The sequence below is a fragment of the Melitaea cinxia genome, chromosome Z (assembly GCF_905220565.1).
Source record: "Melitaea cinxia chromosome Z, ilMelCinx1.1, whole genome shotgun sequence".
Lineage (NCBI taxonomy): Eukaryota > Metazoa > Arthropoda > Insecta > Lepidoptera > Nymphalidae > Melitaea > Melitaea cinxia.
In genome coordinates this window covers 1,515,340-1,659,518 of record NC_059424.1, presented here as the reverse complement: position 1 = coordinate 1,659,518, position 144,179 = coordinate 1,515,340, and the positions used below count along the sequence as shown (strand labels likewise).

Here is a 144,179-nt window from a genome sequence, read left to right as displayed (position 1 = left end):
TTCAAAATAATACTATGTTAAATTGATAAGCGTAGGTTTGGAGTGGCAACCCTAGAGTCCAGCCACTGCCTTTTTTTCTATGATAAACAGGCTCAATCTATTTGAGTAAGTTCGGTACAATGAGATACCTAAGTTTTTGTTCTGCTAAAAGTCTTGATGGGGATAGCTCTTGTATACGTAGGTATAAATGTCGAATCGGAGGAGTATCAAAACCAAAAAAGACCCAACCGAGAAATATTTTACACTTACAATTTGACTGAGGTAGGGCAGCAGAAAATTGCCTGCTAAAAATATGGAGCAGCCCGGCTGGGGTAGAACCTCAACCTTACAGAAGATCACAGCTAAATAATACTGTTTTTGAGCAGTGGTGTGTTCCTCTTGGCGAGTAAGGTGACCAGGAGCTCCTGGGGAATTTGGGGATAAGGTCAGCAACACGCTTGCGATGCTTCTAGTGTTGCAGACGTCTATAATTTACGGTAATTGCTTACCATCAGGTGAGCGGTACACTTTTTACCGCCCTAGTAATATATATATATATATATATTAAAAAAATATTTTAGTTACCTGTGGAATGATTAGCTTAAGAACGTCGGTATTTCTCTGCACTAGGTCTAGTCTCGACTCTCCTTCACGCTGCCGGACGCCTGCCGTCACCACACATATCTTTGATCCAGCTGAAACAGCGTAATCTGGGGAACAGAAATTTATAATGAAGATAAGGTTATTAGTCACAATGATATTTTTAATTAATTAATTGTTACTTACCAGTGCTCGCTTGGATTCTCGCGTTCTTCATGAAGGCAGACCCGTGCTGGAGGTCCATCATCTCACCCTTTAGTTTATCTTCCATGACATCTACCATTGCGATGTTAGTCGTAACGCCCTGTGGATAACATATAGTTATATACAACAAATAATCACTATATATAGCCACGCTTTTGTATGCAGTCAATTTGACTGCAATTCAAAATATTTTCATATGTGTCATTATGTGGTGATTATATAAGCTACGGTTCAACTACTGACACATTAAGGGCCCACTTCATCGATTCTGGATTGAGTTTATCCGGCCCATAAAATAGACTTTCTTTGGAGGTAGAATAGGCTGATAGGATCTGTTTTGCATTAATTAATACTAAAATTTTTAGATTCACAATTGGCAAAAGAATAATATATCGTACACCATTATCCGTTGGATACCGTTATCTGCCAAATAGCTTTCCCTGCTGAAAATTCGAAACAAAAAACGAGATAAAAGGATATACAGAGAAAGATTGATCTATCTGGAATCCAGATAGCTCAGATAAAAACATATAAAAATTGTATGAAAATTGTGTAAAAATTTTGGAATCCCTGTTTCAAACAGAATTGTTTCCTAATATAAGTTCCCATACAAATCATCGTTTTTATTTGGAATTTTCAGCAGGGTTAACGAAAATCGACAAATCAGGTAGGTACTAAATATGTTAAAATAGGATGCATTTATTTTGTAGTAACCAACAGCAAATGACTAGCCGATTACTTCTAAAGGAGAATACTTCTTTGGAAGTTTGGAAGGAAAATGATAAACCTGTATAGAATAAAGATGGACGATACAGGAAATTAAATGTGGCGAAAGCGGTGTGAAATGTCAAGATTTTCATGTCAACGTAATATCGGTATTTTTAAATGAAATTAATATCATTCTTATATGCGGTACAGAGTGTGTACGGTGTCCATATTTTAATATGTGAAGCAAAATCTTTGTACCCCTTTTTACGAAAATAACGCGGACGGAGGAGTGTGAAATTTCGTACACTTATAGTTTATATAGAGAAGGAGTGCAGAATGCTGTTTTTTTTTAAATGCATGCATGAAAATATATTAAATAAATAAATAAAAAACATTACACACACTAACCTACTACTAACTACCGTGTATTTGACACACACACTTACGCATATTATAGACTCTGTTGATTGTCAAAGTCTGTAGTCAAATTGAATTTTTTTTAAAAGGGTTCTTTATTTTCATAATTTTTTGGTCCTCTTTAATTTAAATTTTTAATTCTTATGGTCGAAATTCGACCTCTGGGCCACCACTAGTTTTATTTAATCTTCTATCTACCGGTTCTATAGATAAATATTTTTATATGATACACTTATGTATAACGATATATGTGACTTTATTTTATTTCCGAAAAAAAAAAATAACATGAAAAGAAAGAAATAACCAAGACTTCAAAGTAAACAAATAAAGTCCAATATATTATGGCGTTTGATGCCATCTGAATGTTTGCAATTGTTTATTTTCGTACAGCGTTCATCGACTCTTGAGACGGGAATAATTTTCAATTGCCCATTCCGTTTTAGCGCGTTTCAATATAGAGTTAGGTAACTGAAGCTCGCGGACTCGTCTGCGAGATTACATTTTTAATTCACTTTTTTATAATAAACGCCTAATACACGACGGCGCCCGCCAGGATTTACTCCTGTGATGACGATCTGGAAACACACACAATATACAAGCACAAACGCCCATACCACGGCAAACATCCACATGGCCGACACGTATATTCGCTATGAGCGGGGATCGAATACGCGCCCGCCCGCGTAAAGGCAGCATTCGGATCTGGGCAGCCGCGACCCGGCAGTGGCGACCAGCTGCCGCGACCCATTGTCGCTGCTGTGCAGCGCTGCTAGAGGCTTACGGATAGCAGCGTCCGTGACCCGGGCAGCGACTGCCGCGTGCATTAGTCAAACAGCACTCAGTGTGAACGCTTGTGCATTCCAGTCGTGTATAAAATATTCACTATGTCTGACTATTTAAATATACGAAAGCGAGAACTCGTGAAGAGACTGATAGAAGACGAAGAAGAGGATGATGAAATTATGTTGATCTTGCTATCATCAAAGAGGAATAACATCGATTCATTATATACGTCTAGAATTGATGAAGGCACCTATCAAATCCTGATAAAACGGCACTTAAATGTAAAGGAAAAGAAGCGCAGCAGAAGGGCAGCGCGACCCAACTGCCACCGGAGCGGCTCGGCGGCGCTGCCAAGGCCGCGCGTAGGCCATGCCCCCCGGCCGCGCTGCTCGGTCGCTTGCGTTGGTTACTATCGCATACAATTCCCTACGAAGCGGTGGGTCGCGACCGCGGTCGCGGCTGCAGGGCCGCGGCTGCCGGGTCGCGACTGCCCAGATCCGAATCATACCTTAACAGCCAATGCAGCGACCGCTTCGCGAAAGCGTCGTCAAAGTATGTTGTTTATTTTTTTTTTTTATAAGATACACAAACAGTTTGTGATATGTAAAAATAAAATACATATCCAAAGATATATTAATATAGACCTAAGTCCTAAACCCGAATATACACAGGTAATTTCAAATCAAATTATTGTGTTTGCTCGCAAACGAAAAAGACCGGCTTCAATTACATAGACAAGCAATACAACGTAAGTAGACGAAAAAATAGTCAAGTAAATACGCGCTATCATACTCAAAAAGTAGTCATGAGATCTCGAACAAATTTAAATGGCGCTACAAGACCAGCGTCTGCTTTCGATTAAAACAAGAATCATCAAAAACGGTATACCCAGTCAAAAGTTATTAGATATAGCGCGTAACGTTTGTTCGTTTGTTTGTTGTGGGCTCGGTTTTCCGCATTTAGACTCAAAGGTGGTCCGTTATGCGTGAAAAGAGGGCTGACTAGTTTAGCCAGCCGAGCTCCTTCCAGAAGCTCAGAAGCCTCCTGGGGCGTTCACAGGCTTCTCGGAGTGTCCTTATTTCGCCAAGGATGGTTGCCCGGTGTGTGGCCACTCCCTCGCATTCCAGGATCACGTGGGCGGCTGTTTCTTACTAAAAGTACTTGTTTGATCTCAATTAAATTTAAACGGTACCACGTGACACGCGCCACCAAAAAGGTGTTATATCTATGTTAAATTTCATTCTGCTTGTTTCTGGGGAGATGGAAAAACGAATATTCAGTCAAACATTCGCGTTTTGCAGTAGCAAGACACTTGTAGTGACGCTACAGCGCCAGTAGATTAGAAAAACTTTTGATTTGGTAAAGTAATTTTTAACCGGCTCAAAAAGGAGGAGGTTCTCAATTCGATTGTATTATTTTTTTTTAATCTATTTTCCCTCAGATCTTTTTACTGGGTGTACCGATTTTGATGATTCTTTTTTTTAATCGAAAACTAGTACTTGTCACATAGTCACATTTAAGATCTGATAAGAATTTTTTGAGTTATCTAATAATGTGAGTTTTCTTGACTATTTTTTCGTGTAACTACTTTGTATTACAGGTCGATGTAATTGAAGTCGATTTTTTTTTCGTTTGCGAGTAAAAACGATTATTACCGGTTTTATTTGTTTTTGAAAAATAGTTCTTTTTAGACTAAATCCAGTATTACTTAATTTTAGTAAGATGCTGATATTATATCTATGTTAGCAAATAAAAAACCTTTTGCACTGGACAAGAACTTATTTTAAGCTTTTCTTTTTAATATTTTATAAATTAACTAGCAGGCCTGGCAGACATTGACCTACCCGGAAAACAGCTACCAAATTTGATTGCTTACATATCGATAGCAGCGCCACCTACCGGGTCCAATCGAGATAAAAAATTGCCCTATCTCCCAAGTTGGACCAAATTACAGACGCTTACAGAATTTGATAAAAATTGGTTTAGTAGTTTCGGAGTTTATCATCGTGACACGAAATTTTTATATAATTATGTAAGATTATTTAATTCGAACTCAATATTACATCATTTCATAACTCAATTACAAGTAGGTGGATTCCCAAGTTCAAATGAAGGTCATTGTCATACTTTTTCCTTGTACTTGTGTGCCGCGTGGACTTACACGCATAAATTGAAATTGAGCATTTTCGGTATGCACCTTCAGCTTTAATACCTAGTTCAAACAAATAATACAAAGAAGAATATGTAATGTATCCACGATTTTTCAATTCCTGGCAGTTCGATTTACTTTTTATGTTATAATAAATTACTCTGTGACAAGAACGAGTTTCAAAGAACTAATCGAAAGCAAACAGCACTTCTCGTAACGGCCTCCTCGTGTAACATCTATTTCTTTAGGTAGTTAACCGAATTCCGAAAAGAAGGATTTTTTTAGTAAAATTGTCTTATGCACGCTTGACTGGGGGGGTAAGCTGGTGAATGCGTGACGAGGGTGTTATGCATGTGTCATATACAAGTTTGTAATTGTACAATGTTGGAATGTATTGCGTGTGACGCGTCACGTACAGCATGACGTTTTCATACGATCTATGATGAAATTTAGTCAAGGATGAGCGCTAGATATGTACATGTTATGTATACATATACAAACTAAAACATATATATCTAAATAAATAATCTCCAGAAAAATATGCTTCAAATAAATATTAGCAATGTACAGGTAACCCTGCCCCTAACAGGCCCTTGAGACTCAGTGATAATAATTATACTAGTATAATTATAGTTTAATTTTTAAATTAGAATAACCAATAAAAAATTTATATAAAAAATAAATATCAAATCACGTTTAATGTCTTTCCTTAGTATAATAAGGCGAAAACAGCTAAATATAAAATACGATTTCGATTACAATAAAAAAAGGATATTAATTAATTAGGATTTAAATAAAAAGTGATATAACAAATGTACCAAAAATCTAGTTCCTTTCGTAGGTGCTACCTGCGTGCAAGCACGCACGTGCACCCAGGCGTGGCGAATCGCGTCATAGTCGCTTAGCGTGTAATCTCCTTTATAATGGTGTAACAAATGTGCATACGTGAGTCATGCTTAGTACCTATATCATATCCTGTACTATTCTAATTTTTTATTAATAACATTATTAAATCTATATAATATTTATATATATATAAGCGAAATACTATATACTATAACAAAAATAGTGATACCAGAGGAAGGTTAAATGTATAACACATGCATTATATAATAAAGGAACACTAATGGTTTTTGCAACCATGCGAAGCCGGGGCGGGTCGCTAGTATTAAATAAAAGATAAGTACCTCTTTCCTAACTCAAACTGTGGCAGTTTTATAAGTGACTTTTAAGAGGGATATTTAGGACTAGGCATTCGAAAAGTTTAAGGGAAGATGTAAAATATATGTTCCTCCTCATCCAACCAATTTAAAAATGTAATTTAATCAAACTAAAAGTAATCGTAAGTAACCATCTCATTTAATATCGCTAGCGGAATCTTGATGCACTCCAAAATTGGTTAATAAATTGGGTACATCGTCACATAAGAGCCCTTTTGAGAGCAGATCAGCAAAGCCCTCAAGTTGAATAATTGTTAGAGTCGAAATAGTCTAGGCGTATAGTCGAATCGATTCAAATAGTATCTACTAGACACTAATAACATAACAATTTGTAAATCAATTTAAAACATTTGTTTATGATATTAAGCTTATCTATACATTAATACATAAAGCAAAACCTTTGTACCTCTTTTTACGAAAATTCGCACACTTATAGTTTATACAGAGAAGTGATGGAGACTGCTAATATATATATTTTTAATTTTGAATAAAAATACATCATCATCATCATTCCAGCCTATTGCAGTCCACTGCTGGACATAGGCCTCCACAAGTTCGCGCCAAAAATGCGTGAACTCATGTGTGTTGCCCATAGTCACCACGCTGGGCAGGCGGGTTGGTGACCGCGGGGCTGGCTTTGTCGCACCGAAGACGCTGCTGCCCGTCTTCGGCTTGTGTGTTTCAAAGCCAGCGGTTAGATGGTTATCCCGCCATCGATCGGCTTCTTAAGTTTCAAGGTGGTAGTGGAACCTTTTTATCCCTTAGTCGCCTCTTACGACACCCACGGGAAGAGAGGGGGTGGATATATTCTTTGGCGCCGTAGCCACACAGCACAAAAATACATTAAACCAATAAAAAACATTACACACACTGTCATGTATTCGCATATATACCCTTTTGTTTATTATTATGAAATATATTTCTTTGACAACAGAACCTTAATAATGTTTAAACTTATAATTTAAATTAATTATGCTCGAATTCCGACCGCTGGGCGACCACTACTCCTAATAAAATTATCCAATTACCTGTGTGAGCATTGAGAATACAGCAGCCATCCCGACTTGTCCGGTGCCGACTACGGTGACCTTGTTGTAGGTGTCCTCGCTCCTCGGCTGAACAGGTTGGAACAACTGCTCGAGGGTCGCCATTCTGCCTGTTAAAATAAAAATTAGATACATTCAGCTGCCACTATTTTGTTTTCAAAATTAAAATTATATCACATTCAGCTGCCAATGATAGATTGGTATATCTTTTTTTTTTTCAGAATTTAAGAATTTTTTTAATAACATATCCACTTATCAATAAGAACGGGCTAGTGATTACGTAATCGGTAATCTTAATTTATATTTATTAATTAATACATTTTTATTTAAATTAAGGTTCCTGTTTTATTTACTATACCTACTCATTTACCAATCTATACTTCCGCTGCGTGCGCTGTGAAAACAGTTAAAGTTTCGCAAAAAACATGTATGACAGAATTGATCCTCTTTAAAAGTTCTAAAAAAAAGTCCGAGGCAACATATATCTATCTTTTAAGGTTGGCTCACTGTAACCTTTTTTATGCGAACCAAGTTTGTTCTAAAATAATGCATTATTTGCGAAGATGTTTTTATAAGCATGATATTAATCCTTATCTAAATAAATTCACGTTATTCATCACAAGTATTTAATTTAAAACATAATAGCCTTTTACATAATTCGATTTCAAAGAGTATCTCAGGAGATATCGCAGTTTTAAAATAACATTGCAGCAAAATAATGATCAAGTATTGCGCGCGCCTATGTCCCACGCGGACGAAGACGCGCGCAGAAGCTATACCTAATAAAAAAAATTAGACACAGGTGTTTGGAATTACTTAAAGAGTACAGGCTTTTACTAGCTCCAGTATACGAACAAAATTCTTTGGGCACTCGTGGTGCCTGTATTTCCCGGTCATAAGAGGGTAAATTCAAATTTGACGTACTAGCTTTACATAAAAAATTGTGTGCACCATCAAACCCTTTGATTTGACAAGCCGCAGAGCCACGATATTATCTATTTCCAAATGTTGAGCTGTATTTAGGACCAAATCCTATTTATTGCACATGTCTTGAAATGCACGTTTTGCATGCCACACTGCGACACATTCTCTGACGATCCGTTCTTTTCATTTTCGGAGTTACTATTAGTATAATAATCATCATTTCACGTACCGTACCGTAATCTCTAATTTTTGTCTGTCTGTCTGTCTTTCTGTTGGCTTATCTTCGGAGCGGCTGAAGCGATTTTTATGGGATAGTCAGTAGAAGACAAAAAAGGTAGGGGGGCAAAACATAGGCTCCTTTTTATCCCGAAATTTCCGCTAAATCGGGGTTTTACGCGGGAAAAACCATGTTTACCGTGTCCGAGTACCTAACGCCTAGATAGATATGAAATACCCAAACATTTTTTATTAAATACGACAATTTTTTGCGATCAAATTCTTTTTGTTTAGATAATTGTGTCGATTTTTTATGGGACAATCATTAGAAGATATAGAGATATAGTGATGAAGGTTATAGGCAACTACTTTCCTCAAATTAACGCGGGTGAAACCGCGGTGCACAGCTAGTGATATAATATGTTTAAAAGTATGTTTATAGAATTAGGTTATATTTACATTACGACATTTGTCAAAAATAATTGATACGCGAAATTGGGAAGTATATCTAGTTCAATACATCATAATCATCATCATTTCAGCCTATTGCAGTCCACTGCTGGACATAGGTCTCCACAAGTTCGCGCCAAAAATGGTGCGAACTCATGTGTGTTGCCCATAGTCACCACGCTGGGTAGGCGGCTTGGTGACCGCAGGGCTGGCTTTGTCACACCGAAGACACTGCTGTCCATCTTCGTGTATTTCAAAGCCAGGAGTGTGATGGTTATCCCGCCATCAGTCGGCTTTTTAAGTTCCGAGGTGGTAGTGGAAATGTGTTATTCCTCAGTCGCCTCTTACGACACCCAAGTTTGCAAGCAAGAGAGTTCAATTAACAAAGTCTAAATTAAATATGACTTTTATACCTTTTCATTATGTCTATAACGGAATAACGGTATAATGGAAGTAACGGTCAAAAATATCAAATAACGTGACTAGTATCAAAAATGGACGCAAGTAAAAACACCTTTGTAGTTATTAATCCCCTTTCTAATTATTCTGGTTTCAACCAGTTATAAACACACTGTTATTAGCTCACTATGTATTTTATAATAATACAAACGAATGTAAATGTTTGTATGTGTGTATGTACAGAAATTTATGAAGAGACATTTTTACGAAATATATATTTATAGTTTGCTTGTATTATATAGAATTATTCTTGATTTTTTGTTAGTTTGTAATAAACATAACTAAAAACTATTAGAGCGAGTTTGTAAATTCGTATATCAGGAGAAACCTACGTTATCACTGAGTGCCACAGTATATATTTTAACGAGAGAATAATGAAGAGCCATATTGTGTTTGCTCGCAAACGAAAAAAAAAAACCGACTTCAATTACATCGACAAGTAATACAACGTAAATCGACAAAAAAATAGTCAAGCAACTACGCGTTATCAAAGACTACTCAAAAAGTAGTCATCAGATCTTGATAAAATTTATATGTGACCACATCATAAACACCAGCTTTCGATTAAATTAAAAATTATTAAAATCGGTACACCCAGTAAAAAGTTATTGCGGATTTTCGAGAGTTTCCCTTGATTTCTCTGAATTCCCATCATAAGAGCCTGGTTTTCTTATCATGGTACCAAACTAGGGATATCCCCTTTCCAACAAAAAAAGAATTATTAAAATCGGTACATCCAGTAAAAAGTTATGCGGTATAATACAACATAAGTCGACGAAAAAAGCGTCAAGTAAAAACGTAAAAACGCATTATTAGATATAACTCGAAAAGTAGTTGTTAGATCTAAAATAAATTTAAATGGAACCAATTAACACACACCACCTTTCGATTAAAACAAAATTTGTCGAAATCGGTCTACCCGGTCAAAAGTTCTGATGTAACATACATAAAAAAAAATACAGTCGAATTGAGAACCTCCTCCTTTTTGGAAGTCGGTTAAAAATCGTGTAGCCCATGAAGCCAAGGACGGAAACCTAGTAAGTACTTTTTTTTTCTTATGTCAGTAAGATATATCTTATTTGACGTTATGGGTAGACATAGCCTCAGGCTTATATAATAAAGATAATACAGCATAGCTTGCACTCACAATATTATTGTTTTCAGTCATAGGTCACAGAGTCACCTTAGCAAATCGTAACAAGTTTTTTTTGATGCTGTGCTTTTTAATCTAAAAGTGATTATTTTTATCTTTTTATGTAATTACATATATATCGAAAATAATGCGGAGTTTGTCGCAATTTAACTTTGACCAGGGTTATCAGTCGGTTGACACCGGAATTAATTGGTCCTTGTCAGTTTTGTCTGGATTTTGTTACGTCTAAAATTTGACAAGTTAAGTAACTGTTACCGTTTTACACATATTAAAACACTTCCGGGACAAATATATTTACAAATATTCAGAGTTCCACGGCAATTGACTGAAGATGAATGCCTGACTGATTGGTTTCTTTTCGAATTGAATTTCTAGCAAAGTATTTAAAAAAAAACTTAATTTTTAGGTAATCTGTGTCCGACCGCATATACTATTTTTTTGAGATCTGTCAATCTTTGTTATGTTAATTTGGAAGACATAGCCGCTTAGCGAAAAAAAGGAAGAGGTTCTCTATTCTACTATATTTTTTTTTTGTTTTTTTTTTTAATGACATGTATGTTACTTTTGAGCTTTTGACTTGGTGGACCGATTTATTTTAATCGAAAGGTCGTTTCTTTTATATACAACTAGGTCGGCAAACAAGCGTATGGCACACCTGATGGTAAGTGATTACCGTAGCTTATAAACGTCTACAATACCAGAAGCATCGCGAGCGCATTGCCGACCCTATCGCCAATTCCCCCCAGGAGCTCTGGTCACCTTACTCACCAAAAGGAACACAACAATGCTTAAAAACAGTATTATTTAGCTGTGATCTTCTATAAGATCGAGGTACTACCCCAGTCGGGATGCTCCATATTTTAAGCAGGATATTTTCTGCTGCTGTTTTAAGGTGCTGCTTGTCACATGGTCCCATTGAAATTTGATCAAGACCTGGCTCTCTCCCTCTGGCTAGAGCTGTTTGAGTTGTCCCTGATTATGACCTGACTATTTTATGCCCTACCTACGTTGTATTACTTGTCGATATAATAGTTGGTCGTTTTTTTTTTTTTTTTGGTTTGCGAGCAAACACCATATTTATTAGGAAAGTTATGGGAAGGGATTTTAAATTTGGAATAATAGCTTATGGATTCTTCTCAATTGGAATCGGTGGTAACTTAACATTATTTGTAAATAATTATTCGAAAATGAGTTTTTTTTTCTTTTATATAAAGCGTCAATTGATTCTTGGAGCGAAAGAATTTTGGAGCCCTACTTAAACAAAGCGACTTTTATTTTAATTTTAACAAGATTCGTGATTTCAGGGATTAAGTTTTTTTTTTAATTATCTACAATAATATTATAGAGTTAATGAGTTTGTTTATTCTTTTTTTTTGTGAATGAATTAATTTGCTAATTTTTCCTCAAATGAACGCCGGTGAAACCTCGGGGCAGGGCTACTACGTAATTTTTTCTCATCGCAACTCGTATCACTGTTACAAGTCATTACACATTAAACAGACAAAAACATTTAAAGCCGCAAATTGTCACATATATATAGTCTATTTTTTTCGATGTAGTGCGAATCTATGAAAATAAAAATTAATCGGTAATCGTGTCGCTAAGCCCAAAACTCGAAAACGTTTCGGCTAAATTTTGACTACTGACTACTTATCCTTGATAAAAGATTAGTAAGAAATAAAAAATTGAGAAAATTGCGTAGAAAATTTGTATATTTTAGTATATGTTACGATTATTTAAGCCGCATTGTCTTTGACAGTTCAAAAGACAGGATGACACTTTTAATACTAGCGGACTCGTCAGATGTCCTTCCCGGAAAACAGCTACCAAATTTGATTGCTTACATACCGATAGCAGCGCCACCTGCCGGGTCAAGTTGAGATAAAAACTACTCTATCTCCTAAGTTGGACCAAATTACAGATCCTTACAAAATTTGATAAAAAATGGTTCAGTAGTTTCGGAGTTTATCGCCCACATACCTACATCGTGACACGAAATTTTTATTGTATATATAGAATATAGATATAAATATAATTGTTCTAAAGATCTTTGATTAAAATTTTAATTCTCAATAAAATATACAATTATTACGTATATTACAAATTGTTACGTATTTTTTTAGAACTAAACAGTTACTTATAATTAATTGACAACCTATTCCAAAATATAAATGTAATAAATGCTAACAGGACCTCATTATGAAATAATTTGTCACTAAGATCAATTCTGCATCAAAGTATTTTCCGAACTAACTCTATAGATTACAGTATAGGGAAGTTTTAATAAAAAAAAATTTATCAATGGTGATTTCTAAAATAGGCGTTAATTTTTTAAATACTTCGATTAATTTAAGTTATACTTTGCATTAAGTAATTCCACACTTGCAGTACCTTAAAAATAAAATATAATAAAATTGATAAATTTAATGGAATTTAAATTATAACAATAACATTTATACAAAATTTATTTAAATCATTTTAAATTGTATTTTATCTCTTATTTATTTTCTAACAAAAAAATAAATACTGGCGAACGTAATTATAATATCGAGCAAGTAGGACAATGTTTATTTTTGTGGCGATTATATAATTAAATTATAAAAATATGATTTTACAAATTTATTAAAAAGCGCAAAGCTCATATTTTCTGTATTCAGATATTCGCAACACTTATGATAAAAAGTTGTAGTTCAAATAATATTACAACGAATAAGACCCTACGTTTATATACATTGACATTATATACTATTTCTGGACCTCCTGCTAATAGTGTGTCAGTTTGCAAGCTATCTGCATAGTAAATTTAATCAGCATACATGCAAAAAGAACCCCGGTTTTTATTATAATAAACATATAAAAAAATATATATATAAATTATTTAACAAATAAATACGTATATTTTCATATGTATATATGTATAAATATGGTTAACGTTCGTATTTTTTATATAATTAAGGTTAACTAACTTTCCTTGTAAATGTTTCACAAATGATTCTTCATTTAATCATTAAAATTAATTTGATTTAAGAAATATACACACTATTCATTATTTACAGAATTTTAAAATAGAATTAAAAATTAACTTCAGTTATAAAAATTATTCCTGCAGTTATTAATGAATTACTATAATTTAATAACTTACTAAATAATAAAATATTTATTAGAAATAAGAACATTAAAAATAGTATAATTAAGATTATTTCTATTAAAATCTGAAATAATATATTATAACAATTCCTTATTTAAATAATTTTAATGAAAATTCGCATGCGGCCGGCATTTCTATATAAATTAAAAAAGCGAAGAGAAGTATGTGCACGCATAACTTTCGAACGACTGCACAATAATAAAAAATAAAAAAACTATTCCATTTTTTGTATTCATTATCATCAGGACAATATTTGTACAAAAGAAAAAAAATTGGAGGAGTATGTTCATCAGAACAGCTATTTTAAAATATAACTTACGTGGAGTTCCATTAAACCCGTTGATGTTGTTCGCTGGCATTGTTGTAGGTATGTCAACAATATAACAGATATACAATATATTTATAATACAATACGTTGTCGTCACGACAAAGTCAAGCAACTGACTGGTTCACAACAATATAACTAAGGACCGAAGAGTTACGCGCGCGAAAATATAGGGTAAGGTAAGACTTGAGAGCGAATGATATGGTGGGGATGGATTCTGAGTTCCAAATTGAAAACTTGAACGGATGAATGAACATGTTGTAGTGCACGTAGCACGTACCTACGTCTTAAAATACGAATGCAACGAGTTCTTGTTTTCATGTAACGTTTAATTCGTAAATCAAATGTATTCGATATTCAAAATATTATAATAAAATTTATTGCAGTGAACGTTCTTTTGAATCGAATGGTGATGATGAATGTTGTGATTTAAAAATAAGTGAAAAGAAAATGAATCACGATAAAGAAACAAGCACATGTATGTATAGGAGAGAATGTGATGGAATACATTATTGCACAATTAAGCGATGCATGGCGCTTACGATCTTTTTCACGAGATCGTGGTCATCTTAACCCCTTTGTAACCCCTTGTAACATTTCTGTAACAAACTAAAAAAGGTCCTACAAAACCCATTCGGCCGCTATTTATCTAATCTAATCTAACATAGTCTCTATCTGACCCTTTATATGCTTAGATCTTTAAAACTACGCAATTGATTTTGATACGATACATTTTAATAGATAGAGTGATTCAAGAGGAAGGTTTATATTATGTACAATACATGCATAATACAGTAGAGAAACACTGATAATTTCAGAGGTTTCTAATGTGATGTCGTAAATAAACACATTTTTTTTGCCCTTACATTACAAACGCTGGCTGAACCCTACGAGATAGATCAAAATACTACAGTATTGTACACCTTAAATAGGGCTAAAAATAAGTCCACGATGGCATATGTTTATCTCTCAGGAATAACCCACAATAACCATTTATTTACCTTTACTTTTTACGAGAAATAATGGCTTATTAACGAAGCGATTTTAAGCAATACAGCATTAATCCTTATCCAATTAAGTACCTTTAATATATTGCGCTTTTAATATAGATCAATATGACCCTTTACAGTATGTAATTTAAATGAATATTTTTGGAGATATTACAGATTTAAAATGTAGGGACACAGCGGTTGCGGCAGTACCGGCCAAAGGCCGGCGGCGTGTGCCTATAAATAACATAGAATAATTAAATTCAGAGTAAAAAGCGTGGGGTGCTTGATGTATTAAATGTAACAATTATTCTACTTGCAACTATCTATGTGCGGAGGGTTATAAAAACATAATAAAAAGTTATGAAAATATAGTAAAATCCACCCCACATTTTTTTCTCTGAATTAAATTATTCTCTTATTAACTTAAGTTTTAATATAATTTTATTTTGAAGTAATTAACAATGATTGATTGATTTTAGATCTTCTACTACTGTAATGTAAACTCTGTGAAATTAAAAATTATTTTCTACTTCTTAGTTCGAGTAGCTATAAAAACAGGGTTTTTTAGTTTTTTTAAACTATAATTTATTTACTTACTGTTTTTTAAAATCCTTACAAAACGTACAAAGAGTAATTGATCGCCAACAAGTACGTTCCAATATTGTTTAACTCCTTTCACCCCTTTTTCTCACCTTTATATACAACTTTTCCAAACCACAAGTTATACCCAAAAAATGCTGTACAAAGTCACTATTCCACGCGGACTTAGTCGGCGGTCACAGCTAGTATACAATAAAATATAATTACAGAATGCTTTTATACAATGTGGCTGTAATTGAAATTCTTCGTGATAATAACTGTAAAATATTTCTATTTATATATTAATGTTATATAAACGTATATTGTTATCAATGTCATAAAACTAATGCATTTTATATCTATTTCATTTTACAGCCTTTTCGTTTTTACCGCATTAAAATATTATTTATTTTTATAACTTGTATAGACGTCATTCATCAAAATAAAAAAAAGATTATCGTTATCGTAATTTTATAAAATGGATGTGTCATATATGGAAACAGGGTTGGAGATTAATACATCACGCTGCGCTACAGTGACATGACGTATAAATTCCCTAGGGCGAGTAGCGATCGCTACTACCAGACCACCTCAAACTCCAATTTCTTTAGTTCCGAAATAAAAAAAAAAAAAATTAAGGGAAAACTATATTAAAAAAAAAAAAACGAGTGTGCTTTAGACCACACGACTGAAGTAAAAAATTTTTAGTTACTCTTACAGTTATATACGAAACGTAACTCTGTTTCTCTTTCTCTCTTCACTAACTTATATCCCTCTCAACTCCCGTTCGCCATATCTCACACTTTTCGTAACGCTCTCGTCATATTCACCAGCTTACTTCCCAAGCCAAGCGTGCGTAAACAAGTACTACTTAAAAAAACAAGGTAATTAATAATAAAAAAAGTATTAATAAATGATGAAAAAAGAGTCAATTACGTGTCATTCGTTCATCAAGAGTGCGTAGTAATGTGAAGCATACATAAAAAATAGGGACTTCGATAGAGTTGAAGTTTGAAGCTGCTAAGGTACAAAGATTTTTCCTACATTGTGAAATAGGCCTATGCCCAGCATACCCTGGGACATTAATGACTGCATCAATCTAAGAATCAAAATTTTTTTAAATTTTCACCTCGTTGATTTAAGTAGGAGTTTACTTTAATTATATATATGTATATAAAATTTTCGTGTCCGCGGTGTTTGTAGTTAAACTTCTCCGAAACTTCTTCTTCTATTTTTCATACCCCCTAAGTTATAAGGGGGTAAGGGGGTTAAGAGGGTTAATAAAATATTATGAAATTTTGTGTGCATATCGGGTGGGTCTGAAAATCGGCCAACATCTATTTTTCATTCCCCTAAATTATATGGGAGGGGTGGGGGGGGGGATTGAGAAGGTTTATAAAATATATGGCAAATAAACGTTTTCGGGGTCAGCTATTATATATATTTACATACTTTTTATTTTTAATAAATAATGGCAAAATATTTTTGTATAACATACATATACAATTGAAGTAGCCTTGTATCACGTTATCGTAATGGCTATCAACCATAATAAACACATATTACGTTTGTATTATTACATTTTATATTTATAATCTTTTATTATCCACTGTAACGAAATTAAAAATGTGAAATGTATTACATATAATTTTACAACAACATATTAATAGGTATATATATATATCCGCCAAGCCGCAGTAGAGCAGTTCCGATCCTTCCGAAAGGTTGCCTGGAAGAAATCGCTGCTTTAGCGATAAGGCCGCCTGTTGCAACTAATGCAAATTTATTATTTATTTTTTTACCTAATTAAACTTATTTTACTTTTGTGTTGGTGTGCTAAAGTGTATATAAATAAAAATAAATAGATCCTTCTCCTATAATCATGGAGAGAGCCCTGTGCCCAGCAGTTTGGTGTTACAGGCTGAATCGTATTTTAATTTTACATTATTAAAATAAAAAACTGCTATAAATATATTTTACTAATTAAGAAGCACTATTCATCACATGATTTTTTTTTTTTTTTTTAATAATATTTATTTATTTAATATTTTATTGCATATTTAAAATTGCATTAGAGAAAGTTACGATAACGAAACATAACTAAGAATGTTTTATTATTAATAGTGAAATAATCTAGCTACACAAATAAATGGAAAGCCGGTTTTTTTGTTCGGTTAAACTGCGAAAACTTGGAAATTCAGTGAAGTTTAAAATTATGAGGAACATCAGCTAAGTATCGAAAAATACGAAGAGACAATATAATTTTCTACTACAAAATGTTGCTGGCTGTGAATCGTTTTTTGACCTCTTTTGTCAAAAACTATTGTCACTTTTATAGGTGCGTTCAGAAAGTCTTTTCTCAATATTTGTCACAAATGTTGGAGATAATATCATTATATTTGTAAGAAATTATAATAAAAAACAACAACAAAGAACATACATCTCTTCAAAGAATAGCTCTGTAAAATAAGAAAAGAGGTTTTACTTTTAATATACAATTGTAAAAGTACGTAAGTCTTTGCAATAAATGTCTATTTCATTATCAAATTTGCAACGCAACACACGCACCTGTTAGACATAAACAATTCGAAACACGTAAATATTTCTTACATTCAACGATCCGATAAAATAAATGAGATTAAAAATGCATGCCATTAGTGTCACAGAGGTCACTGACAAGGTCATGCAAATATTATAGGTAGTTTTGTTCAACAAAAAAGTGGGTGTGTACTTATGTACGCACGTAAGAAATTATACTTCATAGGCTATTTAACTTCACGTTGTTAACTTCTTCTCCGTTGACTAGCTAACTTGTGGGTGTCGGTTTTTTTGTGACGGTGAGCGCAAAAATCAAAAAAAATAATCTCATCTCTTTTCCCTAATACGCCAAAATAAGTAAAACTTCAAAAACAATGAAATTTACAATGACAAATTATATTAAGCACAAGCTATTGAATTTAAAAAAAAACCAAGACTGCTGTAGACCACACGACTGAAGTAACACTTCTTTAGCTCCATCTATATGTATGTATATATTAATAAATCAAATTATAAGAAAGAGAGAAAGAAAATGTGTACTCGCACCTTTTTCTCTTACCCCTACAGTCTCTCTCTTTCTATCTTCACTAACTTATCTCTCTCTCAACTTCCGTTCGCCTCACCCGATCACACTTTTCGTAACGCTCTCGTCACGCATTCACCAGCTTACTTCCCAAGTCAAGAGTGCGTAGAGAAGTTTTACTTCAAAACGGAATCATCAAAATCGGTTCACCAAGTAAATAGTTGAGGTAACACAGATAATTGAGAACCTTATCATTTTTAGAAGACGGTTAAGGAAAAAACGGAAAAATGAAAAAGTCTCGTCTATGAATATGATTCTTCAATGATATTTTTTGCCAAACAATGTCACTCCGTGAAAACGTAACATTATTCAGGTAAAAGAATTTTTAAAATCGATTCCGTAGTTTTTGTTTGATTCAGCCCGTTACATCCCACTGCTGGGCATATACCTCTTTCACCATGTAGGAAAAGGATTAGAGCCTAGTTCTATTTATATGCAATTATACGGATGATATTAGTGCTTAAGTTTTTTTTTTTTTGTAGTGTTTACCTTTGGTGTACACTAAAGAGTTTTTATTATCTAAGTACATTTTTATACACAGATAAAAATAGTTTCTGAATTTAATTCATACTGCATTTTTACAGACTACAAATAATCAATTTTTTATTATTATATAGATGAAGTTTTGTCAGTGGCTTGATATTGGTTGTAACTTTAATTAAATAGAAAAATTATAACCATCTTCATATCATAATAGTACCTGGAGTTAAAATATTAAATAATGCAACAATATAATTATATTTAAATATTATCTTGAAATTTCGTTCAACTTAGGTATGGCTAGCATATTTAATAAAATAGAAAGTACCTAAATATAATGAATATTTTAAAAGTGACGCTTGTCCTTTACAAGGACACCTTACGACAAAGAATAATTAATATAAAATCCCGCAACATCAACTTTTCAGGAGTCGAAAACTAAATAAAACAGCATTTCTGTTTTTTCTATTTTGCAACAGCAAATCAAAAATAAATTAAATAAACTACTTCGCAAACTTTTGAAAAAAAGTTTCACTTCAGACACAATTCGCAATTTTGGCACGTTAGAAAACAAACAAAAAAAAAACTAATAAACTTTTTAAAATTAGAATTAATTATGTATTAATTATTACGTGTGTACTCACAGGTTTGATCCTGTCGTGGTATAGGTCACGTAGAGACGACCAACGATGGTTGTATGGTGAGTAAGACGTTCATTTGAGGTGACCTTGTACGATTCGTTTGAAAAGCCACGCCATCGCGCATGCCCGAAACGATTCACACCAAAATAAATCCAATTACACAGTAATAAAAATTATTTCAGCATACACGAACGTTTAGCTAAGGGACAACGATATGAAAACGTTGCGTTTATTTTAATAAGCCATCATTAAATACCGAAATTTTTCGAAAGTCCAAAGTGCAGTTAGTTCAATAGAATCACATAGTCGTATTGAATCAGAAGCTGAACGCTATTTGTAAGGATTTGATAAGATACGATTATATTGTGAAAAAAAAATAGCCGTTATAGTTCTTCGAGCTCTAGTAATAAAGGTCTCAGTACTTGGTACTGATAATGTAACTCATGGACAGGACAAATTATAAATACTTCAACAGTGCTGTTAACCTTAAACGATGTTTTATTTGAGTGAATGAATGATTGATGTAAATCTGTAATATAAAGAAATAAAGTTTGTTTTTTTTTATTCTACTGGACAGATCTGAAAATCAGTAGGTAGGTAATTTAATATTAATTTCCCATTTTCATATCAGAAACTACGTATGGTGGTTTTAATTCTTAATTGTGTCAGAAATCTTATTTGTCAATGTATAGTATAGGCTATAATAGATCACGCTGCCACTTATATTGAAGCAGTTTTCAAAATAAACGCCGCTAAAATTGGTCGGATTATTTAGTGTTAAGTATACTTGGATTTATATTTGGAATTAAATCGTTTTTTTAAAACAAAGTAACAATAATATTAATAGTGATGGAAAGGAAATTTATTAAAGGTAATTCGTTAAAGATATCTAGAGAACGAGCATAAGGCCTCATGAGTTTCTGTAGTGGACTTTGGAAGACACTACTACTTCTTAAAATTTTGTATACACCGTGGCATTAAACGTCTTATGAAAAACAAACCAATAACAATAACGATTAATGAGAATTTCACCTTTCTCCTAGATGTTAGAGATAAACTCAGGTTTTTCTTTGCACATAAAACAAAAATCACATGTAAACTATTTTTTTTGTCTATTGTTATTGAAATCAGGTGTTTGTAATAACAGCCTGTAGGTACTTGAGTTGAAGTGATATCTAAGGTATGGTAGAGACTCAAAAATACATAACACGTGAAGTTTACACTGCTGCACTCTAATTGAAAGCAAGAAGAAGAAAGAAAGAGAAAAAAGAAGAAACATTTGAAAGCCCGTATGAAATTCAATTGTCAAATGTATTAATAAGAATAAATATACATATACAATAATTATAATAATTTTAATAATCACCACAATGTCCTCTGATAACTGGACATGGCACGTGTCACATGAAATACTGTAAGCCACTTTCATTGCAAAACAAATCACGTAGTTAGTTAATTTGTTTGGTATCGGCTCAAAATTCCTTATACTTTAACACCTCGAAGATTATAGAAAATAATTTTATAAAAAAATAGTTTATTTCATTTTTTGTTAATAGTTTTAAATAATTGTGTTTGCAGGCAAACGAAAAAAAAAAACCGACTTCAACTATATCGACAAGTAATACAATGTCGGTAGACGAAAAATAGTCCAGTAAATACGCATTATCAAAGACTACTTCAAAAGTTGTAATCAGATCTCGATAAAATTTAAATGTGACTACATGATAAAAATCGGCTTTCGATTAAATTGAAAATCATCAAAATCGGTACACGTGCGGATTTTTAAAAGTTTCCCCTCGATTTCTCTGGGATCCCATCATCAGATCCTGGTTTCCTTATCATGGTACTACATCAAGGATATCTCCTTTCCAACAAAAAAAAAGAATTATCAAAATCGGTTCATAAAAGACGAAGTTATCCCCGAACATACATAAAAAAATATATGGTCGAATTGAATAACCTCCTTTTTTGAAGTTGGTTAAAAACAGACTTCAATCACATCGAAAATAATACAACGTAGATATACGAAAAAATAGTGAAGTAAATACGCTTTATCAAAGATTACTCAAAAAGTATTGATCAGATCTAATGGGACAAGACGAGTATCAGCGTGTGGCTAAAAACGTCACGTATTCAGCCTGTAACAACCCACTGCCGGGCATAGGCCTCTTTCTCTATCTAGGAGAAGGATTGGAGCTTAATCCACCATGCTGCTCCACTGCGGGTTGGCGGATATGTTCGCTACTATGAGTAACGATCGCTATCGGGTATTTATGATAACAACCAGGATCGACGGCTTAACGTGTTCTCCGAGGCACGACGGGGAGACTCACAATGACAGACATCAAAGCTGGAAACAAATATTTGTAAATATACAAATATCTATCCCGAGCGGGATCGAACCCGCAAACTGTCGTTGTTCCTAGGCGACTACTCGCCCCGCTACACCAGTGCGGTTGCAAAATTGTTATATCCAGCGAAAAGTAATGCGGTATAATACAACGTATGTCGATGAAAAAATAGTCGAGTAAATACGCATTATTAGATTTAACTTGAAAAGTAAGTACTTCTGAGATCTCATTTAAATTTAAATGGGACCACATGACATGCACCACATTTCGATTAAAAAAGATTCATCGAAAACGGTCCACCTAGTCAAGGCTTTGAAGTAACATTCATATCATAAATAAAATTACTGTTGAATAGAGAACCTCTTCCTTTTTTGGAAGTCGGTAAAGATAGCCTGATTGGTCAAGGTTTTGTCAAGCGATATGCATATCAACTTATGTATTGTACGCAATAATTATGTAATCTTCAAATTATCAATTTACGCTTTTTTTGCGATAAATTCATTTTGCATATTTAACTGAGTTTGTATGTATATAAATATAAATGAGTGTTTGTCTGTGTGTCCTTTATAGAATTGTAAACTATGCACTTGATCATGTCATGATCTTCAGCAAAGTATTGTTCATAAGCCCACAAAGGTTTCTGAGTTGGTACGATCGAAAAAGAAAGCGTAGCAAAGCGCGTAGGGTATAACTAGTTTATAATATAAGTATCATCATCATCATATCAGCCTATGACAGTCCATTGCTGGACATAGGGCTCCAAAAGTTCACGCCATAAATAGCGTGAATTCATGTGTTTTGCCCATACTCACCACGCTGGGCAGGCGGGTTGGTGACCGCAGGGCTAGCTTTGTCGCACCGAAGACGCCTTTGGCCTCTGTATTTTAAAGCTAGCAGTTGGATGGTTATCCCACCAACCGTCGGCTTTTTAAGTTCCAAGGTGGTAATGGAATTGTGTTATCCCTTAGTTTCCTCTTACGATTTACTTATAATATATGTAACGTAGTTGTAACTGTGTCTTAAATAAATGTTTTTAATCAATAACACAAATATGTCTTTGTGTAACACGTGTATGATTTTTCAAATTATATAAATAAAAATGAATCCAAAATGATTATACACACAAACTTATGGTCTAGGAGCCAGGTACATATTCGGTAACGTATTTCGTCTCGATTGAAACTTCGTAAAATGCATTAGAGATTTATATTATGAATTTTTGTGACCGTCAGCTGCGACGCCGTGTGTGGGGCGGGCAGTAGCAGCCTCCCACGCATAGAGAAATAAAAGTTTTTTTAGTCTTTTCCTCCCACTTTAAAGCTTGTCGGATTATAGTTTACCTAATATCTTAAAGGAAAAATAAAACTGACATGGTGGATTATACGTCGGCTGGCTGCTTGAACATGAAAAAAAATGTTTTCAATGATTTCTTCTCAACTAAAAATTTACCTGGTGATAGTTTAAATGATACATTGAATGAATCTTTCAAGATGATGGATGATCTTGTTACATCTTTCACTGCTGCCACAGCCCGCCCTACTTACGGAGTCGCAACTGACGGTCGCGAATATTCATACGTATCTATCTAATATATATCTTTACGAATTTTCGATTGGGAGGGGCTTGGTCATGAAAATATATCTCTGGCTCCCGGACCCTTCCGAGCAATAGTTCGGCATCTAATAAAATGATTTTTTTTTCTAGTGTTCGATATTGTCAGGACAAAGCTTAAAGTATAAAATTATGTTAAAAACATCGACATGATTACGAAAAAAATTAAACCAGTACAAAGTTCGCTAGTCAGTTAGTTAAAATTATAAAAACTATTTTGTCCCAGTTTAAAAGAATAAATAACAATTTTTACGGCGCCATGTCAACAACAATAGAAAACTTCATTTGTCAATTGATTTTAAATTGCAATTTAAAAGATTACGCATTAATCTACAAATGTCAGTTAATTGAAACGGAAAGTTAAACAACAAATAGAAGTGATTTAAATCAGATCAGCCGGATAAATATTTTACGAATTTCAGTTGAAAATCAGAGTTTAACTAAACTGGTAATAATAATTATGAGTACTTGGAGAATGGCGGGATTGAAGTAAGATAACTTCCTGACTCAATACTCGTATAAGGAATTATAATAACCTACTTTGTTATTAATAAATCTTTACGTTGGAAAACGAGAAAATAATATTTTTAGAGCCCGTTTCACCCATTGTGGATAACGCTATTTGACGGATGACAGTATCCGACAGTAGAAAGTTTTTATTCATTTTTTTGGCTATTATGTACAATGTAGGTAGATTTTTTTATCGGAGGTTAAATTTTTGTTATTTCTGACTCAACCTTAATTCCGGTGCTGCGGTAAGTGTACTCATGCTCCGTACTGCGACTATCACGCGTTATTTTCGAACAAATTTACGTAAAAACGATCTTTACTGCAAGATCAAAATACGATATGAACTGACCTTTAACGACTAACAGATAGACACTTTTGAACAAAATAACACGTCAGACATTATATTCTAATAAAATTAGTAACATTGCGTGCTAGAATATAGGTATAGGAATTCGAAAAATACCCGAAACCGAATCGGAGCACCCCACTGTCCACGTGGTCTTGGTCTGCCCTACCCCTAGAGTGTTTTTTTTAAGCCGGAGGCGCGGAGGGATGGCAGCCCTCGCCCACACTCCCTCCCACCCAGCACCCCCCCTTTCCCCCCAACCCCATAAATTTCTCGCCGGGATTGTACATACCCATTAATTGAGAAGAAGTAGGTCCTACTAGCCTATTCTGCCTCCCGCTGTCAAATTCTGTTTGTGCCACTTGGGTTGTATCATCATCCGTCAAATAGCGTTATCCAGAACTGGTGAAACAGGCCCTAAAGCAATATAAAATGCATAGATTTAAACACCTTTTTGATTATCTTAAATAATGAAACTTAATTGTACTAAGAAATAAAGTCCTTCTCATTAAATATTTAAAATAGAAGTATTTTTTAGTTACGTCAACTATTCAAATATCGCAGCAAAGACGCTCAGAATGTCGCTCAAGTCGCATTTGAAAGAAGAAGCGGCCAAGCGTGATCAGTCGTTTATTAAATACTTTTATTGGATGAATGGAAACCAACTTGGTATTAACAATAATAATATATTTAAATACAGTTTAACGTTACATACATTTCATCATTACTTCTTGAATTTTAGTTTATTAAACTTGAAGGTAGGTTGCCTTAATCCTATCTATCCATAGCGTAGCTTTTCTAATATTTTCTATAAATAGGTTAAAATTACGCTATTTAGATTTTTTTCCTAAACTAAGACTAAACAGGGCTTAAGTACTACAGCGTTTTGTAACAGCACTGATTTTTTTTTTCGTGTTTTAAAATAGAATTTATTTTGTATAAAAATTATATTCATAGCAATTTATTTAGTAGTGCACATACATACATATATAACTCACTCTTTTTTTCTGTTACAGCTGAGGGAGAGAAACTTAAGTCATCTGATAAGGCGAAATCTTGATACGGTCTCGATTTTAATACTAATGGTTTTCTAGAAATAAATCGTAGCGAAAATTGTTTTTTATTTTCCAAAATATTTTATACTGTTACAAAGTTTCATCATTATCAGCCTATTACACTGCTGGATATAGGCCTCCCCAACTATTATTAACCTCCCCAAGTAAGCATCAAAAATGGCGAGAGCTCATGTATTTTGCCCATAGTCACCACGCTGGGCAGGCGGGTTGGTGACCGCAGGGCTTTGTCGCACCGAAGACCGTCTTCAGCATGTGTATTTGATAGCCAGCACTTGGATGGTTATCCCACCATCGGTCGGCTTTTTAAGTTCCAAGGTGGTAGTGAAACTGTCTTATCCCTTAGTCGCTTCTTACGACACCCACGGGAAGAGAGGGGGTGGCTATATTCTTTACTGCCGTAACCACACAACACAACAGTAACAATGTTTATTAAAAACAATTTTAAAATAATGATTTTGTTTCAAAATAATTTAGCATTTTTGTTCGCTTTGATAATTATAAACTACAAAAATAATACACCTTATTGTAATTATAATTAATTTATTCATAATATTTTGTTTCATACATTTAAAAATATCGACGTAAAAACTAAATCATGTCGAAATTCATTTTTATCACAATATTGTATCTACTGAGCACATCATAATTATTTGACATAAGAATATAAAGTTAGTTAAATAATAAATTTATATTTTACCTTTCTTTAAAATAAGTTTTTTGACACTTAATAATCAGGAACAATCAGAAAAGGCTTTCGCTCTGCTCTGAAAATAACATTTGGAAAAAAAAAGTAAGGCACAACATTACAAATGTCGTAAGTGGAATTATATAAAACTGGAGTTAATTGATTTTAAAAATTACCTTTTTATTAAGCGTCACGTCTACCATCTCCATTTTTTTTGGACAATCTATGTTTTATTTGTTCAATTTTATTTATAATTAGTTACAAAAGAAATAATGTTATTGTTGTTCTTATATAGAGGCCTGTCTGTATAACATTCTAATTCTTATTAAAATCTATAATAGATTTAAGGCACCATTTATGAATATGTATATGGAAAACTTGTAAGTAAATTTAAATACATATCATTTTTTTCTAATCATATTTCATTAAAAAAATAAGTAAAATTAATTATAAACTTAGTTCAAGAAATGATTTAAAAAATATAAACGATATATCATTCTATTTTAGTTAAATTTTCTTTCATACTTTATATGGATCAGTATTGTTGTATAAGAGCAGTTACAAAAGACGCTGAAAAAATATGTAATTGTTTAGCTTTTGGTGGTCTCATGAAACTCTTTATATTAATTTTACTGGTTGTTTATACTCGTTAGTTTACATTAAAATATAGTAAATATGTATATATTGATATAAGCAAAATTTCAGTCATCAATTAACCAAAATTAAATACATATAATGTAAGTGGTATTAAATATAAAATAGAATAATAAATAAACCTTTAATCTCATATTCTTTATTTCACTTTATTACATAAAATATATATTTATATATATTAATTGATATTTGTTAAGCAATAATTAAAACTTTAATTTGTAAGATGGACAATTCGAAAGTGCTTTAGAAGCCTATTTGAAAAATATTTTGATTTTGTTAAAAACAATTTTGGGAATCTAAAAGATTTAAACTAAATTTTCTGGGTAATTCTCTAGATTAACGGCCGTCGAATGATCTAAGCTCAAAATTTGACTATTTATCGACATAATTTCGTTACAAAAAAAAAATAATAATAATAATTTTAACCTATCTAACTTCAAAATGACGGCTCTTGATTTAAAGACTAGCCATTTTCTGTTAGTGAAACGGCATTGCATTGCAGCACTAATACATTTTACTAGCTAATCCTTCATATCGCCATGTGTTTTGGGAATAAATAACCTTAAGGTATACGGTTTCTGGTATAAAAATATATATATGGGAGAGTGAAATCGTAAGCACTAATCTGCCCAGTGCGAGAGGTTTTACACCGCAACGTCTCTTGTGAAAAAGGAATAGACAATTTTCTTTTTTATGTAACACGTTATCGTTCTTAATGAGTACATCAGTCGCGTGTTCGGAGCTGACAGTTGACAGTATTTTCGCAAATCCATAGACTTTTTTTTATTTTCTTATTTTTAAAGTCCGTCGCTTTATATCGAATTGCTCCACATCGTGTCGATAACTTAAAAGTGAGTTTCAGTCTTAATAAAATTTATTGCTCCTAATTAAAATTCAAATAACAATATATTAAATATTACGTGGAGATTTTTCTATGGTGCCATTTATTATTGGGTATCATCATAGCATCAGAGCTATCATGTTGTCGTACAAAAAAAAAATTAGGGTTTTCATAAAACAATATTCACTAATAAATATTAATATGCCAATAAATATTTTTGTCAAATTTATTGATTCTATTACAAAATTATTTTAAAGGATTAAAAGTAACAATCATAACTTTTGTAATTCGATCTTACGAGTACATATCTTATTAAATTACAATTTATACTTAAAACTATACAATATAGTGTATTAAAAATTTAATTTATTAATTATTTAATTATAAAACCAGTACGTAAAACAAGAAAACGAAGTTATTTAGCACTCTGATTTCTGTACCTATATTTTATATACCAAAATGTCCCCCCCCCCGTCTATATATACCCCTCCTTATGATATAAATATCACTAAAATCGTCAATAATAACCATATGCAGTTTAGATATTACAAAGACTGCTGAATCGAACTTATGTCTTCTTAATATTTGTATGTATTATACTATATGATGTGTCAATTTAAATCTTGATATAAATCTTGACACACTGTGACACACTTAAGGTTACACAGTTTGAACATTTTTATCATCATGTTGTGTTTTTACATTTGTCCTTATAACGAGCGTTTTAGTATGTAGGCAGTCAGAATATTATATAATTTACATATCTGATGCCGTGCTTAGCTAAAAGTCAGTAACAGATTTGTATTGTTTTTGTAAAAATTTGACGCTATTACATTTTCTTTTCGATTACACTTGTGTAATATATATATATATATATATATATAAATTTATTAAACCTCTATTAATATTAATAACATCATATAGAGTTCGAACTAATCCAACACTTTTAAGTCAATTTTCTTAGATACTCATTATATTGTTTGTCATTATTATGCGAATACCAAACTGGTAAACTGGTAAATATATATTTTATAGTATATCAAAACTGTATGTCTTCCAAATATAATACATTAATAAATATTTATAATTTTCAGCCTTTTCCCTAAGCACGGCAATACACCCAATATTATATACCTACGCCTCTTCAAGTCTATCGGCTTCTGAATCAACGACTTGGTCTTGATCTTCGGTTTCAACACGTCTCTGCCAACATCTTGGCAATATACCGTTATATTCACACATGCCAAGAATAAGTGCAGCGAAGCCGATCAAGTGTTGCCAGTGGAATACTTGCCAGCTAACTGCCAGTGACACCATCCAGATTACGAATGTTCTGGAACAAGAAAATATGGGAAAACTGAAAACCCAAATGTGTCAGTTTTTCTTATACCACTATGATGGAAAACAATCGTGCAACCCGCTTGATGGCAAGCGGTCACCGTAGCTTATAGACACTTGCAACACCAGAGAGTCTGTTCAGGAGCTATGGTCACCTTACTCACCACTGGAACACAACACTACCTCAAAGTATTGTAATATTGAACTGTGATCCTCTGTAAGGTTGAGGTACTTCCTCAGAAATACTGCTCCAGATTTAAGCAGGATCTATCCTGCTGTGCTCTACCAGAAGCTTTGACTTCTTTACTCATCACAGGAATATTACTTGAAAGTAATATTATTGTGCTGTGATCTTTTGTAAGATTATGGTAAATCCTCAGTCGGGCTGTTCTTATTTTTCAAAAAGATATTTCCTGCTCGTCTTTACCTCAACAATATTTTATGAAACACTTGCTACAAGCATAAACATCGAAATCAGGACAAATATCTGTATGATCTATAAATACAGGCAAAGCTTGTAAATACTTTACCTGACCGAGTCCAAGACCATTCTGGTTGTGGCCGACATTTCCTTAGTGACGCTGATACCAGCGAAATTGAAAAACGCTATCGACACAATTGTGCCCAGTATCGCGACCAATAGTAGAGGATTGTTGCCTGAAATCAATAAGTTATAGTCAATGTTGGTGTTTCCCAGACATTGGAAGCTAACAGGGATATACATTTTAATGCGATTGGAACATACTCGAAGGTTTAACAGAAAATACAGGCAGTATGGTTGTTTGAGAAAACAAATAGCAAAAAAAAAAAAAAAATATTACAGGGGACCTTCCTCCAGTTAAGAAGAGATTGGATGGCCAATAGTAAAGGATAGATGAAAAAAAAAAACTACATTCAGTAGAAATCAAGATTAAGAATAATAATAATGACTTAATAGTTTTTTTTACACTCTTCATTTGCTGTTCTTATAATAATTATATCATACAACATTCAGAATTTCTTTATAAATACAGAAAATTTTCTATCAGACTACATAGCAAAGTAAAAAAAAATATATCTTTAATTAATTAATTAAAACAAAAATAATCCTAATTAACTCATTAACATCTACATCTTCTATTTACTGATTTTTTTCCAATAAGTTAACATATATTAGTTATTAAGTCAAACTCACCAATTTGCACTAGACCATCGACCACATCTTCGACAGTTCTTCTAGCGTTGTGGTCAAAATGTGGCGGAGCTGGTATCCAGTAGAATATAAACAGCAGTACCGACAGCACCGAGAACCCGAACACCCCCTCCCAACCCACAGCTTGGAGGGGAGGAATGTTTAGACCTGTGGATTTAATAATTACTATAGTTGATACGTGACTTATTTTGTGATTTTTAAATTATATTTCATAGTTTTGAGTGAATTTAGTTGACGTTGAATTATGTAACACCGGTCTCAGAATCTGGATTTTATACTGGATGCATCTTACATGTTCAACTGGATTTTAACCGACTTCAAAAAGGAGGATGTTCTCAATTGGGCTGTATGTTTGTTATTGATTTATTGACTTGCTCTCTGTCACTTTATAAATTTTTACCGAGTGTGCCGATCTTAAGGATTTTCCATACCACAAGTTGGTGCTCGTGGTGTTGTTCTATTTAAATTTGATCGAGAAAACGAATAAAAGCACTGTCTAAGTTGTGCCTAATAATGCATATTTAATTGACAATATTTCCAACTACCTACGTTCTATTACTTTTTGATGGAAATTGATGTCCGTCTTTTTTTGATTATGAACAAACAATTATACATATATACTAACTAAATTAACTCATTATATTTATAAATAATAATAGTAAGCATTTTGAATAAATTTTCCCTATTCACCCTAGCGTTCCTACTCATCCCATTTGACCTATAACTCACCTGACACATATTTCTCTTCGTACACCATTTGACATGCAGATATGACCTGCGCTACTATAATTAGGAGGTCGCCGGTAATCAAGCTATTTCTTCCCTTCGATTCGCTCGAAGACTGGTATATGGCGTCTGTTGCTCCAACTATCACTAATCCTAGGATCACGGTTGCTGTAAAAAAGAATTATAAATTTAATTTATGGTTGATTGAATTGAAAAAATGTCTCGTAAAAGTCGTGCTCGTCTTGGTAAAGAGCGCAAAGTGGGCTTTCATGTTTCTTGAACACGGATCGTGACTGTAATGGTGAGACGATACCAATTTTGAAAAAAAAAAAAAAATCTAATTCATGTGTAAATTTGATTTTTTTACAGAGTAATTTTTCACTCAATAAAATTCTAGTGTTTTGTCTATTGTATAGAAATAATCTTTAATAGTTTCAGGAACATCGAAATAGTTCATTAACCTATTTAAAAAAATCTGCGGCTGAATCCTTTTATAATAATAATAATATTATTTTTTTGCCAGAATATGGTATACAGATTGTCAAATTTAAAAGTTAAGCCAACATATTCTACATCGGTGTTGCAAATATTAGTTTAATTTAACACAAATAATTCATTTTCAATTTCAATTCATGTCAATAAGAAAAAAAAAATATGAATATGAATTAATTAAGAACAAAATCCATGTCAAATATTGTCATATAAGTATTGAATAAATACTTGATCACAAAAATGTGCGATATCGAGATCATGCAAATATTGATACTCGATGAATCAGTTTGGTCCAATTAATTGCTATTGTGAAATGAATTCCGCTTTAGCGACATATTTTCGAACAATGACTATGATTTTATTAATAACTGTCTCTTTCTTGCAACTAAAAATTGTACAGTGAACCCTTGGTTAGCTATCGGTTTATTATAAACTAGCTGTGCCCGCGACTTCGTTCGCGTGGAATTTAACGAAATGGTTTTTGTTCAATTCGCGGTTATAAAAAAAAAGTAGCCTAAATTACTCCTTATTACCTCAGCTATCTGCCTGTAAAAGTCCCGTCAAAATCATATACACACTTAAGCATTTAGTAAAAAGCGGTTATTTTAATATTAACAACAGACATTCTAAGTTTATTTATTTGTATAGATACTTAACGCTAGAATTTTATATAAGTATAATATTAGATGTTTTATAGACCTTTGAGGAATGCAAAAAAAACCCCTTCCTAGAACTATATTTAAGAAAAAAAATAGGACGTAATAAATAAATAATATTAACAAACTTAATTATATTATCTGTATGTACCAATAATAAACTTATATATATTTTATTACAATCAACATTTGATCTTACACGCACGCAGTCACAATGCAAGGAGTGTAATTCAAATCAATTTATTATTTCTCCGGTACAAAGTCCCACAACACGCTTAGGTACTATTATAAAATAATATGAATGTCAACTTAAATACAGATGCAAATTGTGTCATCTTTTTTTTTTTTAGCAAGTACAAAATAGGTTTTATGTATGTAGGTACGTGTATTTTTTTTCTATGGGATGTTTGTTAAATATGAATTGATTTTGAAATAAATAAATGATTGTCTAATGGCTTCAGAGAGCCTTATGATGAGACACTTTATGTAAATCGGGTGAATTTTGAAAAAATAATACCGATATCTGTACACGAGAAATGATTAGGAAAATGAGTCTATGGGTCTTTATAAAGACTAGGAGTCAGCCTATCTAGCTGTCTCTTTGTTTGCTCTACTAAAATTTGATGTGGTCATTGATACGCCGTCTAACAATGGGGTTATTACTCTATAAATTATTGAAATCAAATCATAATGAAGTCGTTTTGAATATATTATGTACATGTGCACAAGAAGCAATATGGACAAAGTCGCAGATCTGAGTTTGTATTAAATAATGTATCGCGATGCGAAACTTTTCATCTAACAAATATATATAGTATCTTATATATAAAATTCTCGTGTCACAATATTAGGTACAATACTGCTCTGAAACGGCTGGACCTCTAAGTTATAGGGGGGGAGGAGGGGGTTAAGGGGTTTAATAAGATATATGGCAAAACAACGTTTGCGGGTCTAGTGTCATTATAAAAACTTGTTACTAGTAAACAAATCATTTATCTTTTAACATCAAAAGATTAACCCACCTAAGAACTTACTAGGCAGTCAGAGGACTATCGATCTATAGTTTTAGTAATAAATCGCCAGTGGGATAACCATAATGCACGATGTTTAAGAAAAGGCATGGGCATTTTAGAGCCCGTGGATGTTAATTAAAAAAATACTATTTAATAACATCTAGAACCAAACACATAATGGACCAGTTTCACCGTTTGCCTATAACGCTATTTGATGGATAACGGTATACAGAAAAGTAAGTTTTTGTTATATTTTTAACCGACTTCAAAAAAGGAGGAGGTTACTCAATTCGACCGTATATTATATATATATACTGTATGTTCGGGGATAACTTTGTCGTTTAGGAACCGATTTTGATCATTCTTTTTTTGTGGGAAAGGATATATCCCAAGTGTGGTACCATGATAAGGAAACCAGGATCTGATAATGGAATCCCAGAGAAATCGAGGGAAATTTCGAAAATCGTAATGACGACATGCGTTTGTTAATTTTTTTCGTCTACTTACGTTGTTATTACTTACCGATGTAATTGAGGTCGGTTTTTTTTAGTTAGCGAGCAAATTCAATATTTTTTTGTATTTTAAGGATACATATCGATCGTATAGTTATTATTAAAACATTGTTATGTTCATGTTTGTGTGACATCCGAGTGTTATCATAACAGCGTGCGTCACACGTGTTTTGATTAATCGTTTTAGGGAAGTGAAGGTATAAACATCCACTGTGCTATCTCAAAATATAGGTACGTAGAGATTTGTTTTTCATTCTTCATTTTGTTGAAGTAAAACTAACGCTTGACTTGGGGAGTGCGTTACGAAAAGTCTGATCGGGCGATGCGAACGGAAGTGGAGAGAGATACAAGTTAGAGATGATAGAAAGGGTTTGCAATGTATAGTTACATTTCGTATATTACTGGAGCTAAAGAAATGTTACTTCAGTCGTGTGGTCTAAAGCACATTCGTTTTTTTTTTTTAATTTGATTTCTTTTCTTTTTCAATAACGGTAATAAAAACATTACCAAAGACAAAGTAGCATAAAAAATAATAATAACTGATTATAATTATAAAATATGTATGGTCAATACAATGTTTTTCATGTGCGGGGATCGAATCCGCAACCGCCACCGCAATACGCACAATCCATGGCTGTGACCGTTGCGCCAACGCGACGTCAAAATAAATTTGGATACTATAAAAATTATCATCCCTTATTTGCTCCTCATATATAGATATACTTTCTTAAATATTATATTATACTTTCTCTATTACTTTAATTGGTAGGAAACGGAGACTTTACCTTCCGGAACAGCCATTTTATATCGGTTTTATATACTTCCAAAAAAAGAAAACCTTAATTGAACCGACCGTACTTATTTCAATTTGAAGTAAATTGTTCTTTAGCAATACTTTTTTTTAAACTACTCGATACTATAGGCCTCAAAAAAATTATTTCGCAGCCTGTAATATCCCACTGCTGGGTATAGGCCTCTTTCCCCGTGTAAGATAAGGATGAGCTTAATCCACCACGCTGCTCCAATGCGGGTTAATTGGCGGATATATTCCCTACTATGAGTAACGATCGCTATCAGGTGTACATGATAACAACCGGGACCGACGGCTTAACGTGGTCTTTGAGGCACGGTGGGGAGACCCACAAGGACTGCACGAACACCCAGACCACGGCAAACACCTCTATGGCCAATACAAATGTTTGTCATGTGCGGGGATCTAACCCGCAACCGCCATTGCAACAGCCAGAAACCAGCGCTGTGACCGTTGCACCAGTGTCGCCCAAAAAATTATTTACCTAAATATTAAAAAAAAAAAAAATGTTCTCACCAATCCCAATCCATTCCCTCTTCACAATGATCCTATCCAAGAATGTTGTCGATAAAATCGCTACAAATATAATTATCGAACCTCTGAACATTTGGAAGCTACTCGCGTAGGTGAGAGTCAAACCTATGTACATTATTGATGTGCCAATCTGAAAACAGATATACTTATATACATTTTTATGCTGTAAGTGGCAAGCGATTACCATTACCGTAGCTTATAGAGCCTGCGACACTAGAGGCATCGCAAGGGCGTTGACCGGCCCTACCCCCCCAATTCCTCCCAGGAGCTTTGCTCACCTTACTCACCACAGGAACACAACACTGCATGAGTGTAGTATCATTCAGCTGTGGTCTTCTATCGTAAGGGTCAGGTGCTTCCCTGCCGAGCTACTTCAAATTTTATGCAAGATATTTCCTGCTGTGTTACCTCAATTAAAATATGAAATATATATTACCTATAAAAAGGTAAGGTTTGTATAAATAACCAGTTGACCCGGCAAACCTTGTCTGACAACAACAAACAAGAAATCGCTCTTAGCGACAAGACTGTACATCTTTCTTTACATGCATCAAAAGGTGTACAATAAAGAGTATTTATATGTGACTAGCTGACTCGACAAACGTCTTGCCGCTAAACGCTATTTAAAAATACGGGTTGGTGGTAGAAGGGTGAAAATTTAGAGTTGTATGTATTTTTCAACGCCAAATCATAATAAAATAAAAAATAAATAATTTATCTTCAAAAAAAAAAAAAAATTTTGGGTTGGACTACCCTTAACATTTAGGGGTATGAAAAATAGATGTTGTCCGATTCTCAGACCTACCCAATATGCACACAAAATTTCATGAGAATCGGTCAAGCCGTTTCGGAGGAGTTTAACTACAAACACCGCGACAAGAGAATTTTATATATTGGATTTATTATTATAAAAAAGAAAACAAATTTTTTGCTGTCGTTCGAAAATCATGTACACACATTTCAAAGATTAATTTTTATTTATGTAGAAGATTTAACTGCTTTATAGCTAGTATTTTATTCGTTCAATCATTATGTTTCTAACAATCTCAAGATTTCACTACATTTAAGTGTGTTATAATAATTTATGTAAGAATAATTATGTAAAATTATCTTAATTTATAATTATTTACTTTCTATTTGAAATTAAAACATATACCTATCATTTGCTATTCTTTTATATATGATTTTTTTTTACATTCTAATAATTAACTTTATAATGCTGAAACAATGTTCAGTAAAATACTTCGTTCTACAGAAGAATTGGAACTTATACTATCCTACTAAATATTGTATCTGTTAAACATTAGTATTGTCAATCTTTAATTTTCTAAATTTAAATTTCATTTAGACGCCGCGTTGGCGCAACGGTTACAGCCATGGATTGTACCTGTTGTACCCACACATGACAAACATTTGTATTGGCCATACAGCTGTTTGCCGTGGTCTGGGTGTTGTGCAGTCCTTGTGGGTCTCCCCACCGTGCCTCGGAGAGCACGTTAAGCCTCGGTCCCGGTTGTTATCATTTACAGCTGATAGCGATCGTTACTCATAGTAGGGAATATATCCGCCAACCCGCATTGGAGCAGCGTGGTGGAATTAAGTTCTGATCCGCATATTACAGGCTGAAGTGTAAATTTAATTTGAAAGAAATAAAATCTATAGAATAAAAAAAAGTTTATTATAATATTTTCTTTCATTTTCACTAGGAATTTTTAAAATAAAATTAATTAAAAATGAACGAAAAATAAATTAGATATTTGGTTCTATATGACATTGTTATTATACAAATATTATAAAACCGAGTTTGTTTGTGTAAACGCGCTCCTCAAAAGCGCTCGTTCCATTTGAAAAACTATTTTTGTGTTGGGTAAATACATGGTCCATTTACTTAGGAATATAGCCTATAGCCTATAGCCTTCCTAAATAGCTAGCCTTCCATAAATTACACAAACACAAAGCGACGAACATTTTGACTTGTTTAAAAAAAAATTCTTGTTCTAAAACAAAAGGTATAATAGTACATACCAAATCAAACATGGCCGCTGGCATTAGTATAAATGGATTGAAGTTCTGATTTCCTTGTATGAGTTGATTCTCACCACCATTTCTGTTCCTCCAGTAAATAAACTTAAACGTTAACAAACATAAAATCTCTCCTAGGAACATTGCCGCTGCCTAAAAATATTATACATATTAGAATTCTAGATATTATTATAGGTAATATGCAAGATGCAACTTATAAATAGTTGATTTATATTCATAACAGAAAACGATTCATTAAACACTCATTATGTATTAACAAGCATATAAATTAAAAATACATAATGCACAGCTATATTATAAAGTGTAGAATTGAAAATATAGCTATACAGCTATATTTTCAATTCTACACTTTTATTTACTTATTTGATTTATACAAACTTAAGGATATTAAAAATTACTAAAAATGTTTAAATGTATTTAATTGTCCGTTTCTTAGATTTCTGCATTAATAAAAACCTATATATACAAAACAATTACCTGTAAAAATGGATGCTCAAACTTCCTCACAGTACCATCTGATCCTTTAGAGTCCATCTGATCTGCCCACTTTGTGCTCAAAGTGTTTATTGAGCCCGTCACGACCATCATGACACCAAGAAATCTTTGATACTTTGTCCACGCCATTGTTTACTGCTATAACTTTTTAAAATACCTATATATAAAGAAACAAATATTTTTTTTTACTCCCTTAGAATACTTTATAAACAGGAACAATTAAAAAAATAAAATGTATTTAATACCTAATACAGTAAACAAGCAAAAAAAAACCATATAATTGAACCACATATGGTACATACCATTCCTAAACTATCTAAAGAAAGTCACACACACAGTTTACACAACTGCTTCTAATGGACTCATTTTAAGTATATTATTATAGCACAGAAATGAATATATGTAGTAAATGGGAATTAATACCTCTCGCTTGTATTCGCAATGTCTAATAAAAATATAATTGTGTAAAATTGTCTGTAGCGAAAAATAAAATTAGTTTAGAAGATTAGAACTAGGGAACAGCAGGTTACATTCTGCGCACATGTAAATCTGAAGCAGTCCAACTGGGGAAGTGTCTAGACCTACGAGTAAATCCTAGCTAAATAATCTTTTATGGGACTGGAGGATAAATAATCATTGAACTGGGAGTAGGGACTGCAACACGTCATCGAGTAGGGTGGAGAGCTTCTGGGGAGGGTCGAGGGTAGGGTCAACAACGTGCTTGCAATGGTTCTGGTGTTGCAGACGTCTATAAGCTACGATAATCGCTTACCATCTGGTGAGCCAAACGCTTGTTTGTCGGACCTAGTTGTATGAAAAAATAAAATTAAAAAAGTATGTTAATGATGAATTAGTGTAGTCATCACAGTAACTGGACATCACTGGAACTACTATTAAGCTTTAGTAGGGCGGGGGTTCAATAGTTCATGATAAATGTTGATATAAATTGTATAATATGTTGATGTTTTTGTTCTACATAATCCAGAAACATACCTATAGATACCTAAACATACATATAGGAGTCTTGAGTGTGGATAATTTATTATTCGCTAATTTCATTTGGAAACTAAAATGTGTAATTATAAACCATGTAATCAAATATGAATATAACTGTAAATATTTAGAGTTTGTCCTATAAAAAGGTCATAAATATATGTGTTACCACACAGTGAGTCAGTGTAAGAGAATTGAGTCATAACTTCTCAAATTATAATAATTATTTATTATGTTGTGTATTTCAATTTAAGAATTACTCTCATTAGTATATTATTTTAAATGCAACTTATCTAAGTTTGTAGCCAATTTACCTTATAAGAAATTATTAAAGATTGTCTTTTATGTATGACCTGACTCAATAGACATTGTCCTGTCTTGTACAGTCAAGCGTAAAATTTACAGAGCAAAAATTCTGGATTTCTGGATAAGAACACCCTAATCATATAGTGTCAACTGACATAGGTATTAAACTATTACTCATAAGAATAGTTCTTCAACCTACCAAATATTATTTATAAAAATAATATAGTCTATTTAAGTGTATGTATAGTTACATGTTTACATATCGACTGTCCCTACGTACAGTATCGAAACTGAAAATTTTCCATTTTTTTATTCCATGAAAAAACTACTTTTTATGTATATTTTCAAAGAAAAAAGAGAACAAAATGCTACAAAATACACATAAAATCACATTTTTCATGAGCTTATACTCAATATCGATACTTAACAAATCATTCAGCGTAAAAAATGTAAAGTGCCTTTTTTCAATTTCGATATTATATGTAGGGACAGTCGATATAATTATTTTAAGGTACAACTCTATGCGACTTTATTCTTATTCATGTCCTTTTTCTAAATCTTGTCTGGCAGAGATGGCTCTTTAGCAATAAGATCTCCTTTTGTACATATTTCCTTTTTTTGTTTTTTTTTTTTCTTGCATATTTTATGTTACATGTATTGTTTCTGGTTGTACAATAAAGTATATTTGTATTGTATATTACAAAAAAATTATAATAATCTGTTTAGCCCTTGAAACAAGGTTTTAATATGTTAGATAATACGATAACTTTTAATTACTACTAAAATGCATATTAGTATTACTAATAAGTTTTCATGGCATGTAGTTAACAAAGAAATTTTACAAAGTTGAACACACAAATGTGTGTGATAAGATGGATATCTTATCACACACATTTGTATCGGTGATACAAATATTAGTACTAGTCTCGTCGTTTGCGCTTTTTCGTCTTTCCTAGACATGTACACATATACTACTGTGACTATGTAAGAGGACTGCCTCTTAGTTACTGAACTATTTTCATTGCTTTTGTAGTTTTGACTCCCATAACATTGATGAAAATGATATATAATTTATGTGGAGTAAAGAATTAGAAGCATGAAAAATAAACGTTGGCCGAATCTCAGATCTACCCGATATGCACACAAAATTTCATAAAAATCAGTCTAGTCTTTTCGGGGGAGTATTTTAACTAACATTGTGACACAAGAATTTTATATATAAGATTACATGCTTTACCGGCATCCACAAAGAAGATTATTATATATTTTTTGTTGGTTATTATTTAATTATTAAAAATTATATATATGATGGCTTTAATTTTGAAACAATGTCAATGTGATTGACGGTCAGTAAAATTTTTGTTTAATTTCAAATCAACTCACGTGTATAGGTACTATTTAAGGTGATAATTATTATATTTATTTAATGCAAATTATAGGCACGGATATAGCTAGTATGTATATAATGCCATAGGTTTAACAAGATTAAATGAAATCTATTAAAACTTAACTGATTGGACAATAAAGAGATAAAAACAGTACAACCGATTTTAAAGCATCTTTTTGGCTTCAAATTAACTGAAGCATGCATATAGGCTGTATGGTCTTAGATCTTTGCCTGTCCCAAGAGGGGACCAAATGAAAAACAACAACATGAATCATGCATAATACCAATTATGTAAATATAATCTCTGCATGGTCTTTCTATATTACTATGAACTATTTTTTCTAATTATTCGTCATAATAGGGATAGAATTATTGTAAAACGTACATATACGGTACGAGTTATGTACAAAAGCTAAATAAAAATAAATTTGAAACGTCATCAAAATAATGATAATAAATAATTTTCCCGTTTTTAAAAACAAATATTTATCATACAGGAATAAGATAAGCATAATTATATTTAGAGATAATTTAAAATGAAAAAATAAATTCGTAATTGTAATTACTAAAAAAATAATCGTTTTGATAAATTTGTTAAAAAAGAAACCTAAGAAAACCTTTTGTCATTGTCTGTCCGTTTTTATTGTAAACATCGACAAATCGAATTGATTTTTGACAATAGTTGGTCAACGAACTTAACAAAAAGTTTGTAATCATTGTTTTCATATTTATTTCCAAAATACATCAAACTAAGAATACGCAAAAAATAAATCAATTCAGGAGAAAAAAAATTGTACTTACGGAGCGTATATGTTTCTGACTGTTACTTAGAATAACAATATTTATAAATGTTGGAACTTTGGAGGGCAATGAAAAGTTAAAACATTTTCTGTCTTTGATATTATACCCATCTATGCTCCATGATTATACCTTTCTTTAAGTATTAATATACTCTGTGATTATACCTATCGCAATATTCGCACAGATTACTAATTCAATTCGTTAGGTTGGGTCATCATCTATGCTCCATGGTATACTTAGTGGGCCTAGTGGGCATAGCAGTACCGATCCCATTTTGGGTGCGTTCCACCTACGGCCTACAACGCCCTTGATCACGACCACTTGCCGACTGCCGTTCCACTGACATAAAATCGATGTGGGCGTGTGCGCTATAAGTGGAACGCATATTTGGGCGCTGTTAGGTGTCAGCAATAGAGCAGCATGGTGAAAATATGCAGCTATGAGGGTTGTGAGTGAATATATCGCATGGAGTGGAGTAAAAATTAAGTCAACATGGATTTCTAAAAAATGTTCATTGCGTTTTTTCAGAATCGAACGAGAGATAACATTTAAAATTTGACACTGACAGTTCTTTTTTAAAATTCCCGCCACGTTTTGATGAAAGCCAACCCCGACCCACTTATAGTTTTTGGGCGAAGTGGGCTCGATTTGGTCGCATCGCGTGGGTGTAGTGACGTCATTTATAACGTCGAGCGATCGCTCGCGACGACCACGGGCCACCGATAGAATGGGCGTTACAGGCGTTACGGTCACTCAGTGGAACGGAGCCTTTGTGTCTACGAATCTATAGCTACGAATATTTGAATACAGACCAAATATTCTATTTTAATAATAATAGATAAAAAAAAATACAAATTTAATTTTTATATAACTTATGTTTTCGTAACAAACGAACAAATATAATTTTTGTATTATTTATAGTAAATAATGTTTAAGTAAATATATATAAAGTGGTATACTATGGCTGCGTTCCACTAAGCGTCCGCAACGCTCGCAACACCCATTCTATCATTCCAAGGCTCGTGGTCGTCGTGAGCGTTCGCTCGATGTCACGGAGGTTGTTATTGTTCACGACCATATCGCGCCCACTTCACCCACAAAATATAGGTAGGTCAGATGGCTTTCATGAAAACGTTGCGGGAAATTAAAAAAAAAACAACGTTGACGTTGTGGGCCTTAGGTGGAAAGCGCCATATGCGTATTGATCGTTCGATTATAACGCCATCTATTTTTTATACTAAAAACTACGTGTACACCATCGTAAGGAGCACCTACCCCACCCCAGCCTGCAAAATAATGATATTTGTAATAAAAAAAAAATACTAATTGATAGATTTTCAATTGCTCAATTCAACTACGTTGTCCTTTTAAATTGCTCACCTCAAATTATATAATTAAAAATCAAAATTTAAAAAAAAAATCAAATATTTTCAAACTCTATCTTATCTTTCGATGTATACAATATTTTAAATTGCTCAAAGTGTTAAAAAACTGCTCAAGTTGCATTTATAATTGCTCAAGTATAGTTTGGAACAGACCCACTTCCCTTAATTTTTAAATAAATATAAATAGTTTGGACAAATAAAATAATGATATTTGTAAAAAAAAAAATACTAATCGATACATTTTCAATAGCTCAATTCGACTACGTTGTCCTTTTAAATTGCTCACCTCAAATTATTTAATTACAAATCAAAAAAGTCGTTGAAAAATATTCTTTTATCAATATTTTCAAACTCCTGTATCTTTTGATGTATACAATATTTTAAATTGCTCAACGTGTTAAAGAATTGCTCAAGTTGCATTTATAATTGCTCAAGTACAGTTTTGAACAGCTCCACTTCCCTTAATTTTTAAATAAATATAAATAGTTTGAACAAATAAAATAATGATATTTGTAAAAAAAAAATGCAACTTGATATAAATGCAACTTGAGCAGGGTTTTAACACGTTGAGCAATTTAAAATATTGTATACATCAAAAGATATAGAAGTTTGAAAATATTGATAAAAGAATATTTTTCAACGACTTTTTTGATTTGTAATTAAATAATTTGAGGTGAGCAATTTAAAAGGACAACGTAGTTGAATTGAGCTATTGAAAATCTATCGATTAGTATCTTTTTTATTACGAATATCCGCAGTTTTTTGGCTTCGCATCATTGTTTATGCGCACGCGCAGCGTACACCTGTCTCAGTGGCGTAGCGTGGTTGTCGGCCGCCCGGGGCGGAAGAAAATTTTGCCGCCCCCTTATTTAGGTATTTCAATTTAAAGTATACTAAAACTTACTTAGCTGAGTGGCTACGACATATAGAATTTAGCCACCCCCTTTCATCCCGTGGGTGTCGTAAGAGGTGACTAAGGGATAGAAAAGTTCCAATAATAATAATAATAATGATAAAGCTTTATTTAATTCCATGCAAAATTCATCAATCTCAATTTGCCCAAATCAAAATTTCAATCAATTAAATAACAATACAAAATAATTAATAGTACTTATTAGATTTTATTAGATTAGTGATCATTATTAAGACATACTATTTCATGTAAAATAAATTAATCTAATATATAAAATTCTCGTGTCGGTGTTTGTAGTTAAACTCCTCCGAAAGACTAGACCGATTTTCATGAAGTTTTGTGTGCATATTGGGTAGGTCTGAGAATCGAACAACATCTATTTTTCATCCCCCTAAATGTTAACTGTAGTCCAACCCCTAATTTGTTTATTTTATTTTTTATTTTTAGATGAATTATTTATATTTTTATTTTTTTATGATACATCATAAAAAAATACATACAACCCTAAATTTTCAACCTTCTACGATCAACCCCTATATTTTATTTGTTACTTAAAACTTAGGTTACTTAAACTTATTCTACTTTACTTTAAACTTTATTTTTTTGGCAGGATTTTTATATTTATTTTGTCATGACTTAGATTAAAAAAAATTATATTACTCTTAATTTTCAACCTTTCTACGATCAAGCCCTATTTTTCCATCGCAATTTTTATTTTTTATTATTTTTAATAATTTCCTTTAATTGTGATTTTTTTCTCAATTCAATTTGATCTCCTGCCTTCGCCGGTCGATAACTATCAATCGATCAGTTATCCCCGCTAGAGGTCTACATTACGTTGTCACCTCTCATCCAGCAAACATCACGGGGATGACAATAAAGCCGGTCTCCTGTCTTACTCACTATACTGTTTTCGGCCATTGTTTTTTTTGGTTTTATTTGTGTACCGATCGTAGTAGTGACTGTTATGTATACGTATTATTTTAATTTTTCTGTGCACTAAATAAAGCATACTTTCATTGTCCACAACGCTTTCGTTTATAAGTAAATCCCCGCACACTTATATTATAGTAGATAGTTTATTGGCAAAACAACGTTTGCCGGGTCAGCTAGTTAATAATATGAAATAGCAAAGTTCCAATACCACTGTGGAACTAGTGAAGCCGACCGATGGCGGTATAGCCTTCCTACAGCTAGCTTTTTAAATACACAACCGAAGACGAGCAGCAGCGTCTTCGGTGCGACAAAGCTAGCCCTGCGGTCACTAACCCGCCTGCCCAGCGTAGTGACTATGGGCAAAAACCCTCATGAGTTCGCGGTAGAATTTTAGGCCCTCAGTTCTCGGTAGCCCCACTATTCCCGGCTACAGCAGCGGCCGCGGTAACGGTGGGGCGGAGGGTGCTGAGGATCACCGGGATACGGGAGGCTGCCACTCAAAACTACAGGTACTACGTACCGGTTACGTATAATGGAGGCATGTTACGGCTGGACCACAACCTTACCGAACTTGAAGTAAAACTGAGTCACATTAAGTGGAGCACACTAGGGTTGTCTGAAGTTTGAAGAGAGGGTGAGGACACGATGATCTTGGACTTCGGGCACTTGTTCTACTTCCGTGAAGGTGATGGGCTTTCCCAAGGTGGCGTCGATTTTCTGGTCCGCAAGACTCTCACTAACAACGTTGTGGAAGTCAGCAATGTGTCGAACCGGGTAGCGTACCTTGTACTTAAACTCACTGACAGGTACTCCCTAGAAGTTATACAGCTCTATGCGCCGACCTCAGCACAATCTGACAATGAAGTCGAAGCCTTGTATGACGATATTACTAGGGCCATGCATGGGACTACTTCGGCCTTCTACAACGTTGTTATGGGAGACTTCAACGCTAAAGTGGGAATACAAGACCGCGACGAATCGAGGATCGGACCACACGGGTAGGGGCACAGGAATCGCAGGAGGCAGATGCTCGTCAACTACTACGAATCAGAGGGGCTCTTCTTGATGAATTCAATTTTTTGAGAAGAAGCCCCAAAGGCGGTGTACCTACATGGCAAAGCCCCAACACTATGATGAGGAACGAGATAGATTCATCATAGCGGATAAAAGGCATATATTCAGAGATGTCTCCTTGGTTAATTGGTTTAACACTGGCAGTAACCACCGGCTATTGCGGAGCACTTTAAATATATACCTCCGAAAAGAGCGGGCCCGCTTAGTGAAATCTACTCTCCGACGTACGCTGCCCCAATTACTATGTGGCTCCGAGCAGTTTCAATGGGAACTTCAAAACCGATTCGATTCGCTGGAAACTACTGGCAACGTGGAAGACATGACCCACAACGTGGTGAAGACGGTGTGTACACTAGGTCGTAGGCACTTTCCGCCGACGAAGTCAACAAAGCAGTCCAACTCTCTTCCGAAGCCTTGGATCTAATGTGGCGGAGGCGCGAGTTGCTCACTGCTCAAGCAGCTTCGCCAGAACAGAGGGCTCTTTCCAAGAAGATACGAAAACTTGTACGCCAAGACCTCCACTGCTCAAATACGAGAGAGATTGCTACTCTGATTGAGCAGAATAGGGATGACGTAGTTACGACTGAGCTACTTAAAGCCACAGGGCGACCTGCCCTAAAAGTCTTGGCGAGACTCTTTCACGCCGTCACCCACCGAGATACCACGCCAGAGGTGTGGTCCAGTAGTGTGTTTGGTGCTGTTCTTTAAGAGAGGCGACAAGTCTCTGTCAAAGAATTACACATCGATCTCACTTCTGAGCCATATCTATAAGCTGTTTTCGAGTGTTGTTACGAATCGTCTCGCCAGAAGACTCGACGAATTCCAACTACCGGAGCAGCGGGGTTTCGAAATGACTACAGCACTGTAGACCACATCCATACTGTTCGGTAGATTATACAAAAGACAGAAGAATATAATCAGCCGCTGTGTATGGCAATTGTGGACTACGAAAAGTCTTCAACTATTGCTTCTCAAAATGGAAAAACAAAAAATACTGTTTATCCAAATGTTTTGGATTAAGTTTTAAAATAGCCTAGCAATTAATATTTTTTTTTTTTGTATTAATAAGTGAATTTGATGTAATTTTTTTTTTATTATTTCACTTTATACGTAGCGAAGCACGTACCGGGACGCTAGTATTTACTAATTGTTTTTATTATTTAAGTGTTGTTCAATTTTGCCGCCCCCTAAAAAGTGCCGCCCGGGGCGGGCCGCCCCTCCCGCCCCCACTACGCTACGCCACTGACCTGTCTTATGATATAAACGATAAATTTGTTCAAACTATTTATATTTATTTAAAAATTAAGGAAAGCGGAGCTGTTTAAAACTGTACTTGAGCAATTATAAATGCAACTTCAGCAGGGTTTTAACACGTTGAGCAATTTAAAATATTGTATACATCAAAAGATACATGTGTTTGAAAATATTGATAAAAGAATATTTTTCAACGACTTTTTTGATGTGTAATTAAATAATTTGAGGTGAGCAATTTAAAAGGACAACGTAGTCGAATTGAGCTATTGAAAATGTATCGATTAGTATTTTTTTTTTACAAATATCAATATTTTATTTGCGCAAACTATTTATATTTATTTAAAAATTAAGGAAAGCGGAGCTGTTCAAATCTGTACTTGAGCAATTATAAATGCAACTTCAGCAGGGTTTTAACACGTTGAGCAATTTAAAATATTGTATACATCAAAAGATACAGGAGTTTGAAAATATTGATAAAAGAATATTTTTCAACGACTTTTTTGATTTGTAATTAAATAATTTGAGGTGAGCAATTTAAAAGGACAACGTAGTCGAATTGAGCTATTGAAAATGTATCGATTAGTATTTTTTTTTTTACAAATATCAATATTTTATTTGTTCAAACTATTTATATTTATTTAAAAATTAAGGGAAGTGGATCTGTTCCAAACTATACTTGAGCAATTATAAATGCAACTTGAGCAGTTTTTTAACACTTTGAGCAATTTAAAATATTGTATACATCGAAAGATAAGATAGAGTTTGAAAATATTTGATTTTTTTTTAAATTTTGATTTTTAATTATATAATTTGAGGTGAGCAATTTAAAAGGACAACGTAGTTGAATTGAGCAATTCAAAATCTATCAATTAGTATTTTTTTTATTACAAATATCATTATTTTGCAGGCTGGGGTGGGGTAGGTGTAAGGAGCGTCAATTATTTACGTGAGCTATTTTTCAATCTGTTAAGATCCCTCATCCACCCCCTTACGTGAGATTGACGTTAAAAATATTTAACTAAATTTATTTTTATTATTCGGGATGATAATAAAACATAGTTAATTTATTAAAATTAAATATTTTATTTACAAACAGATAAAAACGGCACTTTTTTTAATTTTTACTCAATCCATAGATACTTGTGTTCTTTTTCGATTGAAATAATTGGACACAGGTCATTTGGGATTTCTGGTAGTGCTGGAAGCCAGTCACGGGAAACGTTTACGTTTTCCTCGTCTTTCCACTCCAAACTTTTTTTTTATATCCATAGGTCGGCAAACAAGCGTACGGCTCACCTGATGGTAAGAGATTACCGTAGCTTGTAGACGCCTACAATACCAGAAGCATCGAAAGCGCGTTGCCGACCCAATCCACAATCCCCCGCAGGAGCTCTGGTCACCTTACTCACCAACAGGAACACAATACTGCTTGAAAACAGTATTATTTAGCTGTGGTCTTCTGTAAGGTCGAAGTACTACCCCAGTAGGGCTGCTCCATATTTTGAGCAGGAAATTCCTGCTGTGCCCTACCTCAGTAAAATTTATATTTTTTGAAGTTGAGGAGAGGTTTCCGATTATTCCACCCCTCGGTTTGAATGAGATTTGGTGAGATTTCATTGCCCCCCTCCATTTTGAGTTCACGTAATTAATGGATGTCTCCTAAGCATTGAATGTTGATATCACCACTTTTAAAAATTTGGTCAACAATGTTTAGTTATCCAACTCTTAGAGAGAAAGAGGTGTGTTGTATTATGTAGTTTATATCGACTTTAATGATACGATATACTTAATATGGTTAAGTGTTAACTGTATTTTCTCACCAAGTATTTAATCTACAATAGGTTAGTGTAAAAGAGAACAGGGTATTATTACAATTCAAATAAAAATTGTGTTATATAAGAATTTATTTCAAATAAAAAATATAATACGAAGACAAAACAATGATAGAGGAACACATTTACAGCACTTATAATATTTAGAACTGTATGTAATAATGTATGTTTGTTTAATACTACAAGTAACTACGTAGACTAAAAGTAAAACAACGTTTTACTAAATTATTATTAATGAAATAATAACTGTTTATATAACAATGCATTCGTGTGGAAAGATCATCCCGGGTTCAGCAATTGTTGGACAAGCTGGAACATAAATAAAAATAGAATTAAAGTTAATAGTACAACATTACAAAGTCAATTAAACCTACATTTTTATGTATATATCACAAAATATATATTTGAAATGTAAGCACTTCTTTTCTACCTTTATTCCTCCTGGAAACTTCTGAAAACTTTTATCATAATTATGTACAATTTGTGAATAAACATGATCTAGCAGGTACCTAAAGGTGCTTTAGGCATGCTCTGGGCGAAGAAGCTGAGAAGAACTTGGGTACTATCTTTGGAGACCTACTTACTAGATGACCAAAGCCCCGTTCCTATACCTATTCAAAAACGCTTACTTTTGTGTACTAGCAGAGTAATTTAGAATATCTCCGGTACATTACGAAAGGCTCTAGGTACATTACGAGAATTTTATTAATAAGAATATTTGTGTGATTTTTGTTGATAAATAAATTAATCTGTGTAGTGGTTTAAAAGTTTAATTTAATACTAACGATCTTGGGGTCGAGTTCTTCTCTAAGCAGATAGGTAGACTTAGTAATATGTTTGTCTCTAAGGGATCTGCCATCAGTGCCAATTGTTATATTAATGACCATTAATCATTGTTTTGTTTCACTCGAATAGCTCTAAAATTATATTGATTTTACACTATTTTTAACGATTTTTTTTTACCTCTCTCACAACGCTGCCCGTAGAATCCTGTACCCTCACATTTGCAAGCAAACCCTGGATCTTGTACAGTTTGAGTGCATATTCCTCGCATGCATGGGGTCCTCGTACAGGCATTGGAACTCCTTTCTGTTAAAGAAAAAAAATCATAAATTTAAGTAGGATTAATTTTCTAAAGTAATCAAGACTTTAATTGGATTTTGTTTACATTTATTTCTTAATGAATGTTATTCGTTCTATAGCACAGGTGCGGATCTAGGACGGAGCAAACCAGGGCCACACGGGGCCATAGTTTTAGGGGCGCGGGCGTAAAAAACGATCGTGTGTTTGAAAAAAAAACCTTTTTTAATGCCTAGCGTCCAGTGCAAGTTGATAATTTAAATATTCATTTGGGTTTAAAAAACCTCGTTAGTTTTTGACACAAAAATTCGACCACTTCATACATTTTTTTTTGTACCACAAGGTTTAAAATTAAACAGTATATCACAATCAAGTTTCGACTAAGTTCAAAAACTGTAGATCCGGGAATTGTAAAATATCAACATTGCATTTTTATTATTAAATAAGTTTACAGTCTAGGTAATTATAGTGAATACTAAAGTCCTGCAGATTTATTTCCAGAAGTCGTTACATTAATTCGAGATCGTACTAAATTTTCGGTTAGCCGTATCATATAATATGATAGGATCTATCTATCGAATAGTTTTCACCACAGGTAGGCCTAATTAAGATCTCTATTAATTATATAAATATTTTAATAATCATTCTTTCCGCTTTGTCGTCCCCACATCCTTTGTCTAAAGGAGGTTTTAAAGAGATTCCTCTTTTTAAACGGCTTCAAAAAAAAGAAGAGGTACTAAATTCGACTATATTTTTTATCGGTCGATGCAATTCAAGCCGGTCTTTTTCTTTAAAACAAATATCATAACGATAAAACCGCCCATTTTGTTTGTTTTACTGTGTAACAAATTATATTTGTATTTGATTTTACTATGGTCGCGGAATAAATGTATGTGCCTACTACCCACCAGTGGGACATCAAATGTGACCTTGACCATGGCGCATGAAACAGTACTGGAATATCAAACTAGTTGCCTGTTTCACTCGTTGTGGATAACGCTATTTGACGGATGACGTTATCCCACAGATAAGAGGTTATGATATATATATTTAAATTTTTCTCTTCACATCTAAAAGTTGTAATTAATTTATAGAGGGATAGCAGTTCCAATGCCATATCTACCTCCTGATATTAAAGTCTATTCGTAACTTATTCGTAGGATAAACTTTGTCCACAACTAGTGACACCGGCCTTCGGAATGTTTAGCAACAGTTATGGGAAATAGTCGTCCATTAATCACGTGATGTTTTTAGCAACTTTTTATTTTCTACCCCTCTTTGCGAGGTTATAGGCTAACCCCATAAACCCAAAAACTCATGAATATTTTTCTACCAAAATAAATTGTAATTCTAAGGCATCAAGGTTTCACTTGATATCTCAAAATAGCCCTCTGTGATAATTCGTAATGTTTTTCCGAACCCGAACCTTTAGAGTCTCACGTAGTTAGTGGGCGACCCCTATCCAATGATAATTAGTTCGGGAAAATTGTTCGATTCAAATTTCTCAATTTATTTGTAATTGGAAACTTAAATAGATATTATATTGACTTAGTAATTGACAGTTGATAATGAACTACGTCACAATTTTAAATCGGAGATAGATTCTGACAATTATTAAAGCTTAGTAATATATTATTTTTAACACTTTCATTGCCAATCACGAGACGTCGTCGCTCGAAGTGTCTAAAGACATTTGTATGACGATTTTAACGCGGGTCATGGCGTTATTGTGGCTTATGGGCCTCTAGAGCAAATATTGAACTATTTTAACATTTTCACAAACAATATTTGATTTACGTAGGAGGAAATTATTGAAAAAAAGAGAGTATGGGCCGGGCCACCCGGCGATGAACGTGTATATTATATATAGGTAGATTATTTCGTTTTGTGTCACTAACAAGATTGTCATTGTTAACTGTACGTTAGTTTCGCTGAAACTACCGTGAAATATTTATAACTAGTGACTCGCCCCGACTTCGCACGGTTGCAAAAACTATCATAAGTGTTTCTCTACTAAATTATGCATGTATTGTTCATATAAATCCTTCTCTGGAATCACTCTATTTACTTGAGAAAATCGTATCAAAATCCGATGCGTAGTTTTAAAGATCTAAGCATACAGACAGCGGGAAGCGACTTTGTTTTATAATATGTAATGATTAGGTTCGTGTAAAAGCGAAAAGTAGTTACATTAAATAGTCAAATTAGTTGAGCCCTTTCTGTAGATATTAACTGTCGATCTTTTATGTCAGTTAGCATTTGAATTTTAGAATTAATGCTCGCAAACGAAAATAAAAGATCGTGTAATACTCGTATAACGTAGTTAGTCAGGAAAATAATTAATTTAATAAAAAATATTTTAGGGAGATCTCAAAAATTACAGTCAGATCAAGATAAAAAAAAGAATCATCAAAATCGAAACACTTAGTATGAAGTTAGGAAATAACACATAAAAAATACCTATAGACCCGTTGAACGAATCGATGTTAATTTTCAATACTTTTTAATCGACTTCCAAAAAAGGGGGAGGTTCTCGGTTCGATTGTATTTTTTTTTTCTTTTTTTTTATGTATTATAATTTTATATTAGTGATTTTGATAATTTTTATTTTAATCGAAAGGTAGTACGGGCTTGTGGTCCAATTTAAAATTAGTTGAGATCTAACAAGTACTTTTTGAGTTTTATCTAATAATAGGTATTTACTTGACTATTTTTTCATCGACCTACGTTGTGTTATACCGCATAATTTTTTACTGTATATACCGATTTTGATGATTGTTATTTTCATCAAAAGCTGATGCTTGTCTTGTCCCATTAAAATTTGATTGAGATAAGATTACAAAAACTTTTTGAGTAATCTTTGATAACGCGCATTTATTTGACTATCTTTTCGTCTACTCACTTTATATTACTTGTCAATGTAATTGAAGTCGTTTTTTTTTTCGTTTGCGAGCAAAGACAGTTATTTATTATTCCTCAAGAAATAGCTTCAATATTAAAGTTACTTTGAAACATGAATATTGTAAGACGACAGGCTAGCTCTGCTTCATTATTTCTGAACTCAAAGAAACGTAATACGAGCGACACTATAGAGAATATTGCGAAATGTCTATTGAGTATCAAAAGTCTTTGAAATTAAAGGTAATAGAAGTAGCGTCGAATGACCTGTGACTAACAATGCTTTATTACTTATGAAAAACGTACAGCGTTTTGAGACGTTTATGTAAGATATTTGTATATTGGTATATCACCATTTACTGTGTCGATACGAATAGCGTTCGTCAAGGTTTTGGTCTAAGATCCGACATAGTGATATAGCCGCATGTGTTTAAGGAAAATTATCAAGTACATATGCAAGATAATACATATATCGACGTATATATAATAGGTTGTCTCGTTAAATCGTGTCCAGACAACTTTAATTAATAAATAAAATATGGAGGTAAGTTAATTATATACATACAGATGTGGTGTGGGTATTCGTGCAGTCTTTGTGGGACTTCCCACCGTGCCTCGGAGAGCACGTTAAACCGTCGGTTTCGGTTGTTGTCATGTACACCTGACAGCGATCGTTAGGTACTCGTATTAGAGAATTTATTCGCCAACCTGCATTGGAGCAGCGTGGTGGATTAAGCTCTGATCCTTCTCCTACACGGGGAAAGAGGCCTATGCCCAGCAGTGGGATATTACAGGCTGAAGTAAATTAGTAAATGAAGCTTGAGCTGGATTTCAATAAGCATCGTGTCAAATATATGTTTGTCGTTTTCTTTAAACACGTAAGGCTATATATTCTTTGTAAAGTATCTCGTACTTATTGGTTTTGATTTAAAACTTTGTTATTTTATTGGATTAAAATTTGATCAATGCAGTAGAATATTTTAATTTTTAAATCTCACGGTAAGCGTTTTTAAAAGGCAAACTCCAGTCGCATGTCAGCGCTGACATACACACATTTTTTTATACATTTATACAAATAAATAAAACGGGAGTGTCTGTTTGTAATATTAAAATAAAAGCTTTTTACTAAATGCATATGGATGTACATATACCTAAACGTGTATATAGCAAAATAACATTTTTTTTACAATTTTTGTCTGTCTGTCTATCTGTCTTTCTGTCTGTTTATTCCGGCTAATCTATGAAACAGCTGAACACATTTTGACGGGACTTTTACTAGCTGATGATAGCTGAGATAGCTTGATGTAATGATCAGTAACATAGGCTACTTTTAATTACGAAATTTATTTATTTTGTAACTCTGCGAACTATACATTTTTTTTAAAATTGCACGCGGTAGAAGTCGCGGACACAGCTAGTATAAGATAATATAAGATAAAGTAATAAATTTAATAGTAGCACTATGATGGCAATATTATTCGTCATATAATTAATAAAATGATATAATAATGGATTATGACAGTGATTGGTTACTGGTTAACATTGCAGAAACTTACTATACCTAATAGAAGTGTAAAAACGTGCGTCTAAACTCATAAAGATATTAAGTTTTTAAAATAAAGCCAAGAAACATTTCAGGTCCAAGTGTGCATTTAAAATGATTGAAAGTATTTTTTTATCTATGTATATTAAAAAAAAAAAAAAAAAAAACTTTTTTAATGTGCATCAAAGAAGAGATTATTAAAGTTATCACAGAAAGATATGAAAAAACAAGTCAACTGAAATATTGATGTTACAAGAATTATATAAGTGTATGTATGATTTACAAACGAACCTGCCTGTCGGGCTCGTGGACACCGAAGTGAAGTGGGGCGGGACGTACAGATCTTAAATAATACTTTTATTTGAGTCATATGATGTTTTCAATTATTTAATAAACAATAAACAACAAACAGTAAAGTCTAATTTATCTTTTGCACAAATGTTTTATTTAATGTAATTATAATTGTATAATATAGTAAAAATATTAATTTAATAATAATTAAAATAATAAAAATATTAATTTAAATAGTGACTTAAAAATTATCGTGTCACAGCTAAGAGTTCTTCAAAATATTATTGACTAGACCAATTTTAAAAATATCATATAAAATATTTCAATAAAATGTTTATACAACCCCGCGTTAACTGTAGAGGGCGCCAACGTCTAGTTGTTCTGGAGCTGCCGAAACCCCTCGCTCCTAAAACGCGTGATAAAACAACTTAGCCTTAAAGGGCTATTTTTATCTAAATATTAAATCGCTCTGAAGAAAAATTTAACAAATAAAAAAAGTATTTAAGGAATGAAATACAGATTTTAAGAAACAATTTATAAAATTCCTATCAAAGCCGATTACTCTCAAGTGTTTTATATAGTCATAATTTATTTTATTTTCTCTATTACTAATCATAGTCTACAAAAAACATAGTCGAAGAGGTGAAATGAAAACACTGACACAATCTCATTATTATATTTTTCTTAGTGTAGTTAAATTTTAAAGAGGTCGTATACTTAATTTATATGAAGTTGATACAGGTTCTCAATTAGTAATTTAGTATTTAACTTATCGATAATCGTGCATTCTGCTGATAAAAGTAGCTATCTGTGTTACTATAGACTACCTGTTCCAATGTTCAAGATCTGTTGAAGGATGACTACACATGATTGAGTTAAGAACGTCCATAAGCCCATAAAACTTTTCGCATTAAGAATGTTTCTATTATTGTATTGTGATAAGTGATGCAGTAGTCAGATGAATGAATAAGACGTTAGCATAGATTTAATTTTAAAAAAATGGTGTTGAAATTAGTTAATACAATGATGACGACTTTCATATCCTAGAGTACAATTGCACCATCAGCAAAATAAAACTTTAAGCTCGTTATTCGTAGACTTCTCCTAAATGAGTATTACAAAACATACAGTTACTGATTTTTATATTACGAGTATGTATGTATATATATACGTTTATATATATCTTTATATGCATACTTGTATGATTATATTCATGTGTGCAGTTATTACTTCTCTAAAACCAAAGCCTATAACATGAATTTGTAAATTAAATGTTATGTTTAGGAGGGTGAAGCTATATATCATAACAATGACGCTAGTACACTATGTTAGGTTTCCTAGGGTGTAGTAGCCGTCATAAAGGAAGAAATGTGAACGTTAAATAAAATAAAAGATTTTAATAGTTTGATTTCACATAGAAACATTAACATTTTACCATTTAATTTACTCAAGATTACAAAAACTCTCGAAAATAACGAAAGCACCCAGTAGGTGTATCAAGTTCATGTGTATCGCTATTTCTTAAATGTTTCAATTAATCGATGTCCCTAAATATGAATTATGCTTACTAGAGAAACAATTTTGATATAAACATTATAGGAATAACTATCTGACTTGGCGAACGTCGTACCGCAATATTTTATTAATTGTACAATAAGAATATCGCAGTCATTAATCGAAATCGAATTTTATGTTGGACAAAGTTACATATCGAAGCAAAATTTCATTAAAATCGCTCAAGTAGTTTCCGTTATGGATTACGATACAATTGTTATGGATGACGATACAAATAGACTTTGACAGCGAGAGGTAGAATAGGTCAGTAGGACCTGTTTCTCCTCAATTGATAAACTGCAAGTTTGATATTAATATATGCGAATAGAAATGTCTAATGAATATAGTAGAACACGATGGTAAAAAAGAATAATGAATCAAAAACTTTTTACTGTCGAATACGTAATCGAATCGTAATAATCGAATACGTAATCTGTCAAATAACGTTATCCACAACTAATGAAACAGGTCCTTAAACCATCTAGGAATAGCGGTAATGTTAATTAAATTACACGTACGTCTCTGTTAGTAGACATCACTATTTGGTGTGACGTTCCGAGTTTGAGAAGCGGAAATAAACTAACTTGCTTTATGTCAAATAATTTAATATGTCGGTTGATTCTGTTCTCTTTGTGTCAATTCCTGTTACAAATTATAATAAAATATTAGTAAATTATTTCTACATTATTATTTACATACTAGATACATAACAAATTGGCGACGAGGATAACAGATTGACGACGAAGATTAATAATTACAAAAAAAAAAAAAAAAAAAGTGAATATAAGTAACCTCGCGAGCAGCGGATATTACCACGTGCTCCTATACACCCATTTTCCTTGTTCCAAGGGTTCCAAATCCTGTGATGATAACCCGCTTCACACATTCCTTTTCCTCTTACATACGTACGTACATAATACGCCGCAATGGAACAACAACTAGGGCAAGTTTTGTCCCAAATGATGGAAACGATGCGAGGAATGCAATTACAGCAAGTACAATTACAACAAGCCTTACAAACCAGTGATAAAACGGTTAGTGGTATCACATTACAACCTTATGATGAAAACAATGAATCATTTTCGACTTATTTACAAAGACTTCAAAATTATATTTCCTTGAAAGGTGTCACAAGTGCTACAATTAAAGTGCAAATTTTTCTCAATTGTATTGGCCCTAAATACTACCAAGTACTGAAAAACATCACAGCGCCTGAGTGTCTAGAATCAAAAAGCTATGATGACCTTGTAGAACTACTAAGGAATCATATTGCCCCAGAACCTGGTGAAGTTGCTCAACAACACAAATTCTGTCTACGGCAACAGCATGAGTGTGAAAGCATTGCTAACTACGTAGCTGGATTAAAAGAAATAGGCGGAAAATGTAACTTTATATGTAATAATTGTAAAAATAGTACTTTTGAAACTCATCTGCGAGTACAGTTCATACGAGGGCTGCGTAACTCTGAAATTAAAGAAAGATTATTACAAGAATCTTCTTCTACAAAATTTGATGATTTAATTAGGATTGCAATGGCGATTGAGACTTCCAAAGTAGAAACAAAAGAAATGTGTACGGATATTCAACCAAATATAAACAAAATATCAAAGAAAACTAAGAATTTCAATACATCCAAACAAAATACAAATACATATAAAAGTCATACATACAATACAAATATTAAAAAAGGAAAGAAAATAAAGTGTTATCGTTGTGGAAAAGAAAACCATTCAGCGACTCAGTGTAGATTAAAAGATAAATTATTTTGTAAGAAATGCAAAACAAAAGGACACATACAATCAGTTTGCTTAAGGGAACAAAAACAACTAGAGCTAGTAAATGAACAGTACATAGAAGATACTAATGAAATTTATGAAATACATAAAATATTTTACAAAAATAACATACAAAATGATAAATTTAATATTACATTACAACTGAACGGGAAATTACATACACTAGAACTAGATACAGGTGCAGCAGTCACTACATGCTCTGTACAATATTATAAAGAAAATTTCAGTAATCTTAAATTAGAAACTACACCAATTAAATTAAAAACTTACACAGGAGAAATACTTTACCCACGGGGAACCTGTAATGTAAACATCAAATATAAAAATACAGAAGTCATAGGAAGAATCTTTGTTATTGATAGAAAAGTTGATCCTGTATTGGGAAGAGAATGGATTAGGAAATTAAACTTACAATTTGACATAAATTCACTACAAAAAGAAGAAAATGATATTACAGAAAAAGAGTTTACTGAGAAATTGAAAAAAATTATACAAGAATACAAAGAACTATTTTCTGAAGAAATAGGAGAAATTAAAGATTATCAAGCAGTATTTAAATTGAAAGAAGGTGCAGTTCCAGTCTTTTTAAAACCACGTCCAGTACCATTCGCTTTGAAGGATCAGGTGGAAGCAGAAATAGACAGATTAGAAAAGGAAGGAATATTAGAAAAAGTCACATACTCACAGTGGGGAACACCAATTGTTCCTGTCTTGAAGCAAAATGGAAAAATGCGCTTATGTGCTGACTATCGCGCTACATTAAACAAAAATTTGGAAAATGACAACTACCCTATACCTCGTGTTGAAGAAATATTTTCAAAGTTAAGTGGAGGAAAATATTTTTGCACACTGGATATTAATCAAGCTTATTTGCATATGAAGACTAATGAAGATACAGCAGAAATGCAAGCTATTAGTACATGCAAGGGTACATACAAGGTGAAAAGACTAATGTTCGGAGTGAAAATTGCACCAAATGTTTGGCAGAGATACATGGATCAAACACTTCAAGGAATGGAAGGTACAGTTTGTTTTTTTGACGACATTGCTTTACAAGGACGTACATTTATACAATTACTACAAAGAATTAGGAAGGTATTTGACAAATTAAATGAATGTGGACTACACTTAAACAGAGAGAAATGTCAGTTTTTTCAGAAATCAGTTACTTACCTAGGACATACAATAAATGAAAAAGGTCTACACCCTACAGAAGATAAAGTAAATGATATAAAGAATAGTTCACGTCCAACAGATGTTTCTTCACTACGCACATTTTTGGGAATGATAAATTACTACCAACAATTTATACCTAACTTAGCATCAAAACTAAATCCTTTATACAAATTATTACAAAAAGATACAAAATTTACTTGGTCAACATCATGTGAACAAGCATTTCAAGAACTGAAAAAAGAAATCTGCGGAGAAAAAGTACTTATACCATTTCATGAAAACTTACCTGTCACATTAGCCACTGATGCATCACCAACTGGATACGGAGCTGTGTTGTCACATATTATGCCGGATAAATCAGAACGTCCAATAGCTTTCGCGTCAAGATCTCTTACAAAGGCAGAGAAAGGTTACAGCCAGTTAGATAAAGAAGCCGCAGCATTAGTTTGGGGACTGAAGAAATTCTTTCAGTATTGTTACGGTAGAAAAATAATTCTCATAGTAGACAACCAACCATTAGCTAGAATTTTACACCCAGAGAAGGCTACACCTGCTACAACAGCCATACGACTTGTACATTATGCTAACTTTTTAGCTGGATTTGATTACCAGATAAAACTAAGGAAGACTGCAGAACATGCTAATGCCGACTATTTTTCAAGACTACAACATACAAATAAAAATGAAAAGAATGATACACTTACAGATGACGAAGCTTTCTACTTAAATCAGATTTCAGAAATACCAGTTTCATTACAAGAGATAAGGGTAGCTACAGCTACTGACCCGGAACTACAGAAGTTATATATTGATATACAATCAGGACGAGAAGATAAAACTAGACTACATGAATTTTCATTGCAGAATAATTGTATATTTTATGGCATACGAATCGTCATACCTAAGAAACTACAACCTAAAATATTAGAAGAATTACATACAGCGCACATGGGTATAGTTAAGATGAAGGCTTTAGCAAGAAGCTATGTGTGGTGGAAGAACATTGACATAGATATTGAAAATATGGTGAAACAATGCAAGAGATGCTGTTTGATGCGTAAAAACCCGACTAAGGTACCTGTACACAGCTGGGAATACCCTAAGGAACCGTGGAGTCGTATTCATATTGATTATGCCGGACCATTCATGAACCAATATTTTCTTATGGTGGTAGATGCCTATACTAAATGGTTAGAAGTTATACCTACTAATTCTATGTCAGCTGCAACAACTATAAATATTCTAAAGAAGTTATACACTACATTTGGTTTACCAATAACGCAAGTCTCGGATAATGGAAGACAATTTAGATCAGAAGAAATGCAAAAATTCTTAAAAGAAAATGGAATTCAAGCTAAATTTACAGCACCATTTCATCCTTCTACCAATGGTCAAGTAGAAAGATATGTTCAAACTGTTAAAAATAAACTTAAAGCAATGATTAGTGAAGAGGGATCTATACAAGATAAATTACAAAGATTTTTAATGATGTATAGAAAAACACCTAACAGTACTACAGGATTAAGCCCAGGTGAAATGATGTTTAAAAGAATATACAGAACAAGAATTGACTTAGTAAAAAGACCACAGGAATTAAGAAACAACAGTAATGAAGAGATAATAGTAACCAAGGAGTTTCAAAGAGGAGAGAAAGTTCAAATTCGAATGTATGACAGTAATAAATGGAAATTTGGTAACATAGTAAATAGAAAAGGAAAATTACATTATGAAGTGGAAGTAGATGGAAGAATACACCAAAGACATGTAGATCAAATCATAAAGACATCATGCTTAGATAATAACTTTAGAATACCAGATACTTACCTGATTAAACCAAGAGAATCAGTAGCAAATTTATATACACCAAAATTACCTGAAAAAGACCTATTACCTGGAAAGAACATACTACCTGGAAAAGACGTACTCCCTGGAAAAGACTTACTCCCTGGAAAAGACTTACTACCTGAAAAAGACCTTACAACTACACATGCTAACGCTACAAGAAGGGAATCTATACCTTACACTGAAACCTCGGAAGTGGACAAGCCAGAGACACCTCAAGCAACTCCAGATATACCTCCTACTACACAGGCTGAAATTGAACCCCGTCGTAGTACCCGGATTCGACGACCACCAAACCGATTGAACTTCTAAAATAAATAACAAGGGAGAGTGTTAGTAGACATCACTATTTGGTGTGACGTTCCGAGTTTGAGAAGCGGAAATAAACTAACTTGCTTTATGTCAAATAATTTAATATGTCGGTTGATTCTGTTCTCTTTGTGTCAATTCCTGTTACAAATTATAATAAAATATTAGTAAATTATTTCTACATTATTATTTACATACTAGATACATAACAGTCTCATATAATATTAAATTAATAAATAATTTAATAAATAATTTACCTCTGAGAGCGTTCAAACAAGCTCTCCTTGTTCTGTAGATAAATTCACTCCTACACCCCGTGCCGCAAGAGCAAGTCGTCCCCAATATCTTGCAGCCATGATAAGTCTGGTCTGGTTCGCAGGCCAAAACAACCACTGGAAGAAAATTAAAACTTATATTAAGAAAGTATTCTATTATTTGAAACCATTAAAAACCATTCTTTAAAACAGCCAAGAATCCAGCTAAAAATGGTTAAGAATTTCTCTAAAAAATCAATCTAAATTTTTTGACAGTAAAATAAAAAAAAATAAATATCGCAATCGCGTGATACGTCGGTGCATAGTAGAACAAAACTTTGTAGTAAGGACAATTAAGAGTAACATTTTTGGTCTAATCTACTCGTAAACTCTATACCAAGAATTTTTTATGTTTATAAAGTGATAATATTATTATATACTTTATTGCACTTAAGAACAGAATGTACAGAAAATTACATATATAGTTGATGGCAAAGGTGGACTTATCCCTAGAAGAGATCTCTTCCAGTCAACCAATGGTCATGAGAGAGAGTGTCATATAGCGGGGGACACAGTGCAAGAAATAACAATATTGAGAAAATAGTTGAATAACTGTAATATATTACAAACTTATAAGTATAAATACATACACACAGACATATCATACATATATATACATACCTTACATTTATACATACATACATACATACATACACACATACATACATACACACATACATATATACACACATACATACATACATAAATACATACAAATACATAACATAATAGAAAGGTAATTATATACTTATGATTGTAAATTGACTTGAGAAATAAAGTGCTCCTTTAATTTTCGTTTGAAGGAGACAAGGGAAGGACTTTTTTGGATACTTTCTGGGAGTTTGTTCCACAGTATAGAGGCGCGTACCGTAAATGAATTAAGTTTGATAATAATACTATTTGAATAATAATTGTAAATATTCTTTATTGTACACCAAAGACAAACAAACTGGCGTCCATAGATTTAACTGCGATATCCGATTCGATATTATAAACCTAAATACGCAACTTACTTGCTCTAACGCTTTAGTAAAAATAATATATTTAACTGTTACATAATAATTAATACATATTTTTAAAAACTATCTGTAATATGTTTGTGCATGCTAATCTCAGAAACGGCTTATCCGATTTACATGCGGTTTTCACCAATATATTTTGGTAAGTTTCACTTAAAATTTTGTGTTTGTTTCATGTCAATCGGCTCATAAATAAAAAAGTTGAGCCAATATAAAGAATCACACCCAAAAGACGGTGTTTATAATCCAAAATAAACCAAAAGATATATCCAAAATTTGTTGTACAAAGTCATTATTCCACGCGGACGAAGTCGTAAGGATGGCTAGATATTTATAAAACCATCGTTGTATGTATGTCGTGTCAATCACCGAGTTTTACAGTTAACTCAGAAATTTTTAGCAATTTCAGCTTTACCTATGTCATCTCAACTTTTTTTCAAACTTGTTGATTTTAAAGTAACGTAAGTAATGAGATGTCTTACTACTGCATCATTTTTTTTTCACATAATAATTTCTGCTATAGTAAGGCACTGTGTATCTCTATACGACCCTTAATGGCAGGACGCCACAAATACTTACAAAGTTTAAGCTTTGTATAATTGGCAGCCTCTTAATATGATAGACGATATTATTACCAGTGATTACTGGCAGGCTAACTTATAACAACCACTCTGGTGTAGTGGTCCTTGTGAGTCTCCTCGCCATACATAGGAGAGCATGTAAGCTGGCAGTCCCGGTTGTTATCATATACACATGATAGCTATATTACTCATATTATGGAATATATCCGCAGTGGAGTGGCGTGGTGGATTAAGCTCCGATCTTAGTTGAGGATAGAGGCCTATGCCTATGGCCCTGCAGTGGATGTTACAGGCTGAATTGTGATAGACGTACTTATAATAAATAAAATAAAATTATTTTTAGTAATTTCAACAGTAACTTACTGTTTATTCATAAAATCGAATCAATGTACAATCTCAAATATACATTTTTAAAATTTGATAACAATAATGACGTCATGACGATAACAAGAACACGACAATGTGTTTTATTTGTCGTATACACGTGTTGTATTGTTGTTGTTGTATTACAGACTTGCAGTGTCAAAAGATTAGTCGTACCTAGTTTCCTTAAATATTACAAAATTGCAACTTACTTATATACGTGAGAGATTTAGAAAGAGGAGAAACTGTTTGAGAAAACTTTTTTCGGTCTGTCTGTCTGTAACTTTGCTCCTGTACGCAAAATCTGTTACACGAAATTTCAAGACACGTCTTTTAGTACTAAGTAGATAATTGGGGTAACAACATTAAGGCCTTAGTCCGTCTATTGCAGACGATTTAGAAAGTGTCAGACAGACACTGTTACCTATCGCCTAGGACACACTTCAGGAAAACGCAGAGTTGCCTAAGCTCTGCGCCACCCTCTCGACCTCACTGGCTAGGCCCACAGGAACGACGAACCGATGCGTGTGGAGCCAGTTCGGCTGCAGGAGTCTTTCGCATTTGACAGCTATGCCACGAATGCTTGACGGATACCCCGTTCCGGGTTTCAAATGAAGTTTTCCTTCTCCGGGATGATGATTTTGAGCCATGTTTATCCCTCGGTCGACTTTTACGGCCCCCACTGGGGTGGTGCTATTCAACTCGGCCACACACGGCAAATTGGGGTATGATCGTAACGAAAGCATTTATAAAATAAATTATTGAAAGTTTATAAAAGATGAAGAAATCTTCTAATATAATTGGGCGTTTAATAAAAAAAATTAAATAGAAAAGTAACAACGTGTGTTTGAATTGTTACTGTACACAAAAACATATGCTTTCGGATGTATTTATCGCCATGACATCCGTTATAAGACAGACTCCGGCTGTTCTCAATCGCATTGAAATATTTTTAATGAAACTGTTCTATCGTTGTTCGATTCTTAGAAATTATTATAATCGATTTGACTTTCTATATAAATTGATTATAAATCGTTCTCTTGGAAACTTGTTATAATAACGATGAACCTAGTACTCGAAAGAAAATTCGAATATGCAAAGTTGATTATAATAAATTCTTTAATTTGTATTAGTATTTGACCTGACGAAATTTGTAAATCTATTAATTTTTTTGTTTTTTTTTTTTATAAATATTTTGATTTTGAACGAAAACAAAATATTAGTTCAATTTCGTTCAGTAGTTAGACGTTTACATCCATTTCGAAGATTAATTATTAATCATCTAGATTAGAATAGGATTAGACTAAAATTTATTATTAATAAGTTAATGAATATTTAAATTGATTTTAATTAGCTTAGAATCATAATTTAAGTGAATGTGATGCACTGGTTTGTGTGCCTGTTGCGCTGGCCGTTGTGGGTTCGAATTAGGACATTGGAAATATTACTTTTTATATAGAAACTAGCTGACTCGGCAAACGTTGTCTTGCCGCTAAACGCTATTTAAAAATAGGGGTTAGTGGTGGAAGGGTGAAAATTTAGGGTTGTATGTATTGTTCAACGCCAAATCATAATAAAATAAAGAATAAATAATTTATTAAAAAAAATATGGGTGGACTACCCTTAACATTTAGGGGGATGAAAAATAAATATTGTTCGATACTCAGACCTACCCAATGCACACAAAATTTCATGAGAATCGGTCAAGCCGTTTCGTAGGAGTTTAACTACAAACACCGCGACACGAGAATTTCATATATTAGACTAGCTAACCAATCAAACGTTGATTGCTACGTTATTAAAAAAGAAGGGTTGATGGTAGAAGGGTGTAAATTTAAGGTTGCATGTATTTTTACTGCCAAATCATAATAAAATAAAAATAAAAATTTTGCCAAAACGAAGAAAAAAATTTTTTTGGGATGGGTCATTCTTATAACTTAAGGGATTACCTACAAAATATGCACAAATTTTTTTATAAGAATCGAATTAACACTGTGACACGAGAATTTTATATATTAGATTATTTTATATATTACATTGATTGATTACAGTTCTTTGAGATGGTGGATAAAATTAGATGATTATAATATAGAAATGTAAATCCCCCAAACCAAGCGTGGTTGATTAAGCTTCGAACATTCTCCTACATGGCGAAAAAGGCCTTTGTCAGCAATGAGATAGTTCAGGTCAAAAGCCATTTTCCATACAAATTGTGCGGGGTCTTTTTGATCATAATTTTTTTGTGTGATAATTATGTTTGCCTATCAACATCCATTTCGGACACGGACATTATTTTCCAAAAAAAAAGTGATTTTACCGTTTTTTTGGGAGTTGAGCGAATAAGTAAATAAAGAATTAAAAACTAAATTTGATATGCCTATTCCATAAAAGTATTTTATCTTGTTACATTAAGATGTAACATTAGTCCAAACTGCTGTGTGCGTGTGCGTGTGTGTGTGTGTGCTGTGTGGCTACGGCACTAAAGAATTTAGCCACCCCCTCTCTCCCGTGGGTGTCGTAAAAGGCGACTAACGAGGTTCCACAACCACCTTGGGACTTAAGAAGCCGACCGGTGGCGGAATAACCATCCAACGGCTGGCTTTGAAATACACAGGCCGAAGACGGGCAGCAGCGTCTTCGGTGCGACAAAGCCAGCCCTGCGGTCACCAACCCGCCTGCCCAGCGTGGTGACTATGGGCAAAACACACGAGTTCACGTTATTTTTGGCGTAAACTTGTGGAGGCCTATGTCCAGCAGTGGACTGTATAGGCTGTAATGAATGAATGAATGAAAAAAATTAGTCCAAAATACTTGATAAGAGTTTATAACAGAACCTTCTGAAGCAGATACATAAAACGTAGCAACACATTCGCTCTTCTAATTATTAAAGTTTCTAAAAGGCTGTAATATGACGGTTTGATGAAAAATAAAAATGTAAAGTTTTATTTAAAAAATACTAAAAGTAAAGAAGATTTTAATTAGCCGCGCTCACAGAGAAATGTATATTAAGCTTAGCATTTTTAAGAATTCCTTATATTACATTCATCGTAATGAAATGTATATTGCAAGTAGTTACTTGAATCAGATATTTTATTCTACGGCTGGTTGTGAGTTCGTAAAGTATCAGATTTTTTTAACTAACAGTATTTTTCGATCTCCACGATCGCCGTGAATTTCTTTTTTTTTTTTTGTTATTTTATATTAGCCATCTACATACCACGTAATAGGTTTCATGAAAATTAGTTTGAGTAGATTTACGTAAAGGATGAATAAACATACATCCTCACGAACTTTTTTAGTTATAATATTACTAGCGACCCGCACCGGCTTCGCACGGTTGCAAAAATTCATTCTAAAATTCACCATCATCAGTGTACATCTACTATATTATGCGTGTATTATTCACATAAACCTTCCTCTGGAATCATTATATTTACTAAAGAAAACTGCATCAAAATCCGTTGCGAACTTTTAAAGATCTAAGCATACAGACAGCAGGAAGCGACTTTGTTTTACACTATGTAATGATGTAAATTAAGTACTATCTGTAACCAGCGGTTTCATGGCAATGTCTTGATCCTCAGTCATCTACGTACCATGTAATAAGTTTCATAAGAATTAGTTTGAGTAGATTTACGTAAATGATGACTTATAATATTACTAGGATTATGTCTAATTTAGTAAGTTTATTAGGTTTTTTCCCGCATCTGAGTTAACTATGAAAACTAAACGAACGATAATACGAGTATTATTACATGCGCAACGGATTTTGATGCGGTTTTCTTTAGTAAATAGAGTGATTCCAGAGGAAGGTTCATATGTATAATACATGCATAATATAGTACAGGAACACTGATAATTTTTGCAACCATGCGAAGCCGGGGCAGATCGCTAGTATTCTTATAAACACAATTACTTTCCTTGACACAGAGTTAGGATTTGGCGTTGTATTTGGAATCAATACACTTTTGTTTTTTGGTGTACTTTGTCTTTAAAAAATATTAGCTTGCTCTTCTAAAGATTACCATAGATTATTTGAGTGTAATGCTTAGGAGATATCTCCTCAGATCCCAGAGAGTGTTCAGAAACACATTTTATGGCATAAAATATTATTTTCTTTCGATAAACAGCTGAATTAAGTTCGATCTTATTTGGAATCTTATAATTAGATTTTTGTATATATATTAAAAAAAATATATGGAAACAAGAAAATACGTGACAGAGAAGTCTAGTATCGAAATATAGACTCAATCTAGGAATTTCACCAGTATTCAGACTGTTACGGGAAAAATCGCAGAGCGCGTCAAGTGTCTGTACAAAATTGCGCGGATCATGACCGTCAAATCAATTTGCACCATCTGTCCCCTCGACACGAATACTGTTGTCGTAGGTCTCGAATGGATTGGTGTGAACGGATTCAGGGGAGAATATGTTGCTATTATTATATTTATGTGCATGCTTAGGTACAAGACATTTAGTCTTTAAATCACTGCTTCTCTTTTACCAATTTTTCGTATCTAGTTTAGATATATCGTATACTTCAAGGTATATTACTATTAATTTCTGAAACGGTTATTTCGTTTTAAGTATCTTCATCATTGATTATCGATACTTAAAATTGAACTGCAACAGAACCCTTTTCATTTTTTACCTGTTTAACTGTCTATCAATATTTTAGCTTCTATGGATGCTGTTGAGAAAAATCCGTTCGAATTTGAACACTTACTTACTTCTGATCTCTTAAAAAGTTTAATACATTATTCAATAACTATAAATTTCTTTAAATATCCTGAATACTTGCTAGTTGCGAGAATAACATTCCCTGAATAGTAATCACTTCTTGAAATTCACTAAATAATCCAAAAGATGGCGCTGTTTTACGAAAGCTATGTTAAAATTCGATAATGTACTACCGTGGTGTGAGAACGAAATTGATGTTATTATATTCCATAAGCGGATAGAAAGTTCAATAATACTAAAACAGAACGATTGCGACGAAGGAAAAATCAACCTTAATAATCTTTTATAAGAAAACTTCATGCTGTAATACAATATGCAAATAAACATGGTTTAATTGAGTACCTTGATTATTCTGAAGTTAGTATAGTTTCAATTTATAAATATGTAGTAAGTAATAGTGTGTGTATAAAATATATCCATACGAGCGACCCGCCCCGGCTTCTCACGGTTGCACAAACTATCAGGGTTCCTCTACTATATTATGCATTTACTCGTACTAGCTGACTCGGTAAACGTTGTCTTGCCACTAACCGCTATTTAAAAATAGGGGTTGGTGGTAGAAGGATGAAAATTTAGGGATGTATTTTTTTTCAACGCCAAATCGTAATAAAATAAAAAATATATAATTTATCTAAAAATAAAAAAATAAAAATTAGGCGTGGACGTCCAGTCCCTTAACATTTATGGGGATGAAAAATGGATGTTGTTCGATTCTCAGACCTATCCAATATGAACACAAAATTTCATGAGAATCGCTCAAGCCGTATCGGAGGACTTTAACTACAAACACCGCGACACGAGAATTTTATATATTAGATTACAGATATAAACCCTCCTCTGGAATCACTCTATTTACGTAAGAAAATCGCATCAAAATCCGTTGCGTAGTTTTAAAGATCTAAGCATACAGACAGCGGGACGTGACTTTGTTTTATACTATGTAATGATGTATAAAAATCAATTGCTGTTCGTTTGTCTCGTTAAGACTCGAGAATAGTCATTCTCGACCGATTTGGCTAATTTTGATCTTAAAATATTTGTGGAAGTTCGGGGTAAGTTTAAGCGGTGAGAAACATAAATAATAAGTAAAGGAAAATAATAAAGATGACAATTTAATTATCCAATACAAAATTTTCATAGCTAAAAAAAATTGTCATCAATGTCATACACTCGTATACGTTCAGAAAATATTTTGCGCACATTTTTCCGAATATTTGTAGGTGATAAAAATTTCACCGGGTCATCTAGTTACCTAACAATTAATATAATCGATAACTGAATGTTCGTTTATTTTTGGGTCTAAATATTTCAAATTTTCAACTATATTCATCGTGATAAATCCTACAAATCTACATATATCAATAAACGAAAAAAAAAAAAAAAAAATAAGAAAACCTCTTTCGTTTTTAGCGATATTTTTTTTATAAACATTTCATTTAGATTATCATTGAAAAGGAAACGTTTTAGACCAGGGGCCTCGCATAATAGAGTACATTACCATATAATATCAACTAAACTGACAAGCAGGTATCAACTACAAGCAAACACAAGCAAAATGAATTCTAATGATAATTAAAAAAAAACCGACCAAGTGCAAGCGGACTCGCGCACCGAGGGTTCCGTGTAAACAATATCATTAGAAATAATTTAATTACATGATGTAACTAAAAATTTATGCTTTTCGCAAATTTTCCTTTATTTGTGCTATAAGGTCTTTTGTACATTCTTTTTTTTTGTTATTATTATTATTTTTTTCCTTGCTCGTTTCTTTTTCTTTTATGTTACATGTATTGTTTCTGGTTGTACAACAAAAGTATATTTGTATTGTATTGTGTTGTATGGTAAGACTTTGCTTCGTACCAAATTTCAAGATTTTAAGTTCACGGGAAATACGCTGTAGGTTTTAATTCCCTTTGCGACTTTCGAAAATTTACATCATAAACGGATGTATCTTTTGATTGCGTTGGCTTAGTAGGTTGATTTTTACTGATCCAAGGGACAGTAGACTTGAATATTTTATATGAATTTTAACTTGATACCTCGAAGCGTTCGAGAGAAAAAGGGTCTTGACAGACAGGCGGACAACAGAGTAATCCTATAAGGGTTCCGTTTTTCCTTTTGAGGTACGGAACCCTAAAGAGGCTGAATCTACAAAAAGTAATAAACCTTTAAGGATCATTTTCATATGGCGTTTAACTTGTATAACTTATCTTATTTTATTAATGTATTTATTTTGTTTAACATTTTATTGGAAATTTAGAATTAAGAAAAAAAAAATAAGAATATTCTAAATTGAAAAAGTGCAAAGGCGGTCTTATCACTAACAGTGATCTCTTACAGACAACCCCTATCAACGGAGAAAATATTGATGACATGACACAACTGGGTAAACGGAACAAACAGCTTAGAACCTTTGTTATTGAAAAGAATAAATTATAGGTAAATTAAATACACTTTAGCTAAATATACATAAAAAATTATATTTCTACTAGCTGTGCTCGTGACTTCGTCCGCATGGAATTTAACAAAAAAGTTATTGTTCGTTCCGCAGAGTTATAAAATAAATAAATGTCTAAAATAAAAGTAGTCTAAGTTACTTCTTACAATATCAGCTATCTGCCCTGAAAGTCCGGTCAAAATCAGTCCAGCCGTTTCAGAGATTAGCCGGAATAAACAGACAGACATACAGAAAGTGTAAAAAATGTTATTTTGGTATATGTACCGTGTATAAATCCATATGTATATAGTAAAAAGCGGTTATTTTGATATTACAAACAGATGCTCCAATTTTATTTATTTGTATAGATTAGGAATTAGATAGATATAATAAAATTTAGAACGACATTGATATAGTGTAGGTATGTATATATGTATATATCGCTAGCTATCCGGTCATTATCAAACCGTTCACAATATCGCTGGAGCTATGTCAAACTACGAGAAAAACGACAAAAAATAAATATAAATCTACAATATTAAACATTAATATAGATATTACAAAACAAATTTAAATGTATTTTGTTCATAGATAAAATAGACTGGTATAGCGATATAGGCTTTAAAATATTACGCTATGAACCTTAAGAACAGAACTGTGACCGTCGTAAAAATCTATTAAATAAGGTTATGTTTAACTGCGAAGGGATTTGTAAGTCAAATTGTCGTTATAGCGATTATTTGTCTTACTAATGATTCGCGAAGCGCGGCAATGACTTATATATTGCTAGACAAATCGATTAAAATAACGATTAAATTACTTTCATTGATATTACAAGTGTTATTTTAGATGAATACTTTTGAATAGTATGTAAAAATTTAAGCCGGAGTTCAATAATTCATGATACAGTTAAACCTTTATACGAGTATGATATTTCATATTTTTTAATACAAAAATATCGCCTGCCTTTAAAATTGTTTGTTATTTAAAATAATAAATAGTAATAACAAAATATATGCAGTAAAAAATGAATTAAAATTCGCAATATATACATATAATTTAATAAATAAAACCATATGTTTAAAATCTAGGCTGTATAGAAAAACAACCTAAATAAAAAAAAAAAAAAAAAAAAATCGGCCAGTATTTTTTAAATCATAAAAAAATCGTTATACTCACTGAAGACTGCCGCAGCGGCTAGTATGAGGAGGAAGGTGTACTTCAGCATTGTCGGTCTGGTGTTCGAGCTGAGCGATATGAGCGACTGAAGTGAACGGCCGCTGCACCGCCTTATCTACCACGTTTACCGGACTACAACTAATTATACTGTTACAAGCCACATCACTTATCGATACTGGCTTTTTCACGCGGCTTCCAACGAGTTTTCTATGTTATTTTTCATACTATTATTATTATTATTATAGATTTTTTATAATTATCATTTAATTTTCAATTTATTATAAACTAGCGACCCGCTCCGGCTACGTAGGGGTGCAATGCTGATTCTAAATATAAAATATAAAATAAATATTTGCAATGTAAGCGCAAAACAATATGTTTATTTACGACATCACATTAAAAACTTCTCAAGCTATCAGTGTTCCTCTACTATATTATGCACGTATTATATATATAAATCTTTCTCTGGAATCGCTCTATTTACTAAACAAAACCGCATCAAAATCCGTTACGTGCTTTTAAATATCTAGGCATACAGACAGCGGGGAGCGACAGATGATGACTGTGATGAGTAAGGACCTAATATTTGCTAAGTTAGTGTAATTCGTTGACCATTTTAGTGTAGCAACGTACAATGTTTATCACATTAATAGTATTGTTTTCCGAATAGAGTCCTTATCCGTGTAAATTTGCATGAAGTGAGTTAAAAAGAATGTAGTCATCGGTTTTGGTTGTCATAAAAGTCATAATTCATGTTAAGAAAATTATCTGCTATTGCGAAAATTTTGTACATGAAGAAGCCATGTCGCAAAATTAAAATCCTACGTTACAGCTAAATTACTGCTTTTACCGTCTAGTTAATTAATATTTACACAAACCTTAGAAATGCTATGTAGGATGATACGGGGCTTAAATTAATAATTTTGTATATTTCTTTTATGAAAACAAAAAGTGGGTGTAAAAGTAATTCGACTGTTTAACATTCGCATTCGTAAATTCTTATTCAATTAATTATAAATAAATAAATATCTTATAACATACACACGGTCGTCTGTTCCTATGATAAGCAACTTAATGCTTATGTTACAGGTAACGACTGTTAGAAAAATTTTTTTATATACATACAAATAATACATATATAAATATATAAATACAAATATTACACCCCGATTTAGGCGGGAATCGAACTCGCAACCCGCGGAACAGAAAGCAGGGCCGCTACAAACTGCGCCAACGGGCTAGTCAAGTAATAAAGTGACGAAGGGAGCTTTGATAGAATTGAAGTTATGTTCTGGAAGAATCTTCAATCTACACAGACATGGACCCGCTCAAGCACGAGGCACACATCCCGTTTCCTACATGGTATTTGCCAACACTTCAGGAAGTCTGCTTCAGTTGCCACCAGTTCTACGACATACGTTTTAAAGTTATTTCTGCACAGTTGAACTGTATAACCTAGGTTAACGTAATCCTGTTCAACTTCGAAAACTGTTTCTTAATAATAACTTTTGGCTTCTCCAATTACTGAAAACGATTGGTCAGGTGATTTTAGGTCGTTCATCAATCGACCTATTTCCTCTCATCTCAACATTTATATATTATATATGTATTTTAAATTTTCAATAAGCATGACCATCTAAGTAGACAGACGGACATATTTTTCAGTATGTATGTGTGTATGTGTGTAGTCGGTAATAACAATGCTGCGTGTGTGCTATGTGTCGACCGCGACATCTTGGTCCCTTTGAATTGGATAATGATTCCACTGTATTTTTGATGATAATATTTCAATGACTGTTAGTTTGTGCACCCTAAAATAAAAAGGTGATTTATTAAATTAATAGGAGTATGGAGATAAAATAGTCAATAACTGTTTTTACTACGTTAAATGTAGTGGAATCATATATTATTTTCTATTGTTTACGCGAATCACACTCATTATAATGAAACAGCTTTTTCGGATTTTATCGCGGTTCATTAAGTTTTTTAAATGCCCAACGTTTCGGATACTTCACAGCAACCATGGTCACAGGAGGGCTAAGGAAGAAAATCCGAAAAAGTTAATAAAAAATTAACTCACAAAGCTTCTTTATAAAATGTTTCTGCTTACAAAAAATGAATAAGTTATTTTTTTTAAATGTTACTGTCACAATTACTTAACTCATAAAGGGTTAAATAGTAAATGTATTATAGATAGGCCGTAATAACGACTAATTTATTAAGTTGCAGGTACATACGACCCCGAAATATTAACTTTCAGATCAAGCCTGTAATACTACGTGCTTGAGTATTCTCACTACGTCGTGGGGTGTCGCGAATGAAGGACCAGAGTTGCTTAAACATTCTCAGAAGTGGAGCTATGTTCACAGGTGGGGTCAAAAGTGACCCACTACACCGGGAATATATAATGACAAAAACTATTGAATTTTTGGTCAGTTTTTTATTGATATTATTTATTACTGCAATGTTAACGCAAAACTAGAAGATGAAAGTGATGGATCGGATTAAAAATCTGTCCAAGATGTCATAATACTTACCCGTGTAAAGGAAGAAGTCAATGGTCCTGAGGAAGCGGAAGGGTTCATCTATACCGACGCAGATGAACTCGACGTAGCCAAATATGCTTACTCCTCGAGTTCAAACGGCAAAGAAGAAGAAGAATAATTACGTATTTAATTTTTTTATCATAAACATTAGAATTTAAACTTATTCCCGAGTCTGAGGTTGAAATTAAACTTCTACATCTTTCTTTAATTTTTCGATTTTTTTTTCTATTTGAGCTTTCTCAGTAAAAATTTAATTTGTTTTAATTTTTTTTAGTAAACATCTATACTTAAATTTCTTTGAACTTGTAAATAAAAATCAAAACAAATTTCTTATTTAACAACACTACTAATATTTATACTAAATTTATTTGTTGTAAGTTGTAATCTCCCCATTTATGAAGCGACTTGAACGATGGTATCACCAACATATATATTTGTGTGCTTCGTATCAACATTTCTACACACACTGATACAAATCGAAAATCCATATATTGATACGTGAAGCAAAAAGTTTATACCCCTTTTTACGAAAATTGCGCGGACGGATGAGTATTATCACAGAGTACATTATATAGTATTATATTTAGCACACGTATAGCTTATATAGAGAAGAAGTGCAGAATGAGCATATTTTTTTTTAAATTATGCATAAAAATTCATTACATCAATAACAAAAAAAAAAAAACATTAAATACACTACCAAGTATTTGACACAACACGCATATAAACTCTTTTGTTTATTGTTAATCTGTGGTTAAATTATGATCAAAATTCGACCACCTGGCGACCACTAGTTTGAATAATTGATTGTTCCAAATTTAAATCACACTACTTTTTTAAGTTACTAATTGGCACGGTGAACTTTGTAACGTCATATTTTTTTCGTAACAATATAGTTTACGATAATTTAAATTTCTTTTATACGAACCTTGTTCTGACAAAAAACTTACAAGAAAAGGAAATATTTAATGCTAGCTGTGCCCGAGACATCGTCCGCGTAGAATTTAACAAAAAGGTTATTGTTCAGTTCGCAGACTCATAAAAAAAATAAATTTCAAAAATAAAAGTAGCAAAAGTTACTCCTTATTACATCAGCTTTGTAGCTTCAGATCAGCAGCAGGAACACGATACAATATTCCTGAAGGCTTTATTTAACCTTTGACGTTTTGTATGCTAGGAAAAATTAACCCTTCATTTTCTTCGTTGTAAATTAAATTAGAGCATCAAAGAAAAAGTGCAAGACAGTTTAAAAAGAGTTGTTTTTTTTTTACAGAAAAGGTACACTTTATAGTTAGAAAATATTTTTTCCTTACGTACATGGTATTAATTATTAATTTCATATTACTCTTGTTATTAATGTTTTACTTGTAAATACGTTAAATTGTTATATAAAAATAAATGATTTATAGAATCAACGATTAGCATTTTAAATACGCGTAAAGAAAAATCTAGTTGTTGTACCTATACCTATTTCGATGACTCCTTTTTGATTAGAAAGCCTGTGTCGTGTGGATTAAATTTGAATGGGATCTAACGAGCACTTTTTAAGTTATCCCGAACAATGCGTATTTAGATCACTATTTTTTTAACTACCGAAGTCGTAAGTCTTATTGATGTCAATTCCAGTTAATACATACTATAACCAAATTACAAAAAAAAATAAGGCCAATAAATTGATGTCAATTGACAAAAATTGATACATACATGGCAAAACAACGTTTGGCAAACAGCTAGCAAAAATGAACATTACTGAAACAAAAACGACATCCCATGAAAATTTTTATTTGATACAACCATTTTATCATAACAAGAAGGAAACGTTTGCCGAGAATTCAATGAAATAAAATATTCTAGACATGTAAGATTTTCCGCTTTTCGAATTTACTGAAGTGATCTTGTAGAAGCAGTTTTCTCTGTAACTGAGACTAACTCACTCACTCAATTCAGCCTATCGCAGTTCACTGTTGGACATAGGCCTCCATAAGTTTGCATCAAAAATGGCGTAAACTCATATGTGTTGCCCATAGTCACCACGCTTGGCAGGCGGGTGATCGCAGGGCTGGCTTTGTCGCACCAAGACGCTTGTCGCACTGAAGACGCTTGTCGCACCGTAGACGCTAATACAGACGCTACGCTGAGACTAACTGTTAAGCTTGAAAGCTCGATTCTGTTAAGAAGACTTGTGTTACTATATGAAAAATGCTTGCATAAAAAACTAGAATATAAATTGAACATAAATCAAAACTGTGTGGGTACTTCACGACTTTGTTAATAAAATGCAGTTTACGTACACGGTAAGTGTTTTCTAATTTTCTTGCATGATTACATATATTTGAAAAAAGTAATATAAACATTAAAAAGAACGAGCTATGGGCAACGGCTATGTCCAGCCGGGATATTACAGGCTGAATCAATCGAAAATCTATCAACAAGCATTGAATATACGTACTAAAGGTATGGACGATATATTTCACAACTACTCTACTAGTCACACTATAATGTCTTACAACCTTGTATCGTCTCTTACGACACACTAAGCTACCTTAATAATAGATTTTCAAGTTCTACTTTTTTAGATCCATATTTTTACGAAATAAGCTCACAGCGGACGAGCTGATTTCTATTTTGAATTTGCTAATTTTTATTAGAAATAACCAGATTTTAAAAAAAGTAAATTAAAAAAAAAAGATTTTTTGTGTTATGGATATTTGACTTGGACTGGGCGTTTGTGATTTCATTTATATCGTACCAATTGGCGTTTCTGAAGTGATTAATGAATCATTATTTATTTAATTTATTTATAAACCAGATACGTAATTTGGTATGATGATGCTACGAATACGAAAAGTCCATTTAGGAAAATATTCGATTTCAGGTCTACTTAAAATCTATCCATTTGAAGCCTACGCAATTCGTGCCAGGACACGTGTAAAGAAGATTCCTCCGATAAACAATTACTTAATCAATTTTTACTTCTGTTATTTGAAGAGAATATTTTTTTCTTATAGCTTAAGAGTTTGTTATAAGTTTTTATATAATTAGCAATTATGGACCCAGTTGTTACAAAGTTTTCTAATTATCTTCCAAACTGTCGGAGTAAAGGAGAGTTGACATTTAATTACTTGCGTTAATTCTGTGACATTTGAACAATATGTCATTGAGGTGTTTTGATAATGCAGAATTTTTTATTTGACGGATGGGAAACAAGCGTAAAGACCACCTGATGTTAAGTGGTTACCGTTGGCTATAGACGTCTGCTATAGCTGAAGCATCGCAAGCGCATTGCCAACTCTACCCCCGACTTTCCCCAGGAGCTCTGGTCTCATTTCCCACCACTGTAGTATCTAGTTGAGAGCAGTGTTTTTTGGATGATATTCGGTAAGACTATCCGCCAACCTGCATTGGAGCAGCATGGTGGATTAAGTTCTGATCCTTCTCTTACGTGAGGGAAAACGCTTATTACCAGCCATGGGATATTACAGGCTGAAGCGTATGCGGTAACCCGAAGTCAGCTTATGTTGCCAATTTCGTCATATGTAGGTACCCATTAAGCACAATGACAAAGGTTTTTAGACGGCGTCGAAAGATTTCCACTAAGACTCGCTGACGGGATCTATTAAGAGTTGATGGATACGATTTTAAGAGGTACCGTCTGACAGTACTTTCATAGTGACAGATGAAATAATGGAATTTACATTTAACTTCATACCGAAACATTAAAATTTCATCTCGATCGAAATATTTTAAACTGAATGAAATATCCTTAATGAATCGAAGTATATTTGCTACCTTTCGGTTTTCTACGGTCAGATATTGTCATACGGTTCGGTGATTACTCGAATAACAAATACATACAAATTTTAATATTCATTTAGTGACATATTGTACTATGTGAAAATCAGTTTATCGATGTTTCGTCGAATTCCATGCAACTCCGCTGTTTCAATTAGAGCTATTGTTTCTGATGGATTTCTGCGTACGTATTCGTCGTGTATTGAGTTTTGGGAATAACAATCATGCGTTCATTAAGACAAACTTTTATGACATTCGCACGTGACATTCGCACGTGACACGGTTTACTGAAAGCGACAAAATTTAAAATGCACGTACGTATTAATATAAAAAATTCCTTACATTAAGACTATTATTGAAAAACAAATGTAAAAACGGTATAATTAATTCCGTTATAAGAAACACAAGTACGCAAAAATGTCGAGTTACTCCGTTCTAAATTTAAATTTCCATTACTTATTCAACTGTCGAAATAAATCATCCGAAATCTGAAATTATATTCAATCAACAATGTGAGATACACTATTTTCGAGTGTTTAAACTGAAGTTAGTACATAATAATACAAGTCTATCAACATTGCCCCGTTAAGAGGTTTAGGGGGCTTAATACGCCTCTCACTTTGATGGCTAGAATTTCCCTGAGGATTACTACGAAGGATTCTGAACCTATTTACTGTGTATTCCGTGTAAATTCTAGAAAATTTTTATTAAAACTTTTTTCATAGAAATGTTTTCCTTGATTTTATAATTTATCATTAGGTGTGTCCTAGTTAACATTTTTTTTTTAATTTTCTTAATTATCTTGATCATTTTGAATAATTCGTTATTCATTGTTTTAACTATTTATTATTATTATTATTATTTTTTTAACTATTCATTGTTTTTGCTGCACTGTTTATCACATAAATTGTATCTTTTTTTTTTCTTCTGTAAATAAATAAATAAATAAATAATAAATAAATAATTAGTTGTATTTTGTTAATTTTTTTTGGATAAAGTATAATTAACATATAGAAGTATAGACATTTAAAGAAATAATGAGCTTTTTCGTGGTTCAACATTAGCGACAGGCCAGCATGGCGGGTTGAGCTCTCCATGGAGAGGGAGTGGAACTTAGATGTTAGATGTTAGACGTTAGATGGGAGCAGACGTCCCACTACACCAGAGCGGTGTCATTAATTACTAAAATATTTGCAGAAATCAAAGAAAATAAAAGTTGAGCGTAAATATTATGACTAGAAGATCGGTGTTTTTGTAATACAATCGAACCGTAATAATGAAAGGCTAAAGATTTTTTATTATTATGAGATCTTATTATTTTTTAATCAATCGTAGAAGCTCGGTGGAAATATTAGAACGGCATGCCAGTTCACATTATATTGTTATTGAAGAGAGAAGAGTTTGTTTGTTTATTTGTTTGTTTGCTTGAAGGCGCTAATCTCAGGAATCTATTGGAAAAATTATTTTAGGTTTAGATAGCTTACTTATCTAGGAAGGCTAAAGGCTATCATCACGCTAAAATAATAATATAATAATACTCTTTATTGTACACCATTACAATACAATACAATACAATAATAACATAAGATCAAAGATGTACAAAGGCGGTCTTATGGCTGAAAGAACGATCTCTCCTTGACAATCTTTGGGTATATAGGACATGAAATAGAAACTGCAGTTAGAAAGTAAACAAATAAGTGGTGTGCGAATTAGAAATTTTAATAAAGTACAAATAATAATATACAATAATAATAAACATACTTACATATATAAATACATATATCATACAAAAACTCAACTCAAAGCGTTCCTTGAGGTAGGAAGGTGAATCAGGATGAAAAACAAATGAAAAAACAAAACAGGCCATAAAGCAGTAAGAGGATGTGAGTATTCATGCCACTTGAGTTGACTCCGGTTGAAAACCAATAGGAGCAGAGCACCAATGAGGAATATTTCAAAATCGCGGATTTTTTTCCCTTTTGAGAGCTTCCGCTGCGTTCGCTGCGTAAACAGTTAAAGTTTCGCAAGTTCGTAGACGAAGTCGCAGGGAGAAGCTAGTAACGTAATAAATAATTAATAATTTTGTGTACGGACGGATTAAATATTCACTGGTAGAGTTAAATTGAAGATATAAACAAATAAATTATCGTTCTACCCACTCTCAGTTGTCAGTAAATCAACCTTGGAGTGATGTTTATAAAAAAATATCGATTACTTCTTTAGGACCTGTCTTACCGATTGTAGATAAGGTTTATCCTGCAAATAAGTTATTAACAGCAGGAGGTGGAATATTCCATTAGGATCTGTTTAATTAAAAAATTAAATGTTGTGGCGACATCTATCTCAGCACATACGAAATAAAAATTAACGTATCTTATATCGCGATGTTAAAGTTATCCGAATAATTGAACGTATATATAAGTACCCGAAAACAACCGGGGGGCAGTAGCCCACCCGGGCCACCAGACGCGATATCCGTCTGGTCGGAGGATCCTCCCTGTGGATGAGAAACTTCACACCGTGTTTCTCGCATCCCCAAAATGTTTTAGATTGACATTCGTGAATAGAAATATTTCATAAATATAGTTTAATTCTAATAGTTGAAAGTTTTATTTGTTGAATACATCTGTCAAATAGCGTTATTGACAACCGGTAACACTGGCCTTTAGCGGTTTAAACCGTATCTATTACATTTTGATGTTATTATTGTTCCAAACCTTTCAAAACTTTCAATATCTAAAACTAATATAATTAACACAGGCTCTCGAAAACAAATCAAATCTGTCAATAACGAAAACGATGTAAATAATGTATTTTGTTTGTATGAAAGCATCTAGATGGTGACCGTTACTTCGTTCACTTGAAAACCTTTTTACAGCAAGCTTTTATATTTTTAACAAAAATAGGTCTTGCGATATTTCCGAAGATACCTTTATACCTTTCATCATCATCATCACTTCAGCCTACTATAGTCCAGTGCTGGACATAGGTCTCCCGGTTTTGTACATAGTCACCACGCTGGGCAAGCAGGTTGGTGACCGCAGGGCTGGTTTTTTCGCACCGAAGACACTGCTGCCTGTCTTCGGCCTGTTTATTTCAAACCCAGCAGTTAGATGGCTATCCCACCATCGGTCGGCTTTATAAGTTTCAAGGCGGTAGTGGAACTGTGTTATCCCCTAGTCGCCTCTTACACCTTTGTGACGATTTAAATCTAGATTCCTTAAGACGTTGTGGAGCTAATACAACTTCTTTACGCACGCTTGACTTGGCGAGTAAGTTGGTGAATGCGTGACGAGAGCGTTACGAAAAGCGTGACCACGCGAGGCGATCGGAAATTAAGAGGGCGATATAAGTTAGTGAATATAGAAAAAGAGAGTTACGTTTCGTAAATTTTACTTCAGTATGTGACCACACTCGTTTTTTTCCGTTAAGTTTTTTATTTATTATTTAATTTTATTCTCGCTTTACTTGGCTACTATAGTCATGAAACAACTCATGTTACAGTAAAATCTGTATCTAAACAATGTTAATTGTTTATCATAATAATAGTTGTGATGAAAAATTATTGATAGTTTATCATCATCATTACATCCTATACAGTCCACTGCTGGACATAGGCCTCCACAAGTTTACGCCAAAAATAACGTGTGTTCATGTGTTTTGCCCATAGTCACCACGCTGGGCAGGCGGGTTGGTGACCGCAGGGTTGGTTTTATCGCACCGAAGACGCTAGTTAGTAAAGTATTTTTCTTAAAAAAATCCATAAAGCACATTTATTCACATTTTAATTATGTTTTGTATTTCTGCTTTTAATATTTAAGTTGTTTGATCTTCAAAAATAGTTTTTATATACCCACCTACTCTAAAAGTTGTTAAAAACATAAGTATTACGGGTATTAAAAAAAAATTAATCTCTATATATATAAAAGCGAAAGGTCACTCACTCATCACGAAATCTCCGAAACTATAACACCTACAAACTTGAAATTTGGCAAGTAGGCTCCTTATAAGACGTAGGCATCCGCTAAGAACGGATTTTACGAAACTCTACCCCTAAGGGGGTAAAACGGGGGTTGGAAGTTTGTATGAAAGTCCTAAGTTATTGAAGTAAGAGACTTGAAATTTAAAATGTAAGCTCTATAGATGGTGAAAAGGTGTCCAAATAATGTATCTTTAGAAATTAACTCCTTTTTGGGGTTAAAACGGGGGATCGTAGGTTGACTCACTGATCACGAAATCTCCGAAACTATAACACCTACAAATTTGAAATTTAGCAAGTAGGCTCCTTATAATACGTAGGCATCCGCTAAGGACTGATTTTACAAAACTCGACCCCTAAGGGGGTAAAACGGGGGTTGGAAGTTTGTATGAAAGTCCTATGTTTTTGAAGTAAGAGACTTGAAATTTAAAATGTAAGCTCTATAGATGATTAGAAGGTGTCAAAATAATGTTGCTTTAGAGATCAACTCCCTTTTGGGGATAAAACGGGGTTAGGTAGGTTGACTCGCTGATCACGAAATCTCCGAAACTGTAAAACCTACAAACTTGAAATTTGGCAGGTAGGTTTCTTATAGAGCGTAAACATTCGCTAACAACGGATTTTACGAAACTCGACCCCTAAGGGGATAAAACGGGGGTTGGAAGTTTGTATGAAAGTCCTATGTTTTTGAAGTAAGAGACTTGAAATTTAAAATGTATGCTCTATAGATGGTGAGAAGGTGTCCAAATAGTGTATCTTTAGAAATCCATTTTTTTTTGGGGTTAAAACGGGGGATGGTAGGTTGACTTACTCATCACGAAATCTCCGAAATTATAACAGTCACAAACTTAAAATTAGGCAAGTAGGTTCATTATAGGACGTAGACATTCGCTAAGAACGAATTTTATGAAACTCGACCCCTAAGGGGATGAAACGGGGGTTGGAAGTTTCTATGCAAGTCCTATGTTTTTGAAGTAAGAAACTTGAAATTTAAAATGTGTGCTCTATAGATGGTGCGGAGGTGTTCAAATAATGCATCGTAATCTATAAATATAAAAGAGAAAGATCACTGACTCACTCATCACGAGAACTCAAAAACAGCTGGATGGTCCATTCATCCAGGATGGACAAAGATGAAATTTGGCAGGGAGGTAGATTATAATTAGTAGATATTCCACCGCTAAGGGGTTTAATTGGGGTTGATAGTTTGTATGAAACATATACAGCGGGGTCGGTTAAATAACCGCGTTGCAACCCTATGTGTTCAAGAAACATTTATATTGATTACTTATAACTTTTAACTGAGGTAGGGCACAGCAGGAATTTCCTGCTCAAAATATGGAGCAGCCCAACTGGGGTAGTACCTCGACCTTACAGAAGATCACAGCAAAATAGTACTGTTTTCAAGCAGCATTGTGTTCCCGTTGGTGAGTAAGGTGATCAAAGCTCCTAGGGGTTTGGGGATTGGGTCGACAACGCGCTTGCGATGCTTCTGGTGTTGCAGGTGTCTATAAGCTACGGTAATCGCTTATCATCAGGTGAGCCGTACGCAGTAGTACAGAAAAATGTATTTTTTACAATATCTAACCTTTGCGTCACTAGAATACTTTTTATTTACCCCTGTCGTCACGGAGTCACGAAGGAGCGTGCGTTACGCTATTCTGTGGCATATAGTTACGCAGAACCATATTAAAAACTAAATTACATGCAGTATATTTAAACATATTTACACTACAATACTACATTATTACTACATTATTTCATACCACAATTCTGACGAATTCAACAAACCATTTTGTTAAACGCGACGCGCTTCACGCGCACGTAGTCGCGGGCAACAGTTAGTGTATTATAAAACAAAGTCCCCAAAAATGTATGTGATCGATTCCCTCAAAATCTACGGAACGGATTTTCATGCGGTTTCATCAATGGAGAGAGGGCTTCAAGAGGAAGGCTTATAGAACGGCTAAGCCGATTATGATGAGAGTTTCACTAGAAGTTTGCCGGGAAAACTTTGCGTCACACCGATTTCAACGCGGGCGAAGCCGCGGGCACAGCTAGTAAATTATAAAGATGATTTCTTGGATGTTGAGACGGCGCGCAGCCTTCCCTTTGCACTCTTTGGAGAAGGAATCTGAGAATTGATAAAAATTTTGAGAAGTATTATTATATATAAGTAGGTATTGTTTTTATCAAATTTCATTGTGTATAAGTCGTTTTATGCCAAAAAAATAATTTATGTGTAAATTATTTAGTATTTGTTTACTTACGATGTAATCAAAGTTAACAGTCCAGAAAGCTCTCACATCGTCTATGACATATTAAGCCGTAAGCTTAGACAGACATTCTACGCAGTATACAGAATGTATAGGTCTAAAAATATCAAAGCTTAACGTCAATTAAAATTATAAAAAAAGGATAATTAAAACAAAAGAAGAATTCAACTGCGTCTATAAGCTCGATAAAAAAAAGTTTGATGAAAGTTTTTAACATTTCACGGACACTATCAACGCTTTTAGCGGACCGTAATCGCGTTTGTTATTCTGGAATTTCCGATATTTCAGTGAATTTTACAGACGCCAAGGTCATATGTGACTTTTTGAAAGGTTTATTGTTTTTTTGTAACATCGACTTTGGCAGTCTCAAAATTCCAATCGCGGCAAATCCCGCATTAGTACAGTTGCTGAGGCTGTTTACTTAATGAAATTGAACTGATACAACAAAAATTAAACATAATATTTATAACGTAGCTTCGTATAGTAGATATAGCATTAAACTACAGCGGATAAATCATAGTAAGTGTCAAACAACTTATGCAGTTAGGTGCAAATTTTACGAATTGAATGATGGTATCGTTAGAATTGTATCTGGTGCATCCTGATTGAATTTGTATTGCAGTAGGTCAAGTATGCAAGTGACGATGATTGCAGCAATTTAACACTGCGTGTCAAGCGTTCGTAATTGACATAGCCGTGTTGCTATCGGTTTGTTTATTTGCATATACTTGTGTCCCTCCACTGCTCTATATAATACCTATGTACCTCGTTGAACAGTGCAAAATAATTGTGTTTGCTCGAAAACGAAAAAAAAACCGACTTCAATTATATCGACGAGTAATACAACGTAGATCGACGTAAAAATAGTCAAGCAACTACGCGTTATCAAAGATTACTCAAAAAGTAGTTATCAGATCTCGATAAAATTTATATGTGACCACATGATAAACATCAGCTTTCGATTAAATTAAAAATTATCAAAATCGGTACACCCAGTAAAAAGTTATTACGGATTTTCGAAAGTTTCCTTCGATTTCTCTGGGATCCCATCATCAGATCCTGGTTTCCTTATCACGGTACCAAACTAGGGATATCCCCTTTCCAACAAAAAAAGAATTATCAAAATCGGTACATCCAGTAGAAAGTTATGCGGTATAATACAACGTAGGTCGACGAAAAAAGCGTCAAGTAAAAACGCATTATTAGATATAACTCGAACAGTAGTTGTTAGATCTCAAATAAATTTAAATGGGACCAATTGGCACACACCACCTTTCGATTAAAACAAAATTTGTCGAAATCGGTCTACCCGGTCAAAAGTTCTGATGTAACATACATAAAAAAAAAAAAAAAAATAGTCGAATTGAGAACCTCCTCCTTTTTTGGAAGTCGGTTAAAAATTATGTGGTGTCATGGGACACCAGGTAGGAACGAAGTTCCTTCGGATAGTATAGAAGCAACACAATTTGAAAAAAAAAATGTTGAATTTTATATATATTTTCTAGGTCTTGGATTTTTTTTTTAATTTTGTTGATTGGTTTTTTATTAAGTACATAAAAGTATTTAGGAAATGTAGTATTTTAGGAAGTAACAAATACCGTAAAATAAAATAAATCAAACAAAATAATAATAATTCAAACTATTAAGTGAAATAAAAAAAAACATATGACTATTTATTTTTGTCGACAGTATAAAATTACATGAATAATTTTAAAAAAAGTTTACTGGTAATATTTTAGTTTTACAAATGTCATATTATAGTCGTGTGACTGATATTACGTCACTTCCGTTGTATATTTTTCTTACGGTTTTAGTATCACATTTTTTTCAGTTCGCTCGCCCAGCCAAATGTCAAGCCTGCCGTAAGGAACTTCGTTCCAAAAATTTTATATATTTTAGAGAGGCTTTAGCCTGTACAGTACCACTGCGTGGCTGAAGGTTTCATTCATTGTACACGAGAGGAATTGCCAGATAATAGGTACTGATTAAAATCCAATTTCGTTACGTTGTTTTAGACGTGAGTGACCTTTAAATGACATTGTCTATATATGAAGGTTATTTATGAAATTATTAATTGAGTATCGAGTGCGAGAAGCCTTTGTCAAACAAATTGATCTAAAGGAAGCTGGACGATATTTTCGGGCGAGAATACTCGTGAAAGAAATTAGGATAACGATAAAAATTAATTATTGTCTTTTCATTACACAGCCTATACAGTCCACTGCTGGACATAGGCCTCCACAAGTTTACGCCAAAAATAACGTGAACTCATGTGCTTTGCCCATAGTCACCACGCTGGGCAGGCGGGTGGAATTATTGTCTATGTAATTAAGTACAAATATTTTGATAAATAGCTTCTCGTTAAGAGGATTCTAGTAATTGCTAAGAAAATTTGTTTACGATCTGAGCGTTTGCCTGTGACACGATAGAAAGGCGATAGGGATTAGAGCAAAATAATATTGTCACTTTCCTCATACAAATGTATCATTCTGGGTACTGTGGTGGAAAAGTAATGAAATATCCTTAAAATTTCCAATAAGTTTTTATTTTAGGATAGAATCACCAAAAGTAATATACACGTAGCAAAATATAAATCGTAATCTATAAATGTAAAATATAAAAATAGGTTTTATATTATCCTTGTACAAAAATTCATTTATGTATGTATGTATGGGGACGACTCAGTTGATTACCTAAGTTTGTAAATGTTAAAATGTAGAAATTTGTATATTGTTATTTGATCGAGATGACTCTTATTGTGTATAATCACTTTATGGCGAAATAAATGTTTTCATGTCCTTGTAGCACAGTGATTTCTCCAACGTGAAACCACGTCACTAGACTTTGATGGAACTTAAAATCTTATCTGGTCTTATTACGGTGCTTATGTAGTAAAAAAAATAATTAATCTTCGACTTTTCTCTTCAGAAAAGGGATTGACCAGACAGGGGGACTTTTATAGAAAACTTAACTGGAAAGTATACAAAGAATATCCTTTACAATAACAAAAAGATTAAAACAAAATAATCCCCCAATAAAGGATTCGCTCGTAACAATAATAATGAAAAAATAACTCTCATTTTTTATTATTTCTAAATATGTTTTTCTCTTTAATGTATATACATTATATTATGTATATTATAATTATATCTGATATATTTTTTATATACATATTTCAGGGTTTCTCTCAAGATAGAGAGAACGAAAGTAACCGACATAGCCCACATAATTAGCAAGTTGAAGTGGCAGTGGGCGGTCATCTGTGTCGAGGCCTATGTCCAGCAGTGGACTGCCATAGGCTGAAGTGATGATGATGATGATGATGACATATTTCTGGCTGAAGTAGGGCACAGCAGGAAATTTCTTGCTCAAAATATGGAGCAGAATGTAGTACCTCGACCTTACAGAAGATCACAGCTAAATAATTTTTTTTAACTGTTTTCAAGTAGTGTTGTGTTAATGTTGGTGATTAAGGTGACCAGAGCTCCTGGGGGAATAGGGCATAGAGTCGGCAACGCGCTTGCGATGCTTCTGGTGTTGCAGGCGTCTATAAATTACGGAAATCGCTTACCATCAGGTGAGCCGTACGCTTGTTTGCCGAGTGACTTAAATAAAAAGAGGTTACGGCCAGTCTGATAGTAAGGGTTATCGTAGCATATGGACGCCTGTACAATAGCGCATCTTCAGGATTTCTGGAACCTTACTCTTAACGGAAACACAACACTTAGTGTAATATTTAGCTGTGCTCTTGTATAATGTTTATTTACTTCATATGTTTGTATTGTTTTCGTTACTCATCATCCACGCAATAATTATAGATATTTATCTAACGTTATTTGATAAAATATTGCTCTAGATGAAATAATACTTTTATATTTATTTTATTTCGGAAAATCAACTGTAGACATAACAATATATCAATAACAAAATCATAATTGTGTATTATTGCGATAAATTTTCTGCTAATTAAACGTAAACATAGAACTCATTAGTACATATCTCGTGACATATCAAATTACTTAATAAAATAAATAGGAACTAACGAGACAAAGTATAAATCCTAATCCTGTATCGTGTACACATAAGCAGTTTTTATGGAATTAAAAACTAAAAGAATGAAACGTTTATTAATAAAAGTAAATTTGAAAATGGAAAAAAAATTTAAACATTTTTAATTATATTTTAAACCTACCCTACCTTAAACCTACCCCTCTTTTTATTAGTCCGGTCAAAATCATGAATCCGGTCAAATTATTGACATGAATTTAATTTAATCGGTTATGAATGTTACATTAGTGCTGTGTGGTTACGGCATTAAAAAATATAGCCACCCCCTCTCTTCCTGTGGATGTCGTAAGAGGCGACTAAGGGATAACACAGTTCCGCTACCACCTTGGAACTTAAAAAGCCGACCGATGGCGGGATAACCATGCAACTGCTGGCTTTGAAACACACAGGCCGAAGACGGGCAGCAGCGTCTTCTGTGCGACAAAGCCAGTACTGCGGTCACCAACCCGCCTGCCCAGCGTGGTGACTATGGGCAACACACATGAGTTCGCGCCATTTTTGACTTGAACTTGTGAAGGCCAATGTCCAGTAGCGGACTACGATAGGCTTTATGACAGCGCTTAAGCTAAATTACAGTAAAAATTAATTTGAAATCACGAGCAAAATTGTGTAGTAAAATACTAAAAGTTTTCATTTAATTATACCTAAAATTTACGTGTAAGTGAATTATGATTCAGTGTGTCGGCGTAGAAATGCTAAGCTGTTCGTACAGTATCGCAAATGCTTTCAAAATCGAAATGCAGCCGCTTAAGGGCTTATCCAAACATCGAAGTGCCTATTAATGGAGAAACACATTAGATTATGTTCCCCGTATTAATGGAACTCAGTACAAAACAGCTTAGTTACGAATACGAATTTGAATATATGCTTGTGATTTGATGTTACGAATTGACAATGGTTATGTATGATTTACTGAACTACGAAAGTATAATAAAAATATAATGATGGTCAAAATGGTCAAAATAAAAAAATAAAAAGATATTTATTTACCAAAATTGATATTATATTACAAGTGATAAAATATATCGATATTTTTTTTTAAATACTAACGATAACTAAAAAAGCGCCTCGATAGAAAAAAGTAAAATAAAAACAGTTATACGTTTTCCTACTTTATTAAACTGTATTATTATAGAATCTGCGGAGTGGTGTAGACGTTTTGGAAGGGAGCGTTTTCCCCCTCCTGCAGCCAGTTATCTGGTGAATAGGTATTATCTTGTCTCTCTACGACGTGGAAAGTGTACGCGTGGCGACTTTTCTCCGATTTGTTTTGAGCGCTCCTATGTACAACGTGACCGTGTATTAAGATGCAAGTACCTGAAATAAACAAATAAAACCATAAATTTCAATAAAAGTTCACATCAAAAAGCGTAAAATTTCCGAAGTCTTTTCCACACTACAGCTTAATATATAATTTATTTATTTAAACATTATTTTACAACTTTGTAACATACATCGAGAAAAGGACTTCAACTACAGCCCTGTCTTCCAGTCAACATTAAGACGTGCAAGAGAAAATCTTAAGTAGCTGTACAAAATATTACGATAGAAAGAGATATAAAAAATGGTTTGATAGTACATATTAATACACAAAATTACACACATACACACTTACACATATATGCAAATTTTTATTTTTATATTTTAAGAGTTCCCTATAATTTGTGCCATGTTGGTCGTGGTCTGGGTGCTTGGTCAATCCTTGTGGGTCTCCCTACCGTGCCTCGGACAGCGCGTTAGGCCGTCGGTCCCGGTTGTAATCATGTCCTGATAGCGATCGTTACTCATGTTAGGGAATATATCCGCTAACCCGCATTGGAGCAGCGTGGTGGATTACGCTCTAATCTTTCTCCTACACGGGGAAAGTGGCCTATGCCCAGCAGTGGGATATTACAGGCTGAAGTGTAAGCGTAAGTTCCTCGAAACATATCGCATTCCATTTAAAATGTTATTGGGATCAATTCTCAATACAAACGTATGTAATATGTATCAGATTATATATTCAAAAAGATATATTTAAATTGTAAATCGAAAATTGCGTAAATCCTGTTAGATTTACGTGTGAATTTCGTAATCGTATCTTTATATCTTTTTGTTTGGTTTCATATTAAATTTCAATAACGTGTTATTATGTTTATTTTTTAACCGACTTTAAAAAAGGAGGAGGTTACTCAATTCGACCGTATGTATATATATATCGAGGGAAACCCTCGAAAATCGTAGTGACGACTAGAGCGCTTGTTACTTTTTTTCGTCTACTAACGTTGTATTTACTTGTCGATGTAACTAAAGTCGGTTTTTTTCGTTTGCAAGCAAACACAATTATTTATCTAATTAAATTTGTAGTTATAGCATTAAATGTATTTTAATCGTTATATTAGCGACAGAAATTTAATAGTTATAGCGATTCAACGGGAAACTGCTGCCAGAATTCTTATCACCCCTCCACGCGGACATGATTTACACCGCAACTATCTTTATTATTAAGTGTTAATTTTTAATATGTATAAGATTGTATAATTTCGAAATAAATTAATTTTTCTATAGTAATAATGTTTCAAAATACACATTTTCGTTCCTCTTTTTAAATCATATGTTATTTTTACAAGTACATTTATTTGACACTAGCGGTCCCGGCAGACGTTGTCCTGCCCGGAAAACAGCTATCAAATTTGATAGCTTACATACCGATAGCAGCGCCACCTACCGGGTCCAATTGAGATAAAAAGTGCCCTATCTCCCAATTTGAACCAAATTACAGATGCTTGAAAACATTGATAAAAATTGGTTGACTAGTTTCTAGGAGCTACATACAGATAGCAGTGCCACCTACCGGGTTCAATTGAGATAAAAACTACCATATCTTCCAAGTCAGACCAAATTACAGATGCTTACAAAACTTGATAAAAATTGGTTCTGTAGTTTCGGATTTACATACCGATAGCAGCGCCACCTACCAGGTCCGATTAAGATAAAAACTACCCTATCTCTCAAGTTGGATCAAATTATGCTTACAAAATTTGATAAAAATTGGTTCAGCAGTTTCGGAGTTGCATACCAATAGCAGCGCCACCTATCGGGTCCAATTGAGATAAAACTACCCTATCTCCTAAGTTGGACCAAATCTGTAATTTGGTCCAACTTAGGAGATATTAAATTAATAATATATTATTTAAGCATCTGTAATGCTTAAAGACTTTGATAAAAAATTGGTTCAGTAGTTTCGGACTTACATTCATTTAAAGTTTCCATTGTTAACGCCCACCCCCGCAATCCTTATTGGGGATGAGTTATCCTAAAATCCGCTCATTGATCTTTTCTACATTTTATATATAGGAAATTCGTACCAAATTTGAAGTCGAAAGGAGCTATAGTTTAAAAACGGGAATTTTCCATTGTTGACGCCCCCGCAAGAATATAATAGGTAATGTGAAATTACGGTATGTAAATTAAATTAAAATACGGTCTACGATTAAGATCAATTTAATCATTAATAACTTACGTAAAATGCGCCCTAATATATTATTTAACATAAAATTTATTTAATAGCAATAAAGTTCAAATTGACTCTACATATTAGTTAGAAAACGTTTGTATGGGAAAAAAGGGCTGTTTTTAGGGTTTTCCCGGAAAATATTCGAATTTTTCGTGCCGTAAAAACCATCCTTGGACTTCAACGAACATTAAAAAAAATGAATTGGTAAAATTGGTCTAGGCGTTGTTGAGTTAAGCGCTTACCAACACTTTTTGCGATTCATTTTTATAAGATTAATTGAAAATAAATAAATAATTAAAACATACATTTAAATAAAATATCTTGTACATGTTTTCTTTAATTCTATATAACATTTAATTTATACTTATGCATACTATGATATGACCACCTAATGAATAACATCCCGCAAGGAGACTCGAACTTCAAGATCGTAAATGCCGCGAATAGCCCCTTTTTACAAAATATATACAGTCTCAATATCTGCTATAAATCTACCATTAGCAGTAAGTCTACCATTCAAGAATGACAAATGAGAATTACATAGAAGTTTTGAGTCAAAATTTATCTTTAAGAGTAATATCATTGACCATAAGCCTCTCGTTATTTATTTCTAAATTGTTATGACAGATTTAAACAAGTAGTTTGTTTTTAACCAACCTTGAAGTCGCTATAAAGAACTGTTCACGTCATCATAATTTACTTTTTTCCTTTTTTTAACTTTACAATAAGTGATGTACCATCAGCAAATGGCACTATGTCACAAATACCCTTAAAATAAACGGCATATCATTTATATATATTAAAAAAAGAAATGGACATAGAATTGATCCCTGTGGAACACCCATTTTTAGCACAGATCTAAAAGACCGTTCCATTTATTGAAACATATTGAATTTTATTAGTTAGATATAAAGCATTGATATTGAGAGCTTTACCATTAATACCGTAATACACAAGTTGATTTAAAAGAATCCCGTGTTATTAACATTATAAGACCATCAATAATTAAATATTTTAATTAAAATTTTGCGTAAAGGACACGCAACGCTGACATGAAGCCAACAAACGCCACAGCTAATTTCCGAACGTATTTAAAATATTTCATTTCATTTAAGTAAAGTTAGACGCAAACTCCAAATTACGCATTTTAATGACTTGAGAGTATTAAATATTATAGAAGTAAAACTTTTTTACGCACGCTCGACTTGATTGTGGTTGGTGTGGTGGTTCCATTCTAATCTAATTGAGACCTGACGAATAATTTTTGAGTAATCTCTAATAATGCACATTAAATTGATAATTTTTATGATAGTAGGTAGTATTACTTGTCCATGTCAATTAAAGTCGGCTTTATTTCGTTTACGAGCAAATATTTTTTTAATACATTTGTCTTTTTTTTAATCGAAATATAATATAAATATCGATTATGAAAAAATGGCGGTGTGCAGTTAGCAGGAGCTAGTAAATATTACCGTATACATATGTACCATTATACCAGACGTATATAAATCAATGTTGGTTTTGATCAGAATGCCTGGAAAGCTTAGAATTTGTATTTCCCTGGTAAATTCACGTTCCATGAAACTAAGCCAAATGGCTTCAGACATTTCGATAGTCCAGTACAAATATTCGTATGCAAAATCAATATGTAGGTACGTAAATGTAAATCAAAGGAAAATTTAGTGAATTTAATGTTAGACTGGTTATTATTATTATTTCAAAGCATTCCTTTCATAAGGTAAATGGACGAGCAGTTGTTAGAATAATTGCACTTCTGTGCAAAATCGATGTCATGGCGTTACCTTTCATATGTATGTTTCATTTTTAAACTTAAAAATTACAAATATTGTCGGTCGTGTTGTCGGATTTGTTTACGAACACAGGCCGCTAGCCCTCATACAATATGCGGATCGGTCGAGCTACTGATCCGAGTCTATTTCAAAGAAGTTGCTGTCGCCGAGCGATGGTGTTGTTACCGGTTTGTTTGTAGATAGTTATCGATAAAACTGGCAAAGACAAAGGAGGAGACAGATATTTTTGAGATTCTGATTTATTTAAAATATTATATTGCGATTTTATTTTAATATACATAGTTTTATAATAAAATTGCATTAAATTAAATATAATACAATCTCACGAGTATTAACATATTTTACTAGAATTACTTAGTGTGAACTTCGACCATAATTTTTTATATTAATTATTTGCAGGTTTCCTCTAGATCCAAATTTAAGGGATAGATGGAAAAAATTGTAATATTAGACTAACCTGGACGCCCACAAGAAATAGTGTCGTTTACTCAAATCATTTCAATACCTTCTGACTTTCAAGTGTGGAACTGGCAACATTAATAATGGAAAAATGTACCGGTATAAACATTTCTTTCTTAATGAAAAAAGAAAACCCACAAAGATGTATTCGTCATATTTATAGAAAACTAATCCATTTTAAAAACCAGTGATAATTGTATCTATCACTGGTTTTTAAAAGGATATAAACATTTAGTTTATTTTTGATATGATAATTATTGTAGTACATGATAAATAAAGCCCCCCCCCCTTTGTATCACTTTAAGAATCTAATTTCCCTAACCGAGTACTTTAATTTATCGATAATGCGTATCGACAGTTGTTACAACTACGGCTGTAAGAACTTGTTAGTGTAGTTGCTGCATCTCACTATACTGTAATGACACAGAATGTATCTACGTATGTGTGAAAATGTAAGTGTATTTTTAATTTGGTATGTGTGAGTTTCGTAATGACATAATCTATAATATAAAAATGAGTCGCTGAATGTGTTGCTAAGCGCAAAACTCGAGAACGGTTGGACCGATTTCGCTAATTCTTTTTTTAAAATATTCCTTGAAGTACGAGGATGGTTCTTATGGAGAGAAAAATTCTAAAAAAAAAAATAATTAATAAAATTAAAGAATCGACTGTTAGGCGATACGAAGTTCGCCGGGTCAGCTAGTATGTAATAAAATGTAATAGTTTTAATTTGTATGTTTTCAAAATTTATATTGAAAATATCCTCAGGAAACCTCCACGTCTTGAGAGAAATTTTTGTACAAACATCAAATTTGAGTAGCATCACAAAGGAGTAGTGTGGCGGAATAAGCATCGTAATTTCAATCATCTATCTCTTAGGTGGGATGGAATGTTCAAGGCTTTTGTGCTACGAGTGCAAGATTGAGAGGCTGATACTTAGCACTTCGTGGCATCTCGTTTAAAACCATCCCGGTTGTTATTATGGACCCGTGATAGAAATCTATACCTATGGTATGAAGATTATGCTAAATAACACTGGAGCTAAGTTGTTAATTTTTACCAACTACAGGCTGACTCTCTTCAGTTAATATTTATTTATATATTAGTTACTTTATCAAAAACTTTAAATAAGTCATAAGTACCTTTGCTGACCGGTACCGGCGTAAAACCAGATTGTGGGTAAAATGGCGCTCCTTTGTCATAGATCAGAGCCTGTTTGGACTCCTTATCCGGGTTACGGATGAGTCGTCTGTGGACACCAGATTTGTGAGAGCCTCTGGCCATCCACAGGCAGCCGTTTTCTACTGTCGCATCTTCAAGGGCGATCCAAAATCCGATAGGGGGAACAGGTTCGCTGTACAAATATGTTGCATCTTGGTGATCTGCAACTAGAACAGAAAATTCAGAATAAATACATTTTATTAGACATATATTTATACATTTGACTAGCCCGTTAGCGCAGTTTGTAGTGGCTTTGCTTTTTGTTCCGCGGGTTGCGGGTTCGATTCCCGCCTGAGTCTGGGTGTAATAATTGTATTTATATATGTATTATATGGCAGATATTTGTATTTGAATATGAATTAGTATCTCCTTGTGGGTTTCTCCACCGTGCCTTAGAGACCACTTAAAGCTAATAGTAATCTTTAATCGGGATAGTAATCATGCACCCACCCACAGCAGATCAGTGTAGTTGATCCTAGATGAATGACAGACATTCGCCCAGGTGAATCATTAAAATTTCTTTTTACTTTTCGAGGAGGTATTATGTTCCTCAAATATAATTGGAACCAACCCAGTCAGAGTTCGTAATAGGTTTCGAAAAAAAACTACTAAACTAAAGCTTTTGTGAAATATCGAGACATAGGATGTTTGGCATGAACTTGGGGACGTCTATGTCCAGCAGTGACTGCAAAAGGATGAACTGACTGTGAAATATTGCCTTTTAAGTAATTTGTAGTAAAGAAAATAGTTACACGAAATCTTTTTCTTTATATTTAGTAACTTCAGTTATATAAAGGCTTGTACTTCTATTCAACTGTGAGATTCTCGTTAGCAAGTTATTTGAGACGCAGTAAAAGTTTTAGACGTAAATTTTCTTAAAGCTTTCGTTGGAATTATTTTCTATGCTCTCAACATGCATTTATTTTTATATTTTTCGGAATTATCTAACATATAAAATTCTCGTTTCGCGGTGTTTGTAGTTAAACTCTCCCGGAACGGGTTGACCGATTCTCATGAAATTTTGTGTGCATATTGGGTAGGTTTAAGAATCGAACAATATCTATTTTTCAATATCTATTTGGCGTTGAAAGATACATACAACCCTAAATTTTCACCCTTCTACCACCAACCCCTATTGTTAAATAGCGTTTAGCGGCAAGACAACGTTTACAAAGTCAGCCAGTAATTTAATAGTAATATTTATGTATACATAGTTAGTACTCATTGTTTTCTTTTTCTAAATTTAAATTTTTCTACTGAATAATTGAAAATAATAAAATTTTCAGATTTTTTTACAGTGCTTTCATGTAGAAAATAAAATTAGTATAAGAACTACGTCATACATATAATTAATTATGCAACATAGATGGACATGAAAGTGGCATTTGTTAGAATTTTACATCTATCATCATCAAGTTTAATTAATAAATAGATACTTATAAATTTTATCATATACATGATTTTAAAAGGTTGTTGCTAAGTTCTTTTTGCGGGGTTTGATTTTAAAAGAGGTTCTTTTTGCCGGGTTTCCCTAAAGCAGCTCTCAAAAAACTCACGTGTCTGTCCCGGAGGAAGCACCTAACACAAACGTTCGAACTACGAGAAACTTTTACGCCTATCCAAACGTTGGTCAATTGAATCCTCAGCTGTATGTTATTTGCTGTGTCCAATTAGCCAAAGCGCCATTATTTTTATATGTATTAAAATCCCACTAATATTATAAATTCGCTGATGCAAAGTGAGTCGTTGCGCAGTTTCCTATGACTTGCTTTCAGCTCATGACACAAGCATTAGTTTAAGCTCGTCTTAGAAATAGATGACCTTCAATCACTTTGTACGTAGATGGATGAAAATCAAGAACAACACGTGGGTAGGCTACTTTTTATACTGACGTTTCTACGGGTTCAGAAATTGCACGGGTGTTACCGAAATACGCTTATACTTGTTCTATAATGTTCTTTTATATAAATTTCAAGCAGATTAATTATTATTTTAATATAAAGCGTGGGCTTGTGCCCACTTCTATCAAATATATTTTGATTGAAAATTTCTTTGATATAATAAGCTAATATACATTTCTTTAGAAATAATTTATGAAAAAGGCAAAATTCAACATAATACCGTCGCAAGGTAAATTTTTAAGCCGATTAACGATACTGTAGTGGGTGGTATTCAAAATAATATTTAAAATGAGATAAAAAAATAAATTTATGATAGAATCTGGGGCGAATACGTTATGAGAATCATAAAAGCATGTTGTGATTAAAAATCAATAGACGACTCAGAAAATCGTTCGTCGTACTGAAATATGTATGTGTATATTTTATTACGAATTTTTTTGTATAATTATGTTTTAATGACTTGTATGTATTCAAATTAGAAGTACATACATACGTGTATTTTTTTTCCTGTTTCTCTGCCTGTATTTTAATGTCTAATCATGTTAAATTTAACTGAGGAAAGCATAGAAGGAAATTTCCAGCTCAAAATAAGGTCAACTGGTGTACCTCGACCTTGCAGAAGATCACAGCTAAATAATACTGTTTTTATGCCGTATTGTGATCCTGTTGGTGAGTAAGGTGATCAAAGTTCCTGGGGGGAATCGGATATAATAGCTTACCATCAGATTAACCGTACGCTTGTTTGCCGAAATAGTTACATTAAAAAAATAATTAGGAATTAAAAATGAACTGATTATGAAATTTAGCGTGATTTGACTACTAGTGGCCAGGACAATGAACACTATTTATGCCACTGGTTTAGGGGATAATAGTTATAATGTGTAATCACATTTCATAATAATAATAGATATTATAGGTTTCGATTAAGATCACGATCCAGCTTGCAATATCCCACTGCGAGGTGGCGGATTGTTCCCTACTATGAGTAACGATCGGGTATTTGATAAAAATGGGACCAACAGCTTAACGTGCTCACTAAGGCACGGTGGGGAGACCCACAAGGACGGACGTCAAAACCGGAAAGAAATAATTGTAGAAATACAAAAATTTATCCCGAGCGGAAATCGACTACACGCGTCACTACACGAGAGCGAATTATTATATTTATACTCTTTTGTTGATTGTCAGTCTGTAGTATAATTGAAATTTATTAAAAAGGTATTATGGCATTTTCATAATTTTTTCGTTTTCTTTAATTTAAATATTTAATTACGGTTGAATTTCGACCTCTAGGCGACCCACTAGTGTTTTTAAATATATTATTGTATTTAAAAACTACATTCTTCATTACAAGCTTCATTTAGCATTCGGTAGACTTTAAGCTATTTTGGTATTATGCTGCATTATGTATGAGGTTTAGTTCATAACATTTTATTTCCTTTGAAAAAACCATTTGAGTACGATGTTCTCATTAATAACGTATTTAAAATTAATCTTAAAATAATTACATGAACAAAATTGCAACGGAGAATATAGCCACCCCCTCTCTTCCCGTGGGTGTCGTAAGAGGTGACTAAGGAACAACACAGTTCACTACCACCTTGGAACTTATAAAGCCGACCGATGGCGGGATGACCATCCAACTACTGGCTTTGAATACATAGGCCGAAGACGGGCAACAGCGTCTTCGGTGCGACAAAGCCAGCCCTGCGGTCACCAACCCGCCTGCCCAGCGTGGTGACTATGGGCAAAACACACGAGTTCGTGCTATTTTTGGCGTGAACTTGTGGTGGCCTGTGTCCAGCAGTGGACTGTGATAGGCTGAAATGATGATGATGATATTAATTTGGAAATAAATTATCAAAAGGGATTGATTTTACCAAATAATGGCCTTACCTTGTGCAATGTTATTAAATACCCCGAGCGGTTTTAGTCTTCAATAAACTAAACAAATTAATAATTGGAATATTTGGAATTAAAATATGCACATATTTGTGGAATTTTATTATAGAAAGATGGCTTACTATACAATTAAATTATGGTATCATGTGTCGTTATACAGGCCGTGGTTTGGCGCAAGGTGATCCTATTTCACCACTCCTATTTAATTTGGCTACATTACATGTTTCTAGATATATTAAAAACGCGTATATGTCCCAATATGTAGACGATTTTTCCCTATATATGAACGGCATAAATGCAGAGGTGTGTAAGTTTCTTTTTTTAGTCATAATTTACAAATAGCCATTACACGTTTTATCACAGTTACTTTCAAATCTGGGTTCAGAAATATCTCCCTCTAAAAGAAAAGTGTGTGTTTTTAAAAGAGGATGTTTTATGTAGTACCAAGAATATAATTTCAATAATATGGGGGTATTCAACAGTATCTTGGCTTCACCAACTTCTGAAGAGGCTAGAAATGTTTATAACTTATTCCTAACATATTAAGGAAACGTTGTTGATTTAGTTAAAAAGGATGGTGGTGATGTGGTCACTGTGTGACAAAACACCCTATTTTATGATATATATAGATAAAAAAACAAAAAACTAAAACTGGAATATTTCATTCGTAGAGACTGGATTTGTTTTTGACTAAAACATATAATTAATATTGTAATTTAAATTGAAATTTCTAAAATAGTTTCGTAATGTATTCGTATTTAGAACGTTACTATTTCCAGTAAACAGCGCCTTATTATAATTATGTTAAATTAGTACATACATTATCAACGTCTTCAATGTCGTGTTCTATATAATAAACAGTTGCCTTTTTGTTATAATAACGTCTTTTTAATCGTAAATTTATCTTTGTGTTGTTTCTTAAACTTAATTTATAATGAATTTTTATGTTTTAATAGTATCTCATACCATTAATCGTTAACTGGGTTTATTAGTGCAAAACTTGCGAATGACTCGACCAATTGGACAAATCCTTTGTTTTAAAAATTTCTAATATTATGTAAAATTATACAAAATTTAAAAAAGTTAACGTTATATTAAAATATACGCGTTTGTTTGTTTTATGACGCGTTATGATCAACAAGTTATTAATAAAGTCATTAAGATTTGTTTTTAGCAAAATTGTTTTTTTTTTATTTAATTTTAAACGGATGGATCGTCGTAATTAGCTTTAATGATTATATTACATTTTGTTAACCGATTTCCAAAAAAGGAGGAGGTTCTCAATTCGACTGTAGGGTAAAAGCCGGATAGTTGCCTCGGACGGATACATGCCCCGGTTTTTAATACACTATGTTAGGAATATAAGTTGTGTTAGCGCTATTCTACAATAAGTAGTGACCCCCCACAGGCCTTAGTGCGATGTAAGCCATCGGAATAGGCGCACGTGTTTTGTCCGTGTGAGCAAATATCTTCCGCGGCAAAACTTTGACGGGCGTTATACTTATATTGGCAAGTAATTTTTATTGAATATTTTTATTACTGATCGTGGTGTCAGTCAACTTTTTGTTTTTTCGCATGCATTAGAGTTTAAACTACATTGTTTGTTATGTTTTATTGCAAAATAATTTTTATTTATTTTGCAAATGTAAAGGGCAAGTATCCGCATCAAAAAGGATAGTCACCCTACTTACTTTCGCGGATAGTTGCCCCTAGAGAAACTTAACATTTTTTAACAAGTAAAGACGGATTTCATTTTTTTGTTGATTTTTCGAATGAACTGTGACTCTAACTTGTTGTAATTAAAATAAATATCTACTCAACTGTTTTATATATTTATTCTAGATAAGCAAAATGCCTCATAAATGTAAGCGAAAACCAGGCGTGGTGCCACGCAACATCAACTGGACAGAAGATACCTTAAAACTCGCCTTGGAAGAATTGAGAGAAAAAAAAAGGTATCAATGAAATTTCTCGAACATACGGAATATCCTCTCGAACCTTAAGAAGACGCTACGAAACAAATAACCAGCAACTATTAACTCAAGGTATATTTTCGATTCAAAGGTGTATGCCCTGCAGTATAAATACAAAATTCTATCTACACACCTTCTTAGCTGACGCAATTGTATTTTTTGTCACTTCTAGGAAAATATCCTGTTCTTGGCTTCGAAAATGAAAAAAGACTGGTAGCTCATATGTTGAAGCTCGGAGACGCCGGTTTTCCTCCTGACAGAATTGTGATTCGTTAATTAGCTTATCAGTTTGCCGAAAAGTTGAAATTAAAGCACAGCTTTAACAATGACAATAAAATGGCTGGACCGCAATGGCTAAAAAGCTTTCTTGAAAGAAATCCTGAAATAGCTTTGAGACAAGCTGAGGGCTTATCAATTGAAAAAGCGAAGGGTCTCAACAGAACAAAAGTTGCAAATTTTTTCAAACTCTTAATAACTACTTTAACTGAGAATAATTTGCTAATAAGCCAGATAGAATATTTAATATGAATGAAACCGGTGTCCAACTAAATAATAAAATTGGTAAAGTATTAGCTAAGAAAGGCAGTGAAATTGAATCTGATAACACAGATATTATGAAACAGGAAAAAGTAAAAACATTAAGGAAGAGAAGATTACAAATTTACAGTTCTGACAGTTCCGACAGTAGTGAAAGTGAAGAAAATGTAATCAGTTCAAAAACTTTAAAAAAAAGTTCAAAAACGCTTAAAGGAAAAGCCACCATAGGACTCCTAATCAAAAGAAGCAAGGACGAAAAATCGTTAAGAGACACTCAAAAGATATTAAAAGTCAAAATGATAATTTAATAGTAAATACGAATAAAAAAGTTTCTACAAAAAAAAAAGATAATTATTGCGTAGAATGTTATGAGAATTACAATTTAACGAAATCAAAGTCAGATTGGATTCTATCTGATACATGTCAGATGTGGTTGCATGAAACATGCACCACATTCAAGAATTATTGTCAAAGATGTGGAAAGTTGGAAACCTTAGCTGCTGGCAAAAATTAAAGTTAACATCAAAGTTAATTACTAAATTATTATATCTTTAAGATAAATGCTAATATTTCATAATAACGTACATAACTTTAAGATTGAATAATATTGTATAATTAAAATCATTAAAAATGAAAACTATTTAATAATGTTATGATTATTATTTCACATTATACTTAATAAAAGATCTCAGTAAATTATAAGGACTGTTAAATAAATAATAAAGACTAATTTAATTGATATAAATTTGTTTCTATCTAAAATAAAAATTTTACCGAGGCTACTATCCCCGCATGAGGCAAGTATCCCTCGAAGCATTTTCCACGCTAGGCTACTATCCGCCATAGTAGGCAACTATCCCTTTTCTAAGAGGTGAAATAAAACAATATTTATTCAAAACCATTGTTAATTATGTACACAAAAATAGGCTATTATAGAAGATAAAAGGCCTATGTTTTGAGATACATATTAAATAATTTTCAGCAAGTTCATATTTTTTAAAAATTAAGCTTTTTCGAAAAGTGGGGCAACTATCCGGCTTTTACCCTATTTTTTTTTTTTTTTTTTTTTTTTTTTTATGTATGTTACATCAGAACTTTTGCCCGTGTGGACCGATTTCGACAAATTTTGTTTTAATCGAAAGGTTTTGTGTGCCAATTGGTCCCATTTAAATTTATTTGAGATCTAACAACTACTTTTCGAGTTATATCTAATAATGCGTTTTTACTTGACGCTTTTTTCGTCGACCTACGTTGTATTATACCGCATAACTTTCTACTGGATGTACCGATTTTGATAATTCTTTTTTTGTTGGAAAGAGGATATCCCTAGTTTGGTACCATGATAACGAAACTAGGATATGATGATGGGATCCCAGAGAAATCGAGGGAAACTCTCGAAAATCCGCAATAACTTTCTACTGGATGTACCGATTTTGATAATTCTTTTTTTGTTGGAAAGGAGATATCTGTAGTTTGATACCATGATAAGGAAACCGGGATCTGATGATGGGATCCCAGAGAAATCGAGGGAACTTCTTGAAAATCCGCAATAACTTTTTACTGGGTGTACCGATTTTAATAATTTTTAATTTAATCGAAAGCTGATGTTTGTCATGTGGTCACATATAAATTTTATTGAGATCTGATAACTACTTTTTGAGTAATCTTTGATAACGCGTAGTTACTTGACTATTTTGTCGTCGATCTACGTTGTATTACTCGTCGATGTAATTGAAGTCGGTTTTTTTTTCGTTTGCGAGCAAACACAATTATTTCTTTTATAACCCTTTCTGTGCTGTGTATCATCCAGGTTTTTTAATCAGCAATATTGATAGATATGTGTATCATATATATTAATACGCTAAGGTAAAGATGTTTGACTTCCTATTTCGAAAAAAACCTCCCAATTACTCCACATAAATTATATATCATTTTATAGATAATTGCTTGCTCTACTGGCATCCACAACTAAAAAATATATTATTGATTTTGTTTTTGTAAATTAATTAATTATATCACGATATGTCAGCCAAATAATATTGCTCGGTAGTACTATGTGGTGATTAAGATAATCAGAGCGATTGGTCCCGCACGCTGTATTGACAGTGGGCGTAGGATACACCTATAAACTATGACGGAACGAATACGCGCTTGGTATCCAAGGGATAAATAGAAATAAGAGCATTTTATCTATAACTATTTTGGGTAGTTGTATTCAAAAAATACCTCGAGCATACAAACGTTCTACTAAGAATCTTTACATTACGAAAAAAATAATGTTACATAAAAAATAAGAAAGCCTTAGAAGTCTCGAAAAATGTTGCCAACTAAAATAGAACTACATCACTGAAAGAAATGATTATATGTCAATATCGAAAAGAAGACCAATAGACCTACGCAATGTCACCCACTTCAACGATTACATCTTTCGCTCCCGTGAATCTTAGCGCAGTAAACAACTTTTGTTGCGCAAAAATATTTATTTATATCGAAATAACGACCTTCATTCCCACCCTCTAATGTTAATATAGCTATGATACTACGTAGCGCTATGGCAGATGAAAATGGCGCTTGTAATTGTTCAAAAATATCGGAACAAAACGACCCACAGATAACATAATTAATATCCATAGTGTTAGTTACTGTGAAGTTTTAAGAACTTAATTTAACACAGGCCGAAGACGGGCAGCAGCGTCTTCGGTGCGACAAAGCCAGCCCTGCGGTCACCAACCCGCCTGCCCAGCGTGGTGACTATGGGCAACACACATGAGTTCACGTTATTTTTGGCGGTAACTTGTGGAGGCCTATGTCCAGCAGTGGACTGTATAGGCTGTAATGAATTTAACAACCTATCAACGCTTCAAAAATTCTGTGAAACAAACCTCGTTAAAATGAATTACTTAATGCATTAATTATTCGAAAACGATATGTCTTGATCACGAGACATTCGTAGTCAATGTCGAAATATCGAGCTCCGCAAAGCGAAAATAATAAAAATGGTAAATATCCCGTTTTCGAATAATTTTCGTAATAGAAGTAACCATGTTAATCTAATAAATCTTAATGCATTAACTCTTCCAATTCTCATCAGCTGTCATTCTTCAAAGACGTGTATTTAAAAACGCATACCACGATATAGATTGTCAATAAATAGCAATTTTTTTTTCGAACAAATAAGTAATGAAATGTATTTATTAACATTGATCTCAAACCAATTTGTTATTCATTATCGTAACTTATACTGTCTTCTTTGACTATTTTTTTAATATTCAATTAATAATAAACTAACAATACCCGTGCTAATACTTCGCACTAAATAAGTATAATAATTGTCAATCATGTTGACATTGTTTCACAATTAAATCCGTCATATATATAATTTTAATAATTAATTAATTTACAAATCTCTATTAGATTGAGGAATCTTCTGTAAGATTGAGGTACTTCCAAAGACGGGCTGCTTCAGATTTTAAGCAAGAGTCTGATGTGCCATATCTCATAATGGATCTCTCCTCTATAAGTACATACATACATACATATAATCACGCCTCTTTCCTGTAAGGATAGGCAGAGACCACTTTTTCCACTTGCTACGATCTTTACATATTTCTTTCGCTTCGTCCACTTTCATTATTCCCTTCATACATGCTCTTCGGTTTAGGGAACTCTTGACCTGGCCTTTTTTCAAGACGTCCCTTATTTGGTCTCGGAACGTCTGCCTAGGTCTACCCCTTCCAACCCTTCCATCCACACTCGCCTTATATACTTTTTTCGTCAGTCGTTCTTCACTCATTCTCTCGACACGACCAAACCATCTGAGCATACCTTTCTCAATTTTTGTCACTACATCTTCTTTCAGACCATTACGTTTCCTTATCTCACTATTTCTTATCCTGTCACTCAGTTTAACTCCTATCATACTTCTTAACGCTCTCATCTCAACTGCATTTATTTTGCTTTCATGTTTCTTCTGCCATACCCAACTTTCACTTCCGTACATGAGTGTCGGAACCAACACCCCCTCAAATAAGCAAAGAGGGAAAGGTTCTAACTAAATCACACAATTGAACTATGTTTTGAAGAATCATACACCTACACGAGATATTTTGTGGTATCTTTGACAGCAACAAGGATAAAGTCTCTAGACAAAAATCTCTCTGGAGAACTGCAAAACATATAAATACCAAGAGTATATAGGTGCATCTTCTTATATATAAAATTCTAGTGTCACAATATTGATTAACATACTCCTCCGAAACGGCTGGACCGATTTTTATGAAATTTTGTGTACATATCGGGTAGGTCTGAGAATAAGCTAACATCTACTTTTCATACCCCTAAGTTACGGGGGGGGGGGGGTAAAGGGGATTAATAATATATATGGCAAAACAGCGTTAGCTGGGCCAGCTAGTATATTTATATACATCCAAATATTTGCCATGAGCAGTAATCGAACATACAATTGTTAGGGCAAAATCTTCCACCATTACAACCGAGTATTTACGTATAAACCTATACGGGATATACTGAAACAAATAAATCTATGTACAAGTAATTCTTGTACAAATCATGTTCCTTTGAAATGTTGAAGTGTTTGCTTTTGAGTCGCAATTGCGATTCTGTGGGCGGAAAACGTATCGCTCGTGTAAATACTCAAGGCTATATTGACTTCAAAATAGACTCCTAAGTACTTGATTATATTTGTAAATTTGTGCTCTCTAGCATAGAAAGTTACCGGAGACGACTGGGGTGTGACATTCTGGAAAATAATTTAGTGCCTATCACAAGTTCTATTTAAATATTTAATACTGCCAGATCGTCTATTATAAAATAAATTAGTGTTCTGTTAATGAATATATAATGAAACGTTTAATATTACTGAATGATTTTCACAGGTTATTACGGCAGCTAGAATAAAATTGTATGATCGTAGTATATGGCGTTTTATAAATTGCTTTTTCAAACCTACACTTTCAGATTCGAATATTTTCAGACATATTTTTTTTTAGAGAATTCATTTTTTTAATTGACACTCTGCAATGATTATGGTTATTCGATCGTTAATAGATCGATAGCTCTTTGATTGATTCAGGAAGAAGAACGTGAAGAAAGTTTAGTTAAAGTCTGTGAAGTTTAGTTTTTGTTTTGCATAATTAGCTATAAATTTGAATTGAACTAACTTTGTCTAATTTATTTATTAATTATCGTTTTTACGTTTGATAATACGTAGCGCTTCTAATAATATTAGCAAAAGGTACACTACAGCTTCAACCTGTGCTGTTGTAGTCTGTTTAGCCATATAAAATATTACAAAAGTCGCAGGCAGTTATTATTGTAAGCTCGATTCGAATTACGTACCTTCTCCACCGACCCCAGGGTTTTTGTATATGTACATACTCTGTACAACCGCTGGTTCTCTGAAACCTAGCTCCCGACACACTGCTTTGACTCTATCACTGTAGGTGTAGCATCTGAAGATTGGGTGCAGGAGATGTAGGGCGTGTCCAACCTGAAAACAGAATTAGTATCTACTACCATATTTTCCATATATATAAAAATTAATCAATGAAATTTACAAATAAAAATTAAAATAATTTTTAAACCGAAATGTTGTACATACTCTTACGAGTTCAACATAAAGTTACACATCCGTACTTATTCTACGCATAGGTACTAGCATCTGAACTGTTTTTATACTCTAGTCTCTTCTGATTATGTAGGTACGTATTAAGATTATGTAGATACATCTTTAGAGCATAGTAAGTTAATATTTTCTTATTGTACGTCTACCTACTTTAATTTCTGTCTGTAACCGTTCCTTTTTGGGTGTACTGGAAGAAATCTCTTACAGGGATAAGCACATCCATTATACGTGAGTCTCCATTAAAAATATATTATATATGTAATTTTGTACGAATGAAAAATTGTTAAATAAATATATAAAATAAATAAGTTTATTTAACAATTTAATACTAGCAACATTATGATATACTAGCTGACCCGGCGAACTTCGTATCGCCTAACACAACTTTATCGTATGGTATTAAAGTTCAAATTGACTTTTAAGTATTATCACAAATCTTTTGTATGGGAGGAAAAGTGTTGTTTTTAGACTTTTTCAGGAAATTTAAATTTTTTTTTAATTTTTCTCTCCGTAAGAACCATCCTCGTACTTCACGGAATATTTTAAAAAAAGAATTAGCGAAATCGGTCCAACCGTTCTCGAGTTTTGCGCTTAGCAACACATTCAGCGACTCATTTTTATATTATAGATTATCATGACATGTACATATAAATTACAATATACTATGTCGGGATTAGTACATACAACTCGTAAACAAGACATTCGTAGATATTGTCGAAATATCAAACCCCGCAAAATAAATGGTAAATATGCCGTTGTTAATAATTTGCGTAATGAAAATAATTGTGTTAATTCCAAATCTTATATAGTACAGCTCTGGTAAGTAAAACTTTATTCAAGCTACCGTTATATACACAATGTAAATACAACATTTACTCGAGTACATTGATAGTAATAATTCCGTATTTCAAAAGTAAAATATACGTTTAAAAATCAATCCTGTTTCAATAAGCTCAGGCTCACATTTGGTTTATTTTTAAATGTTGGAATAAAAAATTGTCTTCAACACGCGTTCGCCTGAGGCCACATGTTGGTTACGAAAAAATGAAATAAATTCCATGTGCCATGATAAGCTCGACTTCATTTATTTCACATGATACCAGTTTTAAATTAACTTATCGAAATGTATATATAATACATTATTATACAAAACCAAATTAAATATTTATTTATGTATTGTCATATAATATGTTACACCTTCGTTGTTAGCTGAATATATATATTGACCTGCGAAATTTTGCATTTTTAAACAAATATGCAAATGAATAATTCTGTTGTTGTTAATGTTTAGGAATTAGACTAGCCCGTTGGTGCGGTTTGTATTGGTCCCGCTTTCTGCTCCGCGGGTTGCGGGTTCGAATCCCGCCCGAGTCTGGGTGTAATATTTGTATTTATAAATTTATATATGTATCTACTATATTTATGTAAACTTATAAAAAAAAACCTATTTAGCTATATCAGTCGGCCGTTATCTATAACACGGGCATTAAGTCGCATACCGTTGCTTGCTGTATGTTATATGATATTTCTTTATTTATATTAAAAATAAAAAAAAAAATTTGAGAAAAAAAATACATGCAAGGAATTACAGAGACATGCCATAGTGAAATAGAGCATTGATAAGTAGATGTTAAGCAGGACCAGAGGATTACACGACCTTTTTTATTACAAAAATGGTAAACGCGGTCGTTCGCCGGATAAGCAGTTTTTTTTACACCACCACGTGTTAGCAGTCGTCCGCCTGGGTAGGGCAAGATGGGGTCGCGCTAGCATTCGCCACCTGCCTCGCCCCGGCAGATAAGCAGATACCGTAGCTTATGGGCGTCAAGAACACCATTTATTGTAAGCGCGTCGCCGACCCTCCTCAGGACCTTACCAGGACCTCTAGCTAATTGGCCAAGCTAACACAGAACCTGCTGATTCTGTTCTATTGATGCTTACCTTGTTTAAAGATATACTTGGATCCACCAGAAGTTTACCGTCTGGTCCAACCGCTTCGGCCTCGTAGAAAAAGCTGATCTTGTCATTGCTGTTTAGAAAATACTCGTCCTTCAGTTGCTGGAACAGATGATAACTATGAAAATTCTTAATTCTATATGTATGAAAGATTAATAAAAGCAGTATTAATGATATTCTGGCCAGAAATATTTAATATTTACTATGTAACATTACGTCACTTATATTATTGTAATAAATTAAATTATCCATAACACATTGTAATTAGTGAATCAAACTATATACATTTTAAAATTATATTTTTTTATTGTTTTTCAAGGCAGATTAAACAGAATGTCTGCTATACCCCAATATAAAATTACATCGGAGCACTTAGTTTATGTTAAAACTTAAAACCAAGGAGATTTTAATCATATAAATTAATACGCTAAAGTTACGATGTTTTCCTCCCTTTTTTAGGAAAAACCTCACACTTACTTCAAATAAATTATATATAATTTTATCGATAACCGCTTGCTCTACCGGCATCCACAACAAAAAAAAAAATATATATATTGATTTTGTTTTTGAAAACTAATTTATTATTAAAATTATACACATGACGGCTTAAATTTTTTACTTATTTAGAGCGAATTGTTCGAACGGGCATTACTAGTATACTACAATATTTATACGACGGCATATATTGTATGGTATAAATGTGTATAGCGCCATCTTGTTATACTGCAAAAACATTGATACGGAAAATATATAATTGGAATTCAATAACAAGAAATTATACGTAATTGTTTTGTAGCATACAAGATATACAATAAGTTATATTAATAGACATTTATAGTAAATAAGAAATTAACAAAAAAAGATGAAGAAGTTATCGTTAATAGTCGTTATAAAATACTATACTAAGGGCCTGTTCAACCAGATGTGGATAACGCTATTTTACGGATGATGAAATCCAACAGATAAGTTTTTGACGTATTATTCTTTTTCAACCTCGAATTCTGCTGTATTTATGAAATATTTGTATTTGCAAAAATGTATCGAAAAGGTTTAGTTTATTAATCTTTGTGATACAGATCCTATTGGCCTCTGTTTTCTACTGTTTAAGTCAAAATTATATTATAATATAGATTATCTACAAATGGTGTAACAAGCCCTTAAAAGAAATTATGCCATATTTATATATATTAATTTAATCTTAATTCAATATTAAACAGTCGTTTAATAACTTTAATCGATTTCGTGAAGTTTGAGTGATAGGCTACTATGACGATAAATTACTATCACAAAATGTCGAGATGAGAAGTAAGCAATTGTCGAATGTTGAGATGAGGCGTTAAGTATGATAGGAGTTTAACTGAGTGACAGGATACGAAATAGTGAGATAAGGAAACGTTGTGGTCTGAAAGAAGATGTAGTGACAAAAATTAAGGAAGGTATGCTCAGATGGTTTGGTCATGTCAAGAGAATGAATGAAGAACGATTGACGAAAAAAGTGTATAAGGCGAGTGTGGGTGGAAGGGTTAGAAGGGGTAGACCTAGGCGGGCGTTCCGAGACCAAATAAGGAACGTCTTGAAAAAAGGCCAGGTCAAGAGTATCCTAAACCAAAGAGCGTGTATGAAGGGAATAATGAAAGTGGACGAAGCAAAAGAAGTATGTAAGGATCGTAGCAAATGGTCTCTGTCTACCCCTACGGGAAAGAGATGTGATTATATGTATGTATGTATGTATGTATGTATGTATGTATGTATGTATGTATGTATGTATGTATGTATGTATGTATGTATATATGTATGTATGTATGTATGTATGTATGTATGTATGTATGTATGTATGTATGTATGTATAAAATGTCAGGTTACTAAAACAACAGGAGCGACTGACAGCTAGTGCGTTAATACTGTTACACACAGTATTACAAGTACAGTCGTCGAATCGTTCTTAAATTACCTTACATCATGAACTGATTACTATACCTATTGAGTAATGTGATCAACTGATCATTCTGTACCAATAGAGCCCAGTAACGAGGAGTGTTTTTACAAGAATATTTTGTTGTTAGAAAAATATCTCTAATTATCTAGATTAGTGGCACGGTGTTACGTGCTTTTTTTATCAAGTTTGAAGTATGATTGAACTGGATTAGTTATCATATGTATTATATATATTAATACGCTAGCGTTAAGATGTTTGCTTCCTTTTTTTAGAAAAAAAAAACTCACAATTACTCCTCATAAATTATATATCATTTTAGAGATAATTACTAAAAATTTAGTATTGAATTTATTTTTGTAAATTAATTAATCTATACTAATATTATAAAGCAATAGTTTGTTTGTTTGTTTGAACGCGCTAATCTCAGAAACTACTGGTCCGATTTGAAAAATTATTTTAGTGTTAGATAGCCCATTTATCGAGGAAGGTTGTAGGCTATATATCATCACGCTAAGACCAAAAGAAGCGGAGCACCAATGAAAAATGTTTCGAAATCGGGGGTTCTTTTTTTCCTTTTGAGAGCTTTCGCTGCGTGCGCTGTGAAAACAGTTAAAGTTTCGCAAAAATCATGTACGACAGAAAAGATCCTGTTTAAAAGTTCTTAAAAAAAGTCCGCGACAGCTTATATCTATCTTTAAAGGTTAGCTCATTATAACCTTTTTTATGCTAACCAAGTTTGTTCTAAAATAATGCATTATTTGCGAAGATATTTTTATAAATATCCTTATATCTAAATAAATACGTTATTCATCACAAGTATTTAATTTAAAACATAATAGCCTTTTACATAATTCGATTTCAATGAGTATCTCAGGAGATATCGCAGTTTTAAAATGACATCGCAGCAAAATAATGATCAAGAATGGCGCGCGCATCTGTTCCACGCGGACGAAGTCACGCGCAGAAGCTAGTTGTTAATATAAATATATATACACTGAGACAAAATACAGCAATGCTGCCGCCATCTGACGACGTTTAAAAATTAAACCCGTCATATATATAATTTTAATAATTAATTAATTTAAAAAAACAAAAGCGATAATATATATATTATAGCGATATATATATTTGTGGATGCCAGTAGAGTAAACAATTATCGATTATTATGTTGATAAAACATGTAAAAATTTGTTTGTAGGACAGTAAAAAAAGATTTTGGCAGAGTATTATTTCATTGAAACAAAATCCTCAAATAAAGTAAGTCCCGAAGATGTACCTATAGTTAAGCCAGGCTCTAAATTTAGTTCCTTAGGTGTTAGTACTAAGTGACGAAATTCGTTCCGTAATCACGTTTCGTTTAATCCATGGCTTAAGGGCGCACAATTACCGATTATTTTAAACTGACTGTGCCCCGCGGTTCCAGCTAAACTATTCAAAAATATTTTTAAACCATTAATTACTGCGCAACTCGGGCGATTTACACAGTTATTTTAAATTATCTCCTAAATTATGCGTCCAAATTATATGCAATAAACGACAAATTTTATCTTCATAAAATTACCTTTTTGATGGGAATATTTTTCATTCGTAATCATTCATATCCTGGCTAATTAAAATACAATAAAATCACCTTTTATTTTTTTTTTTGATCATCACTTCATTGCAAAGTTATTTAGATGATATCTTCTAAGATATTCATTGAAATCTAACGATATCAAGGACAGTTTTGTTCAAAAAGAAATACTTGTGATGTATAATGTATTTATTTGGATATTAATTTACATCATTTCTATAAAACCACCTTTGCAAATAATGCATTATTTTAAAACAAAATTGATTACAATCAAAAAGGTTCGAATGAGGTAACCTTAAAATATAGTCATATGTTGTCGCTGACTCTTTTTGGAACTTTTGATAGCGATCAATTTCATCGTACCGTCGGCCAAGAAAGTAATACTAAGGTTGAATGCCGCTTGCAGATTCATAGGTGATAACGATTAGTTTCGCTTGCAGATTGATCTGACAACTTCTATTGCCGTCTTTATCTGATTATTGATAACGATATTATTTATGCCTAATAGAGTTTAAAATGTCATGTACAGTAATGACGTATGAATACTTATCAATTAGGTTTACGTCATTATTATATGTCTCCTTCAGTATTATCTTTTGATAACGAACCTTGTTGTAATTTTCGATGACCAGGAAACTAAATCAAGACTGGTACACCCCTTTCTTTGCCGACCGTACATAGCTATTGGGTAGCTTTAACCGTTTAAGCAGTGCACGCAACGTAAGCTCCCAAAAAGAATATATTTTTCCGTTTTCCTAACATTTATTATTAACGTTCAGCTACTATTGGTTGTAGCGTGTTGTCGTGCCTTCCTCGGTAGTTGGAATATCAAACAGAAAAGTAATTTTTCAATTCAAATCAGTACATCCTGAGGCTAGCGCGTCTAAACAAACAAACAAACTATCAGCTTTATAATATTCGTAGGGATGTATTTGTTTACTCGTTCGGAGACCTTTTTTTGTTCTATTTTTATATGGTCTATTTGTATGTAACACTTAATTAGTACATGGATTAAGTTTTAATGTACCTACATCGAAACTGTATGTTTTCCTAATAAACATACAAATAAACCTGGGCGTTAAACGGCTGTGCGGAAAATATTAGCATTATATATATATATATATATATATATATACAGGGTGTCCCAGAAAGAATGGATAACCCTGAAGCGCCTAATAGTACGGCTATCAAGCGCTCTAATAAAAATACACAAAACAAAAAATTCCAAGTGGTGCCAAAAATATGAGGTTTTTAAAAAAAAATACATATTTATTGACCTTACTCTACTTTCATGTACACCACGGCCGCAAATTAATGAAATTTGTTGTGTTTTTGGTGTTATCTTTTTCCTCATAGACTATAATATTAGAAATGCAGTAAAGAGTATGAGTATCTATTGTACTTTTTCGGAAAAAAAAATATCAACTTCAATTTTTAGCATAAAATTTGATAAGAAAATAATTTTGACAAAGTTTGAGAGCCCTTCGTGAAAAAAAAAAGTATGAAGACCTAAGCGGCCAACTATTTCAAAAATATGCGCAGTTAATACAGATTACAAAATGGTATAATACATGATTTTATTTAACGTTAAGATGCAAAAAGAGTAAACTCGACTGAAGAAAGAAAAAAATAATGTTGTCTTAAATTGTTAAAATAAAAGCGTTAAGTTGTACATAAATCAATCTTTATTTTATAAAAGGTGTTCGAATTGTCTGCCACCGACTCTGATACAAGCTCGACATCTACTAATAAATGCTCTTCTAAGAAGTCGTGCGTAGCGCCGTTCAGTTATTATTGAAGCGGCTTCCTGCACACGACATCGTAATTCCTCCAAACTTGAAATAGGCTTGAAGTACACCTGTTCTTTTAGACAGCCCCAGTAAAAAGACGACGCCTGAAGGAAGGTAAGGTAGGAAGGATTAACTGAGGTAGGGCACAGCAGGAATTTCCTGCTCAAAATATGGAGCAGCCCGACTGGGGTAGTACCTCGACCTTACAGAAGATCACAGCAAAATAATACTGTTTTCAAGCAGTATTATGTTCCTGTTGGTGAGTAAGGTGACCAGAGCTCCTGGGGGGATTGGGGATTGGGTCGGTAACGCGCTTGCGATGCATCTGGTATTGCAGGCGTCTATAAGCTACGGTGATCGCTTACCATCAGGTGAGCCGTACGCTTGTTTGCCGACCTAGTGACATAAAAAAAAAAAAGGAAGACGTGCCTGAGGAAGTGAGACAATCCCACTGGCTACAAAATGATGGTTGTCCTGCACATTATGCTGCAAACGTCCGTGTGTATTTAAATGCCACGTATCCAAATAGATGGATTGGTCGTTTGGGTCCCATTTTGTGGCCTTCGCGATCCCCGGACTTAAATCCACTAGATTTTTTTTACTGGGGCTGTCTAAAAGAACAGGTGTACTTCAAGCCTATTTCGAGTTTGGAGGAATTACGATGTCGTGTGCAGGAAGCCGCTTCAATAATAACTGAACGGCGCTACGCACGACTTCTTAGAAGAGCATTTATTAGAAGATGTCGAGCTTGTATCAGAGTCGGTGGCAGACAATTCGAACACCTTTTATAAAATAAAGATTGATTTATGTACAACTTAACGCTTTTATTTTAACAATTTAAGACAACATTATTTTTTTTCTTTCTTCAGTCGAGTTTACTCTTTTTGCATCTTAACGTTAAATAAAATCATGTATTATACCATTTTGTAATCTGTATTAACTGCGCATATTTTTGAAATAGTTGGCCGCTTAGGTCTTCATACTTTTTTTTTCACGAAGGGCTCTCAAACTTTGTCAAAATTATTTTCTTATCAAATTTTATGCTAAAAATTGAAGTTGATATTTTTTTTTCCGAAAAAGTACAATAGATACTCATACTCTTTACTGCATTTCTAATAGTATAGTCTATGAGGAAAAAGATAACACCAAAAACACAACAAATTTCATTAATTTGCGGCCGTGGTGTACATGAAAGTAGAGTAAGGTCAATAAATATGTATTTTTTTTTAAAAACCTCATATTTTTGGCACCACTTGGAATTTTTGTTTTGTGTATTTTTATTAGAGCGCTTGATAGCCGTACTATTAGGCGCTTCAGGGTTATCCATTCTTTCTGGGACACCCTGTATATAATTTTTAATAATACGTTTATTGAACCCTTGAAAAATAATTAACAAGATGTTTCTAATTACAGTTTTAAACCATATGATTTAAAAGAAAGATAAAGAATAACCATATGGTGTAAGATTGATAAAGAAATGTCTTCAACAATATTACATTATTCTAAGAAATACGGTCCGAGAGCTATCGAATCAGATCAAAGAGAATGAAAATGATTAATTATCGTTATTATTTTCAATTAATTTATTGAAATAAAAGTTAATTAATTGAAAAATTATGCTAAAATGAATTATTAATTAATTAATTTTCTTATATCAACACTTTCTCCATTATTAAACTTCATATTTGTTAGCTAAACACTCAACTCTAGCAAACTGCCGAATAGCATAAGAAACGTGATTTCCTCTCGTATAAAAATTTATTATGAGAATTGTTAAAATACCATAAATAATGAGAAAAATCAGCTACCTTTAAGTCAAGGAATAAGTCGTCAGCGTGTAACATTCAGTAGGTGATAGATGCTGCTACACATTTCAAGGTACCAGCTTACAAACTTTCCACTGAGATACAGCAATTTTTTATTTATTTATGTTCAAGCAGCCAGTTGAAGTATAATCCACCATGTTATGATCAGCTGACTTTATTTTTCCTTCAAGAAATTAGGTATATTATAATCCGTCAAGTTTTAAAGTAAGAGGAAATGACTAAAAAACACTTTTTTTTCCATGCGTGAGGCTGCCACTCCGCGCTCCATCCACGGAGTCGCAGTTGACGGTCGCAAATATTCATAATATAAATATCTAATGTATTTTATGAATTTTCGATTGGGAAGTACCAATATAATTATAGTCGCAGGACTAAGAGTAAAGCCGTAGTTGAACATAGGAGTATGCTTGATAGGTAAGATTTTCATATTATTTTCATTAAAGTTACAGCGTCAAATATTAATTAGTTGTTTTTATAAAAAGTCAAATACGGTAAAATGTTTTTTTCTTGTTTCTTTTTCTAACTGAATATTTATAAAAATAAAAAAAATGTTTATTATACATTGACATCTTAAGTAAACTTCTTATCAATTATTCATTTAAAAAAAAGTTTTCATATAACTTTTGAATTTCTTTATTGATATTTTTAAAGTTTTATACTCAAGTCTTTAACAGTAACGTATTATAAAAATATTCTTACAATTTGGATAATAATTGGGGTTTTTGTTTTTTATAATAACGACTGTTGTTTTTAAACTGGGGAAGTACCTCGACCTTGCAGAAGATCAAAGCTAAATAATACTGCTTTCAAGCAGTGCTGTATTCCTGTGGTGATTAAGGTGACCCGAGGGGAGGCGTGGGGATAAGTTCGGATACTTTTGGTGTTGCAAGCGTCTATAAGCTACGGAATTGCCTATCATCAGGTGAACCGTACGCTTGTTTGACGGCCGAGTTGTATAAAAATAAAAATAAAAATAAAACAATTCTTCTCAGCAGCATCTACATTCTAAATTTTTGGTAGCTTAGTCTGAAAAATGACGATTTTTTATTTATCTCGATAAAATAATATTTTAATTGGATTTGGTCATTATCTGTAATTGAGATAAAAGTCAATTTAATATGTACCGGGCTTAGTATCAACTTTGTTGGTTTTCTTATATTAGTACTAGCTGTGCCCGCGACTTCGCCCGCGTGGAATTTAATCAACTTTGTTGGTTTTCTTATATTAGTACTAGCTGTGCCCGCGATTTCGTCCGCGTGGAATTTAATCAACTTTGTTGGTTTTCTTATATTAGTACTAGCTGTGCCCGCGACTTCGCCCGCGTGGAATTTAATCAACTTTGTCGCTTTTCTTATATTAGTACTAGCTGTGCTCGCGACTTCGTCCGCGTGGAGTTTAATCAACTTTGTTGGTTTTCTTATATTAGTACTAGCTGTGCGCGCGACTTCGTCCGCGTGGAATTTAATCAACTTTGTCGGTTTTCTTATATTAGTACTAGCTGTGCCCGCGACTTCGTCCTCGTGGAGTTTAATCAACTTTGTTGGTTTTCTTATATTAGTACTAACTGTGCCCGCGACTTCGTCCGCGTGGAATTTAATCAACTTTGTCGGTTTTCTTATATTAGTACTAGCTGCGCCCGCGACTTCGTCCGCGTGGAGTTTAATCAATTTTGTTGGTTTTCTTATATTAAGTACTAGCTGTGCCCGCGACTTCGTCCGCGTGGAATTTAAAAAACTAGTTATTCGCTGACTTACAAAATAAAAATAAATCTTAAAGTAGCCTAAGTTACTTCTTATTACATCAGCTATCTACCAAAGTCCATTAAAATCGGCCCAGACACCAGACACAACAGACAGATAAAATTATAAAAAATATTATTTTGTAATACGTGCCGCGTATGTATGAATTTAGTAAAAAGCGGTTATTTTAATATTATAAACACACTCCAATTTTATTTATTTGTATAGATAAAAAGATCGACGCATTGACACGTTTAATATGATTAGACATTATTATATTAATATTATTTAGTACATAATTAATAAATAGTAAGGAATGAATGATTATATCAAGTGTACTAGCGAATAAGTTTGATCCATTTCGAAAACTGTTACTCTCTGAATTGTTTAAAAGAATAAATATCCATATTTGAAAAAAACAATACGCAGAACTGTTTACACAATTGTAACAAAAGGTAATTGGAAATATTTTTAATTTATTGGTGACGTGCCTTTTAAAACTTTACACTTTCTAGAATAATTTATATGAGTATAAATATATTATAAATTCTTTAATTATTATATTATACTAGCTGACTCGGCAAACGTTGTCTTGCCGTTAAACGCTATTTAAAAATAGGGAGTGAGAATTTAGGGTTGTATGTATTTTTCAACGCTAAATCATAATAAAATAAAAAATAAATAATTTGTCTAAAAAATTAAAAAAATGTAGGGGTGGACTACTTAACATTTAGGGGGGTGAAAAATAGATTTTGTTCGATTCTCAGACCTACCCAATATGCACATAAAATTTCATGAGAATCGGTCAAGCGGTTTCGGAGGAGTTTAACTACAAACACCGCGACACGAGAATTTTATATAATAGATGTATAAATGTAGTTGTATGTTCTAGGACTCTATCCCCTGCTAGGAGAAGGATTAGAGCTTAATCCACCACGCTGCTCCAATACGGATTGGTGGATATATTCCCTGCTATGAATAACAATCGCTATCAGGTGTCTATGATAAAAACCGGGACCGACGGCTTAACGGGCTCTCCGAGGTACGGTGGGAAAACCCAGAAAGACTGCATAAACACCCAGACCATGGCAAACATCTGTATAGCCAGATGTTTGTCATGTGCGGGGATCGAGCCCGCAACCGTCAGCGCAACAGCCACAAACCAGTGCAGTGATCGTTGCGCCAAATTTTAACTCTAAATTCTTTTTCTCTCTTCATATCTTGATAAAAACTTAAAGTTTTCTTTTTTAATGTCGTTAAAGTGATATGTTATTAAACTTACTTGTTTGTTGTTTTCCAAGGTAGAGAAGACAGCTTTGTCCTCAGATTCGAGAGCTTGCTTTGTCAGTTCCAAACCGGCGTTTCGGAGTTCGTCGCACTCTGCCGGTCGAAGAAAATCTTCTAAGACCACGTAGCCATCCTCCTCCAACTAGAATTCACAATTACAATACATATATCAATTATGTGATGCTGATTTCTTATCGATTTTAAAAATAAAATCAATAAATGTTAATGGTACGTTTTTTATTGAATTACACAGGACGATTAAATGTATTTATTCAATATTAGGCAGTTGTTTTTTTTAATTGGATATTTGAATATATTTCTTTTCGTGTGTTAAAAAATTCAATTGAGTTTGTCATCTCAATCACACCTATCATTCTCCTTTGTGTCTTCTCAATTCTACTTGACATTGGTGAAATTGACAGCGCCTACCGGTACAATTATGCTATTAAAGGTGATTAATTAATCGATCATAAAATTATTCCAATAGTGATTATTTGTATACAATATATAAAGATTAAATAAGTTTGTTCGTTTAAAATTTTTAAGCAATATGGTTAAATTAAAATATCATTTTATGTACCTATTTTAAATTTCGGCCACGGATACAGATAAAGAAGTCTGATAGGTATAGATATAGGATTTAATTATGTTAGTGTGAATTAAAGATAACGTTAGAATATTAATTTCAGTAGATACTAAAGAAAGTCAAAAAACGTTATATAAATATTCAATTTTTTTTTTATTTGTCAAAAACCAAAAAAGGTAAAAACTGTTTCATAATAACGTTTGATTAAAAAGAATATCTTTTTTATTCCTGTAGTTACACTTGTTTCTATAATTATAATAGAATAATAAAAAACTGCTTACATCAGTTTTCGTTACCTCCCCCACGTCGCGTTACTTTGGTTTAAATAAGATATTTTTAGAGACTTGTTGCGCTGCAGTGGGTTTGCGTGTAGCCCCGAAATAGTAAAAAAGGACTAGTGCAAGTAATTGCGCGGTAAGAACTTGACCACAGATTATATTTTATTTTTTCTATAGATAGGGGTTGAGTGTAAGTGATAACTAGTTGTGATATGACCTCTTTAGCAATTTTTCAATTGAGAATAAGGTTATTACACCCATTGTCATTTTTAATGTATTTTAAAAATAAATTTTATTTATATTTTTACGACAATGAAGAATTAATAACGCTTTCTATATTTTAGTTAAAATTTTGTTTTATTTTTAATATTTGTTATATCATTAATATAAAATTATTTTGGGTTGGAAGTTTTAAAATTTATTCGTAAATCTGACGCTGATGCTGATAGTACCTGTATGTTTTTATTTTCTATTTTTATTTTGGAGTTTGTTGAAATTCACTCTTTAAGAATTGATTTTCATATAAGGCCCCAGTATGAAAAAAAAATATGAGGAGTAAAATCTATTGAACGAATGACCTCATTACGTTTCTTGTAACGCCATCTATCGGAACCCTATTTGATTCGTTGATTTACAATTTGATATAGTTTTAATCTTTTTCGTATACCAGTAAACCTTTTGTGCCTATTTAGACAGTCGATCTGAAGGAGTAAACTTCAGTCGTGCGTCGGAGCTGACACAAACTTTTTTTTAAAATAAAATAAAGTAGAAAATAAAAACAAAAAAATAGTGAATATTTTATTTTCTACCTTTACACATACCTTTTTACATAAAACTATTCTAAATGTAATTCAACTTTCGTCGTATTATTATGACTTTCAAATTTAAAATTATAGAACCCAGTATTGTCTTAAAACTCATTCCACTATATATGACGCATTTCCGGATTTAAAGATATAAGCCACTGTTTTCGGAAATAATACAACAATGTTTTTGTTATTACTCTAAAATATAGTCTAATATTTATTTTACTCAGCAACGCGGTGTTTTGTCGAATCCTTCACTCATTTTTCTAAATCTTACGTCAAAATATGCGCGGCAAAATGGCGGCCATGTTTACTGCATTATCATAAAGCCGGTTCCTACTCCCCAATTAGGTGTGCCAAAATCGAAGATTTTTTTTCTTTGCTCTCACCCCAAAATATCTCTTAAAATGTCTCATTAAAGCTCCTGTTTAAAAGTGGAGCTCAAAATTCTAATAGTAAGAGGTTCTCCATCGAATTTTAAGTTTTCCCGTTTAAAAACATATGAAATTAATACATTTTTGTCCTGCAAACAGAGAATAAAAATTGGTTATCTGTAAATTCGGTTTACGGACGATTGCTTTATTATCGTTGAATTGTTATCACTGAATTATTTCGAAGATAAATGTGTCATAAGCTAACACTTGGAACGATCGTGTTTCTCTATCGCTTGTTCCGCGCTCTCGCTTGCACGCTCAGGTTCAGGCGGAACGTGATACTTTTTCCTGCGTGCAGGCGTTGTTCATCGATTTATAAGACGTTATCGTTTCAAGAAATGAATGAATTTTTAGTTCCTATTAAATTTAATACAAAAATTTCATTGTGCCGAATTTATATCTACAATATTTGTTTTATTATATAGCTTTAAAGTTCAAATTTCCGGTTTTTGTCTGTTTTAGCTAAACTGTAAGACCTAGAGAAAAATCGTAAATAGTTAATTTGTAGTACGTTTAAAATCTTATAAAAAAGGTGCTGTCAACTTTTTCATATCATTGTAGCTTTAATTTGTTAGTTTTAAATTGATTGTTTGTATTTTATATTATATTTTTAAATATATTTCATTTATTTATAACTCCGTAATGTGTGTATTCTTGACTTAAGCATTAAATTGTTATCGTAAGTTATGTCGGTAATATGCAACTTTTATATATAAATATATTACTGGCTAGTTGACTTCTTTATTAAGAAAACATTTTAAAATACTATTATGGTTTTTTTTTAATATGTAACAGATTTAGAGTTTTTATTTTTCTTTGTTTTATCATAATTTAAATTGGGAAATAATAAGTCTAGCCACAGATTTCTTTATTGGCCGTGATCTAACTTCCAATTTTATAATTAAGCAACGGAAAAACGAGATGTACGCCTGTAATAATTCGTGTTTATTCGTGTTTAAGCTAATTCGTTTTTATTACAACGCGTTGTGCGTTATAAGTTAACCCGTACTTCAGTTGATTGAGTTCAACTCTTTTAATGTACAGAATTGACTTTTATGAATTTACACATATGTTTAAGGCTATAATCTTTTTAAACCACTAGGGTGGCAAATAAGTGAATTATCCTGATGGTAAGCATAGCCATTGCCTATAGTTGCAACATTAGAGATATATACAGGTGCGTAAACGACTCTGTTCAATTAAATGCATGGACTTTCCCCGGGAGCGCTTCCGGGAGCACAGAACTACTTTGAAGCAGTATTATTTGGTTGTGATCTTCTGTAAGATTGAAATGATTCCCAAGTCGAGTTCTTCTAAATTTTAAGTAAGATATTTCTTGCAGTCCGCAACCTTAACAACAATTATATTATACGAAAATTATTCAACAACAATTATATTAAAAAATTATATTATAATCATATTCAGTCATAGGTTACGTTGAGTTACGTTATTATTATATACTACTAGCTGACCCGGCAAACGTTGTTTTGCCAGTAAACTATCTACTACAAGTGTGGGGGGGTTTACTTATAATCGAAAGCGTTGTAGACAATGAAAGTATGCTTTATTTAGTGCACAGAAAAACTAAAATAATACGTACAACAGTCACTGCTACGATCGATACACAAATAAAATAAAATAAAAAAATGGCCGAAAACGGTATAGTGAGTAAGACAGGAGCTCGGCTTCATTTTCATCCCTACTCCGTGATGTTTGCTGGATGAGAGGTGACAACGGTAGGCATCTAGCGGGGATAACTGATCGATTGATAGCTGACCAGTTATCGACCAGCTCCGGCAGGAGATCAAATTGAATTGAGAAAAAAATCATAATTAAAGAAAATTATTAAAAATAATAAAAAATAAAAATTGCGATGGAAACATAGAGGTTGATCTTAGAGAGTTGGAAAATTAAGAGTAATATAAAAAAAAATATTCTAAGTTTATTTATTTATTTATTCTTTATTGTACACCACACAGAGTAATTTCATACAGAATTGTAAAGAAAAAAAGTATAATGCACAATGAGGCGGCCTTAACGCTCGATAGCGATTTCTTCCAGGCAACCGGTTAACAATAGGGTTAGGATTAGAGGAAAAGAAAAAGAAGTAAGTAGGTGGTGTATAATAAACGTACATCAAACAAAATAAGATACAAATAATACAAATAAAATATATATGATAAACTATTCAATATTAATATGGGTATATATAGGTATAAATATACACGTAGATAACAATAAAATATAAGTACACGGTAAATAATACACACATACATATATACATACATACAAACATTTATACATATATATATAATTAAGTCCTATTAAGAGACAGATAATGGTCTTTTACAAGTTTTTTAAATGAACCAATGCTTTGAGCTTTGCGAATGTGTAAGGTGAACTTCGATAATATTTGGTCTTATGTACAGGCATTCTAAGCGTAAGATTTCCAGACGAACGAAGTACTTTACTGTGATCTCCAACGAATTCAAATTTGTTCTTCAAGTATAAAGGACTAGTTGGTTTAAATAGTACACAATACAGAAGTGAGAGAATGTGTAAATTTCGGCGAAGACGGATAGGAAGCCACTTAAGCTTAGAGCGAAAGTCAGAAATGTGATCGAATTTGCGCAATCCAAATATGAATCGGATTGCAACATTTTGAAGCCGCTCAAGTTTATTAAGTTGATCTTCAGTTAGGTTGGTATAGCTTGCGTCAGCATAGTCAAGAACAGGAAGTAGTGGTAAGTTATGACAAAATAAAATAAAAATCTTGCCAAAAAAAAATTAAAGTTTATAATTAAAAAATAAAATATAGGGGTTGATCGTAGACGGTTGAAAATTTAGGGTTGTATGTATTTTTTAATATTGTATCATAAAAAAATAATAATAAATAATTTATCTAAAAATTAAAAAAAAATAGTGCTACCCTTAACATTTAGGGAGATGAAAAATAGATGTTGTTCGATTCTCAAACCTACCCGATATGCACACAAAATTTCATGAGAATCGGTCAAGCTCTTTCGGAGGAATTAAACTGCAAACACCGCGACACGAGAATTTTATATAATAGATTTGAGTTAATTGTTATAAAATGTATGGTAGGGTTGCCATTACGTGGGAGTTACTATAGAGATTCTACATCTAGAAATAATACACCTTAGCTTATTCAATTAATTATCTTTATCCTAAGGACATGTTTATTATTTATCGAACTAAAGTCAAGTTTGTTTATGACTAGATTCCGCTCAGGGTTCCAGGTGCCATTTCTTAGTATAATTAGTTCTAAGATAATTTTCATTTAACTAGAAGGTAAGTCAGAAAGAAAGTTTGTCAAAGGGTTGTGTTATGAAGAAACTGACTACGACTTCGTTAGCTAGAGTTTGTAGTTCCTTTTGTTAAACAGGAATACGAGTGTGACTTTTGACTTATAAAGTTGTAAACTTAACGTTAAATAAACTATGAATGTGTCTAACTTGACTCGAAGATTCTTTTATGCCAGTATTACTCGTATAATATCTTGTTCGAATTTCGAATCGTTGAGAAATTACATTCGAGGTAATAAATTTTAATGAATCAGTATATAATTATAATCATAAGGACGTTAATATATCATTTTGCTATTAGTATAATCATTTTATTCGTATTGATACTGATTATGAACGATATTTATTACAAGGGGATTATTTCGTTCACGGCTCTAAGCGTAATTGACCAATGTCGAAATATTCAAAGCTATAAAATTCAGTCGATCCTCGCATAAATTTCAAAATATCAACGTAAATAAAATGAATAAGTAAGTAAACAAAAGAAAAAGAGAAGAATGGCAAAATTGCGTTGAGCGCTCGGATTGAAAGCAAATTTTAACGCAGAGTAAAACAATGTATAATTAAAAATAAAGTAAAAATAACAGAGGCCAAAAAAAGAATTGAACAAATTTTTGGACAATGACGGAAGCTAATGTAATGAATAAACGGTATAATTTTAACTTATTAAACAAACGGCGTCAAAGTAATTAAAGTAGGTATGAGTCTTGGATTTATATAATATATTTATGGATGTTTCGTCGTACGGATAGACTTCGACAGCCAGGTAGTATAGGCCACAAGGACCTATTTCTCCTTAATTTACAAACTGCAAATTTATGATTAATATAGCGAATAGAAATATCTCATAAATATAGTAAAATTCGATGTTTAATGGTTAATTCGGTGGTTTCGAATACTGTCATCTATCAAATATCGTTATCCGCCAGTTAGTGCAACAGGCCCTTCATGTAAGTAATTTTATAAAAAAAAAAATCTATGGATATAACAAACATATAGTTACCATGTGTTATCTGTCAACTCTACCTAGGTACTAAGGTGACAAAAGTGCTAAAGATTGAAGAAGCAAAAGGAATATTCCAATTAAAAATCTTGCAATCTAAAGATAGGAAAGGGGTATTTATATTTATTGGCATATATTTTTAACCGACTTCCAAAAAAGGAGGAGGTTCTCAATTCGACTGTATTTTTTTTTTTTTTTTTTATGTATGTTACATCAGAACTTTTGAGCGGGTAGACCGATTTCGACAAATTTTGTTTTAATCAAAAGGTGGTGTGTGCCAATTGGTCCCATTTAAATTTATTTGAGATCTAATAACTACTTTTCGAGTTATATCTAATAATGCGTTTTTACTTGACGCTTTTTTCGTCGACCTACGTTGTATTATACCGCATAACTTTCTACTGGATGTACCGATTTTAATAATTCTTTTTTTTTGGAAAGGGGATATCCCTAGTTTGGTAGCGTGATAAGGAAACCAGGATCTGATGATGGGATCCCAGAGAAATCGAGGGAAACTCTCGAAAATCCGTAATAACTTTTTACTGGGTGTACCGATTTTGATAATTTTTAATTTAATCGAAAGCTGATGTTTATCATATGGTCACATATAAATTTTATCGAGATCTGATAACTGCTTTTTGAGTAATCTTTGATAACGCGTAGTTGCTTGACTATTTTTTCGTCGATCTACGTTGTATTACTTGTCGATGTAATTGAAGTCGGTTTTTTTTTCGTTTGCGAGCAAACACAATTATTATATGTTAAGTAAGCACTAGTTACCACAGTAGTTGTACTGTGTGGTTACGGTACTAAAGAATATAGCCACCCCCTCTCTTCCCGTGGGTTTCGTAAGAGGCAACTAAAGGTTAACACAGTTCCGCTACCACCTTGGAACTTAAAAAGCCGATCGGTGGCGGGATAACAATCCAGCTGCTGGCTTTGAAATACACAGGCCAAAGACGGGCAGCAGCGTCTTCGGTGCGACAAAGTCAGCCCTGCGGTCACCAACCCGCCTGCCCAGCGTGGTGACTATAGGCAAAACACATGAGTTCACGTTATTTTTTGCGTAAACTTGTGGAGGCCTATGTCCAGCAGTGGACTGTATAGGCTGTAATGATGATGATGATGATAATGATGAGTTACCACAGCTAAGTGACACTGCTCTTAACTACAGCAGTGTTCCTGTGGTGAGTAAGGTGGCCAAGCTCCTGGTGAGGGTCGGGTGTACGTATGAAACGTGTTTGTGATGCTTCTGGCAGTTGCAGGCCTTTGTATACTCTTAGCCGCTTACCATCTCTCTGACTGTGCGCTAGCTTACCTTTAGCTAGCAAAGGTAGCTTTGTAATAAAAAATTAACTCCGTACTCAACTCATAACTTCACAGCTTTGGATGATTTTGCTAGGATAATAATCACACTGGGAGCTGTGGCTAGGAAATTTCCTATTTTGATGTCAAGCAAATTACACTATAAAAAACTAACTGCATCATGACAGACGGGTAACTTATTCAAACATTTGTCACTTGTAGGTTTCTAAATCAGTTGCTTTAATTATTATGCCAATCCGTTGGCATGGTAGCCCTGTCTATTTGTATGATTAGTTAGTTTGCATAAATTTCAACTGTGCGAAAGTATATAATATATTTTATATGAAAATTTTTGTGTGTGACGTTATCAATAAATAAAACAAATATATCTATAATATACACACACATTGCGATATATATTAAAATATGTTGTTGAAGAATATTATTTATTGAAACGATGAAAGTGCCAAATCATCAATACTATTCGTCTCATGTCCTCCCATGTTCTTTATACAAAATTCTCGTGTCACAATATTAGTTAACATACTCCTCCGAAACGGCTAGACAGATTTTTATTTAATTTTGTGTGCATATCGAGTAGGTCTGAGAATCGGACAACATCTATTTTTCATACCCCTAAGTTATAGGGCGGTGGATTAAGGCAGTTAATATCATATATGGCAAAAGAACGTTTACGGGGTCAGCTAGTACTATTAATAATAAATTTGTTTTCTTGCAAATAAACGAAACAATCGACTCCGATTTACATCGACAAGTACCACAACGTCGATAGCTGAAAAAGTACCGCATTGAATAAGCTATTAGTAGGGATATTTCATAATGGGACCACACGACTAGCAGCAGTTTTCGATTAAGAAAAATTAAAAGCGGTCCATCCAGTAAAATGATATGTGGTAACATGAATAACAAATACATTCGAATTGAGAATCTCCTCGAAAGTCGGTTAACAGTTCTCAACTAGCTTAGCGCATCATCAAATAGCAGTCGACCTTTAATATAATACCTCCATTAGTGATTTTCCACTCAATAAAGCTTATTAAAATATTCATGTAAAGGATTAAATGACACAAATCGGATGAGTGATTTATTGATTTCCAACAGCCCTCAGTTCAGCATATTTGAATTTGATATTTAATATTAAAAATTATAAAAAAAAAACACAATAAGTTGACAAATGTCATACCATAGATAAAAAGCTAATCAAAAAAAAAAAAAAAAAATTGAGGTGAAGTCATTACAGGAATAAAAACTTGTATCGATATTTAACCTAATATTTTAACGATGAAAATGTCGATTTTTGCGTATAAACGATTACTGAGAGGAGTAGCGAGTGGCGGAGATCGCAAATTAGCAATAATCGCCAACTCGCTAGCATTTTTTGATTCCGAGTGCGCTGTTTCACCTTATCACCGTTTCAACTCCCCTCGCTCTACTACACAATTTAATAACGATCTTTAAAGCTATGTTTATATAATGTGTTTTATGTAGTTGTGGTGTACAATTAAATATAAATAAATAAATAACTGATTTCCTTCAAATAAAACACAAGAATTCTTCTTTATCCGCTTACACAGTAATATGATTATTTTTCTTTTTACGTTATTCTTTTTACTGAAATGCATTTTTTTATAAAAAAAATTTAAATAGGAGTACCGGGAAGAGCGCTTTGTTGTCAAAAATTGTAAATAATACTAAGATAGACGTAATAATACTTTGTCTATTCTTGTTCTTAGAACGAATTAAATTTTTTAAATCATTACATAGTATAAAATCAAGTCGCTTCACGCTGTCTGTATGCTTAGATTTTTAAAACTACGCAACGGATTTTGATGCGGTTTTCTTTAGTAAAAAAGTGAGTTTATATGTTTAATATATGCATAATATAGTAGAGGAACACTGATAGTTTCACAACAACCGTGCGAAGCCGGGGCGGGTCGCTAGTATTATAATATTATAAAGTTATATTATAATATTTGATTTCATTTATAAAACGATAATTCAATAGTTTTTTTTTTGAAGCCACTTGATAAAATAATTCGTTACGTTTTTTGCTTTCACAAAATATCGCAAAATTAAAAAAAAAAAACAATAATAATAATAGTCATAGTGGTTCATCCCTTCTCGAGCTTTAAGCTTAGTACCTACATTTAACGATGCAGACTGCAGGGTTATTACAAATTGCGCCAACGGACTATTCAATATAGTCGGGGGATTATTCCAATCATTTCATACCTTGTTGTTTATTTCATCAATATTTCTCTGTTTATTGGGGTCGTCTGTAAGACACTACTGACCGCCTTTGAATCTTTTTTAATTTAGAATATCATTATTTTTCTTAATGTGATTTTAAATATGCAATAAAGTATTGAATAGGTAATAATTATAATCATTTTAGCGTCTTTCAATGTGAGCGTAAAGCTTCTATAGATACTGTAAATGTGTGTGCGTAACGAGATGTGCGTTCAACGAAAGCCACCAGACGTGAATACACCAAATGTCAAACCATTCGCCTATGCAGGGTAACCTTTTTTTACTTACACAAATTCTTTAAATGTAAAATAAATTTATATTTTGGTAATTACTATTTAAAATGTTTTAAATCTTATGTATATGACGCCGCGTTGGCGCAGCGGTCACAGCCATGGATTGTACCTGTTGCGCTGGCGGTTGCGGGTTCGATCCCCGCACATGACAAACATTTGTATTGGCCATACAGGTGTTTGTCGTGGTCTGGGTGTTTGTGCAGTCCAAGTGGGTCTCCCCACCGTGCCTCGGAGAGCACGTTAAGCCGTCGGTCCCGGTTGTTATCATGTACACCTGATAGCGATCGTTACTCATAGTAGGGAATATCCGCCAACCCGCATTGGAGCAGCGTGGTGGATTAAGCTCTGATCCTTCTCCTACATGGGGAAAGAGGCCTATGCCCATACATATTACAGGCTGAAGCAACAAATCTCATATCATTTTATTATCTAAACGAACAATTAGTTATACTTGAATGTATATTTATTTATTCTATGTATCGTTTCAGGACACGGAATGAAATAAAAATGCAAACTGCAAATTTAAAGGGCCGTCCGAATATTTTGAAACCCCGCTATAGTCTCGTTTCACCTTACCCGTCGCTAGCCAGAGCCGTGCAGCAGATATCAATCAAACAAGATAGAATGAGATAGACTATATTTTGTTTGTTCCGTCGTCGCTACGATAAATGATGGGCATTGTTTACGTCTGGTATCACCTTTCGTTGAACGCTCTGCACAATTGCAACAAATAGCAATTTTCCACGAAGCTGTAACAAGTTTCTATTATCCAAGAGTTGCAATATTCATGTTACACAATTGAACTAACTTTGAAAAGGGTTTCAAATCAATTTACATCTCTCGGGTATATGAAAAATACATTTTTATGTTTATGAAGAAATTTGTTGTTTTATTTCTTATTGCATTTCATTACTTAGAACTTATAGCTAATTAAGTTAATAGTTTTACTATTTGGAAGAAGATAGTGTGTAGTATGTTTTAAATAATCAATAAGTATACAAAAATATTCTGTCATTAACTAACGACTAAGTAAATAACTAAAGCTAATATATGTATATATCAACTAGTGATAATCATCTAAGTTTCACATTCTACCGCTAGTAATAAAGTAATCTATATAAATAAATATAAATTAAATTGCATGAAAAAATTCTTATTAATTTATTTTCAAAGTTTTTAATACTTTGTAGAATGTTCTTATGTGATGAAAAATTAAGAAAATTTTCGTAGTAAATTGGAAAAAATAACGCAATACACGACAACGTCTTAAAGATTAACTGTTTTTAAATAAGTCTAAACCATTATATAAAATTACTAGCTGACGACGCAAACGTTTTTTGCCACATATGTTATTAACCCCCTTAATCCTCCCCTTATAACTTAGGGGTGTGAAAAATAGATGATGGCCGATTCTCAGATCTACCCGATATGCACATAAATTTTCATAAAAATCGATCCGTCACAACGTTTGTATTGTAACTAACAATGTGACACGAGAATTTTATATATAAGATATTATTTTATCAATGAAACATTTTCGACATTATCATTGAGATTATTATTAGAAATTGATTAATAGCGATAGATAAAAAAAAAATGAGATTTTGATTGAAGATTTAGAGAAAGGGCGTTAACGAATACTTTTTTTTATAAAATACAATAGTAAAAAACTTTAGTAACAAACACTAAGATTTGAAGTCGATCAAATATTTGCCAAGCTTTGAATTCTGAAAATTAAAGTAACACTTTTACGCATGTATAATTATTAACAATATATTAAACTTAGAATCGTACCAGTATTAAAAAATAAATATATTTTCGAGTACACATTTCAGATCATCTTTAATAATACTGAATAGAATTATCGAATACAAAACGAATATCCGTAATAGGAACGTATTAAAGTCCGATCTCTATTAAGTGCGATGTTTGAATGATTATTCGTAATAAAACGGATTTGTTGTGCACGAGTTAACAAACAGAATAGAATCTTGGATCTATATTCTCACAATATTGGGTACTTGAATGCTTTTGTGCTTATATTTTAATTCGTGATAGGTTTGCATGAAAGACGACACGCGTCGTACTGAAATCTTCACGTGTCGTCTTTATATATTCACATGTGTGGGAGTACTTTTTTCTATGTAACTAGGTCTGCATACAAGCGTACGGCCCACCTGATGGTAAGCGATTACCGTAGCTTATAGACGCCTGCAACACCAGAAGCATTGCAAACGCGTTGCCGACCTTACCTCCAATTCCACCAAGGAGATCTGGTCACCTTAATCACCAACAGGAACATAACACTGGTTGAAAACAGCATTATTTAGCTGTGATCTTCTGTAAGGTCGAGGCCCCGGTCGGGTTGCTCCATATTTTGAGCAGGAAATTTCCTAAACATGTTTTAATATCATACCAAAAATCGACCGTCCCAGCGAGGATCGAACTTACATCTCCGACTGACCGTGTCGGTGCTCGAGGAAATTTAATTTTTATTTTAAAAGGCCTCTGTAGTAGAAAACGTTGTCGCTGTAATATTTTTATTCTATATTATATTACAGATTTGAGATTGAAATATCAGATGAATCGGTTTGTTTTCATTGTAACTATCCCAACAGAGATCTATGCTAATATTATAAGGGAGATTTTGTAGATATCAACAAGATGATAGATAAACAAGGTTATTATATTCAGTTAATACGTGTAATTAAATTATTATATAATAAGTTCAGTTTTATTTTAGATTTTTTTTTTAAATCAACAGCTAATGTCTTTACTGTGAATTTAGCTGTAGTAGTTGTAAATAAATGATAGTATTCAGTAAAGCAGAAATGAAAGTGACGAAAAACATAAAACAATAGTTATTGTAAATTTAATCTAATTCCAAATTACATATTTGTGTCGTTTACAGTCGAAACACTTGGACCTTAGAGTAGCAGTGCTAACAATTTTTAAATGAGATAACTCCTCGTCTTATTGCCTCCACTAGTGACAAGAGGGCTGGTGCATCTTTTGCCCAGAGAATCGGCATAGCGATTCAACGGGGAAATGCTGCCAGCATTCTTGGCACAATTCCACGCGGACATGATTTGTACCAAAACTATCTGTAAATATTTAGTTCTAAGTTCTAAATTGTAAATATGGATAATGTTTAAGAAAAAAAAAAGAAAAAAAATCTAATTTCTAACTCTACATTGCAATAAACCTAGCCTTCGTTAAGATTTATAAACATTTTTTTTTCTTAAAAAGTCTAGTTAAGTGTCTAGGCATATTTTCTTACAATATAAAATTGTATAATTCAATTTTAAAAGAGGAAGCAGATATTGATAGTTTTCGATATTCTGTGAAAACATTTAAATGAAAAGTTAAGATGCTTTTTTTAATTTTGAACTTAATTTAGCTACCTATATGATAATAAATATATTGTAATTATATAAAAACTATTTTAACACATATTTTTAGTGTGTGCTATTGGAGTCTTAGTCTATAAAACTATCGTAGCTAGGTCTCACATTAGATAGCTTTGCGTTTGTAAATGTTTGCAGCTCTGTCGAATATTAAATAAATTGGTGTAAATGTCAAATAGGATTACAAAGTGATCGTATTTTTGAGGACAATTATGTAATCACTTATGAAATATCTTAATTGATTAATCATTACTGATCGTCAAACTAAGGAAGAAATAATTGTGTTTGCAGACAAACGAAAAATAAGCCGACTTCAATTATATCGACAGTAAAATTAGTCAAGTAAATACGCATTACTAAAGATTACTCCAAAAGTTGCAATCAGATCTCGATGAAATTCAAATGTGACCACATGATAAACACCGGCTTTCGATTAAATTAAAAATTATCAAAATCGGTACACCCAGTAAAAAGTTATACGGATTTTCGAGTTTCCTCAATTTCTCTGGAATCCTATCATCAGATCCTGGTTTCCTTATCGTGGTACCACACCAGAGACGTCCTTTCCAACAAAAAAATTATTATCAAAATCGGTTCATAAACGACGAAGCTATCAACGAACATAAATTTAAAAAAAAATATATATATATATATATATATATACACGGTCGAATTGATAAGCGTATTTCGGGGGATATTAAAAATTTAAAAAATACATAATTTTTTTGTAAAAAAAAAAGTGAACACGCTTAGTACACAAGGGTAAATAAAATTATCTAATGTTAGGATTCCAGGAGGCGAAAATTAAGAGACCTTAATGTGGTTGATTTAGCTTGCAAAAAATTCTTTTAATAAACATCACTCGATATCGATATCGTAAATATTAGCTTTTGAGAATTTCATTTAATTTATTCCGATTGATACAATATTTTTTATTACGTCTAATATGCTCAAAGTACCTCTTTTGAACAAATTATTTTTGTATTAAATTGGAAATGAATACTGGATATTTTCAATAAGACTTAAAAAAAAATATGTATAATTTACGAGGCAATTTTATTTGAATTAGTCAAGACCACCCAGGTCAAGGTCTCATTGAGAACTTAAAGAAGATCACAGTTAAATAGACACAACACAAGATCTTATCGTATAAAAAATACTAGTAATATCTGACAGGTAAAGTATAGTTAATGGTAAAAAACAAGAGTATATAATAGCATAAACTTTTATTGTAATACCGTTATATCTCAGACAGCTTCGTCAGCAACAAGACAAAAATGCCATTAATATCCAATTTAGTAAAAAAACATTGGGACAAAACCCTTTTTAACAGTGAAAAGATATCTCAGTTCTACCCAAAATAGGAAATCACTTAATAATTTAAAATTAATAGCGCACAGTCACCAATGTCTACATGCTAATCTTCACAATTGTTCTTGTAAGGCGGTTGAAATAGTCACTAAACAAAAATATCTAGGACTTATAATTGACGATCGACTAAAATGGACTGAACATATTAATCACGTATGTGATAAGTTGCGTACTATATTGGCTAAAATAACTTTAATTAAAAGAAAAATCCCATATAAAATTCTATTAAACCTATATAAAGCTTTAGGCGAAACAATTATATTTTACGGTCTGAGTAGCTATGGTAGAACATGTAAATCAAACCTCGATACAATATATAATTTGCAAATAAGAATTATGAAAGCTATAATACCTAAAAAAATTAAAACCTATCACGAAAACGATTATCACGAGCTCTTTTATTATTGTAACATAATACCAACACCATAAACCACTGCTCGAGCAGTTTCATAATGGTGAACACCAACACGTCATCAGGCGTACCTACCAAACACGTAGTGCGTCTCAAATTGAATTAAAAGTGCCGAGTTACAATTCTATATGGCAAACAACTACTACAATATCAAATACCAAAATTAATAAACGCCCTACCAGCTTCACTAAAAAATGAAATTACAAAAACAAATATAAAATATAAATTAAAACAATATTTCTTATCATTAATAAAAAATAAACATTAAATAATATCATCAAAGTATTTCACGCCGTGTGTATCCTGCTACTGCGACTGTATTATTTTGTGACTGATTAATTGTAAAACTTGGAGAGTAGATGTGTAAAAATGTTGATCGTGTGTTACTGTTAATTTGTTATAATTATGCTACGACTTATTTTTTGATATTGTGAGCGTACGATGTCGAATGCCGGTGTGCGGATAAATCAACGATGATTTATGTCACACCGTTAAATGCTAACTTTTTATTTTTGTAAGATTCTTTGTATTTTAAATTAAAAAAAAAATATATATATATATATATATATATATATATATATATATAATAATAAAAAATCGTTACAGGAAAAAGTAACAGGAAAAAAACTCAAAGAACCGATTCAACAAACAGACAAAATTTACACTTGACATTTGTTATAATATTTGCAAATTATTGAAAGTAATTATAACAGTAACGAAGATAGGAAGTTAGCTTTGTTCGCATCGATGATTACAGTACGATATTTCGACTTGAGCTCCAAGTCTCAATAGACTTTCACACGGTTACAGGCGCTGTTCACATGTAGCAACTTGTCGTGACCGACTTTTTATAAGGTCTCTTTTGGCAAAGCTGCCAAGCTCAGGATTGATGGAATTTCTACCACGTATAAGTAATAAAAGGTGGAATAAGGTATTTTATATCTGTTTCAACATGTTATAACAGTTATCAAAAAGTAAGTAAATATATTATATGCATAGAAATGTTGGCTGAGTCGTTTGTTCGAAGCCTTATAATTCTAAAGCGTCATGCGATGCAACTCGCTCATATCTTTCCTTTGAAGGTTTTCCTATTATGTCATAGAAATTGCATCTCTTTGCAAGCTCGAATATATTTCACGCGATTCGGTTTAAGTATCTGGTGTATAATTACGGGTTAGCCCGGTGAGCGTAAGGTTGGTAAGGGTTGTACGAGAAGGCTTAGAAGCTTAATCAACTAACCTGCTCTATTGCGGGTTGGTGGATGACCTTAATCTATATTTCACTCCAAATGAAATAAATTACGACATTTATAAGTTGAATCGATAAATGTGGCAAGTAAAATGGAACTTGATGGTGAAATATAAAAAAAGCCTATTAGAAAAAGTTTGTCTTACGGATACGGTTATCCGCCAGATAACTATCCAAAACTTAACTGCACCGTATGATACAGGCTCAAGACTTACTCATCTAACTAATAGACAAACAAAATAGCTGTAAGTAATGATACACGTACACATTTGAAACAATGTATATACACAACAGATACACACACGCAAGCAGTCAAGTGATCAATCAATTTGTACAAAAAACCCAGTCAAATCGAAAGACACAAGAAAGGTTTTTAGTCTTGTAAATAAGCACCTTATATACATCTGAACCATATCGACATATGTAGCTTAGAAATGGTTTATATAATACAAGTATATATGGTCTAATTTGATGCTTCGTACTTGTACCCACCCACTCTTGTTTTTGTCTAGATCGCATCAAAACAGATTTCTATTTATAAATAGTGTTCGCTATTTAACCTTAGTCACGTTTGATGTCCGTAAATCATTTTCTTTAAACTATTTGTGAGTGAGAGTTATTGTATAGCTGGTGACGTATGTCTTATGATATTTTTTAACTATCATCAATAAATATACTGTTGATTCATCGTTTGCTGAAACACTTTTTCAATTTTTTTTTAAATAATATATTGGCAGCTTTGTTTTTTTTTTTGGTATCGCAGGGGAACCCATTTACGGGTGATATCCAGGATGCCCGGGTAGGCATTCTTAGACCGTATGTCGGCTTCAGCACTTGGGGGTGCAATACCGACCAAAACCCCTGCGGGAGCTCAGTCGCTTTAATTGGAGGATCCCGGATCTGCAGGCAACAGGACCCCTCCAGCGACAGGCTGGCCTCGGCTAAAAGGCCAGACTTCTCCTCCATGGGGACTATCCGGCTCACCTCTGCCGTGTCAATAAACTTACTCCATATTTGCAGAAAAATGAAAAAAAAAATCGTTGGATATTGGTAAATACTATGTTAGAGTGACATCTGGTGAGCAGTGGCGCTCACTATTATTCACATCTAGCACGAAGTTGCCGCTCATTGGCCAATGAGAGGGTCACAGAGGTTGGGACCTCGCCTATCTTATTTCATTTTTTCGATTTATTAGTTCTAACTTTTAGCATTCATATTATTATTAGACTACAGTAGGTATTCAAGTAGTCTAATTATCTTTAATCTAAAAAGCTAATTAGTTTAATTTCAATTTAACACGACATTATACGATACGAACATTCAATTTAAACCTTTTTGCGCATTTTTTGCGTTAGAGTCTGTAAGACCGAACGTTTGGTGGGTCAGATAGTTAATATGAAAATATAAAGAAAAATGGCGTTGTAAACGTTAGTTCAGTAAATTAGAGCGACGTGCTAATAAGACAAAGGTTGCGAGCTAGTTTCCCTAGTGATCCATATTTTATTTCGAAACTCAACATCGTTGTTTACTGTATTAGTATAGATAGAATCGCGTAATATCATTAATATTATAAATTTTGCAAACAACAAAGTGTACTTTGAAGTATGAAAAGATGTTTCTTTTGTACAAAAACAAAGGTAGAAAGTAGAATCCTCAGGGATGAAGCGTGGAATCATACAGATGGTCGTGTTTTTGAATTTTAATTACAAGAGTCAGAAGAGTCAGAGAAAACTTAACAAAATGTTTTTTCTATGTACAAAAATTTAATTAAAATAACACTATTTGAAATGAATTTGCTTAGATGTAAAAATATTTTCATTATATATATTATAATTTTTGTTAAAAAATCCTCAAATTACTTCGTAAAAGCCATAATATGAATAATTAACAAAGGTGAGAGAGCTAAATTAACAATATATCTAAATTAATAGAGGTGAGAAAGCACAGTATCAGGCTTGTAAATTATATGGGGCTCCAGAGATTCAGGGCTCACGAGTCCACTTAAGAAACAAACAACCCAGCACACCATTGTTTTAAAAAATGCCAATAAATCAACACTATGAGGCAGCGTTGTAAATCTATTTTTAAATTACACTTAAAATTTCAATATTTAATAATTACTAGCGCAAGGCACAACAATACAATTACATCTCTCTATAGCCAGAATTTAAGAAAGATTAAACAAAAAAAGAAACATTCAAAACTAATTATAATCTTTTTGACAGTTATACCGATTTAGACTATAACATCCAACTGCTGGGCATAGGCCTCCCTGTACATGTGGGGGAAGAGTCAGAGTTTAATCCACCACGCTGCTGCACTGTCGGTTGGCGGCATTTCTTTCCTTCCACGAGCAACAATCGCTAACAGGGATGTGATAACAACCGGGACCGATTTTTTAACGTGCTCTCCCACACGGCACGGTGGGGCGAACATCACGGATAGACAACCAGAGCGGGGACGAATATTTTTACAAATACAGTCCATACCGAACTGCCGGTGTGTCAGCGCCTACGCGGTAGGCGCAATGTAACTAATGATAAGACCGATCAATCTCTTTCGTATATTCTCCATTCTACTCGACATCGGCATAATCATCTGTGATCTTTTAGCGCCATTATAAGACATCAATCCAAATGATGTTGAAGTCTAACATTTCTTAACATTTTGATGTATCAACGAATAAATATAATATTTAATCTATACTATTTTAGTTTGACTTTGGTCTGACATATGAAATCTAAATAATTGAATCACGTGCTAAGGGGTTTATAAAATTTGACACTAAAAGGGGAAAATAATAACACAAATACTAATATAGAGGTACCATTTAAATAATTTCCTGCTTTATTTTACATTCAGCTTTCATGTGTCAGACTATGAAAACCATTGTAACTATATCCATAAACAATATGTGAGACGCAAATAACAGTCGCAAATTTGGCAATCACTGCAGGATATGTACATACAAAACAAATTCGCCATCAATTATATAAAATAACTTACATAAAGTTTATATAAAGATTCGTGAATATGTGCAACTCATACATCCGGGTTTTTCGTGAAACAGGCAACCCCAGTATTTTTTTTTTATTTTTTATTTGGAACACCAACAGCACATAAGACATTAAATGAGTACAAAATGTACATTTCGACTAAGCCATTTACAGGTATTCGCATATGGTCGCATTTGGGTCACTCACCTCCATACTAAAATAAGTTTTGTACGCGTCTTACCAATTAATAAAAGGGAATTTTTACATTTTTTTTATTTAACTTCTCGCTAAAATGTTTTGGTAAAGATGTTCGTTAAATTTTAAGTACTACGTAATTTTGGCTTCAAATTTTTTTTATAGTATTCTATGTTGACATAAATAACTTATGAGCTACTGTGCTGTTATATTTTTCTGTTGATGAGGCTAATATTTGTTTATTACACACAGGTTTTTTTTAAGCTTTTACTCAGTTTTGCATGATTCTTTTTATTAACAACTAGTTGTGCCCGCGACTTCGACTGCGTGGAATTTAACAAAAGAGTTACTGTTCAGTTCGCAGAGTTATAAAATAAATAAACATCTAAAATAAAAGTAGGCCAAAATACTCCTTACTACGTCAGCTATCTGCCAGTGAAAGTCCTGTCAAAATCAGTCCAGCCGTTTTAGAGATTAGTCGGAATAAACAGACAGACAGACAGATTAAAAATTGAATTTTTTTTATATGTACCGTGTATATGATATATTCATATGCATTTTGTAAAAATCGATTATTTTAGTATTACAAACAGACACTTCAATTTTATTAATTTGTATAGAGGTGTTCTAATATCAAGTTTTGAATTTGAGCCGCTTTGACAATTGCGTCTGCAAGGTCGCCAAAGTATCGAGGGTCACATAATAACAATGGAGATAAGTCCATTACTGATGTGCAAACATTGCTATTATAACAATTAGGCGATTTTAAGTATATTATAGGAATCCTCTTTTTTAATATATAGGTATAACAATATCCCACAACTTTTACAGTTTTGTGGTCTACTTTACGGAAAAACTATCACATCTTCAGAGTTGAGCTTTAACATAGAAATATATATCTAGATGTGTTATTTATCTTTTGAAATAAACTGACAAGATATATAAAAAAATAGTTAAAATAATGATATTGTACTACTAACGCCATCTGTGATTTGGCAACTGCACCTAATCAAACTTATAGTACCTACTACGTCGTCTACTATAGAATAAAAATGTTAACAGTCAGGGCTGATGATAATTTGTCATTGTGTACTAAAGTTTATGCCGGGATAATAATTTTCGGTTGATTTTGTGATAAAATATTTTGTTCTAAACAATTCCGTTGTAAGTACAGTATTTTCAATACTATACTTACAATAGAAACGTGGAGAAAGGTTATTTGAATTTAATTTCTATATTACTTGGTGAAAACATGTCGGCGATTTTATTCGATTAATAATAATTTTTTACAGCAAAGCGTGAACTAAATTGTTACCTATTTAATGAGTCAAATAAGAGAACGTCAGACAAAAGGTCGCAATGCGCAATTATATGCGCTTCTTGGGAATTTTCAATTTTCGTAGTATGCCGATTATTTTGAGACAGCACAGAACAACTTGGAACTAAAACATTGTCATTTGTGTCATCGTCGTTGATTTGACTTACATATTGAAGACTATTGACTTTGTTCTTTTTGTCATTGAATTCAAGTAAAAATTAGCAATAATTTATTTTCTACAGACAATAATATGATTTGTGGACTTGATGTTTTAAAAAAAATACCTACTTTACAGAGTTAATGTATTACAGTTGGTGAATTTGCACGTAGTGGTCAAGTCATAAATTTTAATCAAGACATCACAAAGTTGACTTTGTCTTTACCTCATTATATTAATACTAGCTGACCTGGCGAACTTCGTATCACCTTAATTTTTTCTGAAATATAATAATAACATAATATATCAAAATAAAATATAGCCTATCTTTTAAGTTGGATCAAACTGCACACGGTGTGCAAATTTGACTAAAATCAGTTAAGTAGTTTAGGAGTCCATTGAGGACAAACATTGTGACACGAGATTTATATATATTAAGATTATCTCAATTTTTTTTAAGAATAAATGATCGTGACAATTTTCAAGATTTTATTGTAAATGGTGTAAATATCGAGGCAGCTTTGATATATCTTAAAAATAATAATCAGTAAACAATAAAAGTTACTAACAAACTTTACCTAATAATGGGAGTTTTTTTTGAACAAATAGTATTAAATGAAGATAAATAACATTTTTCATATAATTCAAATATTGAAGATGATGGTAATTCGCTAAAACGTTTTGGTAAAGATATTCGTTAAATTTTAAGTACTACCTCATTTTGGCATCTAATTTTTTTAATAGTATTCTATGTTGACATAAATAACTTATGAGCTACTGTGCTGTTATTATTTTCTGTTGATGAGGCTAATATTTGTTTATTACACACACAGATTTTTTTGAAGCTTTTACTCAGTTTTGGACGATTCTTTTTATTAACAACTAGTTGTGCCCGCGACTTCGTCCGCGTGGAATTTAACAAAAGGTTATTGTTCAGTTCGCTGAGTTCGCTGAGTTATATGACGTATACATGTGCGTCTGGAGTTCCAAACAAGATTATTCTATGTAATCAAAAAACCGTGAACAGTATACTCAGTAACCAGGAAGAAAATAACAGATATTGTAATTTACCTTCGCCATTCTTTGCCAAATAATGAATGATAACATGTGATGGCTATATTTGCAGAGTATTTCCAACTTAATTTCCTAAAGGTAGGCGTGATCATAGAGATAGACGAGTCGGTAAAATATCTAGTATTTAATATTTTGATTTTGATAACTCGTTATGGTGTATGATGGTGGATTTGAAAAATAACCTAGAATTCGATTTTTCGCATTCAATATGATGCAATGGATGGCTTTGCAAAATGGGCATCAAGTATCCAATATTACTTTATATCAAAATGAATCACAGCGACATAATTATATTCCAAGACATATTTGATCGCATTAGTAATGGTGAGAATACTCTTGATGAGATACATTAGTGACAGTGACACAGAGTATACACGTATCGTCACAAAATTATTATTATAAAAATTTCTTTCAACGATGCAATCAGACTGTTACTGGTGGGCAAGTAAGCGATTACCGTAGCTAATAGAAGACTGAAACACTAGAAGCATCGCAAGCGCTTTGCTGACCCTACCCCCAATCTCCCAGCAGCTCTGATCACCTTACTCGTCACAGGAACACAACACTGCTTGAAAGTAGTACCTACTATTAGCGGTGATCTTTGTAAGTTCGAGGTACTTTCCCAGTCGGGCTAATCCAGGTTTTGAGAGGATATATCCTGCTATTTTTTTTTTTTGACTTTTATATGAAAGTATTTATATCTAAATATAAATAAGGGTTTTTTTTTTGAAAAACGATAAGATAGCAATCAATATCTTTAATATTAGATCTTTACTAGTATTTGAATATTAGTAATATAAACGCATATTGTATCATTATTGTCAAAGAAAATCTGTAAGCACAAAAGCATAGTTATATCATAACGAGAACAATAATGACATTGTTATTTAGAACAAATAATATTAACAGTTCACTAGCGATAATACTTATCAACGACTTTTAAGATACGCTTATTTTAGAAATAATTGAAAAATATAATTTTTACAATTCATCAAACTCACACATGACATAAGAGAAAAATTAACATGACCAAAAAATGTTATTGCAAAAGACGAAAGAGGATTATAACAATTAACAACTCTTGTTGAATAAGTTATAACGAAATTTTGTTATAGGGATATGCGTGGACGCATCTCGAAATTATCGAAGGTTAAGTTCAAGGAGAGCTTGCCAAAACATTCGCTAAGCGATAATAAATAACTATAATAGTCACCTGGTTCCGTAACGTGTGACGCATGGCTGGTGCAAAGAAAGGGACGACCGTTTCAAACGAAAATCGAAACACAACTAAACTTTAAAACATTCTTGACTTTAATTTTTTCTTAAATATAAAATATGAATAAGATGTTAGTCATACATTGCTTAGTGTGTATGAAATCGATGAGTGGATTAGTTTTTATAGCGTTCAATGGATATTGCGTAGGTTGATGGAATCGTAAATGGAAGCGTTGGTTGCGCGCGCGCTTATTACCCAATGACGCAGCAAGGGACGGGGGCGAGTTTGACACCATCTGTATGAGTATGAATCAACATATTCCAAACTGAAATAGACTTTATACAATTACAATAAAGTATAAATTACTAAAATGAATGAACAAGCAAATATGGATCTGAGTAATCGTTAAAATGTTTATGCTGTATCCAATTTACGGCCATGTTGGTGAGAAGTACGCTTGTTTTGTCTTTGATTGGAATATTCGACAATGTTTGAAGGAACTATAGCTATGGAAGAATGTATTATTTTTAATTAGTCTCATTTAAGACTAAGCATAACAATTACCTACTTATTTTGTATGTACCTATATATACAATATATATATATACATATATAGCGTATATATTATATACAATAATAATAATAAGTATGAACGCCACCTTGAAATGAGTCGTACGTCCAAACGTTTCTATATATTATTGGTGTCAAGTTATTTATTCTTATTACTCAGTCAAACTAAACAGCTCGAAAACCACGGGGCGTCTTTTAAATTACATTTCTAACAAAAAAAAAATGATTGTAAATCAAGGAAAATGAAAACAAAATTTAAAATAATATCTAACATCAATAATAGGTATTACTGTTATATTCGCTTCAGCCTGTAATATCCCACTGTTGGGCATAGGCCTCTTTACCCATGTAGGAGAAGGATCAGAGCTTAATTCACTACGCTGCTCCAATGCGGGTTGGCGGATATATTCCCTACTATGAGTAACGATCGCTATCAGGTGTACATGATAACAACCGGGACCGACGGCTTAACGTGCTCTCCGAGGCACGGTGGGGAGACCCACAAGGACTGCACAAACGCCCAGACCCTGGCAAACACCTGTATGGCCAATACAAATGTATTTCATGTGCGGGGATCGAACCCGCAACCGCCAGCGCAACCGGCACAATCCATAGCTGTGACCGTTGCGCCAACGCGGCGTCTGTTATATTGCGTATCACGATCCACGTGAAAATATGTGCATTAAAAATGAATTGTCAAAGTCCTTTCAATAGAAGT

At 32.9% G+C, this 144,179-nt stretch overlaps 5 protein-coding genes and 2 long non-coding RNA genes across 7 annotated transcripts in view; 3 read left to right on the top strand and 4 right to left on the bottom strand.

The window, feature by feature from the left end:
- Nucleotides 1-7,211, bottom strand: part of LOC123668749 (L-lactate dehydrogenase) — an 11,143-nt gene extending 3,932 nt beyond the window's left edge. Inside the window, exons 1-3 of the mRNA XM_045602443.1 lie at nt 7,089-7,211; nt 766-883; nt 565-689 (exon numbers count right to left, since the gene is read on the bottom strand). Coding sequence (XP_045458399.1) covers nt 565-689; nt 766-883; nt 7,089-7,211 — 366 coding nt within the window. The remainder of the gene's footprint in view (nt 1-564; nt 690-765; nt 884-7,088) is intronic.
- Nucleotides 7,212-27,161: 19,950 nt separating this feature from the next.
- LOC123668556 (solute carrier family 35 member F6) lies at nt 27,162-37,609 on the bottom strand. Its single transcript, XM_045602289.1, has 8 exons — nt 37,463-37,609; nt 36,968-37,117; nt 34,925-35,072; nt 30,928-31,092; nt 30,181-30,345; nt 29,537-29,663; nt 28,803-29,001; nt 27,162-27,671 (listed from the first exon to the last, which is right to left on the bottom strand). The coding sequence occupies exons 1-7, from the start codon at nt 37,607-37,609 to the stop codon at nt 28,803-28,805; spliced, it is 1,101 nt and encodes a 366-aa protein (XP_045458245.1). The 3' UTR covers nt 27,162-27,671.
- Nucleotides 37,610-48,415: 10,806 nt separating this feature from the next.
- Nucleotides 48,416-71,613, bottom strand: LOC123668582 (cubilin-like). Its single transcript, XM_045602313.1, has 4 exons — nt 71,484-71,613; nt 61,108-61,242; nt 49,325-49,450; nt 48,416-48,670 (listed from the first exon to the last, which is right to left on the bottom strand). The coding sequence occupies exons 1-4, from the start codon at nt 71,530-71,532 to the stop codon at nt 48,612-48,614; spliced, it is 369 nt and encodes a 122-aa protein (XP_045458269.1). The 5' UTR covers nt 71,533-71,613; the 3' UTR covers nt 48,416-48,611.
- LOC123668581 (uncharacterized protein K02A2.6-like) lies at nt 56,532-61,025 on the top strand. The gene has a single exon (XM_045602312.1). It carries the CDS (start codon nt 56,654-56,656, stop codon nt 60,851-60,853), a length of 4,200 nt encoding a protein of 1,399 aa, XP_045458268.1. The 5' UTR covers nt 56,532-56,653; the 3' UTR covers nt 60,854-61,025.
- On the top strand, nt 64,602-65,007 carry LOC123668583. The gene is made up of 2 exons (XR_006745592.1): nt 64,602-64,670; nt 64,967-65,007. It is a non-coding gene; the product is annotated as an uncharacterized LOC123668583 (long non-coding RNA).
- Nucleotides 71,614-75,908: 4,295 nt separating the features above from the next.
- On the top strand, nt 75,909-94,047 carry LOC123669029. Its single transcript, XR_006745672.1, has 4 exons — nt 75,909-75,918; nt 81,194-81,201; nt 81,902-81,912; nt 93,881-94,047. It is a non-coding gene; the product is annotated as an uncharacterized LOC123669029 (long non-coding RNA).
- On the bottom strand, nt 89,126-142,963 carry LOC123669028 (phytanoyl-CoA dioxygenase domain-containing protein 1). Its single transcript, XM_045602697.1, has 6 exons — nt 142,889-142,963; nt 119,191-119,337; nt 109,030-109,146; nt 106,803-106,953; nt 95,053-95,298; nt 89,126-89,461 (listed from the first exon to the last, which is right to left on the bottom strand). Exons 1-6 carry the CDS (start codon nt 142,910-142,912, stop codon nt 89,274-89,276), a joined length of 873 nt encoding a protein of 290 aa, XP_045458653.1. The 5' UTR covers nt 142,913-142,963; the 3' UTR covers nt 89,126-89,273.
- Between the last annotated feature and the right edge of the window lie 1,216 nt (nt 142,964-144,179).

Bases quoted from the DNA above. Each gene is read 5' to 3' on its own strand.
- LOC123668556 (XM_045602289.1), bottom strand. From the start codon at position 37,609: ATGGCGTGGACAAAGTATCAAAGATTTCTTGGTGTCATGATGGTCGTG. The intron at 35,073-36,967 runs GTATGTACTATT...ATCTGTTTTCAG, and splicing joins CAGCGGCCATGTTTGATTTG to ATTGGCACATCAATAATGTA. The intron at 29,664-30,180 runs GTGAGTTTGACT...TATTGATTTCAG, and splicing joins CGATGGTCTAGTGCAAATTG to GCAACAATCCTCTACTATTG.
- LOC123668581 (XM_045602312.1), top strand. From the start codon at position 56,654: ATGGAACAACAACTAGGGCAAGTTTTGTCCCAAATGATGGAAACGATG.
- LOC123668582 (XM_045602313.1), bottom strand. From the start codon at position 71,532: ATGCTGAAGTACACCTTCCTCCTCATACTAGCCGCTGCGGCAGTCTTC. The intron at 61,243-71,483 runs GTGAGTATAACG...ATTTTCTTCCAG, and splicing joins AGCCGCTGCGGCAGTCTTCA to TGGTTGTTTTGGCCTGCGAA. The intron at 48,671-49,324 runs GTAAAAAAAAAT...TTTATGTTCCAG, and splicing joins CGGGCAGCGTTGTGAGAGAG to CTTGTCCAACAATTGCTGAA.
- LOC123669028 (XM_045602697.1), bottom strand. From the start codon at position 142,912: ATGCGTCACACGTTACGGAACCAG. The intron at 106,954-109,029 runs GTAAGCATCAAT...TTCTGTTTTCAG, and splicing joins CAAGTATATCTTTAAACAAG to GTTGGACACGCCCTACATCT. The intron at 89,462-95,052 runs GTACTTATGACT...TGTTTATTTCAG, and splicing joins GCCGGTACCGGTCAGCAAAG to GTACTTGCATCTTAATACAC.